This window comes from Crinia signifera, chromosome 2 (genome assembly GCF_055691185.1).
Source record: "Crinia signifera chromosome 2, ASM5569118v1, whole genome shotgun sequence".
Taxonomy (NCBI): domain Eukaryota; kingdom Metazoa; phylum Chordata; class Amphibia; order Anura; family Myobatrachidae; genus Crinia; species Crinia signifera.
Genome location: NC_139218.1, coordinates 309382273 through 309488296, shown reverse-complemented (window position 1 = coordinate 309488296; position 106024 = coordinate 309382273). Strand labels below are relative to the sequence as shown.

Here is a 106024-nt window from a genome sequence, read left to right as displayed (position 1 = left end):
CCCAAAATCTGTGCCCCAATTTCTCCCGAGTACGGCAATGCCTCACATGTGACCAAAAAATACCAGTTGGGTGCATGGCAGGACTCAGAAGGGAAGGAGTGATTTTTGGATTTTGCAGCACAGATTCTGGTGGAATGAATGGTGGGTGCTATGTTGCACCAATACAGTGGAACCCCCCCACAAGTCACCCCATTTTGCAAACTACACCCCTCAGGGAATTCATCTAGGGGTATAGTGTACATTTCAAACCCCCAGGGGTTTCACCAATTTTGATACAAGTGGGCAGTGAAAATGAAAAATTACATTTTTTTAAACAAAAATGCAGTTCTGGCTCAAAATTTTTCATTTTCAGAAGGAATGAAGGAGACAAAGCACCCCAAAATCTGTGCCCCAATTTCTCCCGAGTACGGCAATGCCTCATGTGTGACCAAAAAGTGGCAGGACTCAGAAGGGAAGGAGTGATATTTGGATTTTGCAGCACAAATTCTGGTGGAATGATGGTGGGTGCTATGTCGCATTAGCAAGACCCCCAAAGCACCAATACAGTGGAACCCCCCCACAAGTGACCCCATTTTGCAAACTACACCCCTCAGGGAATTCATCTAGGGGTATAGTGTACATTTCAAACCCCCAGGGGTTTCACCAATTTTGATACAAGTGGGCAGTGAACATGAAAAATTACATTTTTTTGCACAAAAATGCAGTTCTGGCTCAAAATTTTTCATTTTCACAAGGAATGAAGGAGACAAAGCACCCCAAAATCTGTGCCCCAATTTCTCCCGAGTACGGCAATGCCTCACATGTGACCAAAAAATACCAGTTGGGTGCATGGCAGGACTCAGAAGGGAAGGAGTGATTTTTGGATTTTGCGGCTCAGATTCTGGTGAAATGAATGGTGGGTGCTATGTGGCATTAGCAAGACCCCCGAAGCACGGTGAAATTATGAACCTAATATTCCATAGATGTGTGGTATATTTTAAAACACTCCTTTATACATAGGCCGGGTTTGTCGGGGCAAGTGTCACACTGGAAAATAGTTTGCTTTCTTATTCCCTTTTTATAGCAAACTTTGCACCTTTTTTGTGTCCTGCCCTTTTTTCCAGTGGAGGGGATTTCATCAGGAAAATGCTGCCCTGGTACAATACGGGGGCCAGTACTAGAAGTACTGGGGCCCTCTGCCTGCTGGTTCCCAAATATTAGGCCCTTTATGACTTCCTCTTGAAAGTGCATAAATGTCCCCCTCTGGCCGGTAGAACGGAATAGCACGTAAGCGTTATACAGTGCCATCTGGATGATATACACGGCCACCTTCTTGTACCAGATTTTTGTTTTCCGCAGGGCACTGTACGGCTTCAGTACCTGATCTGAAAGATCCACTCCGCCCATGTACCTATTGTAATCCAGGATACAATTAGGTTTTGAGGTGTGGGTACTGGTACCTCGTACAGGGACGGAGGTGGTACTGTCTCCGTGAATTGTTGTCAGTATAAGGACATCCCTCTTGTCCTTATATTTGACCAACAACATATTTTCGTTGCATATTCCCCTGCTTTCACCCCTTCTCATTACTTGGGCAATGTGCGTTTTTGGGAGGCCTCTTTGGTTCTTGCGCACAGTACCGCAAGCTGCTGTACCTCTTGAACCAAGGGCCTTAAACAGGGGGATGCTGGTGTAAAAGTTATCCACATAGAGGTGATAACCTTTATCCAGGAAGGGGTGCACTAAATCCCAGACAATTTTCCCACTAACACCTACGAGGGAGGGGGGGCATTCTGGCGGTTGAATTCTTGAATCCTTCCCTTCATAAACCCTAAACCTGTGGGTGTACCCTGAGGTGCTTTCACACAGTTTATACATTTTTATGCCATACCTTGCCCTCTTACTGGGAAGGTACTGGCGGAATTTAACCCTTCCTTTAAAATGTATAAGGGACTCGTCGATACAAATAAATTTTTCAGGGATGTACACCTCTTCAAATTTGGCACTGAAATGATCAATGACCGGCCTGACTTTGAATAGCCGGTCGAAGGTGGGATCATCTCTGGGTGGGCACTGTGCATTATCGGTGTAATGTATAAATTTAAGAATTGTCTCAAATCGAGTCCGGGGCATGGCCATACGGTAAAATGGAGTACTGTACAGAACATCTGTACTCCAATATTGCCTAATTTCTGGCTTTTTTACTATGCCCATATGAAACACCAGACCCCAAAACGTCATCATCTCTACTGCATCTACAGGGGTCCACCTAGCAAATGATGACGTGGGGTTTTGAGCAATAAACTGCTGGGCATATAAATTAGTTTGGTCCACCATTAAATTTATAAAATCATCAGAGAAAAATAATTTGAAAAAGTCAATTTCTCTGAGACCTGTGGAATCAAATTGGATTCCTGGCATGGCCAAAAACTCAGGAACCTGGGGCTCAAAATTGTCTGGTGGTGGGGTCCATACTAGATCAATTATTGGGGGGGGAATCTCAGCTGATCTACGGGGGCGTCTTTGAGGGGGTCCCTCATCACCAGAGGAGGAAGAGGAGCTTAAGACGAATCCTTCAAATTCCCCACTTGCATCACTGCCTGTGTCAGAGTCAGAGGCAAGCATGGCATATGCCTCCTCCACTGAATACATTCTCCTGGATGACTGGGAGGACATTTGGGAGGACATTTGGGAGGACATTTGGGATGCCATTTTTATTTTTGTGTTACTGGTAGTGAAATGTTTCAACACGTGTATAGTGTAGGGGGGGGTACAAACTTTATTTCAATCCGGGGGGTATGTAGTGTGTAGTGTGTATGTGGTGCAGAAAAAAAAAAATACTTTATACCAATAAAAAAAAAAAAAATGAAGGGGTTAAAAATAAAAAATTGAAGGGGTTAAAAAAAAAAAAAAAAGGTCCTGCGCCAAAAATTGAGCACAGATGTTGGTCAGTAACGTCTGTCACTGAACAGCGCTCAAAGGCAACAGGAATCTGATCAAAAAAAAAATAAAAAATTGATCAACCCTGTGCCGAAAAAGCTGATCAGTGATGTACGTCACTGATCGGCGCACAGTGGCCACAGGACACCCACAAAATCAGTGTGTGTAAAAAAAAAATTAAAAAAAGACCCCACAGCACTCACAAAAAAAAAAAAAGGTGATCAGTGATGCGACACTGATTACCAGTGAGGGACAGCAGGTGCACAACCTTTGGTGCAACTGACAGTGCAACTGGCAGCAACTGACAGGTATATATATAAAAAAAAAACCTCTGCGCCCCCAAAAAGTTGCTGATCAGCACAGATATACTGATCAGCACAAAAGGGGGGGTAGCAGACACAAAATATACACTCTCTATCACTCTCTGTCACTATCTCTCTCTATCTCTCTATCTCTCACTATCTCTCACTATCTATCACTCTAGGACACTGCAGCAGCAGCACTGACAGTTATATGTATAAAAAAAAACTGCACCCCCAAAAAGGGGGGGTAGCAGACACAAAATATACACTCTCTATCACTCTCTGTCACTATCTCTCTCTATCTCTCTATCTCTCACTATCTATCACTATCTATCACTCTATGACACTGCAGCAGCAGCACTGACAGTTATATATATAAAATAAAACCCCTGCACCCCCAAAAAGGGGGGGTAGCAGACACAAATCTCTCTATCTCTCTACCTCTCACTATCTATCACTATCTATCACTATCTATCACTGTATGACACTGCAGCAGCAGCACTGACAGTTATTTATATATAGAAAACCCCTGCACCCCCAAAAAGGGGGGGTAGCAGACACAAAATATAGCTCTCTCTGTCACTATCTCTCTATCTCTCTCTATCTCTCTCTATCTCTCTCTCTATCTCTCTATCTCTCTATCACACTGCAGCAGCAGCAGGAAGTCTCAGGAAGTCAGATCCAGGAAGCGTCCAGCACGCTACAAGCAGTGATAAGGTGATCAGGTAAGGTATTTGCAAGGATCAGGTAAGTATTAGCAAGGATCAGGTCGGTATTCACGGCAGGCAGGCACGGTGACCGTTCTGCACGCTATTCCAGACCGGAATGGCGTCTGCAGCGCAGTCACCGTCAGTTTAAATGTCGCGCCTTGGCTGTGATTGGTCCGTGGGTCCCACGGACCAATCACAGCCTTGGGGGCAGGTGGGGTGAGGGTGGGGTGAGGTGTCATCGTCACCGATGACCCCCTCATGCCCCCTGACGCCCGGCGGTGATTGACACCTGTGTTACCGAGCGTCCGATTCGCTGGTAACACAGGAAAACGCTGTGAATGGCTGTTCACACTGAACAGCCAATCACAGCGATCGCCGACGGGGGGGCGACATCGCAGCCCCCCCTGGGCATGCAGGGACATGTCTGCTGTCAGGGACAGCAGACATCGTCCCTCTGTCACTGCGTCTCGAGACGCAGTGACAGTTTAAACTCATGACGTACATTTATGCCATGTGTCGGGAAGTACCTCCCGGCCATGACGTAAATGTACGTCAAATGTCGGGAAGGGGTTAAACTTTGAATTAAGGCAGGAAATCACTGATTCTGTATTGTATAGACTGCCCTCTCACCATTTGCTTACTTAATTGGTGACCTTTTGTTGTTGGAGAAAGGCTAGTGGGGGTGGGGTGATTTTTGTGTGGACACCTGATAGCAGCCCTACTTAAAGTGAGTGCTAGGCTGATATAGCCAAGGCTGATCAGATTCTAAGTGATCAGTTCAAAGTGATATTACAATAGTTATATCGAAGCTGGAGTTATACAGGAGTTAATACTACTTATAGTCATACCTGGAAGGGACTCTGATATGACTCTTCAATTCTTATCATCCACAGGTAATTGACTACAACACCCAACAAACCCTATTGCTTTGAATTTGTATATCCCAGCTTTGAAATTTATTGGTAATTGACTACAACACCCAACAAACCCTATTGCTTTGAATTTGTATATCCCAGCTTTGAAATTTATTGGTAATTGACTACAGCATATTTCCCCTTCTTATTTTAAACTTTGAATTAAGGCAGGAAATCACTGATTCTGTATTGTATAGACTGCCCTCTCACCATTTGCTTACTTAATTGGTGACCTTTTGTTGTTGGAGAAAGGCTAGTGGGGGTGGGGTGATTTTTGTGTGGACACCTGATAGCAGCCCTACTTAAAGTGAGTGCTAGGCTGATATAGCCAAGGCTGATCAGATTCTAAGTGATCAGTTCAAAGTGATATTACAATAGTTATATCGAAGCTGGAGTTATACAGGAGTTAATACTACTTATACTCATACCTGGAAGGGACTCTGATATGACTCTTCAATTCTTATCATCCACAGGTAATTGACTACAACACCCAACAAACCCTATTGCTTTGAATTTGTATATCCCAGCTTTGAAATTTATTGGTAATTGACTACAACACCCAACAAACCCTATTGCTTTGAATTTGTATATCCCAGCTTTGAAATTTATTGGTAATTGACTACAGCATATTTCCCCTTCTTATTTTAAACTTTGAATTAAGGCAGGAAATCACTGATTCTGTATTGTATAGACTGCCCTCTCACCATTTGCTTACTTAATTGGTGACCTTTTGTTGTTGGAGAAAGGCTAGTGGGGGTGGGGTGATTTTTGTGTGGACACCTGATAGCAGCCCTACTTAAAGTGAGTGCTAGGCTGATATAGCCAAGGCTGATCAGATTCTAAGTGATCAGTTCAAAGTGATATTACAATAGTTATATCGAAGCTGGAGTTATACAGGAGTTAATACTACTTATACTCATACCTGGAAGGGACTCTGATATGACTCTTCAATTCTTATCATCCACAGGTAATTGACTACAACACCCAACAAACCCTATTGCTTTGAATTTGTATATCCCAGCTTTGAAATTTATTGGTAATTGACTACAGCATATTTCCCCTTCTTATTTTAAACTTTGAATTAAGGCAGGAAATCACTGATTCTGTATTGTATAGACTGCCCTCTCACCATTTGCTTACTTAATTGGTGACCTTTTGTTGTTGGAGAAAGGCTAGTGGGGGTGGGGTGATTTTTGTGTGGACACCTGATAGCAGCCCTACTTAAAGTGAGTTGCTAGGCTGATATAGCCAAGGCTGATCAGATTCTAAGTGATCAGTTCAAAGTGATATTACAATAGTTATATCGAAGCTGGAGTTATACAGGAGTTAATACTACTTATACTCATACCTGGAAGGGACTCTGATATGACTCTTCAATTCTTATCATCCACAGGTAATTGACTACAACACCCAACAAACCCTATTGCTTTGAATTTGTATATCCCAGCTTTGAAATTTATTGGTAATTGACTACAACACCCAACAAACCCTATTGCTTTGAATTTGTATATCCCAGCTTTGAAATTTATTGGTAATTGACTACAGCATATTTCCCCTTCTTATTTTAAACTTTGAATTAAGGCAGGAAATCACTGATTCTGTATTGTATAGACTGCCCTCTCACCATTTGCTTACTTAATTGGTGACCTTTTGTTGTTGGAGAAAGGCTAGTGGGGGTGGGGTGATTTTTGTGTGGACACCTGATAGCAGCCCTACTTAAAGTGAGTGCTAGGCTGATATAGCCAAGGCTGATCAGATTCTAAGTGATCAGTTCAAAGTGATATTACAATAGTTATATCGAAGCTGGAGTTATACAGGAGTTAATACTACTTATACTCATACCTGGAAGGGACTCTGATATGACCAGGGGCGGGCTGGGCCGGGGGGCAGGGTGCCATGTGCCCCCCGGGCCGCTCAATCTAATGTGTGCGGGCCGTTTCTGAGGCTGCTGCTGCAGCCACGGCTAACCAGTCTCCGACTGGTCTTCGGAAACATGGCCGCCGGCCTCCTGCACTGAGGACGTCTAGTGCAGGAGGCCGCTACAGAGAGTGGCTGTGGACTCTCTTTGGAGCTCAGACCTCTGTGGCTGCCAGCAGCTGCGCCTGTATCACACTGCATTACAGGCAGCAGCGTGGACAGCACTGCACAGAGGATCCCTCCCTGCTCAGCGTCCCTGTTAGGATTGAAAAAGGGGCGGGGCTAACGTCCGGAGGGGGCGGAGCTACACGACTGTGAAGGAGATGATGAGCTGCCAGCCTGAAGTGCCCTGAACCAGGTATGTAAAATGTGAGTGTACTTTAACTGGTGTGGGCATGTGTACAAGCAGCGCTACTAGTGTCGGCAAGTGGTGTAGGCATGTGTACAAGCAGCGCTAATAGTGTCGGCAATTGGTGTGGACATATGTACAGGCAGCGTTACTAGTGTCGGCAACTGGTGTGGGCATGTGTACAAGCAGCGCTACTAGTGTCGGCAACTGGTGTGGACATATGTACAGGCAGCGTTATTAGTGTCGGCAACTGGTGTGGGCATTTGTGCAAGCAGCGCTACTAGTATCGGCAACTGGTGTGGGCATTTGTACAAGCAGCGCTACTAGTGTCGGCAACTGGTGTGGGCATTTGTAGAAGCAGCGCTACTAGTGTCGGCAACTGGTGTGGACATATGTACAAGCAGCTTTACTAGTGTCGGCAACTGGTGTGGACATATGTACAGGCAGCGTTACTAGTGTCGGCAACTGGTGTTGACATATGTACAAGCAGCGCTACTAGTGTCGGCAACTGCTGTGGGCATATGTATAATCAGCGCTACTAGTGTCGGCAACTGGTGTGGGCATGTGTACATGCAGCGCTACTAGTGTCGGCAACTGGTGTGGGCATATGTACAGGCAGCGCTACTAGTGTCGGCAATTGGTGTGGACATATGTATAATCAGCGCTACTTGTGTCGGCAACTGGTGTGGACATATGTACAAGCAGCGCTACTAGCATCGGCAACTGGTGTGGGCATATGTATAATCAGCGCTACTAGTGTCGTCAACTGGTGTGGGCATATGTACAGGCAGCTTTACTAGTGTCGGCAACTGGTGTGGGCATATGTATAATCAGTGCTACTAGTGTCAGCAACTGGTGTGGACATATGTACAGGCAGTGTTACTAGTGTCGGCAACTGGTGGGGGCATATGTATAGGCAGCACTACTGCTGTTGCGTCTGGTGTCGGTGTCGGTGTGGGTGTTACGTATAAGCAGCACTACTACTGTCAGAAACTGGTGCGGTTGTTATGTATAGGCAACGCTACTATTGTCGGCAACTGGTGTGGGTGTTACGTATAAGCAGTGCTACTACTGTCAGCAACTGGTGTGGGCATTATGTATAAGTTGTGATACTACTACTGTCGGCAACTGATGTGGACGTTATGTACAATATAAGTTGCGCTGCTACTGTCGGTAACAGTGTGCGATATATATATATATATATATATATATAAACACACAGCGCTACTACTGTCGGTAACCCTGGGCCATTATGTAGTCATATGCAGGTGTACTCGGGGCATTGCGTGGAGCATAATGTGTGTCGTAATATCATATGGGCATTATGGTGTGCGGCATATTGTGTAAGGGGCATTACGCTGAGTGGCATAATACTTAATGGGCATTACTGTGTGTGGTATAATGTGTTATGGGCATTACGATGTTATTAGTACTTTTATATGGCCACGCCTCTTCCCCATGAAGTATCGCTCCTACATTTTGCCGCGCGCCTTCGGCGCGCACTCTCCTATTTTTAGTGTGGTGGTGAGGCAAGCACCAATTTCCTTTCTGGCACAGGGTACCAAAGTGGCTAGTAATGCCACTGGTTCTGGCATAACTAGCCAGGGGGAGCAGCCTGTGGTGTCCTATTATTGTTTTTTTTTTAATTAATACATATACGAAAAACCTCCATTTAACGATACGCTGTTACTTATGGGCCGGTGCTCTGGACTTGCCCCCCAGGCTAAAAGTTGCCAGCCAGCCATTGGATATGACTCTTCAATTCTTATCATCCACAGGTAATTGACTACAACACCCAACAAACCCTATTGCTTTGAATTTGTATATCCCAGCTTTGAAATTTATTGGTAATTGACTACAACACCCAACAAACCCTATTGCTTTGAATTTGTATATCCCAGCTTTGAAATTTATTGGTAATTGACTACAGCATATTTCCCCTTCTTATTTTAAACTTTGAATTAAGGCAGGAAATCACTGATTCTGTATTGTATAGACTGCCCTCTCACCATTTGCTTACTTAATTGGTGACCTTTTGTTGTTGGAGAAAGGCTAGTGGGGGTGGGGTGATTTTTGTGTGGACACCTGATAGCAGCCCTACTTAAAGTGAGTGCTAGGCTGATATAGCCAAGGCTGATCAGATTCTAAGTGATCAGTTCAAAGAGATATTACAATAGTTATATCGAAGCTGGAGTTATACAGGAGTTAATACTACTTATACTCATACCTGGAAGGGACTCTGATATGACTCTTCAATTCTTATCATCCACAGGTAATTGACTACAACACCCAACAAACCCTATTGCTTTGAATTTGTATATCCCAGCTTTGAAATTTATTGGTAATTGACTACAACACCCAACAAACCCTATTGCTTTGAATTTGTATATCCCAGCTTTGAAATTTATTGGTAATTGACTACAGCATATTTCCCCTTCTTATTTTAAACTTTGAATTAAGGCAGGAAATCACTGATTCTGTATTGTATAGACTGCCCTCTCACCATTTGCTTACTTAATTGGTGACCTTTTGTTGTTGGAAAAAGGCTAGTGGGGGTGGGGTGATTTTTGTGTGGACACCTGATAGCAGCCCTACTTAAAGTGAGTGCTAGGCTGATATAGCCAAGGCTGATCAGATTCTAAGTGATCAGTTCAAAGTGATATTACAATAGTTATATCGAAGCTGGAGTTATACAGGAGTTAATACTACTTATACTCATACCTGGAAGGGACTCTGATATGACTCTTCAATTCTTATCATCCACAGGTAATTGACTACAACACCCAACAAACCCTATTGCTTTGAATTTGTATATCCCAGCTTTGAAATTTATTGGTAATTGACTACAGCATATTTCCCCTTCTTATTTTAAACTTTGAATTAAGGCAGGAAATCACTGATTCTGTATTGTATAGACTGCCCTCTCACCATTTGCTTACTTAATTGGTGACCTTTTGTTGTTGGAGAAAGGCTAGTGGGGGTGGGGTGATTTTTGTGTGGACACCTGATAGCAGCCCTACTTAAAGTGAGTGCTAGGCTGATATAGCCAAGGCTGATCAGATTCTAAGTGATCAGTTCAAAGTGATATTACAATAGTTATATCGAAGCTGGAGTTATACAGGAGTTAATACTACTTATACTCATACCTGGAAGGGACTCTGATATGACTCTTCAATTCTTATCATCCACAGGTAATTGACTACAACACCCAACAAACCCTATTGCTTTGAATTTGTATATCCCAGCTTTGAAATTTATTGGTAATTGACTACAACACCCAACAAACCCTATTGCTTTGAATTTGTATATCCCAGCTTTGAAATTTATTGGTAATTGACTACAGCATATTTCCCCTTCTTATTTTAAACTTTGAATTAAGGCAGGAAATCACTGATTCTGTATTGTATAGACTGCCCTCTCACCATTTGCTTACTTAATTGGTGACCTTTTGTTGTTGGAGAAAGGCTAGTGGTGGTGGGGTGATTTTTGTGTGGACACCTGATAGCAGCCCTACTTAAAGTGAGTGCTAGGCTGATATAGCCAAGGCTGATCAGATTCTAAGTGATCAGTTCAAAGTGATATTACAATAGTTATATCGAAGCTGGAGTTATACAGGAGTTAATACTACTTATACTCATACCTGGAAGGGACTCTGATATGACTCTTCAATTCTTATCATCCACAGGTAATTGACTACAACACCCAACAAACCCTATTGCTTTGAATTTGTATATCCCAGCTTTGAAATTTATTGGTAATTGACTACAGCATATTTCCCCTTCTTATTTTAAACTTTGAATTAAGGCAGGAAATCACTGATTCTGTATTGTATAGACTGCCCTCTCACCATTTGCTTACTTAATTGGTGACCTTTTGTTGTTGGAGAAAGGCTAGTGGGGGTGGGGTGATTTTTGTGTGGACACCTGATAGCAGCCCTACTTAAAGTGAGTGCTAGGCTGATATAGCCAAGGCTGATCAGATTCTAAGTGATCAGTTCAAAGTGATATTACAATAGTTATATCGAAGCTGGAGTTATACAGGAGTTAATACTACTTATACTCATACCTGGAAGGGACTCTGATATGACTCTTCAATTCTTATCATCCACAGGTAATTGACTACAACACCCAACAAACCCTATTGCTTTGAATTTGTATATCCCAGCTTTGAAATTTATTGGTAATTGACTACAACACCCAACAAACCCTATTGCTTTGAATTTGTATATCCCAGCTTTGAAATTTATTGGTAATTGACTACAGCATATTTCCCCTTCTTATTTAAAACTTTGAATTAAGGCAGGAAATCACTGATTCTGTATTGTATAGACTGCCCTCTCACCATTTGCTTACTTAATTGGTGACCTTTTGTTGTTGGAGAAAGGCTAGTGGGGGTGGGGTGATTTTTGTGTGGACACCTGATAGCAGCCCTACTTAAAGTGAGTGCTAGGCTGATATAGCCAAGGCTGATCAGATTCTAAGTGATCAGTTCAAAGTGATATTACAATAGTTATATCGAAGATGGAGGCGTGGCCACGGCAAGGCGGGAGTGAGTGAGTGTGTGGGGAGAGCTCCCTGAATGTAACATCCGTACAATACTGGAGACCGGCCGAAAGAGTGACCTGAGCCCCGCAATTGGGCTCCAGGAGTGAGTACCTGTGTAGCGTCTGTGCCCTCCTGTTTATTGGACAGTCTAGCGGGCGGCCCGGGACTTTGGGCTGTACGGGGAAGCTTGGAGCTGGGAGCGAGATCTCGCGTGGATTGCACACGTCATCAGGAGGTGCGAAGAGACGCCGAAGTACTCAGCGGTATCCAGGCGGCTGCGGCGGTGCACGTGCAGGCTGCCCGGACGGGTGAGAGTAAAGTGAGTGGGAGAGAGGGGCTTTCGATCGCTGACTCCGCGAAACTGAAGCAAGGAAAACACTTAGAAGGACCGCAACGGAGTGGTGAGATACATAACTAAAAAACTCTGGCTGAGTGCACTAAGTGCTCTAATCAACTCGGTACGGTCTGGGCAGGGGCCCCGCGTGGTTATACCGGCAGCAGTGATGCCAAATGCTGGATCATTCAGGCAGTGATACGGCTGGGGTGGAACTGTATTTTTCCTGTATGCCCTTTGAACTATACCTGTTGGGTAAATGCCGACGAACTAAGACCCTCTCTCCTTTCTTTTCTCTCCCTCCCCCCGTACCCTATTGGCAGAAAAAGCCGCAAAAATATACAGTACAGTGTGCTCTGATTATAAGAAGGATATATTTATTAAGAAGCTCGGATTGAACATCTTTTGTGATTATTAGTCAGAGACAGTGGTATCAGTCGACATGGGCAAAAGTGGTAACACTGCAGCTGCGGCGCGCCTGGAAAGATTTGCACGCTCCCAGACTAATAATGGTGGGCAAACGCCACAATCAACACCCCAGTCAACTCCCCAAAGCTCCCCCGCAAAGAGCTCTACCCAGCAATCCCCTGAAATTACACGTCAACAACTTTTGGATGCTATCCACGGCTGTGAGCTAAGGCTGTCAGAAAAGATTGTCAGCATCCAGCAAGATATAGGCGGGCTCAAAAACGATATACAAGAAATTAAATCCCAGATGAAAGAGGCTGAGCAGCGCATCTCAAATATCGAGGACTGTAATAAGTCACTACTGGAAAAGGTCAACGCAGTGTCAACCCAAATGCAGCTCCTAAAAGATAAAATATCTGACATGGAAGGGCGACTGCGCAGGAACAATGTTCGGCTGGTGGGATTACCGGAAAGGGAAGAAGGGGTTGAGGTTGCTTTATTTTTGGAGAAATGGTTAAAGGACAAATTGGGTCTGGACTCATTTTCTAGATTCTTTACTATCGAGAGAGCTCATAGAGTACCAATGAGGCCTCCCCCCCCCCCGGAGCCCCCCCGCGAACGTTGATTATGAAATTTTTACATTTCCAGGATCGGGACATGGTGCTTCGTCTAGCTAGAACAAAGGGCCCATTGGAGCATAATGGGAATAGAATTTCGCTGTTCCCGGATTTTGCTCTGGAAATACAAAAAGAGCGAGCAAAATTCTTAGAAATTAAGAAGAGACTCCGGGAAAAGGGAGTTAAATACTCCATGGTGTTCCCTGCAAAACTAAGAATTGTCACAGACACTGGCACGGTCTTTTTCCAATCAGCCAATGAAGCCGGAGACTGGCTTGATAAACGGGCACCAGGCTCTAAACAAATGGGTCAAAATGCTGAATAAATTGTTTAGGTATATTAAGATTATGATTGTAGTTCAGGGAGCTCACCGCCTGATGGTGTGCTAAAATTAGAAGCCTCGAGGGGTTAGTAGTAGATAGGGGATCGGGACAGAAGTATGCCAGGGGTATAGAGGTATACAGGGTGGAGGGAGGCGGGATGGGGGGGATGGGGGTTGTATTATATGTAATGTGTTGTCTTGTTTCTTTTGTCAATTGCTTGGTATGCTATTTAGCAGTCTATCCTTCTATTCCAGCCCAGATTTGTGGTAATTACTTATGTGGAGATAATACATACTCACAATGTTTCAAGTATAAGTCAATGCTAACCAGCTCAATAGGGGTATTAAGAGAAGTAGGCGTTGGTATTTGTAGTAATATGAAACTGGTTTATGCAATATGTCTTTTTCTTGTTTTTTTTTTTTTTTTTTTTTTTTATTTAATTGTGAATATTGGTATTTGTTGGCCCACTTTTCTAGAAGTTGCATTCGAGTTGGAGAGAAGGTATAAATTAATTAACTAAGCATGGTTGTAATTATGTCATGGAATGTAAGGGGGATGAATAATAAAATAAAAAGGTCCCTAATAATGCGACAAGTAAAACAGTATAATGCGGATGTTACCTGCTTGGTTGAAACACACCTTGCAGGCTCCTCTTTGTTAAGTCTTAAAAAACCCTGGACTGGATGGGTATACCATGCCCCATTCACAAATAGCTCTAGAGGGGTGTCAATTTTAATTAAGAGATCTCTCCCATTTGAGTGCAACCGAAAGAAGATTGATTCTCAGGGGCGGTATATTTTTTTGGACTGTAAGATTCATTCCTATCATGTGTTGTTAATGGCCATATACATTCCTCCACCCTTCTCTTATGAGATTTTGAAATCTGCAATTGAATTCTCTGCGGATTCTCCAGATACTGCGGTGATCTGTATTGGCGACTATAATAATATAATTGATGTACAAGCTGATAGGTGGAGTAGGTCAGCCATAAGTGGTAGCCGAAATAATAAAGGCTTTGGTGAATTCATTAAAAATTTGGGGTGGGTGGATCCATGGAGGGTTAGAAATCCCACTAAAACACAATTTTCTTGCTTCTCAGCCTCTTTTCAAAGTTTTTCTAGAATTGATTTGGTGTTAATTTCGGATACTCTTCTACCTAATGTTGTAGATGTAACATATAAAAATAGAGGGATTTCCGATCATTCCCCAGTGATCCTGGAATTGACTGACCAGAGAAGGGAAGGTAATTCATTTTGGAAATTTGATACAAGATGGTTAGAAAAATTGGACACCACTCTCGAAGGTCAGTGGCAGGAATACTGGGAAATGAATAGAGGAACGGCCCCAACCGGTATGGTATGGGACTGTTTCAAAGCCTATATAAGGGGCAGTTTAAGGAGGGGAGTATCTGAAGCAAGAAGAATTAGTAAAGAGAAAGTTGTGGCGTTGGAACAGGAATGTGAGAATCTTGAGAGACGCTATCTTGATAAGGGCAGTGAGGATTTAAAAAAAAAATGGTTAGAGGCCCAAGAGAATTGGGTGGCATGCGTGAAAGAGGAAAATGCAAAGATGTCCCTACACAGTTCCCAGATTAGATATGCCACGGCTGACAGATCGGGGAAACTCTTAGCTAAAATAGCCCAATCTGATAACCCCCCTAATGTAATAGCGAGGATAACAGATAGGAGTGGGGCTGAGGTAAGCGAAAATAAAGAGATGTTGGAGGTATTTAGAGGATATTTCGCTGAACTATACGAGTCCAGATCCAGGCATAATCAGAGTGATATCTGTGATTTTTTGAAAAAGATTAAGTTACCAAAACTGGGTGTAGAGGATATGCTCGAGCTTGAGGCCCCCTTGAACTTGACGGAAATAAAAGTAGCAATCGCCTCATTGCCTAATGGAAAGGCTCCCGGGATCGATGGCATCCCCGCTGAGATTTTTAAAAAACATATGGAACTAATGGCTCCACTACTCCTGGAAATATTCAATAATAGCTTTGATGCGGACAAACTCCCTCTATCTATGATGGAAGCAAAAATAGTAGTTCTTCTTAAGGCACAAAAAGATCCGGTGCAGTTAGACTCCTATCGCCCTATCTCTCTTATAGCTACAGAGGCTAAGATTCTTGCTAAAATTTTTTCAAATAGGTTGAATAAACATATTGGGAAATTAATCCACCCGGACCAAACAGGTTTTATGCCTGGCAAATCAACCTCATCCAATATTCGTAAGATGTTGCTGCAAACACAGGCTGCACATCTGGCCTATCCCCTCCCGGTGGTGATGTCCCTCGACGCGGTCAAGGCGTTTGACGCGGTCGAGTGGCATTACCTCTGGGAGGTGTTGGCTGCAATGGGCATGGGGCCGGGATTCATTAAATGGATAAAATTGTTGTATAAAGACCCTGTGGCTAGGGTGGCCATAAATGGGAATGTTTCGCAATCCTTCCCTTTATTTAGAGGAACGAGGCAGGGGTGTCCCCTGTCTCCTACTCTCTTTGCAATATCAATAGAGCCACTGGCCTGTTTAATGCGGCAACATCCGGAGATAGTGGGGTTTAACAGAGGTTCCATTTCTGATGTAGTCACCCTGTACGCGGATGATCTCCTGATTTTTTTAGCGGATGGACAGAAGACTGCCCCTCTGGCTATGGAGGTGATCACAAAATTCGGAGATTATTCCGGGTTTAGGGTGAACTGGAGCAAGTCAATTATATTTGCAATTAGGCCTCAGGATACAGGGTCTGGGTTGGTGGATACACCACTAAAATGGGCCCACACCTTTAAGTATCTGGGAGTGTGGATATCGCATAGTTCCGCAGACTTTAAAAAACTAAATCTAGATCCCCTATTAGATTATCTGACAGATAAATTCAAAATATGGAAGAGGTTACCCTTATCAGTCTCTGGGAGAGTAAACCTTATAAAAATGATTGTATTACCTAAATTCTTATACCAACTCCAGCACGCCCCTAAATATATACCCGAATCATTCTTCAGGAAATTTAATAGTATGGTCGGTTCCTTTATCTGGAATAATTCTCGTGCTAAGATTCAACTCCAAGTCTTATTTAATAAGAGGGAAGAAGGTGGCCTCGCATTGCCAAATCTGCAGCTATATTATCTAGCTAGCCAACTGGCCTCTGTAGCCGATTGGGTGAGACCTTCAGTAGAGTGCATGAGGATACAAAATGCTATCTTGGAGCGTGAAAATGGCATTACTCCTCTTCAGAAACTGGTGAGGGGCCAGTCTAGCAGGGGAGACCCTGATATAATAAAACAGGCGGTCAAAATCTGGGTTAAATCGAATAAAAAGGTCGGCTTCCAAAATCTAGATGAAGAACACCCTTTGAATGATCTAAAGATATTAAAAGGGATGAAATACACACAATCCGTCAGGTTCTGGGAGTCTTTTGGCATAAACTCTATAAGCCAGTTTTATGAGAGAGATAGATTAAAATCGTTTGCACAGTTACAATATGAGTATGATGTTCCGGCGAAGTATACTTTTATATATATTCAGCTTCGTAATGCCTTAAATTCCTTTTTTAAGGATAGCAACCCCCTCTTTGGAGAATCCCCAATTAAGAAAATATTGAAATCTGATAAAAATAATAAATTGATATCGAGATTTTATAACTATCTATCCGCAGTAGCTGGGGATAACCTGGCAGTTCTGCGGGAGAAATGGGAGGAAAACCTAGGGCCAATGCAGCCTGATGAATGGGTGAGAGCCATTTCATCGGTCTCTAAGGCCACTAACTCAGTTAGGACCCAGCAGATCCAGTTATTCCTTCTTCATCGATCATACTTATCTATGCCGAGGTTATTGAAGTTCGGGGCAAGAACTACGGATATCTGCCCTAAATGTCAGACTGCAGTTGGCTCATTCTTTCACCTGCTATGGGATTGTCCCAGAGTGAGAGAATTCTGGGAAAAAGTTATAGAATTTCTGGTGAAGGTGGGAATTAACAGAAATTGTTTATCAAATAGGGGATGTCTGTTAAATGTAATAGGGGTTGGGGATATAGATAGGGAAGAAAAGATCTTCATCAATAATGCATGTTCCCTGGCGAAGGTATTGATTGCCAGATCTTGGCTGGCAGATAGAGGTCCAGAATATATAGAATGGCTAGCATTGGTGGATTATACAGTTGAGCATGAAAAACTTATACATATTGTCCGGAATACTCAGGACAAATTTTGGAAAATATGGAATCGCTGGCTGAGACAACGCCCAAGTAATAATTGAGCTATGGTCTTTTTTTTTTTTTTTTTTTTTTTTTTGGGGAGATTAGGATTAAGGGGGATGATACGGGTTTGGATTAAATTAAAGAAGGAAAAATAGATGGAGAGGGGAGGGGTAGGGGGGAGGGGGTGGGGGGAAGTATGAAATTATAGGGAGTATAGATCACTAGATTATAGATATAATAATTGGTGGAGATAATGTTTAAGTTACACTATTATGATTGCAGTGGATAAAAATTGATATACTCAATTTCCTGGAATTGGAACTAAGATTGATAATATTTGTATAAAGTTAAAGAATCACGATAAATGATAAGTGTGTATAAGATACCTAGATGGGATAATATCACTTACCACAGATACAACACATGGTGGAAATAATGTTTGTAAATAATCACTGTTGAATGTTGGATAAAATAGATATACACAACCTTCTGAAATTAGGACTAAGGATGATAGTATGTTAAAATAGCAATCAAACAATTAAGTGGTGCAATGTTTCCCCCCCCTCTTTTTTTCTTTTTTTCTTTTTTTTTTTTTTTTTCTCTTTCGCGACAAGATTTAGCTCATTTCACAGGATGCCTTATTACAGTAATTGGAAACGGGCGACATGTGTTATAAACAAATTACTGGGTTGCTGAGACGGATTTTGAATTAGAATCTAGATGGGGGAGTGTTGCTTACTACTGGAACAAATATGTATTATTATGTATTTTATGAATTATGTTTTGTTGACGCATGGGAAAGCTATCACCTTTGATGCTATAGGATGGAATAGAAGAGATAGCAGAAATATTAGAGAAAAGGAACTGCAATTGCACATACCAAGATGTTGATATGTAATGTATTGTTGTATGTCTGTATGTCATTTTTGTGTATATTTGTAAAATTTTGTACCGTAAACGGAAAATAAAAATATTAAAAAAAAAAAAAAAACAATAGTTATATCGAAGCTGGAGTTATACAGGAGTTAATACTACTTATACTCATACCTGGAAGGGACTCTGATATGACTCTTCAATTCTTATCATCCACAGGTAATTGACTACAACACCCAACAAACCCTATTGCTTTGAATTTGTATATCCCAGCTTTGAAATTTATTGGTAATTGACTACAGCATATTTCCCCTTCTTATTTTAAACTTTGAATTAAGGCAGGAAATCACTGATTCTGTATTGTATAGACTGCCCTCTCACCATTTGCTTACTTAATTGGTGACCTTTTGTTGTTGGAGAAAGGCTAGTGGGGGTGGGGTGATTTTTGTGTGGACACCTGATAGCAGCCCTACTTAAAGTGAGTGCTAGGCTGATATAGCCAAGGCTGATCAGATTCTAAGTGATCAGTTCAAAGTGATATTACAATAGTTATATCGAAGCTGGAGTTATACAGGAGTTAATACTACTTATACTCATACCTGGAAGGAACTCTGATATGACTCTTCAATTCTTATCATCCACAGGTAATTGACTACAACACCCAACAAACCCTATTGCTTTGAATTTGTATATCCCAGCTTTGAAATTTATTGGTAATTGACTACAGCATATTTCCCCTTCTTATTTTAAACTTTGAATTAAGGCAGGAAATCACTGATTCTGTATTGTATAGACTGCCCTCTCACCATTTGCTTACTTAATTGGTGACCTTTTGTTGTTGGAGAAAGGCTAGTGGGGGTGGGGTGATTTTTGTGTGGACACCTGATAGCAGCCCTACTTAAAGTGAGTGCTAGGCTGATATAGCCAAGGCTGATCAGATTCTAAGTGATCAGTTCAAAGTGATATTACAATAGTTATATCGAAGCTGGAGTTATACAGGAGTTAATACTACTTATACTCATACCTGGAAGGGACTCTGATATGACTCTTCAATTCTTATCATCCACAGGTAATTGACTACAACACCCAACAAACCCTATTGCTTTGAATTTGTATATCCCAGCTTTGAAATTTATTGGTAATTGACTACAGCATATTTCCCCTTCTTATTTTAAACTTTGAATTAAGGCAGGAAATCACTGATTCTGTATTGTATAGACTGCCCTCTCACCATTTGCTTACTTAATTGGTGACCTTTTGTTGTTGGAGAAAGGCTAGTGGGGGTGGGGTGATTTTTGTGTGGACACCTGATAGCAGCCCTACTTAAAGTGAGTGCTAGGCTGATCAGATTCTAAGTGATCAGTTCAAAGTGATATTACAATAGTTATATCGAAGCTGGAGTTATACAGGAGTTAAACAGAAGGGAAACATCAGACGAACAATGGAGACTATCCTGTTAGCTAACTCTTCTGCTAAGGACCGCATTCATCTACCTACTTGCTCTGTATACCCTTCTGACTATATCATCCACTCGCGCGTCTGGACCACCTTGCTCCATTATTGCTACAAAGATCATCTGCTGCTCCCTGAAACATGTGAAATATAATTTTATTGACCTTACCACTGTCTTAATACTGCCTTGTATGCCACTGTAGTATTCTCTTAAATTGTATTCCTGTTATCCCGCACCACGTGTTGCGCCTCTGCTGTGCATAGCCTGACAGCAGCGGCCTACACTGTGTGCTCCATGTCCGTGTCCCCCATCAGGATACATCTAGCATATATCAGTACGTGTCCTATATCTGTACTGTTTTACCTGTTTACCTGTCTACCCATCTGGCTGGTGCAATCACTATGTGGCGCCGCTGAATGGCTGCCTTGGTGCTGCATAGCTCAGTAAATATATGTTGTCCATGTTCCTCATCTGGATACATCTATAATATATATATATCAGTACTGTTACTGGCTACCTATCTGGCTGGTGCAATCACCACGTGGCGCCGCTGAATGGCTGCCTGGGTGCTGCATAGCTCAGTAAATATATGTTCCCTGTCCCCGTGTTCCCCATCAGGATACATCTAGTATATATATATATATATATATATATCAGTACTGTTACTGGCTACCTATCTGGCTGGTGCAATCACCATGTGGCGCCGCTGAATGGCTGCCTGGGTGCTGCATAGCTCAGTAAATATATGTTCCCGTGTCCGTGTCGCTCAATAGAGTACATCTAGTATATATCTATATGTGTCCTATATCTGTACTGTCTTACCTGTCTACCCTTCTGGCTGGTGCAATCACCATGTGGCGCCGACGAATGGCTGCCTGGGTGCTGTACAGCTCAGTAAATATGTTGTCCATGTCCCTCATTAGAATGCATCTAGTGCATATCTGTATGTGTGATGTATATCTGTACTGCCATTGTTGCCCGTTTTGACAACCCTTTGTATTACAGTATGTGCATTATTTTTAATGTCTGTAAAGCGCCTTGAGTCCTGTTGGAGAAAGTGCGCTATATAAATAAAACTTACTTACTTACTTACTTACACAAGTAACATCTGCCCCCCTGCAGTGCACATGGTTTTTTCCTACAGTCTCTATAACCAGCAGGGATAAACAAGTAGCAAGCAGGTATGCACGTGACAGGTGAGCAGAGTGGTTGTAAGCTTTGGTACACATGGGGTTATTTTGGTTGATTCGCAAGGCTGTGAATTCGCAGCCTTGCAAGTCCGCCAAACCCCACCTGCCAAATGTCTGGTCGCAGAGCGGGTTCGCCCGCACAGGCTGCGAATGGATGTTTAGCATAAACATCCATTCGTTTGCCGCGGGTAAACTCCCACATATTTCGATGGTCACCGTCCATCGACAGATGTGGAAGGTGCACACATATAAAAGTGACTTTCAAGTCACTTCTATATGCGTCCTGGGACAGATATGGGCGGGCAGCTGCCATCCGCTAATGTCAGCTGCCAGCCCCCCGAACCCGTGTCACGCCTCATTACCATAAGAATGGCCAGCATTCTCATGGGAACGCCTATGGAACGATGGGCGTTCACATATGGTAATGGGGCTGCCCGGTGCCCAACGCTTGACTGGTAGGGTGCGTGCACCCAGCGAGCAGAATGTTTGCAGTGGGTGCACGAACCCAGAATGCACATACACATGCGCAGACACACAACATGCGAATGCATGGAGGGCCGAATGAATAAGAATAACCCCCACAGTCTCTATAACCAGCATGGTTAAACAAGTAGTAAGCAGCTACGACACGTGGCAAGAGAGAAAACTGGGTTTCAGGCTGTATGATGCAGTCTCTTATAACTCATCAGTAAACTAGCACTAGCCACGCCAGTGCACAACAAGAATAGGTCCCTACAGCGTATCCAGAATAAACGGATTTTAAGTACAGAACTATCTCTACAATAACACAACTCTAACAACTGCTTACGGTTGACTACTTTTGCATTGCAATACAGTAAATTTACTTAATACATTTCCAACAGCATTGGATTTCTTTTTAAAACTGATTATATTATCATTGCATCAGCATACATTTCCTTAAGGTGCCCATACACGGTACAATATTCCCCATGCGTTTTGAACTAGATCACATCGCATCGCATGTGATTTGCGTGCGATCAGGACCTAGTTCAAAAAGCACGGGCTGCACAGACTTTGGGGGAGATTCTCTAAGCTAAAAATGCGGTAAAAACCCAGTTATCTGGGTTTTTACCGCATTTTGGGATGCTGTAAGCATCCCCCGCCGGGTTTCCGTGGTGGGGGGCATTGCCAGAAAATCTGGCGATGCCCCATAGAAGCCTATGGGCTTCTACCGCATCCCACCGCCGCCCCGCAACAATCCCAAACAAAAACAGGTAACACCAGCACTCCAACTGTCTGCGGAACCAATGCACAAACGTCCAACACTGCTCTGCACCATGCACTAATCCTCTGCAAAGGCTGTTTGCACAGGTGCATTTCTTTTAAAGGAAAAGACACACCCACCTTCTTAAGCCTTTTTTTTTTTTTTTAAAGAAGCTTGCAGATCGAAGGGATATAGAAAGTACATCGAAATCGAATCGATTGCACAAGTGCAAATCGAATTCCACATCGAAGGAAAAATCGAAAGGTGGTGGAGGGGGGGGAATCGAATTCGGATCTACATCGAATCTAAATCGATTCGAAGTAGATGTGTGTGTACGGCCCTTTAGAAGGACAAAACCATGTGCACTGCAGGCGGAGAGATGTAAAATGTGCAGAGATTTGGTGAGTTATTTTGTTTCTGTGCAGGGTAAATACCGACTGCTTTATTTTTACACTGCAATATAGATCTCACTTTAAAGTAAAACCCCACCCAAATCTAACTCTCTCTGCACAAGTAACATCTGCCCCCCTGCAGTGCACATGTTTTTTTTCCTACAGTCTCTATAACCAGCAGGGATAAACAAGTAGCAAGCAGGTATGCACGTGACAGGTGAGCAGAGTGGTTGTAAGCTTTGGTACACATGGGGTTATTTTGGTTGATTCGCAAGGCTGTGAATTCGCAGCCTTGCAAGTCCGCCAAACCCCACCTGCCAAATGTCTGGTCGCAGAGCGGGTTCGCCCGCACAGGATGCGAATGGATGTTTAGCATAAACATCCATTCGTTTGCCGCGGGTAAACTCCCACATATTTCGATGGTCACCGTCCATCGAAAGATGTGGAAGGTGCACACATATAAAAGTGACTTTCAAGTCACTTCTATATGCGTCCTGGGACAGATATGGGCGGGCAGCTGCCATCCGCTAATGTCAGCTGCCAGCCCCCCGAACCCGTGTCACGCCTCATTATCATAAGAATGGCCAGCATTCTCATGGGAACGCCTATGGAACGATGGGCGTTCACATATGGTAATGGGGCTGCCCGTGCCCAACGCTTGACTGGTAGGGTGCGTGCACCCGGCGAGCAGAATGTTTGCAGTGGGTGCACGAACCCAGAATGCACATACACATGCGCAGACACACAACATGCGAATGCATGGAGGGCCGAATGAATAAGAATAACCCCCACAGTCTCTATAACCAGCATGGTTAAACAAGTAGTAAGCAGCTACGACACGTGGCAAGAGAGAAAACTGGGTTTCAGGCTGTATGATGCAGTCTCTTATAACTCATCAGTAAACTAGCACTAGCCACGCCAGTGCACAACAAGAATAGGTCCCTACAGCGTATCCAGAATAAACGGATTTTAAGTACAGAACTATCTCTACAATAACACAACTCTAACAACTGCTTACGGTTGACTACTTTTGCATTGCAATACAGTAAATTTACTTAATACATTTCCAACAGCATTGGATTTCTTTTTAAAACTGATTATATTATCATTGCATCAGCATACATTTCCTTAAGGTGCCCATACACAGTACAATATTCCCCATGCGTTTTGAACTAGATCGCATCGCATCGCATGTGATTTGCGTGCGATCAGGACCTAGTTCAAAAAGCACGGGCTGCACAGACTTTGGGGGAGATTCTCTAAGCTAAAAATGCGGTAAAAACCCAGTTATCTGGGTTTTTACCGCATTTTGGGATGCTGTAAGCATCCCCCGCCGGGTTTCCGTGGCGGGGGGCATTGCCAGAAAAATCTGGCGATGCCCCATAGAAGCCTATGGGCTTCTACCGCATCCCACCACCGCCCCGCAACAATCCCCCGCCGCCCCGTATCGCCCCCTCCCCCCTCACCTGTGTCCGGGCAGCACAGAGCTGTGCTGCCCGGACCTGTGACCTCCTCCCTGCACCAATCCTCTTCCGGGTGCAGGGAGGAGGAGAGCCCGGCGCAGCAGCGCCAGGTGTGGGAGGGAGGGGGGAGCCGCCGGGACCCGGTGACTCTCACTGCAAAGGATAGCTCTTAACGCAAGAGCTGTCCTTTGCTATAATTATCGCATATGTTAGAACATATGCGATAATTATAAATGCGATGGGCGGCGAAGGGGGACAGAGATTCTTAGAGAATCTCCCCCTTTATGTGCTGTGCGATGGGATGCCTGCAGGAGATGGCATCACACAGCACCACTGTTCTGTGTATGGGCACCTTTAGCACATTTCCAATAACATTAAATGCACATACAATCCCTCGTCACAGAGGAATATTATGTTACTAATGAGGAAGAGAGGGAATACAAGGAAACCTATCCCCTCTTCTAACTTCTATGAAGGAGTGAACCACCAAGGGGAGCCCACCCCCTGTGTTAACTAAAAGTAGGGACCCACTTGTAGAATACTGGGTTATAACACTGGGTATGGCTCATTGGGTCAACCTAAAGATGGTCAACAGTCATTAGGTCGACACCATTGGGTCGACATACTGCAAGGTCGACATAACACAAGGTTGACAGGTCATTAGGTTGACACAATCATTAGGTCGACATGGTCTAGGTCAACAGTCAACATGGGGTTTTTCACAGGTTTTTTTTTACCCTTGCATGGCTCACTGCTCTTGCCATGCTTCGGGCACGGTGCCTTGTTGCGCTCGGCACACTATTTTATTCTCCCACCACACCTTAGTGCTGGGGTAGCCAACCCTGGTCCTCAAGAGCTACCAACAGTGCATGTTTTGCAGGTCTCCTCACAGAATCACAAGTGAGCTAATTAGCTCCATCTGTGTATCTTTTAAAATGTGTCAGTGATTAATGAGTGCAGCTGTGCAGCAGCTAGGTTGTCTGGAAAAATGTGAACTGTTGGTAGCTCTCGAGGGCTAGGGTTGGCTACCACTGCCTTAGTGGATGGTAGGGCATGAAATACCGCCTGATGGCACATGACTCAAAAAACAGTGAAAAACCCCATGTCGACCTTTTAGCTGTCGACCTAGACCATGTCGACATTATGCTTGTGTCGACCTTGTCCCATGTTGACCTAGACCTCTATCGACCTTGCAGTATGTCAAACAAACGGTGTGGACCTAATGACTGCCGATCATCTTTAGGACGACTGACCGTATCCCCTAACACTTATCTCCGTTGCTTGGCTAAACTGAGGGGAAACTACCCCGTAATGAACACCAATAAGATGCGCACTGCAGAGTGTTGGCAGCGGAAGGGTCACCAGCGTCATACCCCCTGTTGCCGATCTTCTGCCACCTTTATCCAGCTTTTGTAATATCTGTCCTCCCTCGAAAAGTGTCCTCCTTTATGTCCTCCTTTATTGCCCTTAATAACATTGCTGTGGTGGTGGCTTCCGCGATCAGAGGTCTGTGATCATTCAGTGCTGTTCCTTTCTTGGGCTCAAAGATTAGCTTCTGAACATGCGCACTGTACACAGCCATAATATAATAGCCGTGTGGGAGCTTCTGCACACACCCGCCCGCAGCAGCACTCCAGACTTCAGCTAGCTGCGCTGCATGCCCAGGTAAGAGACAGCTCAGTGCACAGTGAACATATTGGAGATGGGGGCATCAGAGAATAGGGAAGGTGGAGGAAGAGATGTCAGTGCTAATATGTGTAAATATGTTTTAAATGGGAAGGTACAAAATGGGATTGGCTTTTATTTTTCACTGACTGGGTCTGTAGCCCTTGCCACACCCCAAAAATCTTGGCGCGTTGTTGTCCCTCCTGCTGTGGATTACAAATTAGGAGGTACGGGTTGATGGGAGCCCAAAGCACATTCTTGCACCTGGGCCTACGAGTCGCTAGTTCCGCCACTGCCCACCCTACTAGTCTATTTAGGTTTGCAACTTGTTTCTTTTATTTACAATAATTTTTGGTACTTGTTTCCTAGCAGGGCGCCCACTACTCTATTTACGTAGTGGGCTATTCAGGGTAAGGAAATTGGATCGCATCGCATCGTATGCCCTTAATGGCATCCAATCAGATGAGATCCAATTTATTATCTTATCCTATCTTTTTAATGGGCTAAGTCAGAGAATACATTAAAAAGATAGAAATCGGATCGCATCGCATCGTATGCCCTTAATGGCATCCAATCAGATGAGATCCAATTTATTATCTTATCCTATCTTTTTAATGGGCTAAGTCAGAGAATACATTAAAAAGATAGGATAAGATAAAAAAATCGTATGGCATACAATGAGATGGGATCCAATTTTTTTTATCTTATCCTATCTTTTTAATGGTGAAAGCGCCTAAATACATGTGAAAGATAGGATGCCCCCCACTATCCACGCCACCCCGTAGCGTGGCGAGCACGGTTGACGCCACCCCGCCATCAACGTGAACCCGAAGCGTGGCGAGCGCAGCGAGCCCGCGAGGGGTGGCGGTACGCGTCCCCTGACCTTTTCATGCCCTACTATCCACTAGGACGTGGAGTGAGAATAGAATAGTGTGGCGAGCGCAGCGAGCCACCGAGCCCGAAGCGTGGCGAGCGGACGCGGATACCTTCACAGGTAAACGCGTCCCTTCGCGGGCTTCCCAGGTGTCCGCGTCGCCATGGACACCTGGGAAGCCCGCGAGGGGACGCGTATAACTGTGAAGGTATCCGCGTCCCCTCGCCACGCTTCGGGCTCGGTGGCTCGCTGCGCTCGCCACACTATTCTATTCTCACTCCACGCCCTAGTGGATAGTAGGGCATGAAAAGGTCGGAGGACGCGTACCGCCGCCCCTCGCGGGCTCGCTGCGCTCGCCACGCTTCGGGTTCACGTTGATGGCGGGGTGGCGTCAACCGTGCTCGCCACGCTACGGGGTGGCGTGGATAGTGGGGGGCATCCTATCTTTCACATGTATTTAGGCGCTTTCACCATTAAAAAGATAGGATAAGATAAAAAAAATTGGATCCCATCTTATTGTATGCCATACGATTTTTTTATCTTATCCTATCTTTTTAATGTATTCTCTGACTTAGCCCATTAAAAAGATAGGATAAGATAATAAATTGGATCTCATCTGATTGGATGCCATTAAGGGCATACGATGCAATGCGATCCGATTTCTATCTTTTTAATGTATTCTCTGACTTAGCCCATTAAAAAGATAGGATAAGATAATAAATTGGATCTCATCTGATTGGATGCCATTAAGGGCATACGATGCGATGCGATCCGATTTCTCTACGGTGCCGTACGTAGAAAATCTGGGCGCCCTGCTAGGAAACAAGTACCTAATTTTTTCTTCAATTTATTTTCCTTTTTTTTTTTTTTTAAGTTGGGCATTTTATGACTGTAATCCAGGGTTGCATACCTGACCCTCTCCTTCAAGGAGAAAATGCTCTGTTTCTGGACTTCCCTGGTAATGTATGATTGCCATCACCTGTGGGTAGCTAGTTAATTGATAAGAAAGGTGTTTCACCACAGGTGATGGCAATCATACATTACTAGGGAATGCCAGGAACAGAGCAGGGTCAGGTAGACAACCCTGCTGTAATCTCCCTCATTCAAGTTTTCAAAAGTAGGCAAAGATTGTCGCAGTCAGAGTAGCTGTGGCCTCCTATAGGGCTCTGCTCAGTGACAGCAGCTGATCGTAGTCAGTGTTTACATGTGTACAGCAGCAGCAGCAGCAGCAGCACCACCTCGCTCTCGCCGTATGAGGAAGTACAAGAAGTACTTACTAGTAGTAGATGCAGTAGAAGGGCCTTTCTCCTCCCAGCCAGGAGGGGCCGCTGCTCACAGGCCTGACGCCGCTCTATCGTCCCATCGAAACTAGCAGTAGCAGCAAGTGACTGCCCGCCGCCGGTGCATCCAGAACTTTCCTGGTGGAGAGCGGTGGTGCGATTAAGCTGCGAGAGACAGGTTGTGAGGCTGCGGGGACAGGTAGGCTGCTGTGCCGGCTGCCCGGGAGACGGAAGTGGCCCGTGCAGGGGGGCGACTGTACATGCCGGGGGGTGCACCGGGCAGACTGTGAGATTCAGGGGTGGACAGGGCTGTGGTATCACACAGTAATGTGAGGATCCTCTGGCCGTCCTGGCTTTACGAAACTACAAGCCTCAGCATGGTATGTCTGCTGGGGCTTGTAGTTCACATTAACCTAAATACTTGCTGCACTTCTGATATAACCTGTTTATTATCTTGCTTACAGTTGTGACTGTGACCCCCTGATAACCAGACGTCATGATGGAGGCTGTGCAAGGTACCCCTGCCAGGTGAGTGACCCCTGCCCTGCTCCTGAAAGAGTGGGTGTGATGGGCGAGGTGGAGGGTTATAGGTGATGGGAGTAGTTAATGTCCAGTGGAAGCATTGGCGGTACTCCTCGGCTATTGTGTACTAGTCTCTTCATATTATTATTTTAATCTACTCATTATGTGTTGATGAACCGTGAATGTATTTGGATAATGTTTTATTCACATAAGTTAACTCCTTTTATTTATAGCTATTCCTGCTTAATGGTTTTGCTTTAGGATTTACTATGAAGTTGCTACCAATTTTAGGTTATGTTGGTTTTGAACCAGCATAATATATTGTCTTTAGTATACTCAACCTGTCAAGGTGCCCATGCACGGTGCGATAGCACTGTGCGATGTGGGCATCGCATCACACTTCAAATGTGCTGCACATACTTTTTGTACTGCCCTCGCATCACACGCAAATTGCATGTGTTGCGATCCAGCCCATAACGGATGCGATCATCGCAACGTGTATGGGCACCTTTAGGCATCTAACACACTGACCGTATTCGTTATGTTCCTTCTGATTATTATGAATGCTAGTAGAATGCATGTGAACAGGTGTGATGCTTTGAAGGATAGTTACATGCTCTAAAGGTGCATACACATGGAACGATTTGAAGGATGTGGGTGTAACCGATCGATGGCAACGACCAATCGTTTAAATCGATCCGTGCATCGTTAACAATCCGAATACCCTCTGATTGTTAATGATAGTCTATGATTTTCCCTGTATGCAGGAAGATTATAGACCAATCTTTTGTGAAGCGTATCAAATCGTTGTGTGTACGCACGATGAACGATTTGATACATTCATGAACAATTCCGGGCATCGTTCTGTGTGTATGCACCTTAAGGCTGTGCTCTGCATCGCTATTTTCATTTATTCTTATGCTCTCAATATATTCCAACAGAGTTCTTTGGTGCTTTACAATGGTTTCCATGTGTACATACTGTTCTCTGTAATCCTAGCAGCATCAGAAAGTGACCATGGAAACCAGTGTAAACAGTGAGCTAGATCTTGCTAATGAAACAGCCAAGTAGGTAAAGCTCATACATAAAATTACCATTGTGGGATATATATGTGTATTCTATAATTATGATGGTTGCCTGTAAATGTGTTTTGCACATGTTAAAAACCTCACTTTGTTACAAACAAATGAAATAAATCATGGAGATATAATTTTTACATTTCTGTTTTCCTTCCTTTTCATATGAGAATAACCTCATGCTATACATTTATATACTCAATATATTCCTATCTCTTAAAACACTTTTTTTTCTCTTTTCCTAGCACTGTTACTCAGGGTAAGTTATTTAGGGGTCCATTTATCAATGATCGCATTTACAATGCGATCGGGGTGGAATATTGCCACCCAGGATCACATTGTAGTGTTCCTTCAAGGAACCAAACGGGGTAGGGCGCTGAAGGGGCGGACCGGGCACGCCAACGTCACTAAAGGGGGCGTGGCCGGGTTGCCGCGTCACAAATGGGGGTCTGCCCAGGCCGCCACGTCACAAATGGGGGCATGCCTGGGCCGTTGTGTCATGGAAGGGGACGTGCCCGGGCCGGCGTGTCACTGAAAGGGGCGTGCCCGGGCCGCTGCATCACTGAAGGGGGCTTGCCCGGCCTGACTATGTCCCCGAGCTGCCGGGAAAGCGTCGTGCACCGCAATCTATGGCGGCGCTGGGCTTCACCTGCGCAGTCCGGCGGGACAGGCAGCAGGCTGTTTTAGCGGGGCGCTGCTAGAAGGGCAGGGCGCATTCTGCCCTTTGAAAATCAGGCTGGGCGCAGTGGCCCGCTAAAACAGCCTAGCGGGAACACTAGCATTGTAAAATGCAATCCTATCGCAGGGATGTATCATCCCTGACGCACAGGGTCAGGGCTCCGAAAGGAGCCCGTCCTTGTGATTTGCTGAATAAGGCACCAGTGGGGTCTGCGCATGCGCCGACACCCCTCCTGCTGACCCTGCTGACCACATTGTCCCGGCAGCAAGCAGTGCTGTGTGTAGCCCATAGGCTACCGCCATTTTAGAATGGGGGTAGCCCGGGGATGCGATGCGATGCACTGCTGCCAAATGTTGATACATCGGGCAGCTTCGTGTATCCCATAGTAACCTATGGGGGAAGCGGCCGGTGGTGGTGCAGAAGGGATTGCAGCAGGGATCAGAGATTCCTGCTGCGGTCCCTCCTGATACATTCCAATGATACTTAATATTTGCGGCTAACGGATTTAGCCGCAAATATTGTATGATAAATGGGCCCTTATATGACTTAAATTAAAGAGAAGATGTCATGTACAGTTCTCTTCTAGTAAAGCTATACCTCTATGAAAGGTGACTGCATTATTCACTCGTATTTGTATATTGGACCGTTACAGCCAACTGATCTGTGATGTTTTATAGGGGGCAGCTGCATTTATCAGCTATTGGAGTATTTAGGGCTTGTGAACAACTTGAAAGGGAGTATCGGATTCCGTCTGATGTTAGAATTGTACTTATTGTGTTGATCCTCCCAGTTTTTCTCATTTGCCTTTTTTATTTGTCTGCAGGTCGTTTTCTGACCATTATATCACCGAAAATCCTCAGAGATCATTAGAGGTAAGGTCTCGTTATATGACTTGGGAATCCAGTATTACACCCATGAGCATGACATGACCTTGTACTTCCCACAGGGGGTGCTTCTAAAGAGGAGGCGGCCCGTGTGCAGATGCCGTTTGAGTCCCTTCCTCTCTAGCCATCAGTGCTGTAGCTCTGCACACTAGGGGAACCTTGTGCTGTCCCAGAGTCTACTGCACAAACGCAGGTCTTAGAGAAAATAGTGTGGTAGCCATTCTATCAGGGATTTTGTTACTGCGCATACGCAAAATGCAGTACCGGTTTCCTGGCACTGCCTGCTGCGCTGCTGATTCCGAATTGGGACTCCTGAGGGTACGGGTTATGCAGCATTGCTCTCACCAGTGATACCCTCAATTGTCCTGAATGTACAGGCGATGGAAGACATTAGTAACTACCCGCGGGAGCGTGCATCATTAACAATACAGTGTGCACATTCGATGATCTGCATGAAAATATCGTTAATGATATCGTGCATATAGTTTTATTTATTGTCTAGTTTGTGCATACCTTAGCACTGCATGTGGGATTTGCTTGATGACATTGCGATAACATCATTAAGCACCGTTCGTTCCAGACAAACTGCAGAAATGTATAATTGCCAGGAAATATGGGAAGGCATCAAAAGTCCTCTCTTCCATCCTGGCACCCACAGACACACGGCTACCTTCATTTGGTGAAAAAGTCCCTCTTCCAAATGATTTGGGTTTTTAGTGGTGAGCAATCTGAGCCGGTGCTGCATACATTCTAGTAGTGACAATGCATGTGGGAGGGCCCCTAATTTGCTTCCTGGCAGTTACACACTTGGAAAGTCCCTGTGTTCAAATGATCTGGATATACAGAAGAGGGCCTGATTCAGACCTGATCGCTCATCTGCAAGTAGTTAGCTGTTGCCCAGACAGAAAGGAAGCCTGCCCTGTATAAATCTGCTAGTGAATTGTGAAACTTCCGCAATCTGATATCCTGTTGCACATCCATACGCAATTTACTCACCATCAAATCAATTTCCAATCTGTTCACTGGCACTGCAGGTGCCCCCCACACACACACTGCTCCTCACCGCCCGGCAGCTCCCCGGTTTATTTTATATGTGATAAATCGCATGCGATTTATTACATGCAAAAAATGGCACATCAAATGCCAAATAGTATGTGAGTCTCCCGGGGAGCTGCCGGGCGGCTCGCCGGAGAATTGGGTCTGACTTTGACAAGTTGGCCTAATGTATGGGGGCCCTAAGTCTGACCCTTCTACAACTTTGAACACAGATACAGGCTAAACAAGAGCTAGAACTGACATCACCCCCCCCCCCCCCATAAAACTCTTGGGCATGCCTGCATTTTTGACAGGCCCAGAAAACTGCAGGTTACCACCCCCAAATGGTGACTTCCTGTCTGTGAAATTGCAATTAAATATTTTCACTATTTCTGACACTATTTGAGCTCATTCATGCGTGCTACAATGCATAGGAAGTTATTCATAATCAAATATATTGCAAATTCACACATCATTGATTGGTATAACAGACATGGAAAAAGAAGGTTCTGTCTCCTGATACCAGTTAAAACAGAGCTGTGATGCAGGGAGGAGGAGGTCACTGGTCCGGGCACAGGTGAAGGGGGGGGGGGGGGGGGTGCGGAGCGGAGCAGCGCAAAGGGAAGCGCACAGGGGGTTACGCCATTTCTAGATGGCGTAACCCTCTGTGGAGAAGCCCCGGCGGTGGGGTTTTGCTGCATATGGAAATGCGATTAAATCCCTGAAAACTGATTTTTTTTTTTTTTTTTTTTTTTGTTTGGTGCATCTCGCCCGGTGTTTATGCACCTTAAGTGACCCTAGGACATAATCTTCACTTGTCACAATATTGTTTCTACACATGAATTTATATTTATATACAAATCATACTGCATAAACCTAAACAGGAAAATGATCTGCAAAATGCATAAGCAAAGTGTTAAATGCGTCTCTGCTGAACCAATCTCCCCACGTGAATTCTCCAAATATTTTTGGCGGAAAATCACCACCACCAGCGATAGCGAGCTGAAATGCTAGTGAAAAACAATTGCATTCCGCCCTGGCACCAGTTGGAAAATGACATCTAAACTTTGTATCAATGTGATTGACATGTTTATGATACAAATTCTGTGCCTGTTCAATATTATTTTAGGCAGACCAGAAAAAGCGGCGCAGTGCTGAACCTTGGGCGCACCATGAGTCGAATAATAGAAAGGAGGGTTTCAAGGCTTTGAAGCAGAGGGGACATAAGCTTCACTCCGATTTATTTATGGCACAGACACAACAATTAATAAAGGGCGCTCTAGGCATATAAGTTAAATGACTATATATTTTATGGTCAAAACAAATGTATTTTATATTTTATGCACAGTAAAATATTACAATGTATTGGCTTTTTCCTATTAGTAATTCATATAAAGGGAAATGGCCTACACCTGTATTAGGAAGTCCACTCCCTCAGTGGATAAGTATATATAGATCTCAATTTGGTTAAAAGGTCAAACAAGCATTGTATGCTAACTGCCTGACCTGTACGGGGTAATGTATGTATTCCAGTCTGCATGTGCAACATGCACTAACCCTTGTGCTGTAAGACAGAGTGAGCTAATTAAATCACAACAGCAGCATGAGTAAAAACCACCTTTTATAGAAGTGACTGCGATCTTGCCCAACTGATTTCTGCTCCCTTTATAGCTGGCAATTCATCGGAGACAGCTAGGACTTCACATCAGTGCTGCTGAGGCACCTTTATACAAGCTGCTGTTTTGATTCAATTTGCTCACCCAGTATTACGTCTATGGGGCATATTCAGGGTCCGTCGTTAGCAAGTCCAGTTCCGCCTGTTCTAGATTTTACATCAGCTAGACAGGCGAATTGTGTTTCACCCTTTCACCATTTCATATATTCATGGTGAATTCAGGGCGGAACGCCTCCTGGCGTTAAAACACCAGTGAGGCGGAAGGTCCAGTCAGCCTGCCTGGTCCTGGTGATCCTGCTGCCGCCCGTTCATCCCCCGGCAGCTTACACGGCTAAACCACCCCCCCCCCCCCCCCCGAGCGAGAACCCCGTCCCCAGTAGCCGTATACCCCACCAGGCAAATCAGATCCTCACCGCAGCCTCCAGCCTGGTCCTGGTGATCCTGCTGCCACCAGTTCGTCCCCCGGCGCTAACAGCTGCATAATTAATGAGCGGCTTGCAGTGAATTTTAATGAGCGGTTGTTAGCTCTTGAGGAACGGGTGGCAGCAGGATCACTAGGACCAGGCAGGCTGGAGGCTGCGGGGGGAAATATGATTTGCCTGGTGGATCACTGCGGGGTCTGCCGGCAATGTGAGGAGAGCCTCCTACCCCTCCTACACCTCCACTATACCTGTGTGGTCCCGGCAGCAGTATTGGGGAGCAGGAGGGAGTACTGACAGGGATTGTCAGAGTGCGTCGGAAGGGGGGGTTTCTGAGTACCTGGTAACCCCCCCATGTCGCTGATAAATTGGAGCTGCAGATGGTGTTTTTAAAAAAAAAAAAAAAAACAGGAGCTTAGGCATCCTCCGCAGGATCCCTGGTACCGGGCCTCCTGCTGTCAATCCCCAGCGCAGGGACTCCTCCTCCCCTCTACGATCCCTGGCGTGGGATCTCCTCCTCCCCCCTGTGATCTCCGGTGTGGGGACTCCACCTCCCGCCCGCAATCCCCGGTGCGGGGTCTCCACCTCCCCCGGTAACAAGCGCGAGACCCCAGGCAACGAGATGTAACTCCTGGTATTGAACAAGAAATCCCTGGCATCAAGCATGTAACTCCTAGCAATGCGCATGTAGATAAGCAGCGGTTGTGTGGCATAATATGTAATAGGCATTACGCTGTGTGTCATTACGGCGTGTTGTAGAATATGTAATGGACATTGCGGTGTGCTGTATACTATGTAATGGGCATTGCGGTGTGCTGTATAATATGGACATCACCTTTTGAGGCGCAGTGTGTAATGGCACACCTGTTGTCCCTATTTTACAAAGATTTGTCAATCCTTGGCATCATGTGGAGTGTGCATTACTGTGTGTAGCATTGTGGTGGGCATACAAAATGTATTTATAAGCAAAATGACAATACATTACATTGATTCATTTAAGAGAATAGTCTAAATCAGATTAACATGGCTGAGTTTAGACAAAGTGAAACAAAAAGTCTAAATGACTCATTTAGACAGGCGAGGCAAACGAAAGGAGTTGACAGGTGAAATGGTTTAGAGCAAGGCTGGGCAACACCGGCCCTCCAGATGTTGATGAACTACACATCCCAGCATGCCTTGCATCGGTTTTAGCATGGCCACATAGCAAAACGAATGCAAAGCATCCTGGGATGTGTAGTTCATTAACATCTGGAGGGCCGGTGTTGCCCAGCCCTGGTTTAGAGAGACTGTCTAGAAAAAATGATAGTGAATACTACAATTCATCTAGACCTTTTTTTCAGGCATAAAATAGGCTGTTTTAGACAGAATGGACCTAACGACCAACAGTGAATACACCCCTATAACAGAAAAGGAGTTTCACTGGAGCTTTGCCATACACGTAGGGTGAGATTTAATAGAATGAGATATTCAGAAAGTGAGAGATTTTGGAAGAAATCTCCAGTTTTTTTAAAGCGGCAATCATTTACACTACAAAATCAAACTGGTTTTGCAGTGTAAATGATTGCCGCTTTAAAAAAACTGGAGATTTCTTCCTAAATCTCTCACTTTCTGAATATCTCATCCTATTAAATCTCACCCATGATGTCCTTTAACAAGCATGATACAGCAAGCCTTTGTATCAGAGTATATATACAGACAAATATGACTGATGCTGCCTCCTCCCTATAGTGTATATACGGGACACGGGTTACCTTTTCACATTGCCCAGCAACCCAGGTCTGACTTGAATAAAAACCTTTATTTTAACCCGAGTCGGATTGTCGGGTTTCTGGGCACAAGTTATTTCAAAAGGCACTTTCACACCACACAGTGACCATCTTCAATGAACAGTGGCGTGAGATGTGTGTGTGTGTGTGTGTGTGTGTGTGTCATTTTGTAAAAAACAAAAACAAAACCAGCTGGATACCATTCCTATATTGTTTACTGCTGGTGCAGGGTGCTCATCAGCGAGGAAGGCATATTCCAATTTTGCTAGACCTAATTTTATATGTGCTTTATCGCTACAGTAACTGTACCTGTACAATTTTGCCCTTCAAAATTTAAATCTGTCCTCTTTGATTAGCTCCCTGCACCTACAGTGAAAACTACTTACTGTATGCATTTATAATTGTGTATTTTGTGTACTTTCATGTCATTGACCGTTTGTTATTACTTGTCTGTAACAGGAGAACGCAATCCTGTACATGATCTGGCCTATTTATTACATTACAGATAATCACTGTGGAGCAGAAATTTCTTGTAGGACATTGTTATTGATTAGCTTGATTATTCTCCTCTTCTAGATCTGATGCATTTTATCCAGCTGCTGCTGAGCAGAGTAATGTTTTACGTTTGCACTGCATTGTGTTAAAGATAAATGAATAGCACAATTGTATTTGAATTACAGGAGCTGACCAAGGCATTGGAAGATAAATCTGAGGATGCAGAATACTACTGCCAAAGGGCTTATGCGCACATACTTCTACAAAATTACAACGGTAAACTCTAGCTGGCTTATATTTATTTTTCACACTTTAACGTGTCTGCTTTGTACTCTCCCCATTTATAGGACTTTATGCATTCTTTCATTCTGGATTATTTTTGCTGTTACCAAATAGGAGTAACAGAAAAATTGATAATGTTGTAATTAAATTTTGGGACCTATTTGCTGCCTAATATTTAAACACGTGTAAAGTTGTGTACTTTGGGGGTATTCAAGTGCAGATAGACCGCAAGGTGCTTCTTTTTGCTCGTTCCCCTGTGGGAGTACTGGCAATTGGAGGAATTTTTTTTGTAATGGTGTTGACAGAATGGTGCTTGTGTAGTTTCAAGGCAGCAGGCTACGCTACGTTTTCAGCATAGGCTAAGCTACGTTGTCTGCGTAGCCCAACGGATGCCTAGCGTAGTGCCCCTGTCAGGCAGCTAGTCACCGTGCTGTCCCTGGCAAGCCTAGTGAGCGCCTCTCACACATTGCCGGTAACCACCAGATCCCCTGCATCGGCAGAGAGGTCTGACGCTCCTGCGTCTCAGTTATTATTGCGGCAGGGTACGGGCAACTCTGCCTGTGTCCGCTTCAGGGAGACAGACAGGGTTAGGGTTCGGTAGCGCGTGTGTCTCCTGCACAAGGGGGGGGGGGGGGGGTGGTGCGGTGTGCAAGTGCACATTAAAGGAAGCTTTTGCCAGTGCTCCATGTTACATGCTGGAAAATGCCTCCGTTTCTAACCCGACTATCCACGCCAGCCTGAATCGTGGTGAGTGGATACAGTACTCGTCCTTCCGACCCTTTTTTTAATTTTTATATACCTTTTTACTATCCACATCGGCGTGGTTGATTTTATAAAGTGTGGTGAGCGCAGCGAGCCACCGAGCATGAAGAGTGGCAAGCAGACACGGATTACTTGACGTGTATTCAGCGTACCCTGGCGGGGCACGCTGCGCTCGCCACGCTTTATAAGATCAACTCACGCTGACGTGGATAGTGGGGGTATGAAAAGGTCAAGAGGACGCGTACCGCATCCCCTCGCTGGGGCACGCTACGCTTACTACGCTTTGGGCTGGAGTGGATAGTGGGAGTGTTTCAGGAACACATTCACACCTGTCACAATGTAATAAGCGCTGACTGACTATGCTAACTGACTAACGCTAACTACGTAAGCTGATTAACAAATCAGTGATTTTGATGCTGGAATGTGACAAGTGATAAAGTTGGTGCGCTATGCTTTTTTTATTTAGTTTAGTTTTCTTAGCATAGCTGAAAAAACGAAACTAATTAGAGCACCTCCATTGTTGTTTTTCACCAATGTTTTTTCTTTTGTAAAACAGATTTTTCCTTTTCACCAACTCTGGTTTGCAAGCTAAAACTAACGCTGACTTTCTAATTGAATAAAAAGAAGAAAAAAATTGGCGGCCATTAGAGGAACTTGCAGCTAATTGAATCACCACTTTTTGTTTTTGCTTATTGACTAGTAAACTTTTCCTCTTTCATGTAGTTTTTATGCTTGGCATTTGGTTAATTTAGCATTACTTGGTTGTTATATTAGACACTGTGGCGGATGATTTTTACCTCTGCCAGGACCAGATTGTATTTTGCCACTAAAACAAATCAGTGATTTTGATGCTGAAATGTGTTGGTGAATGGCCTCATTGGAACAAATGTGAGATAACCCTGAGCAGAGAACGTTGGTCGGCCCTCACGCACCTCATGTAGCAGAGGTTCACCTCACATCAGTGGTGCATGGTGCTCCGCAGTTTCACAATGGTACCATTTATCCAATGATACACCTTCACCACAGCTGCACGTGAACCCACGTTTACCCATGACCAAAATGAGTGATGTGTGTGCAAACTGCCTTTTGCACACCTTACGTACCAATCAAGGCACACCATGTACTCTAGAATAGTTTAATCAATTGAAAGCATCATAAGAATTTTGCAGTACAATATCCAAAGTATTGACATATCAAAAAAATAATTTCCAGCAGGGGAGCGGGAGCAGAAGTAAGAGAGAATGTCAGGGAGAGAGAGCGAAAGACAGGAGCAAGAGTGAGTGTCATGGAGAGAAAGGGGAACAGAGGGGATGTCCTGGAAAGAGAAAACAAGAGTTTGTGTCTGAGAGAGAAAGGGGTTAGAGACAGAGTGAGAGGGGGTGTCATGGATAGAGCAAGAGAGACAGTGCCAGGTGTAGAGAGGGGAGGAGAGAGTGAGGACGAGGAAAGAGAGGGAGGGGAAGCATGGGGAAAGGAGGGGAGAAGATAGACAGAGTGGGCAGAAGGAAGAGATCAAGGGGGGAAGAGGGGGGGGGGGCAAGGGGAGAGCGCAGGGGAAGAGAGGGTGACAGACTGGGTGGGGGAGAGAGAGAGCATGAGAGAGAAGGGACTAGGAGAGAGCGAAAGAGGAGATGGATGGTGTGGGGGAGAGAAAAAGAGAGTAGAGTTGATGGTGTTGAGAGTAAGGGGACGAGGGAGTGAGGTGATGTGGGTGAGGCAATGGGGGCTGAAGTGGTAAGGTGACAAGGGTGGAGGTGATGTGATTACAAGGTGACGGGGTGTGAGTGTTTTGATGGGTGTGAGGAGAAACTGGGTGAGATGGTGGTGGGTGAGAGTAGGTAGGTTACAGGGCAAAAGTGGGTGAGAGGGGGTGGTGTTATGGGAAGGAGGTGAGAGAGGGTGAGCTAAGGGTATAGAGGAGGCTGGTCTTCCAGGTAGGTCACAATAGTTATGGCAACACCCACCTCATGGCCTATACAGGAGAGGACCTCAAAGTTTGAACTTTTATATTGAGCCAACCAAGGTATCGAACTGACTCGGATGTTTTGCTGTTGGAATACAAATTACACATTAATGTAAAGAACACTTATTTTATTTAAATAATTGTATGCTATTCTAGTACCCTAGATCTTGTACAACATGTAAAGGTGGCCATACACATGCAGATTTATCTTCAGATATGGCTGGTTGGAACAAAAACATGGTTATGGATGAGAACAAATGACAGTTGACCATTTGCTTGGAAATCTGACAAACGGTCACTCATCCATAACCATGTTTTTGTTCAAACAGCCTGATCTGAAGATAAATCTTACTAGTGTACGGGCACCTTTGGCCGGTTTCACACACTCCGGCTCCTGCCGGACGGTGAAATCCCGCACGGCCAGGGACCCGTGCCGCACACAGTGGTTGTGAATGGACACTATTGTGTCCATTCACACGGGACGGCCACGGCCCGGCCGCACGGCTGCAGCCGGATCCCGCCACTGGAAGGGACGGCTGCCGGGCTGTGGTCATCCCCTCCATGATAAACTAGTGTGTGCTGCACGGCTCCCTGGCCGTACGGGTTTTAGCCGTCCGGCAGGAGCCGGACTGTGTGAAACCAGCCTTAGGCTTTGTGATCTCTTTTGTCAACACTGGCCTTACCCAAAGTACTAGTATATACAACTTCAATATTTCTATCAGTGTGTTCGATTTTGGAACATGCCTATCTTTTTACCTATCTTCCCCAGATTCATATATTCAGTCATCAATATATGACTCTGGGGAGGGGGCGGTGCGGGCATCCTTGCAGAAATTGTGGAGGTGATCAGTGTTCTCCTTCCTCTGAGCTGCGATATGGTGCAGTGAAACGCTCCATTTAGCCAGGAGGGTAAGCTACAGTAATAAATTGTATTATTATTTTTTTTCAGCAAAACTTTTGTTGGTTTTAAGTAGGCCTCCTTTTTATTTTTAAAATTGTTTTAATATCAGAACAAAACCAAACAAAATTATTGTGCAATCCATATTGAGTTTTTCAGTGATTTATTACAATATGCTGTGTAACAGTATGAAATAACCAGATTTGGTTTTCATTGTGTTATTGAAGCATCTAAGTTGAATGTGTAAATCATAACTGCCTTTTAATTTGCAGTGAAATTAATTTTTTGGGGGGAGGGAGCCCCACCCCCAATGGATAAATTCAATTGCTCTGCCAAATGGGCATCTATGATTTCTGCTGAATTGGCAAGCAAAAGTGAAGTCAGAATTTTGGTTGCTCAAAAACAGTGTGTACCCTGTACTTTAGTGTAAAGCAGCTAAACCTGGTGCTTTAAGGTGCGACATAGGCAAAACAATTGAATAACTGCTGGTGACGGGAGATTGGGCACAACAGCAGATGAAAATCATTAAATAGCCTCCTTGTACTCTAAAGGAAATGGTGGCATATGTTGAGAACTCTTTATTAATGGCCATTTAATGGTAAATTGTTGTTCAAGGGCTGCTCAATAATAAATGGGCTGATTTTTATAAAATGTTTTGAGGTTTTCAGGAGGGATTTCTTATATACTGTATCAGCTGTAGCCTGTATGTGTTTTTTTTATTGTTCCATTGTTCAGCTGATCTGTGTCCTGCCTCTGCAGCTGTGACTGAAGGGCTGCACTTCAGTATATGTACTGATTTGTCAACTTTAGTGAGCAATTTCTTTCTGTGCTTTATTTACTCTAAACTGTATCCAATACTATTGTAGCGTAATAAAGTAAGGATACCCATATGCTATTTTACAGATGCTTCTGGGAAATAAATCTTTAACTGTTTCTACAAAAGAGGTTTTAGAAGAGTTAAAATTGGATTACACCTGCTTATCCACCTGCAATTGTTCACGTTCCATTGCAGATATAGTTTGCAGTGAGTGAGGCTTCCCAGTATAATTCAGGAATGTGTTTGAATTCTCAATGCTTTGGTTTAATGCAGATGCTGTTTTGGATGCGAAGAGGTCCCTCGAGCTCCAGCCTAACAATGCAAACGCTTTCCTCAGGAAGGGGTACGTGTCAGTACTAGTTTCCAATTACATTTATTACCGTCTGCAAACCTCTGGCCATGCAGCGTTAAATTGGATATTCATCAGTGCTGCTCTAATATGGATGAAGTTGTCCTATGAAAAGACTAGGAATACCAATGAGCTAACAAGATACCTTGACAGTTGTTTGTATAATGTCACCCGGTTGCACAAAAGCACTGGCATTTGAAACTACAGTAAACAGTTAGCGTTGTCACATTGTGTGTGAGGATGACAGTTTAATATTGCAGCCACCTGCGTTACTGTAAGATATAAGCAAATTACATTTTCCTGTTAAACACATCAGTCCCTGCATTGCCTGCAGTCACAATTCCTTAGAAAATGGATGTTCAGAATATGTTCTTTGCCACTGGCAGCCAGCACAAGGAAATATGTGGATCAAAAAAGCATTGATATATTTAATCAGTGGATTTGATGTGAAACCTCCAAACCCCCTCCGTCTCCAACACAGACACCCTTTGCTTAAAGCAGACATTTTTTTTAAGTTCACTTTTATGTCAAATTACATTGTTGCCATAGAAACTGCAGTTACAAAGTTGTGTCTTTTTTTTTTTTTTTCTCCTGTTATTTTATTTGCATGATGTCATTGTATTAGCAAACCATGTAATCTTATACAAAGTGCCTTTCTGCTGCCAGTGCTGGCTTGTAGCAATCTACAAAGTGCAGGGATGTTATGCCCAATGCTGCTTTATATGGTAGCCTTAACAAGCCTCTGTAGTTGTAGGGTCTTCTTGTTTTGTCAGATTATTCTTTCTCCTAACAAAACAATAAAGTTCCAGGGAAACTCCCCCCCCCCCCCCCCCCCCCCCCCCCGAAATATATCAGTTAACATTGAAATAGAACTATGCCCCCCCCCCCCCCCCCCCCCCCCCCCTCGTCATCTTGCACCACTCCCAACCCAAAAAATAGCAGCCCTGGTAATAGTTTTCTACACATATTAATGTTTTCTGTTTTTCAGTAAATTATTCAATTGCATGCACAATGTTGGGTATATGTGGGATTGGCAGAGTAAAAATGTCCTTTTCAAGCTGTTTAACCACTCAAATTGCAATTCATTAGTTAACGCTACCATTCCCAACTATGATTTCCACTCTTACCATTTGGTAATGAACAATTAAAAAAAAAAAAAGGTTGAGGGATCAAACTGAAATGTCACCATTTAAAATTCTTGAACAGGTTCTTTTTGGGGTTCTCAAAAGGCGCCTCAAAATCCCAACACATCTTCCAGTTCACAGGTGTTATTACCAACTGTCTCAATGTAAAGATCCACTGGTGACCTGGAAATAAAAACCACTTGGGGTGCTAGGACTGAGTATGAGAACACTGGGTTACAGTATAATTATGTGGAGTATAGATTATATTTATTACCATTCCATCCTTCCAGTACAGTGTATGCCAAAATGTTCATCCTTGGAGTTTCTGATGCTAGAAAGAATACATTTCCATTGGAGGTGTGAAAGGCTAGCTGTTTCAGTGTTCTGATGCTGTCCTACCTGCCTAGCTTAAAGCAGGCAGCAATTGGGCTAATGTGTTAAGCAGAAACATGGCAAGAGGCTAGTGACTTTGGCAAACCTTTTCAATCCCAGAATGGTAAACTATCTGGTGGGGCAAGGACTTTTAGGGGGCATTAAACCTGTGCAGGATTTATCACCAGGTGGAAAAATGGCAATTTTTACCCATTTTTAGGGTAAACTACATTCACCGGTGAAAACCGTGTAGATCAGTGAATTTGCTGGATTACATGTGTTTTGGCAAATTTGCAGCAGTTTTTGCCCGTTTTTGTGTATTTTTTTCCACTCATGATCATTTGACAAAAAGTGAAATTGCATGGGCTATAACACCGATGATTTAATACTGGTAGGCAAATCATTGCCATTTTTCCACCTGCTGAAACAAACCCCAATGATTCTGTCCACCCCCCTCTTATTCAAAGTACTAGTGTGTTCAGTATTCAAGAAAAAGTAAGGTAGCATGGAGAACCAAGGTAGCAGCTATAAAAATAAACATTTGTACCCGGGGCGTGGCTTGGCGGCTATACAAGCAAGCAGCATCTCCACTGAGCTCCGGGCTGATCCCCCTCAAATCCTACCACAGGAACCGGCTGACTGCCTCATAAAAAACCCTCCCCGGTTCCCCAGCCCCACCTGAGTCCCCCCATACCCATCCCCTGAGGCCGCGGAGTCGGGAAGCCGTTCTAACGGCTTTTGCGGATTGCGGCCTTGGGTCTCTGCCTGAACCGGGGCCTAGAGTTTGGAGCTGCGCCGGGTGAGAGGCTCCATAGCGTCGGAACCCCTTGGAGCTGCACGGAGGAGACGCCAGCTGAGGAGAGGAGCCAACTCGAACGTACCGTCACGCCACTTGGAACCAGCAACACCCCGGTGAGTGCCCCGGCCGCTCTACACACACGGCGGGTCCGGGGAGTGCTGGGAGCGATAGTGCGCCGGCGGCCGCTGACTGCCCGGCGCGACGGCGGTGCGGGGGTCCCGGCGCTTGGCGGGCTGGACATCGGCGCTCCCCCCTGCCCTTGCATCCACTTGGCTGGGCTCCATTTCAGTGAGGGCCCCTGCCGCTCGGCGGACTTGCTGGGACGGATAGTGCGCCGGAAGCTGCTGTGTCAGCTCGGCAGCAGTACAGAGCCCCCGGCCCCCAGTGCCTTGCTACCTGGTCCTCAGCACCCCTCCACCTGCCGCACACAACACAGCAGAGGTCTCCTTACCTGGCCCCCCTCCCCCCTCTTAGGGGAAATTATACACACATTTCTGAAAATAAATAAATAGGGGAGTGGCCCGGTGGGAGACGCGAGCGAGTATCAGACATAACCGAGCCAGGCCAGATTTGGGGCCCCCAGGACTCCTTCCCATTCTACCTTAGCAATATGTAACCGCCAGGCCTAATGTGATGCATCTGGCAACCTCCTGCTCCCCTTGGGAATTCAATGTACATCGGGATTGATATTGAGTGCTCTGTCAACAACCCAAACATCTATCTACAACGAGCCCCCCTAACTGGCACTACTCATATTTAAGCGCCTCTCAGTATCATGCCTCCCAAAAAACATAAGGCGGTGGGATCTGTCCCCCAAGTTCCCTTCTTCAAACCCTCCCCCCAAACGCTCCTCTGGAGGAGACTTGTCGGCTTCACAGACTCAGTCCGCGCCTGAGACGCCCCAACAAATGGTCTTTCTGGACCCACACTCATCACAACCGCTCTCCACCCAACCGCGGTTAGATGACTCAGAGGCCTTGACGGTGGGCACACTGAGACTTCTGTTCCATCAATTTAAGGAGGAGGTTGCCTCCGAATTTCGCTCCATGCTTCAGATGTGCCAAAAATCCATTGATGACGTGGGGGAATGCGCTGGCTATCTAGAAACCAAGATGGGAGAGATAGTTGAATCCCACAACGCCCTAATCGACTCTCATGGTACCATGGAGGGGGAGGTGTCGGCCCTGAGGGAGAAGGTTGCCGATTTGGAGGATCGCTCCCGCAGGAACAACTTAAAATTGAGGGGAGTCCCAGAGTCCATCTCTAACAGCAGCCTTCACGACTTCGCAGTTGATCTATTCAAAAAACTACTTCTTCTGCCTCCTCCCAAGATCTGCTATTAGACCGAATCCATCGTTTGCCAAGGCCTAGATCTGCCCCGGATGGTGCCCCAAGAGACGTATTGATGAGGGTCCACTTCTACCACATCAAGGAGGCTCTCTTAAAGGCGGCCAGACCCTCTTCTGATACTGCTGTTGCCCTGGGCTCCCTACAATTATTTGGAGACCTCTCCCAGTTCACATTGGCTAAGAGACGCTCTCTCCTTCCGATTACAACAGCCCTGCGCAAGGCTTCTGTCCCATACAGATGGGGTTTTCCGACTAAACTCCTTGTTTCCAGAGAAGGCTCCACAATTGTCATCTCGAGTGTGGAGGAGGGCCAGAAACTGCTTGCGAGATGGAACATTTCAGATAACCCCAATGCCTCCTCTCCCTCCCGCCGACTCCAGCCGGAATGGTCGGTGGCTGAGAAACACAACTAGAATTCCCAGTGGAGGTTCAGCAGTGGACTTTGTATTACAGCTCCAGGTTCTTTTACAGAAGTTGAAATGTAGTGTTTTTTCCCTTCTTATCTCTTTTCTTTCTCTCTCCTATGCACTCCTTATGTTTAGAGGTTTGGTTGTAGCATAGGCCCAGGGGGATCCCCGGCGGCTAACCATGTGTCTATTATGCTTACACCGTGATTAAGTGGGCTTAGCGACTCAGGCTGTAGGTTATTCGCTCCATGCCCCTGTCAGCTAGTATTATATGCTGCTCGTGTTGCTGGACTGGCCGCGGGGGATCCCTTTAGTGCCGAATTATTGTTAGCCTTGAATATCCACAACGTTAGTTATGTACCAATAGGTAATTTTCCCCGAGGGGAGCGGGGCAGCTTGTTGCTACCCCCCTTCCTACGTGCGTGAGGTGTTACTACTTTGGCGCCTCACTTGGGCTCCCTTGAGAGCCTCTCTATTTAAGTTGTTTATGTTTTATGTCTGTTCCTTAGATTTCCCTTGTGTGTGTTCCCCCCTTGTCTTAAGCTCACTCGCCTTATGTTATCCAATCTGGGTATCCAAAACAACACCTTTTTTGATATTCCTTATCTTAGGGGGGTATTCAATGTCAGGGTCATGGCAGTCGAGCTTGCTCGACCGCCGTGACCCAGACCCGTTCTCGGTCAGCTCGACCGAGAACACGCAGGTGGGATTCAATGTCCCGCCTGCCGGGGAGCGAAAAGGGGGCGTGGCCGCGAGTTGCGGCCAGGAAGAGGCGAGCTGCAGCTCGTCACTTCCCGGCTGTTCTCAGCAGAATGAGCCCGACAGCTAGTGATGTCGGGCTCGTTCTGCCGAGATACCCTGCTCAATGCTGTCGGGGAAGACAGCATTGAATAGGGCCCGGCGGGCATCTCCCCGATGGGAGGTGCTCGCCGGAGATTGAATATCCCCCTTAGTCGTTACGCTATATACCTCTGTGAGTTATGGTTAAAATTATTACATTAAATGTGAAGGGCCTAAACTCTCCCCAAAAGCGTAGAGTAGCTCTATCCTTCTTTCATAAAAAGAGATTGAGTATAGTTGCCATTTAAGAAACCCATTTCAAGAGCTCTGACCCCCCTCAATTCTCTGATATGGCAAATGCCCAGACCAAAAAGGCTGGGGTAGCTATTTTATTTTCACAGTCCTGCCCCTTCACTTTAAAGTCCCAAATCTGACCCGGATGGAAGGTTCCTTATTCTAGTGGGGACTTTGGAGGGTGTCATGTTACGCCCCTAACTCCAGACAAATACAATTCTGCAGGAAAGTCTGTGCAGCTGTCCAGCAAGAGGTGCCATCCTGATGCTAGGCGACTTTAATTTAGTTGTTGGCCCGGTTGTCGACAGATCTAGTGTACCTAGAATCTCCCTGGCAGATCGAGACCTTCTAGTGTTAAGTCCCCTATGGGTCTTGGACAGATATTAGGAGAATTTGACCTTTATGACGCATGGCGTGTCAAACATCCGAGGGAGAGAGACTTTACCTTCTATTCCCATCCCCACGCCTCTTATTCTAGGATCGACTTGCTACTGACGGACAGACTGACGCTAGCATCAATATCCGACATCAGGATTCTGCCCATGTCTTGGTCTGACCATTCTCCTCTCCTTATTGATTGGGACATAGGCACACGTAATCCGTTTCCCGGCCCCTGGAGGATGGGTAGGTTCATTTTGTCTCAGCCGGAGGTTTTACAAACAATTCAGCAAGATATCACATCTTATCTAGACAACAATTCCCCTGATGACACCAATACTTTCAACCACTGGTGCTCGTTGAAAGCTGTAATCCGAGGGTCAATGATCCAGGCAGCTGTAGGATTAAAAGAGCTCATAAAATTAATTTAGATACTGCAGAGAGGAAACTGGCGGGGCTAGAGGAGGAACATAAGTTAAGTCCTCTTAATAAATTTATATACAATGAGTTATTGTTAGCTAGAGAGGAGGTGAACGGTTTTTACCTTCAGGAAGTGCAGCGCAACCTGGCTCGCCTGAATCAAAGATTTTACGTCTTTAGTAATAAAGCTGGAAGACTCTTAGCTTGTTAACTGAGAGGGAAGCGGGCAAAGGCACAGATCCAATACATCTCGGCTCCTGGAGGGTCCAGGGTTTCCGACCCGAGTGAGATAGCCAACCTATTTGCCGAATAATACACTCAGCTATATAATTTAAAATCAGATGCTGAAACTCCCCAACCTGCGGAGTCTGATATTCAGGCCTTTCTGAGCACATTGAATTTACCTAAGCTAAGCCCTGAAACATGTCTCTTGCTGGATGCCCCCTGGTTCCTCCTGGAGATTGAGAAAGTGCTTGAGAATCTCCCTCAGGATAAAGCCCCGGGCCCTGATGGTTATCCCTCTAATTTCTATAAAAAAATATAAGCCCGAGCTAGCCCCGGTACTGTTACGGGTCTTCAACGAGGCTTCATCCTCCCATGCTTTTCCCAGGGAGATGCTGGAGGCACAAATTGTTACCATCCCCAAACCGGGTAAGTCACCGGCCTTAGTAACTAACTAACGCCCGATCGCGCTCCTAAATGTTGATGTAAAAATCTATGCCAAATTAATAGCTAATCGCCTATGCCCCTTACTCCCCTCTCTAATAGCGGCAGATCAGGTGGGGTTTGTCCCAGGAAGGCAGGCACCAGACACTACCTGCAGGGTGTTTAATGTTATGGAATATTGCGATTCCCAGAGGCTGCCCCTGTTGGTGTTGTCCTTGGACGCAGAAAAAGCCTTTGACAGGCTACATTGGGGATACCTCAACTCAGTTCTAGATTCCTTTGGATTTCAGGGGAGGTTTCTGTACTCCATTATGTCTCTTTATTCTAATCCATCGGCAAGGGTATTCACCAATGGCACTAGGCAGGGCTGTCCCCTGTCGCCCCTTATCTTCGCTTTAGCAATAGAACCTCTGGCTGAGACAATTAGGAGGAACCGACAATTGGAGGACTCTCCCATAAAATCAGCCTATTCGCTGACGACCTCTTATGCATCACAAACCCCACCTCCTCCCTCCCTATACTGCATAACATTTTAGACTTCTACACTAAAATTTCGTACTATAAACTTAACACGACCAAGACTGAAGCTTTCCCGCTACATATCCCTCTTGAGTCCTTAGCGCGACTTAAGGACGAGTATAAATACGCCTGGCAAGCACAAGCTATTAAATACCTTGGTGTCCAGTTAGCCAGGGAATCTGACATTATTGAATGCAATTATACCCCCTTCTAAGCTCGCTTGAGAAACTTACAAAGGATTGGCTGCTGCATGAAATCTCCTGGCTAGGTCGGGTAGCAGCAGCCAAAATGACGCTGCTTCCCAAGCTTTTATATTTGTTTAGGGCTATACCTAGACCTACCCCTAGGAAGCTAACCCTCAGGATCAATAGATTATTCTCTAGCTTCATCTGGAAGGGAGCGAGACCTCGTATTGCCAGGCCGCACATTGGTGCTCCCAAAGGCTCGCGACTGGTTTGTGGAGTCTAGTCCCAAGCCCTGGGTTTGCATTGAAAGAGCCTTCCTGAAGAACTTCACGCTCTCCGAGCTCCTCTTCTTGCCAGCTAGGGCGATTCCCTCATGGACGGGCCCGGGGATATCGATCAGAGCCACTCTGCGCGCCTGGAAAGAGGTTGTTGCGATTGACCCAGATGTATTATTACCGGCCCCCTGTCTCCCCATTAGCTCGTTTGGCAACCTGATTCCTGAGCTTCGCCTGGAGACGTGGACGGAGGGAGGAATTAAGTGTTTAAAAGATATTTATGGCATAAACGCCCTCCTCTCCTCCCAATTACAGACGCAATTCAACATCCCTAGGCACGACTTCTTTAAATACTTGCAGATCTGACACTGGCTGTCGGAATACACGGAGAGACAAGCTCCTCGATTTCCACCAGCTCTGTCCCTCCTCCTATCGTCCTCCAATTACAAGGGAGGTATCTCCAGATGGTACCAATACATAGTACTCCTGGGCAGGGGAGGGAAGTTGGTGTCACAGGTTGGCTGGGAAAAAGATTTCTCAAGAACTCCCTGAATCAGTCTGAGATTCTATTTTCAGGACCTGTTTTAAAATCTCTAAATGCGCGCATCATTGTGAAATGTACTATAAACTATGGAGTAGAGCGAATTTTACTCCCAGCCGACTCAATGCCATCTGGCCCTCCATATCTAATCTCTGTTGGAGGGGTTGTGTGGGATCATTAGTACATATCTTCTGGGGTTGTGCGAACCTAAGATCACTGTGGCGAGAGGTATTTTCCCTGATAGACGAAGTCTCTATCCTTGAGGACCCCCTGGCGGCCTTACTGCATCAGCTCCCATTCCCAGTGCCTAGCTGTGATAGATATATATTGGGCCACATTCTAATAGCAACTAAAGCTGCTATTGGACGAATGTGGAAATCCTCCTCTGTGCCTACGATACAAAATATCACTAATGCTGTACATAAACACTATGTTTTTGAAACTGCAGGCTGTAAATACTCCTCTTCCCCTTCTTCCGTCCAAATGAAATGGTTCCGATGGGGAGAGTTTCGGGAGAAGAGAGGTCAACCCTTATGTCTCAGTGACCAAGCGGATTTGTCCAACCTACACTCGCCATAGGTAGTATACATAATTTAAAACGGGCCAAGTCTCTTTGAAGATTAGGGACCCGATACTCAGATTAACCCCTCTTATGTACACTTCCCTATTGTGTCTGTCTTGTCTTATTCCCCCTGTTTCCTTCTTTTTTTTTGTTTTTTATCTTTATTTGTGTTTTTTCTTTTCTCTTACCAAGTGATATTATTTTGCTTTGAGTTACTAGGGCATGGTTATGTAATAAAGTAGGACTTAATTCCCAGCTTTAATGGCCCTGAAGCGGAGGCTATGCAGGACCACATTCTGGAGACTGGAAATGTACTAGTTCTTGCCTTGTATCTATTTTGTATAAGCCTGCTCTTGACTGACAAGATGTTTTAGGTATCATTGTATGTCCTACCTTTTTTTCTTTAATAAAAACCAATGATGAAAAAAAAAAAAAAAAAAACATTTGTACCCACAGCAAACTCTACCAGTGGCTCTTTACATCCCAAACACTACGTTTCTTCCATTTTTTTTAAATTGTAATTTACTTACCTTAGGACTGCTTTCCTCTTCGTTTCCACTTAGTCTGCCATCTTACTAAGGCTGCAGTGACCTGCTCCCAGCTGCTTTCCATGAAACACGTCCTGCAGTTGCAAATCTGTTATGGCTCCTTTCTGATTCTGCAGGAATCCAGGAGTTTGGAGGAATTTGTGTTAACAAGCCAAAGCAGTATCCAATCGAGCAGGGTGGAGAGTGGGAAAGTAATTTCCTCCCCCTGAGTGCATCACCCCAATTCCGATGTGTGTGACAAAACAACTACTAAATTGGAACACTGCCTACAAATGGAGCCATTTACTCCTCGTACGCCACATTGGTCATTGCTCGCCATCGTGGGCGGCGAGCGGCTGATGCGTTGAATAGGGTGAGTGGGAGGCATGGCGACGGGTGGAAAAAACGGTGCATGCATGGCAAGTGTAAAACGGCGTATGCTGTACTGCACTTGCTGGACCATTGAATACTGCCCACAGTGTTGTTAAACACAGTTTGTGGAGCGCTGCCTTGGCCTAATTTCTAGTAGTTTCCAGTGTGGCATACAATCCTACATTCTTAAAAACAACATCCTAATTTGGTTAGACCAACGGACAGCAGGATCTTTCATCAGCCACAAGGGACTCAAAAAACCACCCCCAGCTTGTCCGTCATCAGGAAAGCAGAAAATCTTTCATTCAGCAGAACAGAAGGTACCTTCTGTCTCCACAGGACATATTGCTATAGAGGGCATCCATAGAATGGCATTGATTTATCAGGATGTTTTACATGGCAGACAAATGTGGAAAACCTCAAAAAGATTTATTAGCTAATGCAAAGGTGGACCGAGAAGTAGCAGCACTTACTGCCACAAAACTACTTGCAAATGTCAGGCACCAGAACACAGATTTTTGTGCTGACAAGGCATGTAATATGCCTGCAGAAGATCATGCCAGATCTAATTTATACCCCCTTTTACACCGAGGCGAAATCCTGAGTTTTTGCCTCGTGGACCTTGGTCAGCATTGGTGTAAAAGGGGTAGCTGAAAAAAAAAAAACCCTAGGTCCATTTCCCCGCGAATCCTACCCTGGTCCTGACCAGGGTGAAACACAGGGAGGACCCAGGTGGGGTCAGTGTAAACTGGTATGCCGGGTCATGCGACCCTGCTTTCGGTTACAGCAATGGGGGGAGCACAACCTCCGGACCACAGCGTCTTGCAGTCAGTATGGGGGCGGGGGTTGTGCACAGCCTCCGCTGCTATCTGCTGTAATGTGCAGACAGCAGCGGAGCCGGAAAGGAGGTGAATGTATGCCTATGTGCACCATTCATTCACCTAGTGGACGGGGGCTAGGGAGTGCAAGAGACTGGGGGCAGCCTAGCAGCTTTCCTTGGTGCTGGGCTCACCCCAGGGTGGCGATCCGTGATCCCAGGGCTTGGAGATGATGTGCCCTGTCACACTTTTGTGTCGCTGCTTTGATGTCTCCACCCAGAACTATTTCACGTGACCACCAGGACCCATAAGAAGGTGCTTGAGCTGCCGCTGGAATAAAAGATTTTATTTTATCTGTTTTATACTTGTCATTGTATATTTGCCATATTATAACTTCAAATGGTGTGAAGTATTTAAACCTTGTGTTCCCTTTTCTATTCATTGCCACCTCTTCATTTCATGCCCACTTTTGCAGAGAGGCTGAATTCCACTTAAAGAACTATGCCTGCGCTGAAGAGACCTTCAGACAAGGACAAACATTACATTGTAAGTGCTAAATGAGACTATGCCTATATTTTTACATATTATAGATATTACAATAATCTCTAGTGTTGGCTATTGTGGAGCATTAGATATATTTTGTATGGGCTATAATACCTATAAGATCTTTGTGGTAATAGATTTTTATTTGTAGTTTTACATGGGTAGGCGTTTTCTGAATAATCACAGTGCAACCATAGCAGCAAGAAATCATAACATTAATTATAGTTTGGCTAAGGAATTAGCCACCAGGATTTAAAGAAAAAAGTAGTGAATGCATACCTCTAACCAGGGAAGTCACATATTTAGAGAATAGAAAGTGTGAGATCGCCCCCTTGTGGGCTCGCTTCGCTCGCCACGCTGCAGGCCCGGTGCCTTTATACGCTCTGCACACTAATTTATTCTCCCTCTATGGGTGTCGTGAACACCCACAGAGGGACAAAGTGACGGGATTCCGACCGCCGGGATTTCAACTGCATCCCGCTGATGTATACCAGTTACTTTATGACAAATAAGACTAACCCTAAACACAGTGCTACTGTATACAGCAAGACCACCACCCCAGTTTACAAACTGTTCCCTAAATTTTACATATGAATCCACTAATAGTGTACTATGTATTTAGCTAAGTCACATGGCGGAGCAAAGCCAAACTGAGCTGCTCTGCATAATTTGAGGATAAGTGTATGTGGACACATCTGTACGTCATTTGGAAAGATATAGGTCCTTATTCTGGTTCACTCTTGGCAAATTCCTTTTTAGATGGACAAAACCATGTGCACTGCAGGGGGGTAGATGTAAAATGTGCAAAGAGAATTAGATTTGGGTGAATTATTTTGTTTCTGTGCAGTGAAAATACTGACTGCTTTATTTCTACACTGCAATATAGATCTCACTTTGAGGTAAAACCCCACCCAAATCTAACGCTCTCTGCACAAGTAACATCTACCCCACCTGCAATGCACATGGTTTTGCCCATCTAAGAAGGAATTTGCCAGGAGTGAACCAGAATAATGTCCGTTGTCCATTGTCTCTCCCAATTTAATGGCTCACGTTGTCCTGACATTGGAGTATTATTTATTTTAACATAATTTATTGTCATGTCTTTAGCATCTGATGTATTTTCTACGTGGATTCAGCAGTGTGAAGAAAAGTTAAACCGTGAGTAGATCTGCTAATAGTGTTACTTACAGATGGAGCTATCCGCATATAGCCCTTTAATAGGATTAAGGGGGTTATTCTAGTTCATTCTTTCTGACCAAATCCTTCTTCGATGGACAAAACCATGTGCACTGCAGGTGGGACAGATGTAACTTGTGCAGAGGGATTTAGATTTGGGTGGGGTTTTACTTCAGAGTGAGATCTATATTGCAGTGTAAAATCATGCAGTCAGTATTTTCCCTGCACAGAAACAAAAAAACTCACCCAAATCTAATTCTCTCTGCACAGGTTACATCTGCCCCCCTGCAGTGCACATGGTTTTGTCCATTTAAGAAGGATTTTGTCAGAAAGAATGAACTAGAATAAACCCCATAGTGAGTAATAGGATTACTCTGCTAATCCCCTACTGTATTGTTCTATGTATTGTATTGTTGCTGAGAACAATAGGCCCTGGCTCACCATGGCTATCCATAGGGGTCAGACAGTCGGGATCCCGACTGGCCCGACCCAGACAGCATGATAAGCGCAACTAAGCCACCTATGCGAGCCACCTATTCTATTGTCCCTCTATGGGGGGGGGGCGTGGACCCCCACGAGGGAAAATAGCCGTCGGGAACCCGCCTGTCGGTGTTTTGACAGTCGTGATCCCTACTGTTGGGACCCCGTCTGGCACCCATCCAGAGACAGCTAGATGGAGCTGGCTCCATCTGTACTTAAGTACTGTATTCATATTCATGTTTTAAGGGGTTTATGCAGGAAATTAAAGCTGCAGTCCTCCTACTGCTTGGCCGGTTTTAGGTGCATAGAGAAGGTGTGGATGCTTCTCTCCCCTGAACTTCCCAAGTCCCCCCCGGCTGTGATGAGCAGGGACTGTTCCTATAAAGCCCCATTCATACTTGCCGATGCCGACTCTGAGTTGAGAGATGGTAGGGGGGCTGCGGGGGAGTGATGAGAGAGGGGGTCGTTAACAACGCACCGGAGTGTGCATAGTTAACGACAGGGAGTGTACACCGATATTGTGACCAATATCGCCTATAAGCATCCACTGCTGGGCAGTCCATGCAGCCCCTATGCAAATCTGCCACTAAATCTGATTATTGGGGACTTATCAGTTCTTCACTTTCAAAAAAAAAAAAAGCATGTCTAATCTGTGTGACCATTCCAAATATCATATCATTGTTACATTAGTTTCTCATTCAATTAAGAAAATGTTTTCTGATTATAGATGTTCTGGGGTGTTCTGTAATTTGAAATGAATTACAGATATTAAGCATATTAATACTTATGCTTTTTTTGTTTTAATTATTATTTTCCGATCTCATTATTTGTTCAGATTCATCAAGTTGTGAATTGGTAAGCATCTTGTTTCTACTTTTTTATTCTGAAACGTTTATTACCTTGTTGAAGTCCTTTGTTTGTGGTAGCAGGAAACATGGGGGGCAATACCACCTTAGTTGGTGGCATTTGTTTTCAATGGTATCTTTAAAAATGTTGTGTATTAGATCCTATGTGTAAACATAGTAGTTATGACTTTTGTAATGATAGCAAGTTTTAAGTGTAAAACTGGGCTAAGCAAGTAAACAAAGTCCTCTCTCAGAATATGTGCTATATAATCTAGAATGCTTTGTAAACCATCGTTTCATAGCTCCGCAGTGTTGATGGCTAACAGCTTGCTTCCTTTTTTTTCTGACTGCAGTCCACAAACCAGCAGAAAACATCAAAATACAGGTACTTTTTATCTCTCCTTTTATTTATATAAAAAGAATGATGTATTAAATATGTGTTCTGAAACTCACAGCCTATAACAATCGAGATTGCCGAAAGAAAACAGAAAGGTGTGCAGAAAATGTTTTTTCCCTGTAAAATCAATTAGCAAGGTTTAAATAATAAAGCGTTCTAAATGCCACCCTCCCATTCGAATAATCATTACACTGGGATGACTAGCAAACTCAGGGAATGATACTGTGACCACACAATTGTACATACTGTAAGTCGCTGGAAGATTTGTTTTCACCAGACTAATGCGGCTTTACACATAGCGATATGCCGGTATTTTCTAAACGATTTTAGTTCATTTAACTGCATTGCTCAGAAAATGGCCCCCTACATTGCTGTGTGTGTGTGTGTGTGTGTGTGTGTGTGTAGGGGGCCATAGCGATGTAGATGTGCGGCCCAGTGCGTCAGTATCTGCCGCCGATTTAATAACCTGCAGAGTGGTTATTAGTTGGTCGGGGCCAGTGTTCTCAGCGGTGAACACCGGCCCTGACATATCGCTTGGCACATATCGATGTGCCGAATGATCAGAACTCTCTCTTACACACATGGCTACATGTGTAGTGCCCATGAATTAATGGTTGGAACTGGTTATCTTGAGGCAGCAATGAGGTCACCGGTAGGTCCTCTCTGCCAGAGTCCATGGATCTGCTTAGTCCAAGTTGGAATGGTTTTCTCATATGGTGAATGTTTGTAATGAAAATTTGGTGATGTGTGGGAGCAAATGACGTTCGACCATTGGCCGAAAACACTGGAAAATGGACAAACTGTTGCTCAGACAGATTTATGAAATCCATTTGAAAAGATAAGTGTTTGGCCAGTTTAAGGCGCCTTTGTGGGCTGACACACCTTCAGTACATCAGTACATACTATGGGCAATTAACCATTATAGCTGTGTTTTCCTGTAAATGCTGGAGGTCGTTAACGCTTTCGTCTGTGATTATATTGAGAAGTATGGTTTCATGCCAGTTCGTATAATGGCAGGTTTTGCTTCTTTATTTGAAGATGATATTATGAAAATGAGTTGTGGCCATTAACTGTCAAATTGGTACTTCTGCACAAAAACCTTAAATACTGTAGGGCGCCGATGGACTTTTGTTCTGCTGCTTGGCTCCCCTTAGATGTACCACTCAGGTGTAGAGGTTTTCCAAAGTGACCAGATCACCTTAATGAAATCCCTTGCATCCTTTTATAGTACATGGAGAACTTTCAGCCCTATTGATGTTATGCAGTACTGACACCTGGTTTGGAATCCTAACTCTCTATTGTCACACCAGGCACATTTATGCTGCTTTCCCACTGCCTACCCGGGTAAAGACCCGTTTTTTTTAAACGTGTCTTTACCCAGGTAATAGCCACAAAGACCCTTTCCACTGCAGCTTTTAAACGTTAAAATAATGTTTAAAAGCAGTTTTTGTCCCATTCACACTTACCCGTGTAAACCACAAAGCAACACGTTTAAACTCTCTAGTAAACCTTGCCTGTCATTAAAAACGTCACATGCACCAATCATGTTCTTAACCTTTATTATTATTATTTCTAAATACCGTTTAAAACCCTTTCCCATTGCCAAAAAAACGGCTCTTACACGGTAAAAACACTGCTTTTTACCCGGTTAACAAATACCGGTATTTGTTACCCGTGTAAAGCAACCTGGAGCTTTACCACTGCAGCTCTAGCCATTTAAAAAGGCTAAAAAAACGGCATTTTACCGTGTAAAGCCTGCAGTGGGAAAGGGGCATTATACGTTCTCTTCAGCTTTCTCAGTGATTATTATGGTATAAGAAGGCTTGAAGATAATGTTAGGCTGCAGGATATCCACCTGGGTTCTATATGGAATACTGTACATATATGATTAAAGGTGGCCTTTATGAATAGCCAGTAATAAGGAACAGTCCATATCTTATGTTCAGTAGAGTAACTATTAACTTAATCTGTATGTACCATGCAGCTGAGACTGTTCTCACTTTATAGGTTGTACTCCAATTGTATGCTTCACTAATTTATTCTGTGAATGTCCTTGTGTACTTGTATACAGATGGCATTATAGGGAGCTAATGTTATTCTGTATTTAAACAAATCAGAATGGTTTCTGACTTTCTTTTTTCCAAAAAATTATATATATAAAGTATATATGTCTTCTATGTAGCATCTGTTTTATCTGCACAAGGAAGTGATGCAATTGTGATTCTAAAGCTGTGTACACACGGGCATAAATTGCTGGCAATATGGTCGTGCAAGCGATTGGAGTGTGCACTGGCGATAAATCGCCGGGTGCGCGCTCCCGTTTTGAGACCCCTAATGGTCGCTGGTCGGAGGAGCATGCTCCTCCGACCAGTGACTTCCCCTGTCTCTGGTCGCTGACGAAAACAGGACACTGAGCAATATATTGCCAGCGATCATATTGCTCTGTGTGTACGCACCTATAGTCTTTATCTCCAAGGGCCCCCTTTCTTCTGCCTTCTGAAGCCAGAGTACAGAGAATTAAGTCTAGACCGTATGTGTGTGAGCTAACCCAGTATTCATTCATCTGTACGCCCGTTCGAGACCATGGTGATGTTACTCATACTAAATGACCTGATGAATAGCTTTTTGTGGATATTGGTCAGACTGTACCAGTATCTGGAATCTATAATCTGGAATTATAGTGCATGAGTCACGTATAGATAGCATGCACTATAATTCCAGATTATTTGCTCTTTAATATTTTAAGAATTAAACAATAAAATAAACATGTTTTTGCATTTGCGTTCAACCCTTCCTGAGCATCACAAAGCAGAATAGAAGACAATAATGTGAATGTAGAAGGCCTCATTGTCATACATTAGTAGTGTGTAATGTAATTGAAAATAATTAAACCAACATTACCATTGTATTAGTAATGTTCTAAACATACATTTGTAAATTACAAGAAAAATACCCTTAGGTTAAACAAATGTATGAATAATGGAAGGTTTTGCACTAATGCACAGTACAGGACTGGCCACTAGTCTGCAGTGTTGCTCTACTTTGTAATACTGGCTGCTCAAGTAAACCGAAAAATCACCACATTTCTATTCACTTTGTTTCTAGACTTTTTTTTCCAGTGGGTAATCTACAGCAGGAATGTGTACAACATATTTTTCCTTTTTCTTCTTTAAAAAAAAACAACACATAATGAAGATTGCTTTTTAAAGGCAATAAATGCGCATTGTATATTGTCTAGAGTTTAGTTGTTTTAATGTTTCAGCATTTCGTTTGTCATAGCACTTGTGTCGGAGTATCTGAAAGACAATATGTCCTCAAAATGTTTATAGTTGCATTTATAGAGTAGGTACATTTTCTATTAGTCATTAAGCCTACAGTATATTAATGATCGCATTAGTCTTATTACAACAATGAGTAGTGAAGTATTGAAAAATATTCAGATTATAGTGTTAAAGAAGAGCAAACCTCTGCCTGGCTGGCAGTAGAGTGCTGCTTCCACTGTAACTATATCTATTCTGTCTCTGTGTAAGGGCTGCACAAGGGGTTATGGATGAGCATTCAGTGTGCAATAGGTAGGGTCATCATTTTAAGGACAGGCTGCCTTTAGAGCAATCCACCTGGTCTCTCGAAACATGATTGAAGCACTAGAAAACTACCTGATGCTACACAGCCTAGTTTACAGAGCTGAGCTAGTGTTCAGTTACTAATGACACAAAATCAATAGATACCAAGGTTGGAGTCCATACATACTATTAATGCATTTGTATAAAAAATGACAGTGAAATGCATATGAATTTCCAGATGTGACCAGAGCTTTTTTTTTTTTTTTATACGGTTTCCAGCATGTGCTCTCCATGCATCCCACTCCTGTATAATGAAAAGCCGCCTCGGGAAAGACAATGTGACAGGCAGATTTGGGCTCCTATTGTGTGGTTGCGTGCTTGGCACTGAGAGACGCACTGCATAAACACCGCGGAGTAAGGGCCCTTAGTGATGAATATCTACTAGCTTATTGTTTGGCAGATACAATACAGAAAACTATTAATAAACCTCCTTCTCTGTTGCAGGCCATGAATAGCTGTGATGTGTAGTGAGACCGATTTTACACAAACCTTTATGAACCTGAGTGTTCATGATTTACTTTGTTACTCTTTATAAAGAATCCCATTTTTCCTTCTTACAAACAAATATTTAAACATATTTTAGGGTACTTGTTTAGTTTCACGGCGGCAGATATCGCATGCGATTTGCATAAGATTCTATGTGCGATGCGATTTTATTACCTGTTCATAACCCCACTATCCACTACGGCATGGAGTTGATTTTATATAGTGTGGCAAAGCGTGGCGGATTACTTTACATGCATTCCGTGGCGAGCGGACGCAAAATACATGTAAATTAATCAGTGTCCCCTCGGACGCATTTATTGCCTTGGGCTCAGTGGCTCGCTGCGCTCGCCACACTATATACAACATCAGCTCCATGCCGTAGTGGATAGTGGGGTTATGAACAGGTACTAAATCGCATCGCACATTGAATAGCATGCAAATCGCATGCGATCTATCTGCCGCCGTGAAACTAAACAATTACCATTTTAGTAGAAACTAGCCACAAGATTCAACCAAAGTATTCATCTACCCAGACAGCACATAACTGGTTGATACAGGTTGCGCACACATTTTCCAGCACCTCTTATAATCCAGACCCATCAGGTGCTGCTGCGGATATCTGGATTTGGTGGGATGAGGGTTTAGGGTGCCAGCAGGATGCTATGGAAAGCCGTCAATTCCCTCGTTCATCTGCTGGTGATGATGCATGAGTGCTCAATGCTCATCGCTACCCCATACACCCTGGGGCGGCTTTCCAGCTTAAATGTACAGTAGGTGTTCAGCTGGGTTCACTTGCAAACAATTACAATGAAGTCATAGATTTCCCTTGAAGTCCTGTACAAAGGATATAGTGCGTATAAACGGCAATCTGCATCTTCCAGAACCTGTGCAGTTACTTTCCTTCCTGGGGTGTCGCTCTCTGCTTTGGTGCTCCTAGCACAGTGTGGTCTGTATTTCAGCACTGATATGTAGACCACACTTGATTGTTTGCATAATAAGCTGACGGGTGATCTACATGCACGCAGCATGAGTCTTGTGCTCGTTGGTAATAGACAGCTGGGGACAGATTGACAGGCTGTGTCAGTTTTGGGCAGGGGTTAGGGGTGTCAGCACATTTTCTGGGAGTGCTGATGCCTGATTCATTGGCCTTGTATGTGCTGATGTGACTGCCAGTCTGCGCAACCAGGTTACTCAGCTGGCCAATGGTCTCGCAGATTGAGCAGACACTAATGCAGCAGATAGTACCTACAGCACATGCGTCCCCTTACAACGGGGCACCCCCCAGGTCACCGCCGCGTCCCCCCCCTAACCCTGCCCGTCTCCCTGAAGCCGAGACGGGCAGGGTTCCCGTCCCCCCTGCCGTCGGCAAACTGGGACGTGCATCCCAGTCAGATGTAGCGCGGCTCGCCAGTGGGGGTGGTCGGCCGAGCCCCGGCACTGGATGAGCGGCGCTACATCTGTACATGCAATATGCATCTTTATACCAGATGCCTCTTACTGCATTGGAGTATGTTGGCATTGCTGCTGCAATTTTAACTCCATCCAAATTTAAATCTGACCCTGTATGTGCTAAAGAAAATGTCGTTTATTGACTCAAAAAGCTGTATATATATTTTGTACAGTTGGATAAAATACATGTTGTTGTTTTTTTAAGTTTACTTTTGCTTATTTATTACTGTAATGTCTCTTGTTCCCATAAAGGTATGACTGGTACCAAACAGAATCCCAAGTTATCATCACAGTAATGATCAAGAATGTCCAGAAGGACGATGTGCACATACAGTTTTCTGAGAGACAGGTAAGACTATCCTATGTGCTTATATAAAGTACGAGTGGGTTACCGTGTCTGCTGTATTCCCCTTTACATCACCAGGCTATGGTGATGTCTATGGATATTTTGTTTTATTCATTAGTCCACATGAGTTACTTTGTTGGGGTTTCCCCCTGTGAGAGATGCGACCTCTAGTAGTACAGTGTAATCCATTTTGGAAGAATAGTGCTGCAGCCAAAACTATATCAGTGTTTAAAGGGATATTTTCCATATAAAGAGGTATAAAATGTGTGCTTTATAGGTTCCAGAGACAACCGCATGCATAGTATTCCATTCTGCTCCATGGTAACCATCTGCCACAGATTACCATGAAGAGTCTATTGGTGGAGGTAGGAGAGTTGGTACTGTCTGGGGTGATCAGCTGGCAAACATTCGTGCCTGCCAATTTAAGCGGTGTACACATCAGATGACTTTTTAAATGATGTGGACAATAACAAAAGGTTCTAAATGACAAATGATGTAAATCGGCCTGCATGTTTGCTCTATCACGATGCGCGCTATTGAACTTTTCAACATGCAAGAAGATTTGTATGTATTGTCAATAACCGTACACTCCTGGATGTGGCAACTGACAATCTCTTGCAAGATTGCTCAGTGTGTATGCACAATCTGGTTTGTCTGGCACTTCACCTCATCGCTGGCCCGGCCGCTCATCTGCTCGTATTGCCAGCATCCTGTTATGGAGAGTCGTCCACACCTGGGGAAAATCGCCTAAACGGGGCAAAAACGCTCAGTGTGTATGGACCTTTAGATCCTCTGAAGTGCATCTGAGGAGTCCCTTTTGGATCTGATTTCCATCTCTGATGCAGTTCAGGAGTAGTCTGTACTAAAGCGTCATTGTCTTTTCAGAAGGCCAGCATCCGTGAGTTTGAAATTACTAGTGCAAATAGCTTTTCACACAAGTTGGTTGGTGGAAACTTGTGTGTGGAAGGTGCAAAATTACATTCTGCTAAAGACATTGTATAATTCATTTTTAGCTTTTAATAAATCACAAGGAAATGGATGTTGGGGAGAGTGCTGGAAAACAAGTGTGTGTGTGTGTGTGTGTGTGTATGTGTATATATATATGTGTGTGTGTGTGTGTGTATATATATATATATATATATATATATATATATATATATATATATATATATATATATATATATATATATTGTGTGTGTGTGTATATGTGTATATATATATATATATATATATATATATATATATATATATATATATAGGGAGGGGGGGTTTATTTTCTGAATTGTGTAGTCCTTTTCAAATGCCTTTTTCAGCTTCTTATCTTAGATATGGGCCATGTTTATGTCTTCTAGTGTTGCTTTATATTTAAGTCACATTATTCATTCTTTTTTACAATGCCAAACAACAAGTGTACAAATTGCTGGTGCTGGCTTAAATGGTAGGCTGTACGGTATTGAATTTATTAGCTGCATATGCAAAGAAGAAGCTGTGCAAAGTTCTCATTGTGCTGATTTTCGGAATCATGCACCAAGCAAATGTCCCACAATATAATTACATTGTTTGGCATTTTCATCTAAGGTTGATGGGTTAGTAGTTACATTGGTAGTAATTACATTAGCACTGGGGGCATGTAAATACATTTGATAATTCTGTGCCTACTCAGTGTAATCTGTAATTGGCAGTGCTTTCTCCCTGTGGCTTGCTTCCAAAAAAAAATGGAAACTGGGTTGTAAATAACACCCTCTCTAAATGTTATTGCTTGGCCTGTCAGCGTCTCAAACAGTATGTTGTGCACAAATGTGGAGACCGACAGTAAGTCACACCGTAATAAGTCATGACTATGGGTTTGACAATAAGTATTTATTTATTACTAAAGTATTTTTGAATAGACACAATAAGTAAGTTTTATTTATATAGCGCACTTTCTCCAGTAGGACTCAATGCGCTTCACAGACATCAAAACAATGCATATAGGATTTGGGGAGTACAGCAATAGATAAGTCACAGAGGCATAAAAGAAAGCCTTGAGAGCACAGTAGGCACAATTGGTGCCTCTTGTGTTTGGTGCAGATATTTTGGATAATAACTTCGATGAGTTGTGTATTCCACCCTAACAGGCACCAGGTGAGGCAGCCATCTTAGGTGCACTCTAGGATTACCTGGGGTGGAATCGCTTACCCCTAGAAGAAATTACACAAAATGAAGTGATTGCAGTGTAGAGTTGGGTCCCAATAAGACAGTCCGTTCCATGTATTTTTCATCCCATCCACAAGTGTACCAGATGAGGCAGCCATGTTGGGCACACTAGGAAGGTTACACTGTGGCAGATGAGCCATATAAGGACACAATGCAGATATGGGAAAGCTATTACTAATAAAATTCCGGTATAACGCTGCTATTGATTTTAAGCTGACCCTTTATAACGGGATACAATCAAAATCCCGACAGGGTCAAAATACCGATATTTAAAATCCGACAGGGTCAAAATACCGACATTTAAAATCCGACAGGGTCAAAATACCGACATTTTAAATCCGACAGGGTCAAAATACCGACATTTTAAATCCGACAGGGTCAAAAGACCGACATTTTAAATCCGACAGGGTCAAAAGACCGACATTTTAAATCCGACAGGGTCAAAAGACCGACATTTTAAATCCGACAGGGTCAAAAGACCGACATTTTAAATCTGACAGGGTCAAAAGACCGACATTTTAAATCCGACAGGGTCAAAAGACCGACATTTAAAATCCGACAGGGTCAAAAGACCGACATTTAAAATCCGACAGGGTCAAAAGACCGACATTTAAAATCCGACAGGGTCAAAATACCGACATTTAAAATCCGACAGGGTCAAAATACCGACATTTAAAATCCGACAGGGTCAAAATACCGACATTTAAAATCCGACAGGGTCAAAATACCGACATTTAAAATCCGACAGGGTCAAAATACCGACATATAGAATGTACAGGTGAAACAGTCTACGTGACTTTCGGTCGACAGGTGCGAGGTCGACATGGGTTTTTTCACTGTTTCTTGACCCGACATGTGCCGACAGGCGGTATTTCATGCCCTACCATCCACTAGGGTGTGGTGGGAGAATGAAATAGTGTGCCGAGCGCAGCATCACGAGTGGCTGCGGTTCACTTCCAACTGTGTCCATGTCGACTGTGTCGACATTCGGGTAAAAAAACTGAAAAAACCCATGTCGACCTCGCTACCTGTCGACGGAAAGTCATGTAGACTGTTTTGCCTGTACATTCTATATGTCGGGATTTTGACCCTGTCGGGATTTTGACCCTGTTGGGATTTTAATTGTTGGGATTTTAAATCATTCGGAATTTTGACCCTGTCGGGATTTCATACCAAATCCTTTATAACTAGACACACTAGTGTCCACACCTATATGTTGCTATGTATTTCACAGTGGTATGGGAAGTCTGAGGTACCTACTGTATTAACCAACACCCCTGGCAATATCAATATTCCATGTCTGCCGTCTCATAATGGTTTCCTTTTTTTTTTTTTTTTTCTTCACAAATAAATTCTTTATATTCAGTAAACAAGAAAAAAGGGGGCATTAGTTTCTAATCTAATTGCCATATACTTTTGTGAGTCACAAAAGTATATGGCAATTAGATTAGAAACTAATTCCTAAATAATATAAAAAACATTCACATTCATCAATCGAGTGTATATACTTAACAAAGAAACTGGTAATCCTAGACCTACAAAATAAATATCTTAAGTGGGAGTTGATTGAAAGAGGAAGGGAAAAATAAGTGAATATAGAAACTTGAGAATATAGGTCTATCAGGGTCAAAAGGTCAAACTCCACAACAAAACAAACACATCCAGCTCATGGTGCCCATACACTTATGCGATCGGATGCGATGTCTCATCGTATCCGATCACATTTTATGGTGCCTAAAATGTCCACTTCCAGCATCCGATGTCTCATTCCATCTGCGATGCCACTTCAGGTGCTGTAGGAGGGCACACAGCAGAGTAGCGTAGCGCTGTGAAGGAGTGCCGGCAGGGGTCAGCGGCGGCGGCAGAATTTGAAAAAGCTTAATACACTGGACTGTTCTCTGACAGAGCTCTCTGCCAATCGGAAGCCTCACATTCAGGTGGCCGCAGAGAGGGCCTCCCAATGTTTTCAACTTTTTTTTCAAATTCTGCCGCCCGCTCCCCGAACCCAATGAAACCGCTCTCGCCCCCGCTGATTGCATTCAAGAGATCGCATGAGGTTACAAATCACATGCTATCGCTCCTGCAATTCGATAAATATTATATGCAGCACATAATATCTATTGATGTGAGATTCAACCGGTGGGCCTGCACATTGCATGGTTCACAAAATGTGCATACAATCATTTGATCTATTGAACAGATGTGGTCAAAATGTAATGATTGTATGCAATATCTCATTAAGTGTATGGGCTACATTACTCGTATGATAATTACATATTTAGACCACGGGAGGACTCCAAGACACTGGAAGGAGAGTTTTATAAGCATTAGAGCAGTGGTGTCAAACTCATGGCCCTCCAGCTGTCGTGGAACTACACATCCAAGCATGCCCTGCCACAGATTTTATATAATTGAGTGCTAAAACTGTAGCAAGGCATGCTGGGAAGTGTAGTTCCACAACAGCTGGAGGGCCATGAGTTTGGCACCATTGCATTAAAGGATTAAAACTCAATCAAGGGAAACCAAAGCTACAAAATCTGGGTGTTTTTTTTGGGAACTGTATAGAAAATATCGTCCATCGTCATATAAAAATCCATGCATTGGCACCAATCCCAAACTGGGAGGGAGTTAGGAACGGCAGCAGAGTATCGCGCTAGCAGCATTGTTAAAATGCTAAGGAGGAACTTTTTGTACTTAGAAATAGCGATGGGAAAATGTAAAAGTAACCAGAAATGGTACCATCTAATTAATACATTTATATTGGGATTCTTGGGCGTCTTAATTCATGAACCTTTTGGTTTTTTTTTTTAATGCAAATAAGTTGTGAGTATACCGTCGGTGGTGTTAGTTCATGGCAGGATGGGTATGATCACTTAATGCCTTGGTGCAGAAATATGCTGTAACTCATGGCAACCAATCTTTTTCTGTAAATTTTCCCTTTCTAGATAATGTCTGAAAATGTTTATATGTAATAAGGCAGTGTTGTTATGGGTCAGTTCAGTACTGAGCAGTGTACAGTTGCACACATCACAGTGGTAGTAAAGTAATATTGCTTGTTTCCTAAAATGAGCTAAGTTTTCAAGGGATGGGACCTTACCTTAATATTTTTTTCACGCGCTTTAGAGGCAATTCCTGCAATCATGCAATTTTTGCAGCTCTTGGTCTTCTGTTTGTGTCACCAGATAGTTAGCCAGATGTAATTATTTAATAAATAGTTATTTTTACCTTTAAACTTTTGGATCTACAGTTATACACCACATAAAAAAAAATCCCCCGGGGGAATCACTTATACACTGGTTAAATAGTAAAAAAAAAAAACTATACACAAACATGAATTGACATAAAAAGCAAAATATTAAATATACTAAAACCTCAAATTATCAATGTGTGAGTACACCTAGTATGTTGTCAGACCAGTGCTGTTTCTCAGTACTCAGCACGCCAGTGGTCCATGGTCCTGGGCTGCATGGCTATGCTGGGATGGAGAGGTCAGTCCAGGCAGTTATTACACGCTGTCTCTGGGGTCTCCTAATAAAAGCCGTTAGTATGGGTGGCTTAATAAGGTCTCAGGTGACCGCAAACCGACGGGCAATAGGATACCGTGTCCAAGGTGTCAAGCACTCCACTGGACAAAGTAATGCTGGGAGCCCTCACCCGGCTCTACCAGAGCTTGTATGACGGCTGTAACCGCTGATGTCCTTGTGCCTGGGCTGCTGAGGTGGCAATGTGTTGGTGCAACAGTTAAGAATGGTACGCTCACCACAAGAAAAAACGGTACTCTTTACCTAGAAAATCTTGGGCATCGCAAAGTAAAAAATCGCGTCGGTCGCATCGCATGCGGCCAAAAAATCGCGTGCGACGCGATTACCGCGATTTTAAATAGGCAACAATGTTAAATGGCCCAATTGACCCGATTTTACATAGGGAACAATTTTAAATGGCCCACAGACCCCAAATAGCCACCCTGAAGTGTGAAATGGCCCCCCCCAATTGTTAACGCCACCCCACGATCAACGTCAACCCGAAGCGTGGCGAGCGCGGCGGTACGTGTCCTCCGACCTTTTCATACCCCCACTATCCACGTCGGCGTGGAGTTGAGAATAGAAAGTGTGGCGAGCCACCGAGCCCGAAGCGTGGCGAGCGCAGCGAGGAGACGCGGATACCTTCACAGGTATCCGTGGGGCTCGCTGCGCTAGCCACACTTTCTATTCTCAACTCCACGCCGACGTGGATAGTGGGGGTATGAAAAGGTCGGAGGACGCGTACCGCCGCCCCTCGTGGGCTCGCTGCGCTCGCCACGCTTCGGGTTCACGTTGATCGTGGGGTGGCGTTAACAATTGGGGTGGCCATTTCACACTTGAGGGTGGCTATTTGGGGTCTGTGGGCCATTTAACATTGTTCCCTATTTAAAATCGCGGTAATCGCGTCGGACGCATCGCATGCGGTTTTTGGCCGCATGCGATGCGACCGACGCGATTTACATTTTAACATGCATTTCTATGTGAAATCGTGGGCATCGATCGCATGCCATGCCCGCGATGGGCGCCGTTCTAGGTAAAGAGTACCGAAAAAACAAATGCTAGTAACCTGGCGCAATATTAATTGATTAATTGAATAATCAGCAGCTTGTATTACCCCGGGAGACCATCATTCTCCCAGAATACAATCTAGCAGACACACAAGGTTTGGGCTGACACAAGTGCTAATGAACAAGATAGGTATAATGTTCCAGAGGCGAAATGGTGTATATCCGTACACCATTTCACCTTCTGGGAGATTGATGGTCTCCTGGGGTGACACCAGCTGCTGATTATTCAATTAATCAATTAATATTGCGCTAGTATTGCCTTTCCAACTTCACTTGTGGCCAGGCAGCAATTTTGTAAATGTTTTAGACAGATTAATTCGTACTGAATGTGCCAATAATTTTTTTGAGAATGATGTTAATACACCATTTCACCTCTGGAACATTATAACTATCTTGTTCATTAGCGCTTGTGTCTGCCCAAACCTTGTGTGTCCACCACAAGAGCCGGCTCGTGGTTGATAGCTGCCAGGGCGAGCGGCAGCTGCCTCGATCCTGGCTGGATTGCAGCCGCTCATAGTACAAAGTGGTCGATAGACAGCGGCCACTCCGTGGAGAATCTGGGTGCCGGCTGCAGCTGTGTGTCTCCTTATGGGTCACTAATGGAGGTCGATGAACGAAAAGCAGGTGATGCGAGTTCAGCAAAAAGCTGTGGTGTGGGGGTAGGTAACTCTGATCATAAGGATGCGTTTCTCTGTGCCCTGGGCAGCTTTCTCAACAGGCCATCGGGGCTATCTCCGATCCTAAGGACGCGTTTTGCTGCACTTTTTATTAGGAGACCCCAGTGACAGTGTGTAATAACTGCCTGGACTGACATCTCTATTCCAGCATAGCCATACAGCCCTGGACCACGGACCACTGGTGTACTGAGAAACGGCACTTGTCTGACAACATCTACCAGGTAGTGACACACGATCTCATAAACTATTGTTTTTTTGGTACTTGTTTCCTAGCACGGCGCCAGCGGAAAAAATTGTATCCGCATCGCATGCAAACAAATCGCATGCGATGGGCGCGATTTTTACATTGGAACCAATGTAAAATGGTCCCTGAGACCCGATTTTACATTGGCCCCAATGCCTTCACACATTGCCTTCCTTCCTCATAAGTGATAATTTAAAGGTTTTAGTATATTTCATATTTGTCAATTCATGTCTGTATATAGTTTTTTTTACTATTTAATCAGTGTATAAGCATACCTCCCAACATGACCCTCTCCAGGAGGGACAAAATTCTCTATTCATGGACTTTCCTCTTAATGTATGATTGCCATCAGCTGTGGCGAGAAAACGTTCTTATCAATTACCTAGCTCACCACCGGTGATGGCAAACATACATTACCATAGAAGTCCAGAAACAGAGCATTGTGTCCCTCCTGGAGAGGGTCATGTTGGGAGATATGCATAAGTGATTCCCCCGGGGAATTTTTTTGAATGTAGTGTATAACTGTTGATCCACAATAAACAAGTTTAAAGGTAAAAATAACTATTTATTGAATGATTACATTATAATTTTGAATCTGCTTTCCATTTGTGATTTAAGCGCCACTAGGATCCTGTTTTGAGATCATGTGCCATATCTGGGTGAAATACAAATCTGGTAATTGGTGAGAACACATGATAATTGACCATTGTTCCTAAATACTGAAAAACTGGCAAAGCCTGTAGTTCATACGGATCGGTAAAATTGTGACTGCCTTATGTAAAGGGTCGGTTGTCATTTGCTCTCATTAATTGTCAGATTTTCATTCCAACCAGCCAAATCTGGTAGATCTAAAAGATAATTGTACAGTGTATGCGCAGCTTTAGCAAACTGGTCCCGCTGTCTCAGGTTTGATGGATGCCTTCTCCAGGCTACATATTTAAGCCTTTTCCATAAATGTACAATAAGGTGGAGCACCCATGACCTTTGACTAACGGAGCTTTCTAATACTGGTCAGTATGTTTTGCTCCAAAATGCTTTCATAGTCTTCCGTTTCCATGGTGCCCTGCACATATTCAAGGCATCCCGTGCCAGACGCAGCAATACAGCCCCAAAACTGAACCATGTTTCACAGTAGGCACAGTGTTCTTTGCTTCGTTATTTTTTTCTACGGCTGTGAGCAGAGAACGGATTTGACTCCTCCATCTAACGGACTTTCTCTATGGAAGTAATGTTGCTTGTCATTATGCGTTTGAGCATATTCCAGTCTGGTTTTTGGGGATTTTGCTTTTTCAAAAGTCGAGTCCAACTTTTTCCATGAAGCCCACTGTCACTACAAAACTGTTGGATCATGCGATCAGACTCCTTGTACTTTATCCTTAGAGTACAGCTTGTATCTCTTTGGAAGTTTTCCTTCGCTCTAAACCATTCTCACTATCCTTGCTTCAGGAGAAGGGTGCTACGGATTCGGTATGAAATCCCGACAAGGTCAAAATACCAACATTTAGAATGTACAGGTGAAACAGTCAACATGACAGGTCGCGAGGTCGACATGGTTTTTTTTTCACTTTTTCACTTTTTTTTCACTTTTTTTCACTTTTTTTACCCGAATGTCGACACGGTCGACATGGACACAGTTGGAAGTGAACCGCAGCCCCTCGTATCGCTCGCGGTGCTTTGGGCGCGGTGCCTCGCTGCGCTCGGCACACTATTTTATTCTCCCGCCACGCCCTAGTGGATGGTAGGGCATGAAATACCGCCTGTCGGGTCAAAAAACTGTGAAAAAAAACATGTCGACCTGTCGACACAGTCATGTTGACTGTTTCACCTGTACATTCTATATGTCTGTATTTTGACCTTGTCTGTATTTTGACCTTGTCGGGATTTTGACTGTTTCACGTGGCTACGGTCCCATAGATTATAAACGTCCTAAAAATGTTTGCCACTGTAGTCACAGGAACATCCTCAAGCTGCTTGGAGATGGTCTTTTCTAGCCTTTACCGTTTCAATGTGCTACAGCTAGACTATAATTCTCTCCTTTGCTTTGTCTTGTCCATGCTCAGAACATGATGATGTCAATTTTCTCCCTTTAGTTTATATGCTTGTACTATGACCCAGCAAATGCATGCAGGTGTTCAGAGACAATAGCTTTTTCATTTCATCACTTTTCTGGGGAATGAAGCATGGTTTCCGTGAGACGTAAGGGTAGCAATAAAATTGTGCATATCTGTACAGTTAAAGTAGCTTTTGTTAAGCATTACCATTTTTTTTTATTTTTTGCCATTTCATAAACTTTTTATTCATAAACTTATGATTACAGGTTATGTGGCGTTTGATTAAAGTATGTAATGAAAGAAAAATAACAGGAGATAGCTGCACAAGGAGTTTAGAGTGGAGGCATGTGTTTGCTGCTCTGCATGATTACCTTGTACCTGAGAGTAGCATGCTAATATATTCCAGGGGCCTTCTATTATCACACACACACACTCCCTAAGAAAGAACATCAGGCAATGGGATTAGAGTTTTGGCTGCAATTTAGGAGGCAAGAACATTCCTATGAAAAGTGCTTAGTAGTAGGAGTTGACAATTTTATACAGTTACTGTATGTATTCTGGCTTCAACAAGATGGATTATAAATCACCCCTGTTTTACAGCCACCGGTTTCTATGTTGATGAAATTTTAAAGCTGGGTACTTTATCTGGTAGAAAACAAAATCTGATAATGTATGGGAGAGCATAACAATCAAAAATGTGAAATAGTCAATGGTCGGTGAGACAAAGTAGTTAAAGCCATTTGATTTAACAAACTAATCCGAACAATCGGTTTTGTCGTTTTCCAGTGTTCGGGAGTGAATTGTTGATTGTCCTTTTGCTCCCATACATAACCAGATTTTTCTTCCCATCAGACCAGATTAGACAGATTAATCTGTACGTGTCTATCCAACTTTCCATGGGAAATATTTGATTTTTGATCAGCTAGCTGCATTAATTACTTAAATACACAGGTGCATGACCACACTTTTTGTGGTACAATTATTTATGAAGAAACTATTTCTCTAGTCCATGCACTGTCAACTATAGTTTTGTTTGAATGAAAGGATCAGATGTTGTACTTATGGCAGGTGCTCTGTTAAAATTTTAGTCCAGAACATTGTCCTTGCCTTGCTTCTGATAGAGTTCAAACTGTTTCAAAGCCCTTGCTGCAGCATTGTGTTCCCACTCTAACTACAAACCATTATAATGTACCAGTGTTCTTTCCTGTGAGCACTGCAGATAATAAATGTTGGGATTGTCAGGCAGCATGTGAGTGTTTACAAGCCTATTTCCTAGTTTTTCGATTAAGGCTGATAATCAATTAGCTGTGGTAATTTACAGCTGCTAATTGATTTGCGGTGGGATATTCAGCAAGCCCGGATGCCCGGAATGTATTATAGATTATGCTTTGGGTGCCTCGGACACGCAAAGCATAATCCCTGATAAGAAACCCTTGCACCGTAGTAACATGTCGGTCGGGGAATTTATCCCAGGTTGCCGAAAATGGGACACTTTTCTCTTTGAAAAAAAACATGCTTTATTTGGATAACCCAACAATGACCATTGGTCAGAATCTCGCGTTGGGCTACTTACACTCCTTTTTTTGTTTTTTTCTTTTTACAATTATATAAAATGTCCAATTTTGTGTGTAGAGAGGTGCGTGGGCGGCACTCGGAATAAACAACTCACACTTGAGGCGGGTGTATCATCAACGTTTCGAGACTCTTTATTTAATGTCTCGTCATCAGGATATATAAAACACAATGAAAAACCATACATTTATATACATACATGTATATAAATGTATGGTTTTTCATTGTGTTTTATATATCCTGATGACGAGACATTAAATAAAGAGTCTCGAAACGTTGATGATACACCCGCCTCAAGTGTGAGTTGTTTATTCCGAGTGCCGCCCACGCACCTCTCTACATTTGGTCTCCACGCCAGGAGTATCCAGGGAAGGCACCGGGCAAGTTGTTTGGCGAGAGGAGTGCATTCCCATCCTTGCTTGCAATTTTGTGTGTATGTATATAGTGAGGCAGAGGGGAAGCGCACACTCTTCAAATATAATACAGGTGCAGAGTCTGGTATATCATATGAGCTTATTCCGGACATCCAGGGGTATGACACCTCCAACATCCAGAAAGAACCAGTATTCCACAGTTTTCTTTTTTTTTTCAAAATATTGAACTTTATATAACTCAGGGGTGCACCACTGACCACCACATAATATACATGTAGCAGGGCAGCCAGCAAGCCCAAGACAGTGAAAGGTGGTGTTAATAAGAAATATTCATGATATGAAAGTCGGTTATGATCCCCAACTTTGAACAAATAGTTATTTAAAAAATTATTACCAGTCTAGTGCGTTTCCCAACTCCCCTTCTTCAAAACTCTGCAGTTAGTGCATAAAGTTTATTGACACTCACGGTTCAGTACACAACATCATGTCGATATCGGACAACAGCTGGATACAGTAAAAAGGAATCATGTCCAACTCCTGAGCAGCACCGAAACGGCCCGTCAGGGCATTGGATACTATTCCTTTTCTCTGTCTTCAGCTGTTGTCTGGAATACATACATACATACATACATACATACATACATACATACATACATACATACATACATACATACATACATACATACATACATACATACATACATACATACTATAAATGTCTGATTAATTGGTGGCTTCCACCTCATGTAGAGAGGGGCTGTCTGGCTGCTATTTATTGGGGGAAGGGGGGCAGTTGGTGGTGTCTATTGCCAATACAAACCAGTCTGATAAAAAAAACAAAAAACAATTTTTATCCTGATAGTTCTATTGAACTATCAGGATAAATATCCAATTATAGTCCTTTTTTTTTTTTTTTCTTTAATTGCGTGGTAAATGACCCATTATTGGGCGATAATGCATGGAATTCAGGATAAGTTCCCAGACCCATGTGTTATTATTTGAAAAATGGGTGTCTTTGGGCTGCTTATTTGGGATTGTGCTCCATGTGCTTGAGGCAAACAAATCAGAATCTCTGATAAGTGCCGGCTTATGGGACTAATTGCATAGCAACTGGGGTATCCATTAGTTGCATTAATTTACTGCAGCGAATAGGATATGTTTCAAAGATGTGAGTGTGCTGTATTGGAAAAGTAGTCCAACGCTAACTTTCTGTTTGCTTAGAGGCCTGCAGGTTGTGAACATGGTGGAAACCAATATAGGGCCTATAGATCATATTTTAGCAAAATATATTTAGCATCACACCAATGAGTGAGCGATATCGGCCATGTTCCTTCCATTTCCAACACCATCAGCAGCCCCCATAGGTTTGTGTGGGGGATGCAATGCTGTGAGATTGACTCTGAAATCAGAGTACCCAGAGGAAACCCAGGCATATATAGGGAGGATATACGTACTGGAAATTGAACCCATGATCTCTTTGCTGTGAGGTAGTAATGCTAACCATGCCACCATCCATACTGCTCAATTTAGTGATATAATTAGCATAATAACTTATTAGATTTAAAAATAACTACTTACCCACCCAAGCTATATATAAATACTTGAATTTAAGACTATTATTTGTTTGCGTTTAAATTTGATCCTGCATTTTACTAATAATGCAAAGTAGAGACAATGCTTTCTAGGGATGAAGTCTACCTTCATTGTGAATTAACCTTTTTACAGAAGCCACTTTACCATATTTATTAACCTAAAATGACTTCCTTTGTTTCTACAGTTAACTGTAAACATACATTTTCCATCAGGAGAAAACTACGATTTAAATCTGTTCTTATTTCACTATATCCTGCCTTCCCAGAGTACGTATAAAGTGCTTTCAACTAAGGTAAGATTTTGAGATTTATTTACCCTTCTAGGACTGTAATTATAAAAATGTGTCTTGTCTTCTTTGAAACATTGATTATTATTGTCAGAATTCTAGGACATTACTGGGAAAATGTCAGTGGGCCTGAAGCACATTTACAGTGACAAATTCTTCTGTCATGCTTAGTAGTTAGTAGTGTTTGAGTGCCCAGTGTTAATATCCAAAGTGTAATATAGCGCAATATAAATGCCATCTGGTCCGTGTTGCCTTCAGATCCATTTTTTGGTAATTTGATAAAGCTTTATATCTGTGCATACCTGTCTAATTTATGCACTGATAAATGTACGAGTGGTCGTCTCCACCATGGTGTTTACATTTCATGGGTGTAAAACGCTGCGTTTTGTACTGTTGCCCTTTTGATCCTTTTTTTATTTTCTTCTATATATTTATCCCTTTTAAGATCATTGCATGTTTCCAGTGTATGCCAGTGAGGACACTCATAAAGTTGACAAATTAGGCCCTAAAGAAAGAAAATCTGGTTTGGTCATTTTTGTTTTAATTACAATAAGCATTGTGTCTTATGCACCTATTTAATTCAGGTGTCTCATTAAGATAACAAGCTGGGATGAATATTGCTTTCATTATGAAGTATTTACCAGTTTCTTTCTCTTACCTACGGAGGCAATCGACGGATAGGAGAGCTGGGAGCGCAATCAGCCGCTGGGAAAGCTGATGAGGCGGAGGGGCGGCCTGTGCAGTGTGACCTATGACCAAGTCGCGCTGTGCAGGCCGCACGCCGGGGTTGGGAACAGCCGGGCAGCATCTGAATGGGGCTCAGATGCTGTATGGCGTTAGATAGTCCAATAACGGGATTGAAATCAGACATTTTGGGGCCAATTCCCGGGACCCTAGTAATACATTGGCCCTAATGACTAGTTCTGCTTTAAGAGGTTGAAGACTTTTAACGCTGTAGTGAATTCTGACTTCAGGATGCACTTATCACCCTTACATACTGAGCTCATTACAATTAAGAGGACAGTGACACATGAAGGGCTGCGTTGTGCTGTAGTGGCACAAGGGGCTGCTGGAATAACACATGAGGTTGGTCTGGTGCAGCTGCAAAGGTTTATTATGTGAATCTGCCTTATTCAATTTATTTTATGTCTGATCTGGTCTTTTCAATATCTTTTATACTGTACCAGGGGAGTGGCGTAGTGGGCCAAAGTCAATGCCCAATTTTTGGCACATGAATGATGTTGGCTCTTGAGCATCCCGAAAATAATTTTTTGTCTCGGACTTGTTGACCACCCCTGTAATACCCCAATCACACGTCACTCTCAACCCAAGTTTTTGCCGGGTTGTTACATCACAAACCCAGGTCTAGGTGTGAAAAGGCCACCCCAGGTCGAGCGACCTGGACATTTAACCCTGGTCACGGCCAGGGTTGAACACTGGTCCGACCTGGGTCAAGGTGCAGTGTGAACAGATAACATGGGTCGAGCAACCCATATCCTGTTCACAGTTTGGAGGAGGCACTTCAAGCTCTGCACCCAATGACGCGTAGCTGATGAGAACCGCCCCCTTACAACATCACTGACCTTGCAAGAAGCCGGGTGGGACGCATAGCTTTCAGACCGCAAATGCCAGGTTGCCCTTGGGATGGGCTCGTGTCCCTATCCTAGGTGCGATCTGGCATTTGCGATGTGAAAGGAGTAATAACGGAGGGTGCTGGGACGGGGACATTTGCAGTGTGAATGTGACGAATGTTCCCATGCATGCTACACTGTTAATGCAGACAATGTGGCAAGATAAATGATGAATGCTAGAAAATAACGGTTTGAAAATGCAGAAGGTAAAGTATGTGAGGATTTGGTTTGCTCTAAATTCCATCCAAATTGTAAGTATAACTGCAGCCCCCCCCCCCCCAAAAAAAAAATAAGACTTGGACCCAATTACAAAGATAAGTTCATCAAAGTTTTCCTGAATCCTCTTCCTTGGCCATGACATCTTCGTATACATGGTTACCTCATGGGAACACACATTTCCTTGGACACATAATACTTCAAGTGTGCGAGAACCACCTCTGGCACAGAAACATTTAGGAAGGCAGGTTTCCTGTTATTACGCTGGAGAACTGTGAAAGGAGTGTTACAGGAGTACGCTGTGAGCAGGAGTCCCAGGGAGCCCTACAGACCCTGCAATAAGGAGCCTTTTGTAGCAGTCACAACTGAGCCTAGCACTTACATAGGATGGGCCCTGCCTGACTGATGCCATTACGCAATCCAACACGCACTGAGAGACTAAGGGCCTCATACAGAGCTGGTGCAGATTTATCTGACAACACCTACGCAGTATAAGCTTTGTTATCAGGCATTGCAGCCACCCTCATGTGCTTGTTTGTGCCTAGTTGTGGCTATTGACAAATATCACGGTGACATGAATTCCTACAACTGATTTATCTCGGTCCTCAATGTAGATAAATGTTCCAAACATGATCGATAATTTACCTACAGAATTAGCAAATTGAAACTTCCAGTTACTGAATGACAAACCTTTTGTCACTGATAGGCTAGCTACACACCTGAACCATGGTGCGATGCGAAGTAACAATATATCACATTGCTGTACACACTACACAATCTATTGTACAACTATGCAATATATCATACTGGAACACTGCGTCATTCGCGGAATCATTCTATCTAATGTGCAGCACATCTGGTGGGAGGTGGCAAGGAACAGCCTGGGTAAGCTATAGATTGGGGGTACGTACACCGTATTCAGTGGTCATGCAAATTAGTATACTAGTGTGTACCCACGGGATACGGCCACTAGGCTGACCCCATTTAGGTTCATGCATTGGGCCGACCAATGAAGGTCGACAGGGCTTAGGACGATACCTGAAATAGGTTGACTTGACTATGGTCGACAGGGTTAGAAGGTTGACACAAGCATTGGTTCGACAGTCACGAGGTCGGCATGATTTTTTCACTTTTTCTTTTTTTGAGCTGACATGTGCTGACAGGTGGTATTTCATGTCCTACCGCCCACTACGGCAGCGTGGTAGGAGAATATAACAGTGTGCCGAGCACAGCGAGCCATGCGAGGTGACACGGTACACTTAGATGTCCATGTCGATATTCAGAACAAACAAAAAAAAAACCTCATGTTGACCTTGTCATTGTCAGCCGAATGCTTGTGTCGACCTTTCAACCCTGTCGATCTTAGTCACATCGACCTATTTGAGGTGTCAGATGTCGGCCCTGTCAACCTTCAGTGGTGGACCCAATGCATGTCCACCCAATGTCCCATACCCACTTTACGTCCTAATTATTCAGCAATCTAATTGGCATTTTACAGGAACCACTGATCAGAAAATAAGTGCAAGGGGAATTTTTACTATTTTTAAACCATCCAACAATAAAAAGTTGTTACCGAGCGGACACCACTTCTCCCCCATAATGTAGCTTAATACATCTACGTCATTGTCTTATCAAGACTTGCCACAAATTAAATAAAGAGCGAAGCATCATGATACCTCCCAATGACATGCTCAGATCATTCACAAACACATCACTTTTATAATAAGTACGGTAAAGCTAAAATGAAAGCCATAATTACTGTAAAATAAGCACATGCAGTTCTTTGCCTAGTGACATCTATTTTTACACAGTCATATATACACAGAAATTGTTAGTTTGAATCTACGTTCAATACTGAAGTAAAAATGCAGGTGGCAAAGGCCGATATAAGAAACATCACAGTCCTGGGAACAGAAGTCCCAGTGCAAGAACACTGCTGTAGTTCTTTGATAGGGGTTTGTGTGTTGACGGAACCGCTCCTAACTCTCTGTACACACACACTGTCGGCTGCCACACAGGGGCACAGAAGCTAATTGGTATTCTTCCTCTTTGTTTAAGCTATCAATCTAATAAACTGTTTCATTTGCATACATTCATATTTTCAGACGCACGTTTATGAGAAATGCCCCACCTAAACCTCAAGTTGCATGCAGGCCACCACATATTCTGACTAATTAGAAACTACTGTGCCCTAAACTAATTAGTTATGCTACCAAGCCTGTGCTTCTGTCAAACAGCGCAAGCAATTAAGGCTCTTGTTCCCTGAACATCAGAGCTTTATTTACTGCCATCCATAAGAATAGATATTCTCACATTGACAATTTCTTTCATCGGGTAGATTTTCAATAACATTCTGTTTCTATCTCCGTTATGCTGAGAATGCTAATGCCTTAAGGGCATAAGATCTGTCTCCTACAGAATATTTTTCATAAACCGATCTTCGCTGAATACAAAATTCCATCTATTTTCTATTTTATTGTGTCATTTCCTAAGAACTATGTTAACCTAGAGCATTTCAGCTTCCTCAAGCAGATTTAAATGAACCATTCCTAGGGGAGGATGCCTTAGCCTATATTTCCATGTCAGCTAAGGGGGATACTGAAAAAAAACATCCCACAAAGCATTAATGTATACATTTATATTATAATACATCTCTCTATATGTATGGATCTATAGCTTCAAAATGTGTTCCTCATATCCATCTCTCATTATCTACATATATGTTGACTGTCGGAAAAATCGGCACGGATTGAATACCCCCCGTAGAGGGCTGTGGTAGCATGCTCTATTTTATGCACCTGCTAGCAAACACGTTTTTTTTTCTTTTCTCCTTTTTAAACGAGTAGCATAACACTGATTTTTCTTTATTTTACTTTCTGCATCAAGGAGCTTTGCAGATTCTTACATTTGGAGCCCAAGGATGTATGTTGCAACAGGAGAATTGTGATTTGTCATGATTACAGATTGAATACATTTCTCTTCTCACCTAAAGTTACTGCGGTTCCACAGCGCAGCTATGTTCCGGCAGTGTTAGCAGAATAGGACTCACTGCATCCAATTCTATTTCTCCAAAATGCATGCGCTCCACTGCCAATAAACTAATTTGGACTCTACCATGTACAAAAAAATGTACTGTTAAAATTAAGTATTTGTATGACTTAATTCTGACATTTATACCCCTAATTTAAATTACAGGGTTAAACATTTTTACCTGGTAATTTTCTCTTCAACTCGGTTTTCTTGTGTGAAAGGGTCAACCCAGGTCGCAATTGGAAAAAAAAACAGGAATTTGTGAAGGGTAGAATGGCTCCTCCCCTCTGACCTCAGTCTTAGTAAATTGTGCCCGAGAGGAGAAAAGAGACCAGGGAATCTCCGACAGAGAGAAAGAGAAAATAAACATCACCAGAACAGATTGTAAACAACTACTATACATTCAACAACATACCCACACAGGCCTGAGCAGCGCCAGGCGGGCGTTCCTCTATGGATTCTGAGACAGGGAATTAATGATTAGTACCAAATTCCTATTTATTCTGGGGAAACTGTGACCTCCCAAACCCATCCTCACGGGCGGAAGGCACTGGAAACCTTGTAGAACTACACTTCTGAAGCCAGATGTAGAGGACACAAGGCATCAAACCTGTAAAAGTGGATGAAGGTATGAGGGCCCAACCAAGTAGCTGCCCTACACAACTGTGAAAGGGACACCCCACGGGCAGCTGCCATTGAAGGACATAAAGGTAGAATGAGGAAACTTTGAAAGATTAACATAGGCTTGTTTAATGGTGAGACCAATCCAACAGGCAACAGTTTGTTTTGTCATCGGCCAACACCTCTTGGCTGCATCAGAAATGACAGAGGGAGTCAGACTTCCTACACTCCTTCTTTCAGTCCACGTAAACCTTAAGAGCACAAGCGACATTCAAAGAAGCCAAATCTCCTGTCAAGGAAGGTACCACAAACGACTGGTTAAGGTGATACGCAGACACAACCTTGGGCAAGAAATCCAACTGGGTCCTAAGTTCCACCCTATCCGGATGGAACACCAGATATGGCGAATGAGATGAGAGCGGTAAGGTCTGACACTCGGCTGGCTGAGGCCAGTGCTAACCGCAGCACCATCTTTCAGGTGAGTAGGCATAAATCAATAGACTCCAAAGGTTCAAATGTGCTTGACTTAAGGGAAGCCAGTACCAAGGCTCCTCTGGAACATGAACCAGTGGTTGCAGTTGGAGAACACCATTGAGGAAAGTCTGTACCTCAGGAATGGTGGCAAGGTGATGGTGAAAAAAGACCAACAAGGCTGATACTTGCACCTTCAATGAGCCAGAGAGCAAGCCAGCCTTTAACCCAGTTTGTAGAAAATGGTGCTGACGGGATTAATTGAACACTGAAGAGCGATGTTCGCACCAGGAGACCTAGACCTTCCAGGTACTGTAATAATGCCGAGACGTCACCTCCTTCCTGGCTCTCAGCATGGTAGGCATGACTGATTTTGGAATCCCACGTCTACTTAACAGCAGGATCTCAACAGCCAACCCGCCGCACGTTAAGGTACGTCTCGGTAGACGAATGGTCCCTGTTGTAAGAGGTCTTCTCTTAGAGGCAGATGCCAAGGTTAATCCACCAGGAGCCTCTGAAGGTCAGCGTACCAAGAACGACAAGGCCAATCTGGAGCCACCAGGATAACTGTTGTCCTTCTCCAGTTGAATCCGTTTGAGTATCCACTGTACCATGGGATTTCCAGGTCATCCGTCGCAACTGCTGCTGGATCCCGGGACCGGGAAAAACACTTTGGGAGTTTGTGGTTGTTCCTGGACGCCATCATGTCTATTTGAGGTAAGCCCCAGCAATGGACAATCTGGGAGAACTTGGCGTCTGAGAATCCACTTTTCAGTTGTCCAAAGACCGCAGAGAAGGCTTGAGCCCAGTGCACCGCTCACTGTAGGCTCAGGCGCACTTCCTGCATAGCCCTGCGGCTGCAGGGCCCCCCCTGGAGGTTGACATATGCCACAGTCCTAGCATTGTTGGACTGAATGCGAACAGCTCGTCCCCTGAGGAGATGGTCCACATGGAGTAACACAAAGGGAAAGGGAATGCGCAAATATGAGTGGATAGGTCCAACCCGTATTGCACAATTATTCTGGCGCTGTTTATTTAATATATATGTTACACCACACTTGTGGTCTAATGTAATTAATCCACTGCTGCTGCAGGCGGCTTTATATGAGTTAGCTAGAGCTCATAAGAGAAACAAAGAGAAATGGGGTTTAAAACCACTTTGCGCTGCTAATGGATATATTTTGACATAGAATACCACCAGACAGAATGATACTGGACACACTATTCAATATTTAAATGAATTTATAGAGAAAGATATATAAAAAAATATACACATAAATAATATCAAAAATTCATACAATAGTATACAATATTAAAAACATTAATCAATATGGCCATGTATAAGTCACGTTTGCAAACTGATAATTAGGAAAATACTCCGGAGTAAATAAATGATGAGGATTAGTAGCAGTCATTCATAGCAATTAGAATGCATAAGCTGGGGGAAGGGGGAGAAGGGTATGGAATGAAGGTATTGGGCGTCAATGAGCCAGCAGCACAATCAAGAAATGTAGCACAGTCAGTTCAAGCTTAAACAGCAGGTTAGTGTAGAATATACCATATATCTCACCCTCCGTTGATGTTTTTTATGGAGGGGAAGCGTGTGTCGGGGAGCTTCTGATGGTAATTAGCTCAACCCGACCACAGTGCAGAGATGATGCGGGGAGCTTTGGTGGATCTTACCGCTCTACCCGGGGTCTGGTGATATGGAAATATGCCCAGATAACGTCCAGTGCAGGCGGCTGTAATGAAAGCCGAATTGCGGGAGGGAACGGGAGGAGAACCTCGACCGCCAGATGATGTTCGCTCGCTGCTGCCAGATGACGGTGGATCACACAGATTTTCAAAGGACCGCGGCAGACCAGCTCGTGTGATAGGCGGTGAGATGGAGAACACAGGGGTTTGCAGACGTGACGTGACGTGGCCTGTGACGTCGACGCGTTTCGTCTCAATAGGCGGAGACTTTTTCCGTCTTGAAAAAGTCTCCGCCTATTGAGACGAAACGCGTCGACGTCACAGGCCACGTCACGTCACGTCTGCAAACCCCTGTGTTCTCCATCTCACAGCCTATCACACGAGCTGGTCTGCCGCGGTCCTTTGAAAATCTGTGTGATCCACCGTCATCTGGCAGCAGCGAGCGAACATCATCTGGCGGTCGAGGTTCTCCTCCCGTTCCCTCCCGCAATTCGGCTTTCATTACAGCCGCCTGCACTGGACGTTATCTGGGCATATTTCCATATCACCGGACCCCGGGTAGAGCGGTAAGATCCACCAAAGCTCCCCGCATCATCTCTGCACTGTGGTCGGGTTGAGCTAATTACCATCAGAAGCTCCCCGATACACGCTTCCCCTCCATAAAAAACATCAACGGAGGGTGAGATATATGGTATATTCTACACTAACCTGCTGTTTAAGCTTGAACTGACTGTGCTACATTTCTTGATTGTGCTGCTGGCTCATTGACGCCCAATACCTTCATTCCATACCCTTCTCCCCCTTCCCCCAGCTTATGCATTCTAATTGCTATGAATGACTGCTACTAATCCTCATCATTTATTTACTCCGGAGTATTTTCCTAATTATCAGTTTGCAAACGTGACTTATACATGGCCATATTGATTAATGTTTTTAATATTGTATACTATTGTATGAATTTTTGATATTATTTATGTGTATATTTTTTTATATATCTTTCTCTATAAATTCATTTAAATATTGAATAGTGTGTCCAGTATCATTCTGTCTGGTGGTATTCTATGTCAAAATATATCCATTAGCAGCGCAAGTGGTTTTAAACCCCATTTCCCACATGGAGTAACGCCAAGTGGATAGCTCAAAGTTCCAAGATATTTATTGGAAGTTTTCGACTAGCGAGGAAACCAACGACCCTTGAAGTGTCGACCAAAAACTACCGCCTCCAGCCCCTGAGGCTGGCGTCTGTAGTCACAATCATCCAGTTCCAAATCCCAAATGGACACCCCTCCAAGAGATTGAAGGTGTGAAGGATTGAGCTGAGACTTTTTGAAATTCAGAATCCAGCCCTGATGGAGCAACACTTGACAAGTATTGTGAGCATCCTAGATCAGCTGGGTTTTGGATGAAGCCTTTAAAGGAAGATTGTCAAAGTAAGGATCAATAATGATTCCTTGTTTATGAAGTGTGGCTGTCACAACAGACATTATTTTGGTGAAGATCTAAGGGGCCGATGACAGGCCAAACGGTAGAGGCAAAATCTCAAAATCAATGAGTGTACAACGGACACTGTAATAAATTAAATACCAGTGTCTGATATAGAGATGCCAATCCCGGGGCATTTTTTTCAATCCTGGGAATCGGGATTGAAAAATGCTCAATACCAGGATCCTGGGATTGGCATCCCTACTTAATACCTTGTCAGGCGGACAAAAGCTATGAATGGGAGATGCCTGCATGCTGTGTATTGCTGACTTTCATGGCTGCTAGTTTTGACACACTGGAGGGTAGAGATGGGGCACACCGTTGGGTACTTGTTTCCTAGCACGGCCACAATCGTGAGTAATCGTGTCCCTTACTTAAGGGACACGATTACCCACGATGGACCCGATTTCTTTTGAAATCAGGTCCATTTTGCCGGCTAGGATAAAATATCGGGGGCATCGCGTCGGTCGGGACCATTAACACTGGTCCCGACGCGACCGACGCGATGCCCCCGATATTTCCATAGACTTCAATGTTAAAAAATATTTTAACATTGAAATCTTGTCGGGAAAGGTAAAATATCGGGGGCATCGCGTCGGTCGGGACCATTAACATTGGTCCCGACGCGATGCGATGCGATGCCCCCGATTTTTGCATAGGATTCAATGTTAAAAATAATTTTAACATTCAAATGGTGTAAAAATGTCAAAAAATGTGAAATGGGTCCATATGACCCATTTCACATTATAGATGTCCCCGTCGTCGCCCCACGATAGACGCCAACCCGAAGCGTGGCGAGTGCAGCGAGCCCGCGAGGGGCGGCGGTACGCGTCCTCCGACCTTTTCATGCCCTACTATCCACTAGGGCGTGGAGTGAGAATAGAATAGTGTGGCGAGCGCAGCGAGCCACCGAGCCCGAAGCGTGGCGAGCGCAGCGAGCCCCGCGAGGGGACGCGGATACCTTCACAGTTATACGCGTCCCCTTGCGGGCTTCACAGGTGTCCGTGGCGACGCGGACACCTGTGAAGCCCGCGAAGGGACGCGTTTACCTGTAAAGGTATCCGCGTCCCCTCGCTGCGCTCGCCACGCTTCGGGCTCGGTGGCTCGCTGCGCTCGCCACACTATTCTATTCTCACTCCACGCCCTAGTGGATAGTAGGGCATGAAAAGGTCGGAGGACGCGTACCGCCGCCCCTCGCGGGCTCGCTGCGCTCGCCACGCTTCGGGTATGCGTCTATCGTGGGCTGGTGTTTACGCGCTTCAATTTGGGGGGGTTGGCAATTTTTTTCATTGAATCCAATGTAAAATTGGGTCCCAGGGACCCAATTTACATTGGATTCAATGAAAAAAATCGGGTCAAAAATCGGTCGGTCGCGTCGATCGCATCGCATGCGACCAAATCGCATGCGATGCGATCGACCCGATTTTTCCGACGCGACCACCCCGATCTTAATCGGTGTGGCCGTGCTAGGAAACAAGTACCCACCGTTGCATTGCACTGCTGACTGACTAATCAACACACTGGGGGTTATTCAGACCTGATCGCTGGGCTGCTAATTTGTAGAGCCCTGCGATCAGGTAATCGCCACCCAGCCAGAGTGAAATCCCGCCCTGCGATTAGCTGCAAATCCATTTGCAACTTCTCACCATCTAATGATTTCCTTAGTGTTTGCAGTTGGTGTGTAGCCCAGAATCTACTCAGCCAGTGTGATAGAAATGGGCTGATAGTGGCTGGAGCTGATGTTGCATACCCTCCTTGAAAATGCTTGGGCATGCCTGCATTTCCCTGACACTCCCAGAAAATGGCCGGGTGACACCAACAAATGCTGGCTTTCAATAAAAATTAAAAAGACACTGGAATTTATCACTTGGGTGGCCTTGCATGCGTAGTCATTCAATAATTGCTTGGCCTGCAGAATCGCAGCTGTGTGATCAGGTCTGAATAACTCACACTATCTGCTACACTGCTCACAAGTATACTCAGAGGCTGTCAGTGTTGGGAGCCGCATCTAAATAAAGAAAGCTGCATATGGCTTAAGAGCCACAGGTTGGGCACTGCTGCTCTATTACTTCAGTTATGGTGTTTTTATCATTTTTAGATGGCAATAAGCTTCCGATATGTCCGTTCTACCCAAAGAACTGTCCACATCCATACACAAGTGTGAGTTATCTGACTGGCCACCATGTGGGGTGGGCCTCTAGATCCTGGTAACCATCATTAGTGCAGTTAGATGAAACAGTCAGATGTGCTCATTGTCAGATGGGGATGATCATCTATCCCGATCAGTTTATTTTTCATCAATGATGACAGTGATAGTGCTTACTAGTTCCAGGTTTTCAAATGTGTCCCCAAGATGCCCTTTGAACTACAATTGGTAGACATTTAGGTGTAAAATGTCACTATCATCGATGTGGGCTCCTTTAGAAATAAAATTTTCCGTGTAACTTTGTCAGTCACCAACAAATTGGTAATGTTGGCTATGTGTTTCTATGCAAAAAGGGCACCATTTTGCCACCTGCAGGAGAACTTTATTAGGAAAGCAAAGGTCTGTGAATGATTTGACAGATATAACTGATTTTTTTTTACTTCTGAATAACCATTGATTTAAATTAATGTGTTGTGAACTGTGCTCTTTGCTACAATCCACTTACACAGTGGATAATGGCCCTTATTCTGGTTCACTCGCAAAGGAAAATCTTCTCTCAAATGGACAGAACTATGTGCACTGCAGGTGGGGCAGATGTAACTTGTGCAGAGAGAGTTAGATTTGAGTGAGTTATTTTGTTTCTGTGCAGGGAAAATACTGACTGCTCTATTTCTACACTGCAATATAGATCTCACTTTTAAGTAAAACACCACCCAAATCTAATTCTCTCTGCACATGTTACATCTGCCCCCCCCCCCCCCCCCCCCCCCAATGGGCCAATGTGTGTTCATGAAAAAGTGGTGTGCACTTGGTAGGGAGGCACTGTCGTTCTTGTGTAAGAATACGCTTGTGTTAAGCAGGGAGGGCACAGGTTGAAGTATATGTTCAGTATAATTACAGTGTGTAAACTTGTGCTTGAGGAGACAGCAGTGCTCCAACGCCCTATAGCAGGGGTACCTAAACTTTTAGAATCACAGTGCCCTAGAGTATCAGAAAAATGTTTTGTGGCACCTCTAGGGCAAAAGTTTGTTATTGAGTAGTTTTCAAAAAAAATATTAAATTAAATGAATTGTATTTATATGTTATCCTTAGGTTCAGTTATATGTTGAGGGACAGGATTTGCTACGGTTTGTCCACATGTTAAGATTGGTGGCCACAAGCACTGGGTTTGCCTATTACATTGATCATAAATAAATAATGAACTGATCCTTGACCACCTACCCAGGGCACCCCTGCAAGTGATGGGATGCCTCGGCACAGAGTTTCCAAGCCACTGCCCTATAGTTCTAGACCGTGCATTCATATCCATCATGCCTTCTAAACAGAGCGAGTGTACTTATGTATGCACATACGTACCATACAGTACATGCATACATAGCTTGTAATTTTGTTTGTGTTCTGGCCAATGTATACATACATATGTTGTGCACATGCATAAATACAGATGTGTTCTCATACATTGTTGCTGCAGTCATATATATGTATGAAACTATATATAAAGTGCCACCATGTAGTGGCTACAACTTTTATTCACGCCAAGTTCCTTTTGTACCTCGGACACTTAGGGTTTTTTGTCGGACAGGAGCTGATTGGCTGGCTGTTTATCACTCTCCATTTTATCACTTTTTTGAAGCTTAGAGAATCTGGCCCATAGCCTTTAATGTAAATGTCTACATAGGACAATTATTTTATGTTGTTTTCTTTCCTACTTTAGATTGAGATAAAAATGAAGAAGACTGAAGTAATCCGGTGGGATAAACTAGAGGGCGAGGCAGAGCAACAGATAAAGCATTTCACACCAGGTATGTGGCCTCCATATGTTTCTGTGTGCATAGGTGGTTATATACTGCTTTGCAGCACATAGATTTATATACATTTACTGGGCGAGCTAAGTGTGGATTGCGTCCTTTAAGGTATTGTGTATGCCAGCACACTCGCCAATGTAAAGCGCAATGCAATATGCTGATGTCTGATCCTATACAAGTTATTGTTAATATCTGAATCCACTACACTGGTTATCATTTTGTGCTGATATACATAGGAAACATGCACATTACATCAGATCCTTGTAAAAATACTTTTTTGTGCATGGTTGGTATTTCTGGAAGAAATGTGTGACTAGTTTTACTGGTTACATATATGAAAACAGTGTTATCCTGTAGGAATAATGAAAAGTACAGGATTGGTGCATGTACTGTACACTCCAGTCAAAATAATGTGTGCCATCAAATGGGCCCTCTTCTTAGAAGGGTTAGTCTGGCCATAAGCCTATCTCTAAAGGGAAAATACATATCCATTAGATGTGGGTTTACTCATTCACAGGGGTTTGCTGCAAATATGAATGAAACCCACTATGTCTAAGGTAGATACCATGATTGCAGTAATGTATTTTCTGAATTCCTAATTTAGGCATTAACATCATGGTGACATATGAATTCTGCAGACATAGGAGGTAATCAGCATAGTAGATTACCAGAGGGGCTATTCAATTAGCCATGAAGCCGGTAGACATGGACATTTACTGCCTCACAGCACTGAGGTCATTGGTTCCATTCCTACCATTGCCCTAACTGTTCGGCGTTTGTATATTCTCCCTGTGCTTGCATGGGTTTCCTCCCGGTACTCCAGTTTCCTCCCACAACCCCCTCCCCCCTCTGAAAATATACTGGGAGGTTAATTGGCTCCCAACAAAATTAACCTTAGAATAAATGTGTGTTCGTGTGTACATGTAGTAGTGAATATAGATTGTAAGCTCCACTGGGGCAGGGACTGATGTGAATGTTCAACTATTCTCTGTGAAAGCGCTACGTAATATACAGTATGTGTGCTACATAAGAAACTGATAACTGGGAGGCCAATTTATTTATTTTATTTTTCAGTTTCTTATATGGCGCAGCATATTCCATTGAGCTTTGAGTAGTCTGTCACATTGAAGCCCGAGGCTACCTCTGTAGTAAAGCACCCCTGGTAATTGTATATCCCCAATAGCGGGGTTTGCATTTGCACTAAGGAGAGCGCTGACTGAATTTGTGTTTGTGCTTTTATCCATTTGTAAATATTAAGGTAAACTGGGTGATGGAAAACCGACAACATGTTAGGCAAAATGAATTCTGCTCTATGGGACAGAAAAGTATTTAAGGTAATATTAGGTGTATACTGGAAGTATTTACTGTTAACTGGGATAGATCATTTGCATGTTTGTATAATCCTCTGAGAAATATTGCCCATTAGTGCACATATAATGCAATCTACAAAGTAATAGCTGTAATATTCTTGTATTTCTATCCTTAATACTTGAAAATTGCTAAAATGAATCTATACAGGGAAGAGAGAATGAAGCGTGGCAAAGGTGAGGCTCTTATCTTTAGTATGCCGTATACAGTAGGAGACTTGTTTGCTTTACATGGCTGCAGTTTGTGTATGATATACAGTGCACTCCACACAATTATTGATATTGAAAAAAATAAAATATGCCTGTGTTCCTAGAGTCCATGCACAAATATCCGTCATCCTCTCATCATACCAAGAACTGGGATAAAATTGTTGTTGATATCAAAGAGGAGGAGAAAAATGAGAAATTGGAGGGAGACGCAGCACTAAACAGTCTCTTCCAGCAGATCTACTCAGATGGCAGTGATGAAGTGAAACGTGCCATGAACAAGTCATTTGTAAGTAGAAGTAGTGTTTGTATGTCTGGTTCTGAAATCCACAGTTATTATTTATTTGCTGAGTGAGCAAAGAATAAATAAAATAAAGCCCTATAGTGGTATATGGAAACGTTTGTGTGACGTCCCATATAATTCACTTTAATCTTTCCAATCAGGATGTTACCTATTCTCTGCAATGCAGACAGCTGCATGGAGGTGACTTGCAATTACAGTAACTGTAACCCTTCCCCCAGTAAGGAGTAGGGCCACTGCATCTAACCCCAGCAAGTGTTCTAAAAGGGGGTTGGGGTTTACCTAAAATTATCTTCATTTTTAGGTTTGGCTCAAGCCTTAGCGAGCACAGGGCTTGATCATATAATTCTGATGCTCCCGAAAAGATGCCATTAAGCATCCTTCATCCAAGATAAATATTGCAAAAATGTTAAAAGCCAGGAAATCGTGGAGCGAACATTAAAAGTGCTGTGCATAGAGTTGTTTGTATTTATTGTATGGGGAACTTCAAATTCCCAGATCCACCACTGCAACGTTTGGGTGTGCACATAGGGGTGCCAATAGCTTGCCCCTTCAGTCGCTGGTCCCACCTTGCCTGTTCCCTGGGCTCGCCACAAAATGCAGTGGATTCGGGGTTTAACAGCGATGATGGCTTGTTTTCGGCAAGGAAAAGCCATCCTCGCCCTACAAACCCCCTTGCCGGCCATATTGAACACTGCCCATAGTGATCACCAAGTGCCTATGTCCGATAGTTCTGGAAAGCACTATGTGGCCATTATAGAGAACAGTCCCATATATTGTGATGAATTTATGATGATTATTTTTACACAACTTTGCTTGTGAAAATATTATACAGTTTGTAATGTTTTTAGTTCGATCAGCGTTGTACAGGCTTGTCCCAGTTTGGCCAGCAAGCTTTATATAGAGGTGAATGATTTGTTTATGATGAGAGGTTTGAAAATGCTTCCAACTATTCGCGTTTGTCAAATCTGCTTCCAAGCACAGGTTATGTATGTATCAGCATAATAATTGTATAAGGTCTGTCCCATCTGCGACATGCGTATGCTGCCACTGCTAGGAGAAAGGGACAGACCTAGCTCTGGAGTAGAACGTCCCCAGACAGCCAACAGAAACAGTTTAAGTATGGGGGTGGGACAGAGTGGAGGGGGTCGGAATTGGACAAATGGAGTATGTGGCTTTGGAGAAATGGAAGAAGTAGCAGAGGCAGAACATGCCAAAGAATTGGCGAACCTCTGAGTTATTATTACAATAATTTAACATATATAAACGTGGCCACAAAGGATTGCGTAGAACACCTTAACCCAAGTTATGTTTACTGGTTACAATTTATAGATTTGTTTTTATTATCCTCCCTCTATTCACTTTCCTTCCTGATCACATTCTTTGCTGTGAAATCCTGTGGTAGCTATCTATTTCATTAAAAAGAAAATAATACCGTAAAATTATGTGGCAGGCTCGTAAAGTTGGACAGAAATAAATTTTGTTCCTGAAATATGGTTTTCCCAGGCCTGCAATTGTACCGGCTTCTGGATTGAAAAATGACTGATGCAGAAAAGAAAATTAACATAATCTTTTTTGTGCAATAAAAACCTTCTAGCTCTATTTAATGAAAATCGAATGTGACTAATAACCATTTAAAAGGAGTTTTATTTTAGCAGCGTGAATTTGAAAGTCTGAAATTTTGCTAGGGAAAGAAACCCCCCCCCCCCCCCCCCCCCACCCCACACCTTGTTCCTGGCATAGAGAGTGCTCACAGTGACAGAAGCAGTCAGTCAGGTAGCAATGCAATTACTGACACACGGGTCTGCTCTGCTTCCTTTTCTCGTGGTAAGGAGACGTTTCATGGGGCAGAGGTGAGAGCTCAGGAACACATTATTCCAGTCTGTAATAAAATGGCGTCCATACTTCCTTTCTCTAACCTATTTTATTGTAATCATAGTAGCCTATATTACCTGGTCACAGGGATAAAATAAAAGCTTTGTAGTCACATATGTACAAGCTGTACATGAACAGAATATAAATACAGTGTCAAATACAGCAAGTGTGAACTTGTGGTGAATACTGTACATTAAAGCAATTGTATAAATGGGCACATTGCAGGTCATTCTGGTTGGTTCACAAAACCGCTGTATTTTGCAAGCCTTGTAACGCCCATCCCCCCCCCCCCCCCTGCATGTTCCCATTGCACTGCGAATGGATGTTTTGCATAAACATTCATTCGCAGGCTTGTGTCCGACCATGGAATGTTTTTTCTAGTGCTCACAAATATAAGTGAGTCTCTGCTGACTTAGGTCTGCGGCTTCCAGCTCCGAGAACTGGGCGGGCAGTTGATGTCAGGTGACGTGGGACACCCAGTGGTTTCCTGTACACACCCAGCATTTTAGTGTGTACCCCCAAGAAACGCCCTGTGCCGGCCTCCTACACGCCCCCCTTTACAAGTGCCTCAGACTATGCAAGTCTCCAAAGGCGCCCGCATTAAAGCCCTGCACATGCGCATAAATGAATATGCTCCTGGGCAGAGGCTCAACACCGGACTCCCCATGAGAACATACTGGTGAGTTTGCTGACCAGATTGAGGGCCTTTACCACCCTCAACACTGTCCTTAAAGCTCAACCTTTCCTGGAATTTTACAGGTGAAAGTTACGCCATAGTAAATGTATTGGATTTGCAGTGCCTGAGAGTTGCTGCAGGACGAGCTGTGTGCGTGCATGCCTGGCATTGGCCTGCTTTATCCTGTGTACACCTTCCCAGGTGTCATGTTTTCCATGTGTACCAAACTCTGGCAATGCTGTACAATGTCAAACGCTCATTCTCTGTTTAATCAAATGTATTGTTCATTTTTAAGTAGTGTCCCTGTCTTACAGATGGAGTCTGGGGGTACAGTCCTTAGTACAAACTGGTCAGATGTCAGCAAAAGGAAAGTGGATGTGAATCCTCCAGAAGACATGGAATATAAAAAGTTCTGAGTTGTCAGCAAAAACAATGATGTGAAATTGTCCTATGGTGTCCAGCAACTGGTTCAGTTTTTTCATCTACATGTTTTGAAAATGCGGTTTCACTCAGTCACATCAAGAATGCTTTGTGTTCCCTGCTTATTGCAGCGGATTGTGTTTTATCCATTATTCCTGTGCTATGTGAAGGAGCCAGTTTGGGAGTAAGCACCACGCTTCCTAATGCGCATTCGGTTATTTTATTAGTACTCGGCCTGGTAGAGTTAATCACTTCTGAAAGTCTGCTATAAATCTCTCTTTGACCTACTGTTTGCCCTTTTACCAACTGCAAATAAAGATATAATTTTATAAATAAAGTGCTGCTTGTTTCTTTCCTTTTGGACAGTAATATACAGAGGTTCCCGCTAAGCTCTAGTGCAACGTTACACATTAGTACTTTGTCATTTATACATTAGCTATGAGAATACATGTCATGTTTCATTTGCATACTGACTCAGAAACCTTGACTGCTGATTGGCATTGCTGGGATAAGCATATGAACTGTGGGACTTGTACATTGCGTATCATTCAAGTGTTTGTCACAAAATAAACTAAATTGCATTGTACAGTTGGAATCTCAGGACAGAATGAGAAATGATCTAGAGAGAAATTATTATTTGGGAACATATAATACTGTACATACATTTCATATTCCATTTTCAAAATAATACAGAGCTACCTATCTGCAAAATTGGTTTAAAGAAAAAGCTATTTATGTTTAGCTAACATGTTGCCACATCCATAGGCTCAGTAATATGATCATTACATTACCCTTGTATTAACATGCAGGAAATGAGTGCAGATTACTGTACAGAGTAATATGAATAATGACCGCACTCTTACCTGGGCTGAGTACTCTTTCCTCATGGTATACATGCTAGAGGTGCACTCATTACTCACTGACACATTTTAAAAGATCCACAGGTGGAGCTAATTATTTCACTTAGTGCATGTTTTGCAGGTCTCCTCACAGAACCGTGTGGAGACCTGAGAGAACCTTTGAGCTTTCCTATGGGCTTGGATTTGGGAATAACTTGATGCCATCAAACGTAAATTCATGCCCACTGGATTCCGCTACCACCGTGCCTCTTCTCACTCTTTGACTCCCTTAACCTTGTAGCCAAGGATAATGCTGCTGCCTCTTTTCTTTCATCTGCTCACCTCTGCTTCATCTTATTCACTTGAAACATCACATTTGATTTGTCTCATTAATTACTAGCACAGTCCCTCCACTGGCATATTGCTTTCTGCATGCTGTAATTATACCATTTGCTCCACTAGACTACGAAAGGTTTTAAAGTTCTTAATCTAATATGGTTTATCTATAAAACTTACTTGACAGTATGTCCCCCAAACTGGCTTCTCCTTACTATAATCCCTGGCATCATTACCTGTAGGACCAGTGACTATTGCCTACTCCCTTTTTTACTGTCAGTTCTTACATTTCCCTTTGTTGCTTTTCACCCTACTGCTCCGTTGCCGGCACTGTGCGGCTGGTGCGCGGTTGTATATAATAACACTTCCATTGTGCATACCCTCAGCTGAGCAAACACATGCAAGATCCGCCTGCACAACAGAGACGCATTAGCACTCTGTTCCTATAGTGCTACCATCAGCGGCCTGCTGCTGCTGTAGTTTACTTTCTCCTGTCGGAACCTTTCTTAATAATAGCTTGTTCTGGTTTATCGACAAGTAAATGGTTTTTCTGTGAATGGCTCAAAGGCATTTGAAGCTCCTTTTCTCCCTTTTTATAACACAGCCTCCTTACTACTGGGGAAATTATGTCAAGAAAGAGTCAAATACATTGTTTCCATTATATGGCATACTGTTTAGAATACCTCCCATTCAGTAATGCTAGGGTTCCCCCACCTCAGTCCCAGCTTTAGTCACCTGTCCGTACATGCAGGGCCCTGTACAGTATGTCATCTGTCCGTACACTGCAGGTCCCTCTATAGCTTTAGTCACCTGTCCGTATATGCAGGGCCCTGTACAGTATGTCATCTGTCCGTATACTGCAGGTCCCTCTATAGCTTTAGTCACCGGACCGTACATGCAAGGCCCTGTACAGTATGTCATCTCCGTACACTGCAGGTCCCTCTATAGCTTTAGTCACCTGTCTGTACATGCAGGGCCCTGTACAGTATGTCATCTGTCTGTACACTGCAGGTCCCTCTATAGCTTTAGTCACCGGACCGTACATGCAGGGCCCTGTACAGTATGTCATCTCCGTACACTGCAGGTCCCTCTATAGCTTTAGTCACTGGACCGTACATGCAGGGCCCTGTACAGTATGTCATCTCCGTACACTGCAGGTCCCTCTATAGCTTTAGTCACCGGACCGTACATGCAGGGCCCTGTACAGTATGTCATCTGTCCGTATACTGCAGGTCCCTCTATAGCTTTAGTCACCGGACCGTACATGCAAGGCCCTGTACAGTATGTCATCTCCGTACACTGCAGGTCCCTCTATAGCTTTAGTCACTGGACCGTACATGCAGGGCCCTGTACAGTATGTCATCTCCGTACACTGCAGGTCCCTCTATAGCTTTAGTCACTGGACCGTACATGCAGGGCCCTGTACAGTATGTCATCTCCGTACACTGCAGGTCCCTCTATAGCTTTAGTCACTGGACCGTACATGCAGGGCCCTGTACAGTATGTCATCTGTCCGTACACTGCAGGTCCCTCTATATCTTTAGTCACCTGTCCGTACATGCAGGGCCATGTACAGTATGTCATATGTCCGTACACTGCAGGTCTCACTGTAGGTTCATTCACCTCTATGTACACTGCAGATACCTGTATAGTTTTAGTCACCTGTCCGTACACTGCAGGTCCCTCTATAGCTTTAGTCATTGGACCGTATATGCAGGGCCCTGTACAGTATGTCATCTGTCCGTACACTGAAGGTCCCTCTATAGATTTAGTCACCTGTCTGTACATGCAGGGCCCTGTACAGTATGTCATCTGTCTGTACACTGCAGGTCCCTCTATAGCTTTAGTCACCGGACCGTACATGCAGGGCCCTGTACAGTATGTCATCTGTCCGTACACTGCAGGTCCCTCTATAGCTTTAGTCACTGGACCGTACATGCAGGGCCCTGTACAGTATGTCATCTCCGTACACTGCAGGTCCCTCTATAGCTTTAGTCACTGGACCGTACATGCAGGGCCCTGTACAGTATGTCATCTGTCCGTACACTGCAGGTCCCTCTATATCTTTAGTCACCTGTCCGTACATGCAGGGCCATGTACAGTATGTCATATGTCCGTACACTGCAGGTCTCACTGTAGGTTCATTCACCTCTATGTACACTGCAGATACCTGTATAGTTTTAGTCACCTGTCCGTACACTGCAGGTCCCTCTATAGCTTTAGTCATTGGACCGTATATGCAGGGCCCTGTACAGTATGTCATCTGTCCGTACACTGAAGGTCCCTCTATAGATTTAGTCACCTGTCTGTACATGCAGGGCCCTGTACAGTATGTCATCTGTCTGTACACTGCAGGTCCCTCTATAGCTTTAGTCACCGGACCGTACATGCAGGGCCCTGTACAGTATGTCATCTGTCCGTACACTGCAGGTCCCTCTATAGCTTTAGTCACCGGACCGTACATGCAGGGCCCTGTACAGTATGTCATCTGTCCGTACACTGCAGGTCCCTCTATAGCTTTAGTCACTGGACCGTACATGCAGGGCCCTGTACAGTATGTCATCTGTCCGTACACTGCAGGTCCCTCTATATCTTTAGTCACCTGTCCGTACATGCAGGGCCATGTACAGTATGTCATATGTCCGTACACTGCAGGTCTCACTGTAGGTTCATTCACCTCTATGTACACTGCAGATACCTGTATAGTTTTAGTCACCTGTCCGTACACTGCAGGTCCCTCTATAGCTTTAGTCATTGGACCGTATATGCAGGGCCCTGTACAGTATGTCATCTGTCCGTACACTGCAGGTCCCTCTATAGCTTTAGTCACCTGTCCGTACATGCAGGGCCCTGTACAGTATGTCATCTGTCCGTACACTGCAGGTCCCTCTATAGCTTTAGTCACCGGACCGTACATGCAGGGCCCTGTACAGTATGTCATCTGTCCGTACACTGCAGGTCCCTCTATAGCTTTAGTCACCGGACCGTACATGCAGGTGTATGAAGGGTCTGACGGTAAGTAGAAATTGCTTTTCTCCTGGAAGTGGGTTTGGAGAGCAGCGTGTCAAATTTGTTTTGCGGTCTCGGGCCTGGTATACGGCCAATGCTTGTGTAGCAGGGAGATCATATTTGTCTACCACTGCCTGTGCCATCAATGGATCTGTGGGTGTGCTATCCAGGGGCTGGCTGGCAAAGTTTAGCCTGGGGGGCATGCACAAAGGACAGGCCCATGAGTGGCAGTCCATTCTCCACCTCGCATCTACACATATACATGTACCGCCTCTCACATACATACATACATACAGCACTACTATCATACATACATATACCGGCACTCTCATACATACACCATCACCGGCACTCTCATTCATACATACATACTCTAGCACTCTCATACATACATACATACATACATACATACTCCGGCACTCTCATACATACATACATACATACTCCGGCACTCTCATACATACATACATACATACATACATACATACTCCGGCACTCTCATGCATACATACATACATACATACATACTCCGGCACTCTCATGCATACATACATACACACACCTTAACCCTGAAGAAGCCAGAAAGGTGAAACGATCGTTGGTTTCTAGTGGGAGTGACGCAGACACTGAGCGCCTCCTAATCTTGCCGTACCAACCGCAGCAGCAGCCGTGCCGCAGACCGGCTTCAGCGCTATCCCAGCGCTCCCGACACTCATACCCGCATCAGCAGCAGCAGACCCAGCGCCGGCAGCTTTCCCCACGTGCCAATCGTGGAAGACGCAGACAGCCGCAACAACTTTAGCACGTCCGACTGGATGGTCACAGTGCCGCTCAGCACATCCACGGCACCAACTATATCAGCCCCAGCTCCTGCAGCTTTCTCCACGCGATTACCGTGGAGACACATTCAGTCGCAGCAGCCACAGCATATCTGATGGGACTGTCATAGTGCCGCTTAGTGCACAGCGTGCACCCACAGGTACCCGTTCACCCGCATTCCCTCAACCCCCTTCCCTTTCCGGTTTTTCCCTCCACCTTTTACCCGCCACCTTCCGTCCTTCTCCCAAATCTTTTCTTCACTATATTCACTCTATCAGGTGTCATAAATCCCCCACAGTGTGATAACAAGCCCGCTCACCCACCATACCTAAAAAAGCCCACCTTACAAATGATGGCAGCTTACTTGGGGCGTATGAAGGCCTGACAGGAGAAGGGAGACCTCTCCTAGCTTCATGCAGTATTCCACCCCGAGCAATAGGTATATCAGGTGGGCAGCAGCCGCTTTCGCACTAAAGGGTAACACCTGTCTTTTTCTTTCTGACTCCATTTCGGGCAGAGTTCTTCCCCCACAATACCCATAAGAGCCCACTACTATTAGGTGGTAGCTGACAATTGGAAGTGGGCAGCCTGCCAGAGGTGAAAGGAGACTTTCCAATCCTCGAACCAGACTACCCCACCATTGCCAAGGGTATATAAAGTCGGTGGGATCACTCATACCCTTTTGGATATAGTCAGATCCTTACCTCCATCTGGTTCTTTCCTTCCATTTTCCATTCCTTCTTCTTTTCCTTTCTTTCTTTTTGTGACTCTCCTCTCCCTTTTTCCTTGTGTACAAAAATTCCCTTCCCCATTCCCCACCCTAACATCCCCAATCCCTACCCAACCACCTTGCGGGAGTATCTGTATTATTTCCAGCATATTGTGACTCAGAGATTTGTATATACAAAACAGTACCCGAGCCGCCAAATATTAATTGTCATTTATAAAAATTGCTATCTAGACTGCCGATCCGACAGCACGCATATTTTTGTTAGTTAGAGATTGGTTTTGACAGAATCAGTAAACACTGACAGCACAACTCATTACGTCGACACTACAGCTGTCGGCTTAACTTAATTAATACGAGGTAGTTACAGCTCAGATAGAACTTTACCTGTACCAAGTGCTATCTGTACAAAATACCAATCCTCATTGCTAATATATATGTAAACTGCCGACACGGTGGCAGGTAGACTGTGACAATTTATATTTATATTGAATACTTCATAGTCTGGTCATTAATTGAACTAGAGCCTGTCTGCATTGAATGAGATACACTCTTGTGTCGGCATGTCGGCCTACCGACACACATATTATTGTTGATGACGGACATTTGTGTTGACAGTTATATTTTTGTTAGTTGGAGATTGGTTTTGACAGAATCAGTAAACACTGACAGCACAACTTATTACGTCGACACTACAGCTGTCGACTTAACTTAATTAATACGAGGTAGTTACAGCTCAGATAGAACTCAATTATTTACCTGTACCAAGTGCTATCTGTACAAAATACCAATCCTCATTGCTAATATATATGTAAACTGCCGACACGGTGGCAGGTAGACTGTGACAATTGATACTTATATTAAATACTTCATAGGTTGGTCATTAATTGAACTAGAGCCTGTCTGCATTGAATGAGATATACTCTTGTATCGGCATGTCGGCCTACCGACACACATATTATTGTTGATGACGGACATTTGTGTTGACAGTTATAAGCAGATAGGACTGTCGGTTTGGAAGGCAAGCCTATCACCGTTGAAAGGAGATTCCTAAGCTTGCGGAATCTTACTATAAATTAAATGTATATTTTGTCTTTTTGGCTAACAAACTAGGAGGATCACTAGTCAGCCCATATTCCACCCCCTTTTAGAACAGTTTAACTCAGCAGAGGGATTGCTACCCCTTCGATACATGTTTAAACACTAACTGTTCCAACAATACTGGATACAATGTATCTACTGTGGTGAAATCTTATGCATTGATCTATCCATTACACCTCCACTCTTTAATGGATAGCTTGTGGCTCTTACTAAGTGAATCCTAGTAAGTGTTTACAGTCAAACACCCCGTTCTAGTGACACGCAGGTGACCCCCTCTAACGCACTACCTGTGCTGGGGAATTTCACCACCTGGATTGGGGGCGGGGCTGTACTAATTCAGTCCTACCTCACAGACTCATTTTGGAGACATCTTCTACAGTCCTTATATTTGGGACTGATACGTACTCTTTTGAGCCTAAGATACATGGTGTTACAGAACTAGGGGATGTTATGCCCACAGGGCACACACAATTCAGTGTGAATTTCTGATTTTAAATATATTATATATGTTATATGTATGTGTGTGAGCGCCTAAAAAACGTTCTTGTCTAGTGTTTATTTTAATAATATGAAATAAAAGCTAAATTTTAACTCATACCATACCCGGAGTTGGGTTAATTTAACCCACTCTGTCAAGTGTTACTAGCGTTTACAACTAGCCTACCACATCCTAGTCACATTGGCTCCACGATATCTCTACTCATCCCACTCAAACTTGTGTTGATACTTATGACTCACCGATAATATCGTATGACATATTTCTATAAATCTTCGATTACTGAATTGTAATCATTTTCAAAGAGTGCCCCAACAAAGAGAGAGTCTTTCCTCTTCCTTCTCTTGCATACATACATACCTACCTACTCCAGGACTCTCATACATACATACATACTCCGGCACTCTCATACATACATACATACATACATACTCCGGCACTCTCTTACTGTACGTACATACATACATACTCTGGCACTCTCATACATACATACATACATACTCTGGCACTCTCATACATACATACTCTGGCACTCTCATACATACATACTCCGGCACTCTCATACATACATACATACATACTCCAGCACTCTCATACATACATACATACATACATCCTCCGGCACTCTCATACATACATACATACATACATACATACATACATACATCCATCCTCCGGAACTCTCATACATACATACATACATACATACATACATACATACATCCTCTGGCACTCTCATACATACTTCCTCCGGCACTCTCATACATACATACATACATACATTATCCGGCACTCTCATACACACATACATATATTATCCGGCACTCTCATACATACATACATACATACTCTGGCACTCTCATACTGTACATACATACTCCGGCACTCTCATACATACATACATACAGGGGCGGATTGGGGATTAAAACCAGCCCAGGAAATATCTTGAAGCAGCCCTAATGGGGGGGGGGGGGGGGGGTCATATGATGTCATAATAATGGCACTGAGGGTTTAAAAGCAGAGCTCAGCCAGATAAGAAAGAAAATGCAAATGAAGTACAGAGACCAGTAACATAGGGGACATTGAGGTTCTTAGCACAATAATGTGAACCCACCTACCACGTCAAGGTGACCTCATCAGGTGGGTGGAGGGGAGGGGATTTTTTATAAAAAAAAAATGTATTTGATTTTTTTTTTTTTTTTTTTTTTATTATTAGGAGGATGGGGAGACTGTGCTGGGCTATTCTATGCTGTGCTTAGCTAAGATATACTAAGACCATGAGGGTTTAAAAGCAGAGCTCAGCCAGAAAGGAAAGCAAATGCACATTAAGTACAGAGACCAATAACAGTAACATGGGGGACATTGAGGTTCTTAGCACATTATTGTGAGCCCACCTACCACGTCAAGGTGACCTCATCAGGTGGGGGGGAGGGGTGGGGAATAATTTATTTTTATTATATATATATTTTTTTTTTTTTTACTTTTTTATTTGTTTTTTTTAATTTTTTTTTTTTTTTTTTTTTATTATTTTTTTTTTTATTATTTTTTTTTTTTGGAGGAGTAGGGGGAGACTGTGCTGGGCTATTCTGTGCTGTGCTTAGCTAAGCTATACTAAGACCATAGTCTTAGCATAGCATAGCTAAGCATAGCATAGAATAGCATAGCATAGATAGATTTAGCTAAGATTATGTTAAAACTATGCTAATCTATGCTGTGCTTAGATATGCTATACTAAGACCATGGTCTTAGCATAACATAACTAAGCATAGCAAAGATTAGCACAGTCTTAACATAATCTTAGCTAAGAATATCTCTTATATTCTATGCTGTGCTTAGCTAAGCTGTACTAAGAACATGTTCTTAGCATAGCATAGCTAAGCACAGCATAGAATATCAGAGTAGTCTCACCAAGTTGGTTGGGGGAGGGAGGGAGGGAGGGGGGGGGGGGTTAATCTGAGTCAGATGTCACCCTACAGCATGCACGTCTCATCATTTTGGAGATCCTTGACCTGAGCGAGCGAGGTTTCATCTGCTCGGCTGGGGAAGCAGGTGTGCATGCGGCAGCATCAGTTTTCATGTCTTCCGGCATGGGCAGGACCATGTCTGATGGCTTGGGCAGGACCTCATCTGATGGCTTGGGCAGGACCATGTATCCCTTCTTGGCTGTAAGCGGGAATCCCGCCTCCGGCTTGACCGGGACTGCCGGCTTGGCCCTGCCCTGGGTCACTGGCTTGATCATGGCTGGGGTTGGATCTGAAAATACAGAGACCGGCCCATGTTTGGGTACCACAGGCCGAAACTGAGGCCGGTGTTGTTTTGCTGACAGTTCAGCAGGCATGACAAATGACTCTTCTGCTTTCAGCTCTCTAAGGTGTGACTTGTCTTCTCAAGAGGCTGCAGCAGAATGAGGACAGTAACTCTGGGCACTCATATTTATAGGCTCGCCGTGGGGCCCCCTGCCCTCTCCCGGGGGCCCCCTGCCCTCTCCCGGGGGGCCCCCTGCCCTCTCCCGGGGGGCCCCCTGCCCGGCCATTGCAGAATTCTAAAATAGAATGTTGGCAGCAGCAGAATTCTAAAATAGAATGTTGGCAGCAGCAGAATTCTAAAATAGAATGTTGAAAACACAGTATTGATCCTTGCACTTACCGTATATACTCGAGTATAAGTCGACCCGAATTTAAGCAGAGACACCTAATTTTACAACAAAAAACTGGGAAAACTGATTGACTCAAGTGGGACCCTCACTCGAGTATAAGCCGAGGTGGGCTTTTTCAGCATAAAAACTTCTGAAAAAGTATGCTTATACTCCAGTATATATGGTACTTGTAACTATATTATCTTGCTGGGTGCCTCCAAATGTATGCAGTCACTCCTGCTACACTCATGTATAACATGCATTTGTTATAGAAAGTAATGTCACATGAAGCCTGTTTCAACGCCTTTATTAGTGCTGTATTGAAGGGGATACGGTCGTATTGTCGACCACACTTAGGTCGACACCGTTGGGTCAACAGGTGTCTAGGTAGACATAGGTGAAGGTAGACAGGTGGCAAGGTCAACAAGGGACAAGGTTGACATGGGATTAGGTCGACATAACGTTAGGTTGACATGGGTTAGGTCGGAAGGTCGACATGTTTTTTTACTGTTTTTTTTTTTTTTGAGCTGACCTGTGCCGACAGGCGGTATTTCATGCCCTACCATCCACTAGGGCGAGCAAAGTGAGCGATGCGAGGGGCTGCGGTTTACATCCAACTGTGTCCATGTCGACTGTGCCGACATTTGGGTAAAAAAAACTGCAAAAAAACCCTGTCGACCGAACGCTGTTTCGACCTAAACCCACGTCGACATTGTCCCATGTCGACCTTGCCACCTGTCGACCTTCACCTATGTCAACCTAGACACTTGTCGACCCAACGGTGTCGACCTAAGTGTGGTTGACAATACAATCCACACCCGATAAATCAAAGCAAGGGGTTCTATGCACCTAGATTGTACGGTATGCTTAATGTTAAAAATGTGAGGAGATATTTGGAGGTAATTAAATTGGGAATTAACTGTAGTCTGGGATTTCCGGGTAGATTCTTCTTTGTGGGGGAGAATTGCTATCAGCAAACCATGGGGATGATTCTGGTTCACTTGCAAAAGCTAAATCTCTCTCTAATGGACAAAACCATGTGCACTGCAGGTGGGGCAGATGTAACATGGGCAGAGAGAGTTAGATTTGGGTGCGTTATTTTGTTTCTGTGCAGGATAAATACTGGCTGCTTTATTTTTACACTGCAATATAGATGTCAGATTGAAGTACAAACCCAACCCAAATCTTACTCTCTGTGCACATGAGATGTCAGACTCATTTTGCATTTGGAGAGTTAAAGATGCACTCCATGACATTTCCTATGGATATGAACAGTAGTGGTGGAATGGAGAGCGCAATTGATTAAGAGGGTGCTGCCCATTATAACATAAAAGGGGGTACACCGTCCCCCAATGGACAAACATATGATATAACGAATAGTGTGGCGCAACCTTCTTAAAAGATGTTCACACTGGTATTTGTGAAAAGACAACATTTATATGAACATAAAAATGCATGCAAAAAAGCAGAAAAAGGTACTTGGTGAATACAAACACTACTTGGATGATGTGCTCTGATCCTGGATATAATCAATGATAAACATCAAGGTATCTCACCATGTAGACGTACTGCGGTGGACTATGCCTGGTGGACAAGTCACCACCGCAGTCGGCTTAGGTAGGTGAAGTCACAGGCAGAGAAGTGCAAGTGCATCCAAGTAAAGTGCATCCAGTAAAAGTGTTCTAGTGCCAAGGTGCAGAATTTTCAGTAGTCCAGAGGCATAGATGTAGCAGCAACGCATTTCGGAAACCTTAATGTCTCTTTTTTTCAAGCTGGGTTTGAAATGAAATGGTCCCTGTTCTCCTTTCGTACCGATTTCCTGGGTAGTGGACCAATCATGTTACCGCTATTTTTGATGTCCGGAAGTGCCGTGCGGTCTACCCGGCACTTCCGGTTGCGTTCCACCTCACGATCGCACATTCTGCTTCCGGTTTTGTTAATTTCGGCGATAATTTAATTTCTTCATTATTCTTCCTCTCCAACAATAACCAGTAAGGCACAGATGAGGGCAAACCATTTATCCGTATTTCTGGAGGTGTTTATGCGGAACGGCTGCTCCTCTAAATACCTTTCTGTGCCATACTTAGTATTCCGGAATTATCCATCCCTGTTTCCCGGGAGCGCCACCCCCAATAACAATCCATATTCATCAGATGGGACAATATCAGGAATACATGTGAAGAGAAGAATATATAATAAATACAAATGAATTAAAATACAGTAAAAAAGTGTAATAATGATAAAAGCATCTACTGTACATCATGAGCTTTTTAAGGTAATCTCGTAAAAACCATTTGAGCTCAAAATCAGAGTTATGACCATTGGGAACAAGTGTGTTTTACATAAACATCCATTTCATTTCATTCTGGGCCAATTTGGTTTTTAGATCTCTATTCTTCCAAGTCAGGGGCGGATTGGGGATTAAAACCAGCCCGGGAAATATCTTAAAGCACCCCTAATGGGGGGGGGGTCTCCCCAAAATTTATATGCATGCCTCCCAACATCGGGCGTATTTAAAAAAGGGACCTATTGCGCACCTAAGGCGCACCCGTTTTTTGGTGGTGTGGCCTAGCGGTATTGGGGTGTGATCTATTTCAGCAAGGTCACACCCCATTTTTGCCACTGTGGGGGCATGGCTAGCGGCTCTCTGAGCTACTGGCTATGTTCCCAGCCCATCAGACTGCAGAATAGATGCTGGGGAGAAGGTGGCAGAGAAAACAGGGTGAGAGGAGGAACGAAGGTGGCGGAGTAAGCAGGGTGGGAGGAGGGTCGAAGGTGGCGGAGGAAGCAGGGTGGGAGGGGGGGATGCAGGGTGCAGAGGACTTTGTGGAGGAGATGGGAGCATAAACATACTAAGCTACCATCAAGTCCAGCAGTGGCAGGAAATGGACATCCCACAAAGGCCCGGCGGCGGCCGGGAAGGGACCAGGAGCACCCCACCTGAGCGCCTGGTGGCGGCAGGGAAGGGACCCTGGTGCACCCCACCTGGGCGCCCGGCGGCGTAAGGGTAGAGACACAGGTGCTCCCTCTTCGGGCAGTCAGCGGCAGCCGGAAGAGACACAGGCGCTTCCCCCGCTTGGGCGCAGGCCGCAGGGCATACTGGGAGGGATCCGTGACGGATCCCTCACACAGCGCGGCGGTAAGAAGCCCATAGGCTTCTGCAGGGAATCGCCAGCTTTTGCTGGCGATTCCCTCCGCAGCGTTGCCACTGTGGAGGAGCAATAGAGCATACAGAA

General features: G+C 44.0%; 1 protein-coding gene across 2 annotated transcripts; it reads left to right on the top strand.

Moving 5' to 3' along the window:
- Positions 1-27965: 27965 nt before the first annotated feature.
- SUGT1 (SGT1 assembly cochaperone of MIS12 kinetochore complex) lies at positions 27966-93163 on the top strand. Of its 2 annotated transcripts, none has more exons than XM_083168908.1 (14): positions 27966-28146; positions 28412-28475; positions 31048-31096; positions 36684-36774; positions 41494-41563; positions 52433-52503; positions 53608-53658; positions 54992-55011; positions 55355-55386; positions 61209-61305; positions 74782-74889; positions 87890-87977; positions 89662-89843; positions 92721-93163. In XM_083168908.1, exons 2-14 carry the CDS (start codon positions 28444-28446, stop codon positions 92820-92822), a joined length of 993 nt encoding a protein of 330 aa, XP_083025034.1. In that variant the 5' UTR covers positions 27966-28146; positions 28412-28443; the 3' UTR covers positions 92823-93163. The 2 variants fall into 2 exon arrangements, with proteins under 2 accessions (XP_083025034.1, XP_083025035.1); XM_083168909.1 differs by lacking the exon at positions 27966-28146 and adding an exon at positions 28289-28327.
- Positions 93164-106024: the final 12861 nt, after the last annotated feature.

Coding starts and splice junctions, on each gene's coding strand:
- SUGT1 (XM_083168908.1), top strand. CDS start 28,444: ATGATGGAGGCTGTGCAAGGTACCCCTGCCAG. Junction 55,387..61,208: donor CAGAAAACATCAAAATACAG/GTACTTTTTATC, acceptor GTTCCCATAAAG/GTATGACTGGTACCAAACAG. Junction 89,844..92,720: donor GTGCCATGAACAAGTCATTT/GTAAGTAGAAGT, acceptor CCTGTCTTACAG/ATGGAGTCTGGGGGTACAGT.